Genomic DNA, 144,179 nt, shown 5'->3' with positions numbered 1-144,179 from the left:
CTAAGATGGAAGTACATAGCAATACAGGCCTACCTCAAGAAGCAAGAAAAATCTCATATAAACAATCTAACCTTACACCTAAAGAAGCTTGAAAAAGAACAACAAACAGAACAGAAAACAAGCAGAAGGAAGGAAATAATAATGCGTAGAGCAGGAATAAATGATATAGAAACTAAAAAAAAAAAAAAAAAGTTGAATAGATCAATAAAACCGGGAACTGGTTCTTTAAAAAATGAACTAATGAATTGTTGGACACTACATCAAAAACTAATGATGTACTATATGTTGGCTAATTGAACATAATAAAAATTTTAAAAATAAAATAAGAATTATCAAAAAAATTAAATAAATGAATGAGTAAAATTGATAAACCTCTAGCCAGACTTATAAAGAAAAAAAGAGAAAGGACTCAAATAAATAAAATCAGAAATGAGAGAGAAATAACACCCAACACCAGAGAAACACAATTATAAGAGAATAGTATGAAGAACTAGATGCTAACAAATTGGACAACCTAGAAGAAAAGGACAAATTCCTAGAACCATATAAGCTACCAAAACTGAAACAGGAAGAAATAGAAAACTTGAACAGACTGATAACCTACAAAGAAATTGAATCAGTAATAAAAAGACTGCTAACAAACAAAAGTCCAGGACCAGATGGCTTCACAGGAAAATTCTACCAAATGTTTAAAGAAGAATTAATACCTATTCTTCTCAAACTATTCCAAAAAATAGAAAAGGAAGGAAAATTTCCAAATTCATTCTATGAAACCAGCATTACCCTGATACAAAAAAAAAAAACAGATAAAGATTCTATTAAAAAAGAGAACTACAGGCCAATATCCCTGATGAAAAGAGATGTAAAAATCCTCAATAACATATTAGCAAACTGAATCCAATAATATATTTAAAAAAATCATTCACCATGATCAAGTGGGATTTATTCCTGGGTTGCCAGGGTGGTTCAATATTTGCCAATTAATCAACATGATACATCATATCAATAAGAGAAAGGATAAGAGCCATATGATCAATTCAGTAGATGCAGAAAAAGCATTTGACAAAGTAGAACATCCATTCATGATAAAAACCTTTAATAAAGTAGGTTTAGAGGGAACATACCTCAAAATAATAAAGGCCACATATGAAAAATCCACAGCTAGCATCATCCTTAAAGGGGAAAACTGAGAGATTTCCCCTAAGGTCAGAAACAAGACAGGGATGTCCACTCTCACCACTTTTACTCAACATAGTACTGAAAGTCCTATCCACAGCAATCAGACAGCACAAAGAAATAAAAGGCATCCAAATCAGTAAGGAAGAAGTAAAACTTTCACTATTTGCAGAGGACATGATACAATATATAAAAAATCTGAAAAATTCCTCCAAAAAACTGCTAGAACTGATAAATTCAGTAGTTTCAGGACACAAAATCGATGTACAGAATCAGTTGCATTTCTAGACACCAATAATGAAACAGCAGAAAGAGAAATTAAAGAATAAATCACATTTACAACTGTACCAAAAACAATAAGAGGGGCGCCTAGGTGGCTCAGTCGTTAAGTGTCTGCCTTTGGATCAGGTCATGGTCCCGGGGTCCCGGGATCAAGCCCCACACTGGGCTCCCTGCTTGGCCGGGAGCCTGCTTCTCCCTCTCCCACTCCCCCTGCTTGTGTTCCCTCTCTTGCTGTGTCTCTCTGTCAAATAAATAAAATCTTAAAAAAAAAAAAACAACCAATAAGATACCTAGGAGTAAACCTAACTAACATGGTAAAAGACCTATACTCTCAAAACTATAAAACACCGATGAAAGCCATTGAAGATGACATGAAGAAATGGAAAAACATTCCATGCTCATGGACTGGAAGAACATATATTGTTTCTTTTTTTTTTTTTAAGATTTTATTTATTTTTTGATGGAGAGAGACACAGCGAGAGCAGGAACACAGCAGGGAGGACAGGGAGAAGCAGGCTTCCCACAGAGCAGGGAGCCCGATGCAGGGCTCGATCCCAGGACCCTGGGATCATGACCTGAGCCGAAGGCAGATGCTTAACCAACTGAGCCACCCGGGCGCCCTGAGCATATATTGTTAAAATGTCTGTACTACCCCAAGAAATTTACACATCAAATGCAATCCCTATCAAAATACCAACAGCATTTTTCACAAAACTAGAACAAACAATGCTAAAATTTGTATGGAACCACAAATGAACTCAAATAGCCAAAGTAACCTTGAAAAAGAAAAGCAGAGCTTGGAGGCATCACAATTCTAGACTTCAAGTTATATTACAAAGCTATAGTAATCAAAACAGTGTGGTACTGGCACAAAAAATAGACACAGATCAATAGAACAAAATAGAAAACCCAGATATATCCCCAAAACTATATGGTCCATTAATCTTTGACAAAACAGGAAAGAATATCCAATGGGAAAAAGACAGTCTCTTCAACAAATGGTGTTGGGAAAACTGGACAGAAACATGTAAAAGAATGAGCCTGGACCACTTTCTTACACCATACACAGAAATAAATTCAAAATGGATTAAATACTTAAATGTGAGAAATGAAACCATAAAAATCCTAGAAGAGAACATAGGCAGTAATTTATCTGACCTCTGCCATAGCAACTTTTTTCCAATAGGTCTGAGACAAAGGAAACAAAAGCAACAATAAACTGTTGGAACTTTATCAAAATAAAAAGCTTCTGCACAGCAAAGGAAACAATCAACAAAACTAAAAGGCAACCTATAGAATGGGAGAAGATATTTACAAATGACATATCTGCTAAAGGGTTAGTATCCAAAATCTATAAAGAACTTCTAAAACTCAACACCCCCAAAAACAAATAATCCAGTTAAAAAATGGGCAGAAGACATGAACAGACATTTCTCTAAAGAAGATGTACAAATGGCCAAGAGACACATGAAAGGATGATCATCATCACTACCATCAGGGAAATGCAAATCAAAACTACAATGAGATATCACATCACACCTGTCAGGATGGCTAAAATCAACAACACAAGAAACAACAGATATTGGTGAGGATGTGTAGAAAAAGGAACCCTCATGCACTGTTGGTGGGAATGCAAACTGGTGTAGCCACTGTGGAAAACAATATGGAGGTTCCTCATAAAGTTAAAAATAGAACTACCCTACCGTTCAGCAATCACACTACTGGGTATTTACCCAAAGAATATGAAAACACTTATCTAAAGCGATACATGCACCCTGACATTTATAGCGGCATTATTTACAGTAACCAAATTATGGAAGCATCCAAAGTGTCCATTAATTGATGAGTGGATAAAGAAGATATGGTGTATATATACAATGGAATATTATTCATCCATAAAAACTAAAGAAATCTTTCCATTGGAAATGACATGGATGCAGCTAGAGAGTATTATGCTAAGCAAAATAGGTCAAAGAAAGACAAATACTATATGATTTCACTCATATGTGGAATTTAAGAAACAAAACAAATGAACAAAGAGGAAAACAGAGAGAGAGAGAGAGAAACCAAGAAATGGACTCTTAATTATAGAGAATAAAGTGATCGCTACAGAGGGGGTTTGGGGGGACAGAATGGGTTAAATAGGTGATGGCAATTAAGGAGTGCACTTGTCATGATGAGTACTGGGTGATGTGTGGACTTGTTGAATCACTATATCATACACCTGAAACTAACACTTAATGTTAACTAACGGAATTTAAATAAAAACTTAAAAAATAGAACATAATTGGGGAAGACACAAATACATTAAAGATAATCAATGTTCATGGATTGGAAGAACTAATATTATTAAAATATGCATAACTACCCAAAGTGATCTTCAGTTTCAATTCAGTCACTATCAAAATCTCAATGACATTTTTTCACAGAAATGGTAAAAATAATCATAAAATTTGTTTAGAAGCAAAAAGACCTAAACAGCGAAAGTAAAAAACAGAGGTGGAGGCATTGTACTTCCTGACTTCAAACTATATTACAAAGCCATAGTAATCAAAACAGTATGGTACTTGCATAAAAGTAGATGCATAGATTAATGGAGTAGAATAGAGATTCCAGGATAAACCAATGTATATATGGTCAACTAATCTTTGACAAGGGCTCTAAGACACACAGTTGGAAAATGATAGTCTCCTCAAGAAATTTTGCTCGGAAAACTGGATAATCACATGCAAAAGAATGAAACTGGACCCCTACCTTACACCACTTACTTAATTATATTGAAATGGATTAAAGATTTACATGTGAGACCTGAAATTATAAAACTCCTAGACAAAACATAGATAAAATGCTCTTGATACCAATGCCTTGGTAATGATTTTTTGTATATCACACCAAAAGCACAGGCAACAAAAGCAAAAATAAATAAGTGGGGCTACATCAATCTAAAAAGCTTTTGTAGAGCAAAGGAAATAACAAAATGAAAAGACATCATATGACTTGGAGAAAATGTTTACAAACCATATATCTGATAAGATGTTAATATCCAAAATATATAAGGATCTTATACAACTCCATAGCAAAAATGACAAGTACTCTGATTTACAAAGGGCAATGGAGGGTGCTTGAGTGGCTCAGTTTGTTAAGCAACAGCCTTTGGCTCAGGTCATGATCCTGGAGTTGCAGGATCAAGTCCCACGCCTGGCTCCCTGCTCAGCAGGGAGTCTGCTTCTCCCTCTGACCTTCCTGTCTCTCATTCTCTCTCTCTTAAATAAATAAATAAAATCTTTAAGGAAAAAAATTTTTTAATAAAAAAAATAAAAAGGGCAATGGAAGAGCACCTGGGTGGCTCAGTTAGTTAAGTGTTAGACTCTTGATTTTGGCTCAGGTCATGATCTCTGGGTCATGAGTTCAAGCCCTGTGTGGGGCTCTCCACTCAGCGAGGATTCTGCTTGAGATTCTCTCTCCCTCTCCCTCTGCCCCTCCCCCTGTTCTCTCTCACTCGTGCTCTCTCTCTCTTTCTCAAATAAATAAAATATTGTTTTAAGAAAAGGGAGGCAATGGACCTGAATAGGCATTTTTCTATAGAAGACATACCAATGGTAAACAAGTACATGAAAAGGTGCTCAACATTACTAATCATCAGGGAAATGCAAATCAAAATCATAATGAAATATCACCTCATGCCTGTTAGGATGGCTTTTATCAAAAAAACAACAGATAACAGTTGTTGGTGGGGATATGGGAAATTAGATCACTTGTACACTGTTGGTGGAAATGTAAATTGGTACAGCCATTATGGATTCCTCAGAAAAGTAAAAATAGAACTACCATATGGTCTAGCAATCCCACTTCTGGGTATATATCCAAAGGAAATTAAATTAGTATCTTAAAGAGATATTTGCTCTTCCCTCTTCACTGTAGCATATTCTCAATAGTTAAGATATGGAAACAACTTAAGTGACCATCAGTGAATGAATGGATGAAGATGCAGTGCGCGTGCACGCGCGCACACACACACACACACACACACACACACTATGGAATATTATTTTTCCCTAAAAAGGAATGAAATACTGCCATTTGCTACAACATTGCTGAACCTAGAGGACCCTATGCTAACTGAAATTAGACAGCGCAAAAAAATGCTGTTTGGTCTCACTTACATATGGAATCTAATGGGAAAAAAACTTATAGAAACAGATAGTAGAAATGTAGTTACCAGGGGCTTAGGGGTGGGGTAGATGGAGTCATGCTTATTAAGGGGTAAAACACTTCAGTTGTAAATGAAAATGTCCTGGGAATCTAATGTACATGTTATAATGTACATGATGACTACAGTCTATAAAACTGTATTGTGTACTTGAAATTTGCAAAGAGAGTAGACCTTAAGTGATATTACCGTACATTAAAAAAGGTAACTATGTGATGTGATAGATGTGTTATTTAACCTGTTTTTGAAAATAATTTCACAAATTATATGTATGTCAAATCATCTCATTGTAAATTTTAACTATATACCATTTTATTTGTCAATTATACCTCAAAAAAAGCTGCTTCAAAACTTACGGGATTCTGAAAAAGCCATACTGAGAGAAGTTTATAGTGTTAAATGCTTACATTAAAGAAGTGGAAAGATCCCACATCAACAACTGAACTTTACTTGTCAAGGAACTAGAAAAAGAACAAACTAAGCCCAATGTTAGCAGAAGGAGGGAAATAAAGATCAGAGCAGAAATAAGTGAAATAGAGAATAGAAAAACATCAGTGAAACCAAGAGTTGGTTATTGAAAACATCAACAAAATTGACAAACCATTAACTAGACTAAGAAAAAAAGAGAAGATTCAAATAACTAAAATTAGAAATTTAAGAGGGGACATTAGAACTGATATCACAGCAATAAAAAGGATTATAAGAAACTCTGAACAATTACACACTAACAAATTGGATAACCTAGAAGAAATGGCTATATTCCTAGAAACATATACCAAAACTGAATCATGTAGAAATTTTTTAAAAATATGAATAGACATAACTAGTAAGTGGATTAGAGCAGTAATAAAAAGCCTTCCAGCAAAGAAAAGCTAAGGACCAGATGGCTTCACTGGGAATTCTACCAAACTTTTAAAGAAGAATTAATACCAATCTTCCTCAAATTCTTTCAAAGAATTGAAGAGGAGGGAACACTTTGAAACTCATTTTATGAGGCCAGCATTATTCTGATACTAAAACCAAACACAAGAAAACTATAGACCAGTATCTCTGATAAGTATTAATGTGAAAATGCTCAACAAAATTCTAATGAACCAAATTCAACAGCACATTAAAAAGATTATACAGCATGACCAAATGAGATTTATACCTGGAAGTCAATAGTGGTTCAACATATAAAAATCAATCAGTGTAATATACGCTATCAACAGAATGAAGGACAAAACCATATAATCATCTCAATTGATGCAGAAAAGGCATTTGAAAAAATTCAACACCTTTTCATGATGAAAACACCCAACAAACTAGGAATAGGAGGAAACTACCTCAATATAATAAAAGCCGTGAATGAAAAGCCTACAACTAACGTTATACTCGGTGGTGAAACACTGAAAACTTTTCCTCTAAGATCTAAGCAATGATGTCCCCTCTTACCACTGCTATTAAAAATGGTACTGAGGGGTACCTGGGTGGCTCAGTCAATTAGGCGATCAACTCTTGATTTCAGCTCAGGTCATGATCTCAGGGTTGTGAGGTAGATCCCCGCATCAGGCTCCATGCTGGGCATGGATTCTCTCTGCCCCTCCCCTGCTCTCTCTTGCGCTCTCTCTTCCCACCCCCCCAAAAATAGTACTGAAAGTTCTAGACAGAATTAGGCAAGAAAAGAAATAAAAGACATCCAAATTGGAAAGAAAGAAGCAAAATGATCTCTGTTCACAGCTGACATGATCTTACATGTCAAAACGTTAATGATCCCACACACAAAAATTACCCTGTTAAAACCAATATATGATTTTAGCAAAGTTGCAGGATACAAAGTCAACAAACAAAAATGAGTTGTATTTCTATACCCTAATGATGACCAATTCAAAAAGGAAATTAAGCAATCTTACTTCTGGGTATATATCCAAAAGAATTAAAATCAGTATAATTAAGCAATCCTACTTCTGGGTATATATCCAAAAGAATTAAAATCAGAATCTCAAAGAGATACTGCTCTTCCATGTTCATTGCCACATTATTCACAATAGCTAAGCTATGGAAACAACATAAGTATCTGTCAGTGGATGAATGGATAAAGAATACATGGCATATATATACCATAAATATTATGCAGTCTTTAAAAGAAAGAAATCTTGCCATTTGTGACAACATGGATGAACCTGGAGGACATTATACTAGGGGAAATAAGCCAGACAAAGACAAATATTGCATGATCTCACTTACATGTCAAATCTAAAAAGGTCAAACTCATAAAAACAGAGAGTAGAATGGTGGTTGCTAGGGACAAGGGGGTTGGGAGGAATGGGAAGACATCAGTCAAAGAGTACAAACTTTCAGCTAAGCAGGATACATTAGTTCTGAAGATCAAATGTACAACATGACTATTGGTTATAATACTGTATTGCTTACTTGAAATTTGCTAAGAGAGTAGATCTTGAGTGTTCTCGCAATGAACAAAAAAAGAAAAATGGTAACTATGTGAGGTAATTTATTTGTTAATTAGCTTGATTGTGATAATCATTTCACAATGTATATGTATATCAAAACACCATGTTGTATATGCTAATATATATAATTTCTCTTTGTTAATTATGCATCTATAAAGCTGAAAATAAGGTAGCCATATATCAAAACAGGCTCTAAATTAAGTTCATTTTTTTGTTTTTAACTTGATAATATATTTTATTTAACCCAATATACCCAAAATATTATTGTCAATATATAATTCATGTTTATTTTTAAAACATTAAGTTAAACAATAGTGCTAGATACCAAAGCCTTTGGGACCACTAAATTCTTATTTAAAGAAACAAATAGAAATCATAAAAACTAAAATCTATCTTCAATTTTTCTTCTAAGACAGCAAGATTTCAAAATCCAAAGAAAAATATGCATGAATTGATCAATGTGGAATGTCTATATCAACTAGTAAATGATGCTTAATAAATTACAGGTATAAAATGTATGGAAAATTCAGTTAAAATTTTTCAGATATTTTGAAGCCCAAGTAATAATTTGTTAGCAAATAATGCAAGCCTTGAACTCAAAGGCCATGTTAAAGGGCCTTTTTAAAAATTACATTTTAAAATTACTCACAGTGAAAAATATTTAAAGTTATAAATTGTATCCATGGATTTAGTAACTAAAAACATTTTTAGTGGTATCTTTCTATAGATATGATTGCAGACGTCCAGTTATCTAGAAGGCAGAAAATATCTTATTTCTAATTGTTCATTAAAGAAAACATTGACTTTATTTAATTCTAAATTGTTCCTAGGATTGTGAAAACTGTTTATTAATATATTAATTTTCGATATCCCAGAATATAGTTCTATTTTGCCTAAATATAAAAGTAACCAGAAAGGCAGGTAGTATTAATGAGCAGTCTATATCATCTTCTATTAAAGGGATGAAAGGTTTCTAACTAATATTTATAATATGTTGAAGCTGATAAGGAAACTAAATTGACACTCATTGAAAGAGTGAACACGTTTTTAAATAAATATCTAATATAGTCCTCTATCAAAATATGAGTAATTTTATTGAGTCTGTTAACAAATGCTTCGGTATTTAAAGATAAATGTTCATGAAACAAAAAATTGCAAATTGATTGTTACTACAATGTATCAAATTGTAACAAAAAGACAAGATGTTATATTAAGATATTTCAAGACAAGGGATGCCTGCGTGGCTCAGTCTGTTAAGCATCTGCCTTTGGTTCAGGTCATGATCCCAAGTCCCGCATCAGGCTCCTTGCTCAGCAGGGAGCCTGCTTCTCCCTCTGCCTACTTCTCCCTGCCTGCTGCTCCCCCGGCTTGTGCGGTCATTCTCTCTCTCTCTCTCTCTCTCTCACACACACACACACACACACACACACACACACAAATAAATAAATAAATAAAATATTTTTTAAAAAAGATATTGCAAGTCAATAGAAAACAGGCATACAGATTAGAAAGGAAGTAATAATACTAACTCTATTCACTGACATGGTTGTCTATATAGTTAGTCCTAAGGAATCTACAAAAAAACCAAATCCTCCAGGAAATAATAATTTCATTTAGTGAGGTCACAAGATACAAATTCAACACAAAAAAATCAATCATATTTTCATATTATTACTAACGAACAATTTGAAAACTGAAATTAAAAATAATACCATTTATAATAGCTTCAAATAAATACAAAGTATGTAGGTATAATTCTAACAAACTATATGCAGTATCTGTATGGTGGAAAGCACAAAATACTGATGAAAGAAATAAAGAAAAGCTAAATACATGGAGAGACATGTCATGTTCATGAATTCAAAGAGCCAACATTATAGCTAGGTCAATCTTCCAAAACTGATCTGTAAGTTTTAATGCAGTTACAATAAAGAGGGCACTTGTTATGATGAGTACTGGGTGTTGTATGTTAGTGATGAATCACTGAATTTTACTCCAGAAACCAATATTGCACTGCATGTTAACTAACAAAATTTAAATTAAAAAAATACTCCAGCAGGACTCTTTGTAGCTATAGATAAGCTTATCCTAAAATTTATACAGAAATGCAAAGGAACTAACATAGCCAAGACAGTTTTTAAAAAGAAAAATGAAGCTGGAGGAATTATGTGATTTATTTTATTTATTATAAAAACATGTAACATAAAAGTCACCATCTTAACCACTTTTAAGTGTACACTTCAGTGTGTAAATTTGTAATGTTAGTGCCTGACATTAAGCTTTTGATTGCCAAGGCATCCATTTTAAAGACATCTTTCTCAAGGAAACATATTGCCAGCTATACAACTAGATAAAGAACCAGGCTGCTCCACTCATGAAGTTCCCCTTTTAGAAAGCCCTGATTGACTTAGGTAACTGACCACTTGAGTGACCCTACATTTCCCTTCCCATACTTTAATTCCCAATCTTATGTTTTAAATTCACCAATACAGATTGAACCCATGAAACTCTCGGTACCCCACCCTCAACCTCAATAATTGGAGAGCCTCAGGTCCATGTTCTCTCTTTCTCACCTGCAACCTTGCTGTGTGGCCTCTGGTACGCCATGTACTCTCCAGGACCTAATGAATAATGAACGTTTTTTCCAAGTTCCCTGATGGTTGTTCTGAGGTGCATCTTGCAATCATAATAAGAATCACAAGGGCTGGTCCAGCCACAACACTGACTCTGGTTGGGGAAAATGCCTGTGGAGCTCACCACAAGTAGTATGGGCCCAGGTGAGTGCCCCCAGGGATTCCTAACTGAGAGCATCACTATTGATAGGCTGAGACTGACACAAAACAGTCAGCCTAGTGGCAGGATTGCATGATTTCTCTTGTAATTAACTAAAGGGAATGCCCTTCAGCTGCAACTGACTTAATAACTGGTCAACCCAGGTGGGTAACACCATCTGGGAAGGTAGCGCTGCTTACTGGCGGTCTGTCACACTGCTATGTGCTTTTCAATATTGCCTCAGCTGTGTGTTGCCTGCAGGATCCATCCTAAAATGTCACTGCTGCCATAATAACTCAAGAATTTCCCCAGAGCAGCGTGATCACGGCCATATGGCCCAATGAGACAATTAGCCCACTTAATTGACTACTAACATGTGTGAGGGGCCTCCATGCCTCAAGGCCAAGAAGAGCTAAGGCGCGGGGAGGTGGGGGGCCTGCGGAGAATGGATCACAAAGCTATTGTCACTGCACAAGGAGAATATCAAGGCTAAAGGCATGAGGAAAGGATATTACCCTAGGTAAGGGGTAGGGAGATCTCTGCCTGTGACTGCTGAGTTGGTGGGTTCAGCAAGGACTATGTGTCAATCCAGATGAGTAAAATAGCCATGCAACAGGAGACTAGGGGCACCATGAAAAAGGAAAAGCATCAGAGACCTATCATCTCTGCATTGGTGCTTCAAATTCATGCTGTTGCTCTTCATCCCCTGACCTGCTGTGATATTGCGGGTCCAATCCCTGGGGTGATGTTGCTAAAAATTAATGGACAAATATAAAAGTCCTGAACATGTGGTGCCAGCATCTCCTAAGAACCCCAAGGAGATATACTAGCTCCTAGATAAATGCAAAACCCCTATAAAGATTCCTGGGCATTGCCTAGTGCCTTGGCATACCAACATGCCAAGGCTGTGGTATTATGCTCTGGAGGTGTCCGGACTTTTTCCAAAGACTCTGCATATTGTGGTAGTGAAGGTTAATTCTAGTCCTGAGGAGGTGGATTGGGACACCCTGGAAAGGGAAGTGGCTGCCTATGAAGAAAGCCCACAGGGGCAATATCCACAGATCTTTCTGGTAACACGTAAGTTTAAGGTAACAGGAGAGAATCAGAAAGTAGAAACTGAGATCAGAAACTATACTTAACTGAAATTAAAACCTTTTTAAAAAGATTTCCTGCAGCAGGAAGGAGAGAAGGGAACTGATTAACTATTATGGGTTTTTAGAACAGCCTCTGAAGCTGCCAAAATGCTTGAACTGACTCGTTTCTCTAAAGATCCTAAAATCCATAACCTTCTCAAAGATACATCTAGGCTCTATGTCCACTTCTTCTGGGACCACAGATCCTGAATTCCCTTGTCTTTCCTCTGAATGGAGCAGAACCAAGAAACATGCCTCGTGAGGCTTCCCTGACACCAGGGGAAAAGCTGACAGGGTTATCAAGGCCTGTACTGAGGATGAAGAGGCAGAAGGGAATGCAAAGGCCCCTAAAGCCATGGACACCATGGCCCTTCCTCTCCTCACATGGATAATTATTGCCTGGCACCATGCCCATTTTTCCATCACGGTAATCACTGCTAAAATTCACAATGAATGGAACGCATTAGATGACGTCAGTTTCTTGCTGCACAAAATTGGCATGGTCCAATGGATTATCCATTTCTGATGTGGTTTTGAAATATAGTTGAGGTTCAGTGGGGTGGAGTCCAGAGCCGATGACCAAGAAAGAATTCTTGAGATGTCTTTGGTGCAAAATGGTGGTTTATTAAAGCACAGGGACAGGACCCATGGACAGAAAGAGCTGCTGCTCCAGGGTTGTGAGGGGTGGCTGCTTATATGCTATGGAGTTGGGGGAAGTAAGGAAAAAGGGAGGTTTCCAGAAAGTACTTTCATATGTTAAAGAAGACTCACAGGATACCAGAGTCCTTGCCATTGTCAAGTTAAGGTTGTTTACTCCTCTAGTAAGGCATTAACAGTAAGATAGTTGGGAGCTTCCTGGAGGAATGTTACATATATCCATGGGGATGGGGGTTGTCAGCTTCTGCTTTGTCCTCAGATTGCCTTCTGTTCCCTCATCAATTTCCATGACCAAAGTGACCCAAATTACCCCTCTTTATTTCTAACTCTGAAGAGGCCCATTTTGCACCAAAGGCATCTCAAGAATTCTTTCTTGGTCCTCAGCTCTGGGTCTCACCCCACGGAACCTCACCTATATTCCAAAACCACATCAATTTGACTCTGAGTCCAGAGAATTATTTTTACGGGGTGGTCCCTCTAATTACAGGGTGGCACTATTACATTTTATTGGGCCATCCCAAACCATCTAAAAGGCACTGGAGGAATAAACTATTGGGACTTCTCAAGATAAAAAGTTTCTGCACAGCAAAGGAAACAAACAACAAAACTAAAAGGCAACCTTTGGAATGGGAGAAGATATTTGCAAATGACATATCTGATGAAGGGTTTGTATCCAAAATCTATAAAGAATTTACCAATCTCAACATCCAAAAAACAAATAATCCAGTTAAAAAATGGGCAGAAGATATGAATAGACATTTTTCCAAAGAAGACAAACAGATGGCTAACAGACATGAAAAGATGCTAAACATCACTCATCATCAGGAAAATACAAATTAAAACCATGATGAGATACCACCTCACACCTGTCAGAATGGCTAAAATTAACAACACAGGAAACAACAGATGTCGAGGTTGTGGAGAAAGGGGAACCCTCTTACACCATTGGTGGAAATACAAACTGGTGCAGCCACTCTGGAAAACAGTATGGAAGGTTCCTCAAAAAATTAAAAATGGAACTGCCCCTGATCCAGCAATTGCACTACTAGGTACTTACCCAAAGGATACAAAAATATTGATTCAGGGGCATCTGGGTGGCTCAGTCGTTAAGCATCTGCCTTTGGCTCGGGTCATGATCCCGGGGTCCTGGGATCAAGCCCTGCATCGGCTCCCTGCTCAGCGGGAAGCCTGCTTCTCCCTCTCCCACTGCCTCTGCTTGTGTTCCCTCTCTCACTGTGTCTCTCTCTGTCAAATAAATAAATAAAATCTTTTAAAAAATACTGATTCAAAGAGATAATGTACCCCAATGTTTATAGCAGCATTATCAACAATAGCCAAATAATAGGAAGAGCCCAAATGTGCCCTGACTGATGAATGGATAAAGAAGAGATGGCATATATATATATATATATATATATATATATATATATATATATATATACACACACACACACACAATGGAACAACATTACTCAGCCAAGAAAAAGGATAAAATCTTGCCATTTGCAACAACATGGATGGAGGAAGAGTGTATTATGCTAAGCGAAATAAGTCAGTCAGAGAAAGACATACCATATGATTTCAATTATACATGGAATTTTTTTTAAGATTTAATTATTTGAGAGAGAGACAGCACGGGGGGGGGAGTGGTAGAGAGAGATGAAGAGAGAGAATCTCAAGCAGACTCCTTGCTGAGCATGGAGCCCAAGGTGGGGCTCAATCCCACAACCCTGAGATCATGACCTGAGGTGAAATTGAGTCAGATGCTTAACTGACTGAGACACCAAGGTGCCCTTTATATGTGGAATTTAAGAAACAAAACAGATGAACATAGGGGGAAAAAGAGAGAGAGGCAAACCATAAAACAGACTCCTAACTATAGAGAACAAACTGAGGGTTGCTGGAGGGGAGGTGGGGGGAGATGGGTTAAATAGTGATGGGTATTAAGGGGAGCACTTGTTGTGCTGAGCAATGGGTATTGTATATAAGTGATGAATCATTAAATTCTACTCCTGAAACTAATATTACACTATAAGTTAACTAACTGGAATTTAAATAAAAACTTGAAACTAAAAAGTATAAAAATAAAATTAAAATTAAAGATACTGGAGGGCATTGATATGGTTGCTAGACATGGGGAAGATCCCACCCAGATACCCAGATACTCCAACTCATGCCCCTCCACACATGCTGCCCCAGAAATTTCCCCTGAACAAATTTCCCTCCACAAAAAGGACCCCCCACTCCTCCCCAATAAACTATCACCTAATATTGCCCCTTATGGGAATACACAGGCAACTCTACTGGGAGTTACAAAAACTTGAGGTTCCTGGCCACTTAATCTCAGGACAGCCAGTCTCTAAACCCTGGGCCCTAAAACTAATATTCTCCAAGCTACAGCCCTGTTCTGCCTTCCATCCTCTTGCCACACAGCCATCCTCCAACCCTTGTGGCCTCAACCGAGTGCCACTACTCCCACTTCCCCCTTCCCTGACCTCCAAGACTGGCAGACATCTAACCCTGTACCCTAGGAAATTGATGGCTCCCTGGGGCTTGTCCCACTTTTTGGGGACAATCGCCTCTATAGCACTCTAGTAATCCATTGAGACAATAAAAATGCACAGTCCTGAGGTACCTGAGTGGCTCAGTCAGTTGAGTGTCTGACTCTTGATTTCGGCTCAGGTCATGATCTCAGATTTGTGTGATTGAAACCTGAGTCAGGCTCCACGCTGGGCATGGGGCCTGCTTGGGATTCTCTCTCCCTCTCCCTCTGACCCTCCCCACCTCTCTAAAAAAAAAATGCACAGTCCTTTTTGGCCCTATTAGACACTGGGGCCCAAGTCACTGTCATTCCAGGCAATCCCACCAAATTCCCCAAATTCCCCAAATGCACCTACAGAGCATTGCTAGTGTACAAACCCATTCAGGTATAACTATTAGGACCATTCACCTTAACCGGCTTCCTCTGGTGGTGGCCCCCCTGGTTCTTTTTTTCCTATTATAGGCATGGAGGCATTTGACATAATGCCATGCTACATGGAACAAACCCAAGTTCTTGGCCTTCCTGGTTGGACTTGCCAAATGGATGCCAGCGACTCTCCCTCCTCAGGTCAAGATGGCAAACACTTCCCAATAACTGACTTAAAGATGACATTGAATGTCTATACCCTGTCATTAAAAATTTGCTTGAGACAGGAATCATTAAGCCCACAATCTCCCTTTTTGACAGCCCCATTTGGATGGTATTTAAGCCAGCCACTAATGAATGGCATCTCATAATTGGCTATTGAAACCTCCCCCTGTTAAGGCTCCAATTCCTACTATTATAGAATTGATTGGGGACATACAATGGCCCAAGTAGCATCCATGGGTCATTGGCCTTGCTAATATGTTATTTTCTATTCTCATTGCAGAGGAACTCTAAAACCAATTTCCTTTCACTTTTGAAGGGCCTCAATATATATTTATGTGGCTCCCAATAGGACATTTAAATAGCTCTGCAATTGCACATAACCTCTGATGCCAGGATTTAAATCCCTCACATTTAGAAAGGTACTGTTTTTTGGCATTGTATTATGCTGAGGAGTCCTTCTGAGGAAGTACAGGCAAATTTACACACCCTCACAGACTACCTACACCAACAATTGCCCTCAAAAGGTCCAAGGCCCAGCCTCATCTGTCAAGTTTCTGGGCATCATCTAGTCCTCTGAGGGCTGAGAAATTTCTCCAACAGTCAAACATCAATTATTCACCATTAAACCACCCACTACACTCAAAACAGGCACAACATATACTAGGACTTTTCATGTTCTGAGGCAACACATCCCTCATATCTCACTAATTCTTTGCCCTATATATGCAATCACATGAAAGTCTGCCACCTTCCATTGTGATGAAGCCCAACAGTGTGCTTTGGAAGCTGCCCAGTGGGCAGTTCAGAAAGCCTTACTTTTGGTCCCACCTGGCTCTACATTCCAAATCAGACCACACCTGACTATGCCTCCTGGAGTTTCTGGACCAAACAGGAATCTACCTGGCTTCCTATGGGGTTTTGAACTAACTGCCTACCTCCAGTGGCAGCCTGATACACTCCCCTTGAGTGCCAGCTTTTGTCATCCTGTTGGGCTCTTTTAGAAATTGAGGCCTTAACTGGCCCCCACTGGGTAACACCTCAGATCCAAGTTCCTATATTGTCCTGAGAAATGCCTCCCAGTGGAAGCTCAGCACGACCACTGATGCCTCCTTGATAAAATGGAAATGGTACCTTTAGGAGAGGGCTAAATCTGATGTCAAAGGTCTTGTCAAATAACAAGGAGATGTGGCTTCCCGCATGGTCAGCCACTTGCTTGAAAACCTTGAGGAAGTGATAGTGGTACCCTGCTTCCTCTTCTTCTGGCTGCTTGGGGAACCCCTTGGGACCAACTCTCAGAGACAGACAGGGAGTCAGTATTGTTTACTGATGGTAGAACACACAACTTTGTACAACACCATACACAATGCAGCTTGCTGGAGGGCCACAGCATTCTACCTAGCCTTAGGCACCTCACTAGTTGAGGAGGGCACCCCAGGTTCAGCCCAGTTGGTGCAATTTGTAGCTGTTCACTTAGCCCTCAAGGAAGCAAAAAAGGGCTTTTCACAACTCCACATTTTCATAGACTCCTGGGTTGTCACTAGTGGCCTTGTGGTTTGGTCTGGCCAGTGGCTAAGGGACAATTTTCTCATAAAAAGCAAGTCCTTCTGGGGCACTCAGATATGGAAGTAATTAGCAGAGTCCCCAGTTTCTATTATTGTTACTCACATTTCTGCTCATACTGCACACTAGAAGCTGTTTTCAACAATATTTCAGAGGCCCTAAGACCTCCACAATTGGCCTGGTACAGACTCCTCAGGGTATTAACTTTTCCTACTAGCTCACAAAATGAGTCCACACAACCTCGGGTCATTGGGGAATTCAGCCTTAATAACTTGGGTTCAAGTGAGGGGACTCCCTCAATCCTCAGTGGTAGCCAAGGTTGTTGGTTTGCTCCCATACCAAACAATGTAGACTATCCAGAGGGGGATATACTCCAGGGGGAAACCAACCATACTTCTGTTTTAGCATATTGATTTCATCAGCCCACTGCTCCCTTCTACTGGGGGGTCCAGATATGCCATTAAAATCATATATGGAAATGAGGAACTGTTGAGCACTACATCAAAAACTAATGATATGTTGGCAAATTGAAAATAATAATAAAAAAATCATCAATACTTACATGGGACTCCTCTTGGTGACCCCCACCCAGAATTTCTCTTCCAAACAGATAATATCTTCCTTACTAAATTTCTTCTTGCTCCCTTTGGATCACCAAACATTATTGACTGTGACCACAGTACTCATTTTACCTCTCAAGAGATTCAACAGTGGTCTATCCAACATAATATTCTTTGGAACATCAATCTAGACTATTGCTGCAAGGCAGCAGATCTCATTCAGCACTGTAACAGCCTTCTTTTTTTTTTTTTTTTTAGTATAGTTGACATATAATAGCATATTAGTTTCAGGTGTACAACATAGTGACTCCAAAATTATGTAATTACAAAATGCTCACAATGATAAGTATAGTTACCATCTGTCACCATACATAGTTATTACAATATGATTGACTCTATTCCCTATGCTATAGTTCCTATCCCTGTGACTTATCAATTTTATAACTGGAAGTTTGTACTTCTTAATCCCCTTCACTCATTTTACCTATCCCCCTTTCACCCCCAGCAACCACAAGTCTGCTCTCTGTATTTATGAGTCTATTTCTCTTTTGTTTGCTAATTTGTTTTGTTTTAAATTCCATATATACATGAAATCATATGGTATTTGTCTTTCTTTCTCTACTTATTTCACTTAGCATATTACCCTCTACATCCATCCATGTTGTCACTAATGGTAAGATTTCATTTTTTTTAAATGGCTGACTATTAGTCCATTGTGTATATATACCATATCTTCCTTATCCATTCATTTACCAATGGACACTTAGGTTGCTTCCATATCTTGGCTCTTGCAAATAACACTGCAATAAATATAGGGGTGCCTATATCTTTTAGAAGTAGTGTTTTTGTTTTCTTTGGGTAAATATCCAGAATGAAATTACTTGGTGGTAGGGTATTTCTATTTTTAATTTTTTGAGGAACCTCCATTCTGTTGGCTGCAGCAATTTGCATTCCCACTAATAGTGCATGAGAGTTCCATTTTCTCCACATCCTTGCCAATGCTTATTTCTTCTCTTTTTGATACCAGCCATTCTGACTCGTGTGGGGTAGTATCTCATTGTGGTTTTGATTTGCATTTTCATAATGATTAGTAATGTTGAGCATCTTTTCATGTGTTAGCCATCTGGATGTCTTCTTTGGAAAAATATCTAGTCGGGCCCATTTTTAAATCAGATTACTCGTTTTGGCGTTGAGTTGTATGAGTTCCTTATATATTTTAGATACTAACAACATATCAGATATATCACATGTAAATATCTTCTCCCATTAAGTAGGTTGTCTTTTCAATTTGTTGATGGTTTCCTTCACTCTATAAAAGCTTTTAGTTTGATGTTCTCCCAATTGTTTCTGCTTTTGTTTCCTTTGCCTGAGGAGACATGTCTAGAGAAATGTTACTAAGACTGATGTCCAAGAGATTACTGCCTAGGTTTTCTTTTAGGAGTTCATGGTTTCAGGTCTTACAATTAGGTCTTTAATCCATTTTTAGTTTATTTTTGTGTATGGTGTAAGAAATCAGTCAAGTTTATTTTGCATATAGCTGTCCAGTTATCCCAGCACCATTTATGGGAGAAACTGTCTTTCCCCTGTTGTGTAGTATTTCCTTCTTTGTTGAAAAATTATTGACCATATAAGGGTGGGTTTATTTCTGGGCTCTATCTCCTGTGTATTTTTGGAGCCAAACCATACTGTTTTGATTACTATAGCTTTGCAGTATAGTTTGACATCTGGGATTGTGATGCCTGCAGCTTTGTTTTTCTTTTTAAAGATTCCTTTGGCTACTTGGGGTCTTTTGTGGTTCCATACAAATTTTTGGATTATTTGTTCTCGTTTTATGAAAAACACTATTGGTATTTTGATAGGTATTGTATTGAATCTATAGATTATTTTGGGGAGTATTGACATTTATTAGTTTTTCCAATTCATGAGCATAGTATATCTTTCTATTTATTTGTGTCTCCTTCAATTTCTTTCATTAAGGTCTTATAATTTTTAGAGTACAGATCTTTGACCTCCTTGGTTAATTTTTTCCTAGGTCTTTCAGTTTTTTAATGTAATTGTAATAGGATTTTTTTCTTAATTTCTTTTTCTGCTAGTACATTATTAGTGTATAAAAACACAATAGATTTCTGTATATTAATTTTAAATCCAGCAATTTTACTGAATTCATTGATTACTTCTAATAGTTTTTTGGTGGAATCTTTTTTAAGTTTTTATTTTAATTCCAGTTAGTTAACATTAAGTGTTATATTATTTTCAGGTATACAATATGGTGATTCAACAATTCCATACATTACCCAATACTCATCACAACAAGTGCACTCCTTAATCCCCATCTCCTATTTAACCCATCACCCACCCACCTCCCCTCTGGTAACCATCACTATGTTCTCTATAATTAAGAGTCTGTTTCTTGGTTTCTCTCTTTTCCCCTTTGCTCATTTGTTTTATTTCTTAAATTCCACATATGGATGAAATCATATGATATTTGTCTTTCTCTAACTTGTTTCACTTACCATAATACTCTCTAGCTCCAATAATGTCATTGCAAAAGGCAAGATTTCATTCTTTTTTATGGCTGAATAATATTCCATTGTATATACATACCACATCTTTATCCATTCATCAATCAATGGACACTTGGGCTGTTTCCATAAATTGCCTATTGTAGATAATGCTGCTATAAACATTGGGGTGCATGTATCCTTTTGAATTAGTATTTTTGTATTCTTTGTGTAAATAACTAGTGGTTCAACTGCTTGATCATAGGGTAGTTCTACTTTTAACTTTTTGAGGAACCTCCATACTGTTTTTCAGAGTGGCTGCACCAGTTTGCATTCCCACCAACAGTGTTAGGAGGGTTACCCTTTCTCCACATCCTCATCCAACACCTGTTGTTTCTTGTGTTGCTGATTTTAGTCATTCTGACAGGTGTGAGCTGGTATCTCATTGTAGTTTTTTTTTGAAGAGAGAGAGAGAGAGAGAGAGAGAGCACATGTGAGGGGGAGGGGCAGAGGGAGATAGAGAATCTTAAGTAGGCTCCATGCCCAGTGCAGAACCAGATATGGGGCTTGATCCCACAACCCTGAGATCACGACCTGAGGCAAAATCAAGAGTCATACACTTAACCGACTAAGCCACCCAGGTACCCCTCTCATTGTGGTTTTGATTTGCATTTCTCTGATGATGAGTGATGTTGAGCATCTTTTCCTTTTTCTCTTGGCCATCTGGATGTCATCTTTGGAAAAATGTCTATTCATATCCTCTGTCCATTTTTTAACTGGATTATTTTTTGGGGTGTTGAGTTTTAGAATAGATTTTGGATACTAACCCTTCATCGTATATGTCATTTGCAAATATCTTCTCCCATTCCACAGGTTGCCTTTTAGTTTTGTTGATTGTCTCCCTCGATGTGCAGAAGCTTTTTATTTTGATATAGTTCCAACAGTTTATTGTTGCTTTTGCTTCCGTTGCCTCAGGAAACCAATCGGGAAAGAAGTTGCTATGGCTGAAGTCAAAGAAGTTACCGCCTGTGGTCTCTTCTAGGATTTTATGGTTTCAGTTCTCACATTTAGTTCTTTAATCCATTTTGACTTTATATCTGTGTATGGTGTAAGAAAGTGGTCTAGTCTCATTCTTTTGCATGTTGCTGTCCAGTTTTCCCAACACCACTTGTTGAAGAGACTGTCTTTTTCCCACTGGATATTCATTCCTGCTTTGTCAAAGATTAATGGACCATATAGTTACAGGTTCATTTCTAGGTTTTCTATTCTTTTGTATAGATCTATGTGTCTATTTCTGTGCCAGTATCATTCTGTTTTGATTACTACAGCTTTGTAATATAATTTGTAGTCCCCCAGGTTTGCTTTTCTTTTGCAAAGTTGCTTTGGCTATTCAGGGTCTTTTATGGTCCCACACAAATTTTAGCATTGTTTGTTCTAGTTCTGTGAAAAATGCTGTTGGTATTTTGATAGGGATTGCATTCAATGTGTAGATTTCTTGGGGGTAGTATAGACATTTTAACAACATTTGTTCTTCCAATCCATGAGCATGGAATGTTTTTCCATTTCTTCATGTTGTCTTCAATGCCTTTCATCCGTGTTATTACAGTTTTCAGAGTATAGGCCTTTAACCTCTTTGGTTAGGTTTATTCCTAGGTATCTTGTTTTTGGTGCAGTTGTATATGGGACTGACTCTTTAATTTCTCATTCTGAGGCTTCATTATTGGTGTCTAGAAATGCAACTGATTTCTGTACATTGATTTTGTATCCTGTGACTTTACTGAATTTGTGTATCAGTTCTAGCAATTTTTTGGTGGAGTATTTTGGGTTTCTTATATAGGGTACCATGTCATCTGCAAATAGTTTTACTTCTTCCTTGCTGATTTGGATGCTTTTTATTTCCTTTTGTTGTCTGATTGCTGTGTCTAGGGCTTCTAGTACTATGTTAAATAACACTGGTGAGAGTGGACATCTCTGTCTTGTTTCTGACTGTAGAGGAAAAGCTCTCAATTTTTGCATGGAGGATGATAGTAGGCATGGTTTTTTTGAATATGGCCTTTATTATTTTGAGGTATCCTCCCTCTATCCCTACTTTGTTGATGTATTTTTTTTATCATGAATGGATGTTGTACTTTGTCAATGTTTTTTCTGCATCCATTGAAACAATCATATGGTTCTTATCCTTTCTTTTATTAATGTGGTGTATCATGTTGATTGATATGCAAATTTTGGACCACCCTGGCGACCCAAGAATAAATCCCACTTGAACGTCTTCAATGATTATTTTTTAATGTATTGTTGGTTTCAGTTTGCTAGTATTTTGTTGAGGATTTTTGCATTTGTGTTCCTCAGGGATATTGGCCTGTATTTTTCTTTTTTAGTGGATTCTTTATCTCATTTTGGTATCTGGATAATGCTACCTTCATAGAATGAATTTGAAAGTTTTCCTTCCTTTTCTATTTTTTGGAATAGTTTGAGAAGAATGGGTACTAATTCTTCTTTATTTTTTTAATTAAATTCAATTATCCAACATATAGTACATCATTAGTTTCAGATGTAGTGTTCAATAATTTTATCAGTTGCATATAACACCCAGTGCTCATCACATCATGTGCCCTCCTTAATGCCCATCACCCAGTTACCCCATCACCCCACCCATCTCCCCTCCAGCAACCCTCAGTTTGTTTCCTATAGTTAAGAGTCTCTCATGGTTTTTCTCCCTCTCTGGTGACTTCCCATTCAGTTTTCCTTCCCTTCCCCTATGATCCTCTGTGCTATTTCTTATATTCCACATATGATTGAAATTATATGATAATTGTCTTTCTCTGATTGACTTACTTCACTCAGCATAATACCCTCCAGTTCCATCCACATAGACGTAAATGGTAAGTATTCATCCTTTCTGATGGTTGAGCAATATTCCATTGTATATATATACCACATCTTCTTTATTCATTCATCTGTTGATGGACATCTCTGCTCCTTCCACAGTTTGGCTATTGTGGACATTGCTGCTATGAACATTGGGGTGCAGGTGCCCCTTTGGATCACTACATTTGTATCTTTGGGGTAAATACCTAGTGGTGCAATTCCTGGGTTGTAGGGTAGTTCTATTTTTAACTTCTTGAGGAACGTTCATACTGTTTTTCAGAATGGCTGCACCAGCTTGCATTCCCACCAACACTATAGGAGGGTTCCACTTTCTTCACATTCTCATCAATATTTGTTGTTCCCTGTCTTGTTAATTTTAGCCATTCTGACTGGTGGTATATCATTGTGGTTTTGATTTTTATTTCCCTGATGCCAAATGATACGGAGCATTTCTTCATGTGTCAGCCATTTGGATGTCTTCTTTGGAGAAATATCTGTCCATGTCTTCTGGCCAAAAAATAGAAAGGGAAGGAAAACTTCAACAGCTTCAGAAGAATAGGTATTAGTTCTTAGATGTTTGGTAGAATTCCCCTGGGAAGCCATCTGGCCCTGGAATCTAGTTTGTTGGGAGATTTTTGATTACTGCTTCAATTTCCTTGCTGGTTATGGGTGTTTTCAGGTTTTTCTATTTCTTCCTGATTTAGTTTTGGTATTAATTCTTCTTTAAATGTTTTGTAGACTTTGCCTGTGAAGCCATCTGGTCCTGGACTTTTGCTTGTTGGGGGATTTTTGATTACTGATTCAATTTCTTTGTAGTTTATCAGTCTGTTCAAGTTTTCTATTTCTTCCTGTTTCAGTTGTGGAAGCTTATATGTTTCTAGGAATTTGTCCATTTCTTCTAGGTTGTCCAATTTTTTGCCTCTAGTTTTTCATAATATTCTCCTGTAATTGTGTTTCTCTGGTGTTGGTTGTTATTTCTCCTCTCTCATCTGTGATTTTATTTATTTAGGGCTCTTCTCATTTCTTTTTGATAAGTCTGGCTAGAGGTTTTTCAATTTTATTAATTTTTTCAAGGAACCAGCTTCTGGTTTCATTGATCTGTTCTATTGTTTTCTTTGTTTTTGTATCATTTGTTTCTGCTCTAATCTTTATTATTTCCTTCCTTCTGCTGCCTTTCATTTGTTGTTCTTTTTCAAGCTTCTTTGGGTATAAGGGTAGGTTGTTTATTTGAGATTCTTCTTGTTTCTTGAGTTAAGCCTGTAATGCTATATACTTCCCTCTTAGGACCACTTTTGCTGCATCCCAAAGGTTTTGGACTGTTTTGTGTTGTCATTTTCATTTGTCCATGTACTTCTTTATTCCTTCTTTTATTTCCTGGTTGACCCAGTCATTGTTTAGTAGCATGTTGTTTAACCTCCATATATTTGTGGTCTTTGCAGATTTTTTTCTTGTGTTTGATTTCCAGTTTCATAGTGTTGTGGTCAGAAGAGGTGCATGGTATGACTTCAATCTTTTATTTTGTTGAATCCTCTTTTGTGACATAATATGTGATCTATTTTGGAGAATGTTCCATGTGTACTTGAAAAGAATGTGTATTCTGCTGTTTTAGGATGGAATGTTTTGAATATATCTGTTAGGTCCATCTAGTCCAGTTTGTTATTCAAAGCCATTGTTTCTTTGTTGATTTTTTGTTTGGATGATCTGTCCATTGCTGTAAGAGGGGTGTTAAAGTCTCCTACTATTATTGCATTATTTTCAATGAGTTCCTTTATGTTTGTTACTAATTGTTTTATATATTTATGCTCCCATGTTGGGTGCATAAATATTTACAAGTCTTATACCTTCTTATTCAATTATCCCTTTTATAATTATATGCCACCCTCTTTGTCTCTTGTTACAGTCTTTGTTTTAAAGTCTTGTTTGTCTGATATAAGTATTGCTACTCCAACTTTCTTTTGACAGCCATTTGGGTGACAAATGGTTCTCTACCCCCTCACTTTCAATCTGCAGCTGTCTTTAGATCTAAAATGAGCCTCTTATAGGCAGCATACAAATGGGTCTTGTTTTTCATCAATTCTGACACCCTATGTCCTTTCATTGGAGCATTTAGTCCATTTATATTCAAAGTAATTATTGATAGACATGTATTTATTACCATTTTATTATTTTCTTTGTCCTTGTTTCTAGAGGTTTTCTCTGATCCTTTCTTGTCTTTGTCACTCTTGGTCTCTCCTTTCCATGCAAAGAGTTTCTTTGAATATTTCTTGCAGGGCTGGTTATAGTAGTCACAAACTCATTTAGTTTTTGTTTGTCTGGGAAACTCCTTATGTCTCCTTCTATTCTGAATCATAGCCTTGTTGGATAGAGTACTTTTGGGCTGCAGATTTTTCCATTTAGCACTTTGAATATATCATGCCACTCCCTTCTAGCTTGGAAAGTTTGTGTGGATAAATCCCCTGATAGCCTTATGGATTTTCCTTTTCAGTTAAGGACTTCTTTTGTCTTGATGTTTTTAAAATGTTTTCTTTATGAGTATATTTTGCCAATTTAAGTACAATGTGTCTTGGTGCAGATCTGCTTTTGTTGATTTTGCTAGGGGTTCTCTGTGCCTCCCAGATCTGGATTATCTTTTTCCTTCCCCAGATTAGGAAGTTTTGAGCTATTATTACCTCAAACAAATTTTCTGCCCCCTTTTCTGTCTCTTCTGGGACTCCTATAATATTGTTACTGTGTTTGAAGGAGTTACTGAGTTCCCTAAGTGTGTTCTCATTTTACCTAATTCCTTTTTCTCTCTTTTGTTCAGCTTGATTACTTTCCATTACTCTGTCTTCTAGGTCATTAATTCACCCCTCTGCTTTTGCCAGTTTACTGTTCATTCCATCAAGCGTATTTCTCATTTCATTTATTAAGCCCTTTATCTCTGCTATGTTATTCCTTATCTCTGTGTTAAGGTTCTCACTCATGTCTTCCACTCTTTTCTCAAGTCCAGTGAGTATCCTTATGATCATTGCTTTAAACACTCCATCAGGCCTGTTACTTATATCTGTTTTGCTTAGATCACATAGCTGAGGATTCTTGTCACTCACTCATACTCTTCCTTTCCCCATGGAAGAAACCATGAGCTTATGCCACCTTAATGGAAGGGTGATGTAAGTGCAGGAAAACTTTTCCTCTTATCATTTACGAGGTGTCCAATCTCAGATTATTTTTGCTCCAATGATATGCTAAAACTTCTCCACTGGACTCCTGGGCTTCCATGAGGGCACTCTCATCTGTAGAGGATTGTGAAAATTTATGTTTTGAAGAGGAGGAAGATAGTATAAAACTTTTAGTCTGCCATTTTGCTGATGTCACTCTGAATCCAGTAAGTTTTTTTATTTCATGCTTTTGTTTTCATTTGTCTCAGATAGCTTTCTAAATTCTCTTGTAATTTCTTTGATTATTTGATTAAGAGTGAATAGTTTAACCTCCACACATTTGTAAATTTTTCTGTTTCTTGCTATTGATTTCTGATTTCATTCCATTGTGGTCAAGATTCTTTGTATGAATTCAATCTTCTTAAATTTGTTAAGAATTGTTTTGTGATGTAATGTGAATGGTTATGTGTGCTTGAGAAGAATATGTATTCTGCTGCTGTTAAATGAAATGTTCTATATACATCTGCAAGGTCAATTTGGTCTATGGCGTTGGTCCAGTCCTCTGTTTCCTTATTGATCTTCTGTCTGGTTGTTCTGTCAATAACTGAAATTGAAGTATGTAAGTCTCCTATTATTTTTGTACTGCTCTTTATTTCTCCTTTTGGTTTTGTCAATGTTCCCTTCATATATTTGGGAGCTCTAATATTAGGTGCACCTATTTATAATCATTATATCCTCCTGGAGAATTGACCCTTTTATCTTTAACATAATATCCTTTTTTGTCTCATAACAATTATTATCTTAAAGTTTATTTTGTCTAATATAAGTATGGCCACCCTTGTTCTTTGTCTTCCTGTTTCCATGGAATATCCTTCCCATCCTTTCATTTTTAGTCTAAAATGAATGTCTTGTAGACAGCATCTGGTTGGACCTTTTTTGTCATCCATTCAGCCAATCCATGTCCTTTAATTGAGGTGTTTAATTAATTTACATTTAAAATAATTACTGATAGTGAAAAATTATTGCCATTTTGTTCATTTTCTGTATGTCTTATAGTATTTTGTCCCTTCTTTCATCTCTTGCTGTCTTCTTTTGTGTTCGGTGAATTTTTGTCATAACATGTTTTTTTTTTAAGATTTTATTTATTTATTTGAGAGAAAGAATGAGAGAGAGAGAGAGAGAGAGCACATGAGAGGGGGGAGGGTCAGAGGGAGAAGCAGACTCCCTGACGAGCAGGGAGCCCGATGCGGGACTCGATCTCGGGACTCCAGGATCATGACCTGAGCCGAAGGCAGTCACTTAACCAACTGAGCCACCCAGGGGCCCTGTCATAACATGTTTTGATTCCCTTCTCATTTATCTTGTGGATATTCTATAGATATTTTGTTATTATTAGTACAATTACATAAAACATTTTAAAGTAATAACAATCTATTTTAAACCCAAAACAACTTAAATCCAATCACACAAAGAAACACTAATTTTTAAAATCTCTGTCCCTCCAACTTCATGTTATTGATTACACAAATTACCCTTTTATACCTTGTATCCATTAATATAAATTTATAACTACTTTTTATGCTTTTGTTTTTTAAATTGCATACTAGTTTTTTTATTGGGGGGGTTTCCAAGTTACATTTATTCACTTATTTATGAACAAGAGCTGTGTTTTTACTTTCTAGGAAATAAAATTTGGGGTTTTTTTATTGTTATGTTAATCACCATACATTACATCATTAGTTTTTGATGTAGTGTTCCATGGTTCATTGTTTGCATATAACACCCAGTGCTCCATGCAGTACATGCCCTCTTTAATACCCATCACCAGGCTAACCCATTCCCCCACGCCCCTCCCCTCTAGAACCCTCAGTTTGTTTCTCAGAGTCCATAGTCTCTCATGGTTCATCACCCCCTCCAATTTACCCCCCTTCATTTTCCCCTTCCTGCTATCATCTTCTTTTTTTTTTCTTTCTAATGTATAATGTATTATTTGTTTCAGAGGTACAGATCTGTGATTCAACAGTCTTACACAATTCACAGTGCTCACCATAGCACATACCCTCCACAATGTCTATTACCCAGCCACCCCAACCCTCCCACCCCCCACCACTTCAGCACCCCTTGGTTTGTTTCCTGAGATTAAGAATTCCTCATATCAGTGAGGTCATATGATACGTGCCTTTCTCTGATTGACTTATTTTGCTCAGCATAATACCCTCCAGTTCCATCCACATTGTTGCAAATGGCAAGATTTCATTCCTTTAGATGGCTGCATAATATTCCATTGTATATATATACCACCTTCTTTATCCATTCATCTGTCAATGGACATCTTGGCTCTTTCCACAGATTGGCTATTGTGGACATTGCTGCTATAAACATTGGGGTGCACATACCCCTTCGGATCACTCCATTTGTATCTTTGGGGTAAATACCCAGTAGTGCAATTGCTGGGTCGTATGGTAGCTCTATTTTCAAATTTTGAGGAACCTCCATACTGTTTTCCAGAGTGGCTGCACCAGCTTGCATTCCCACCAACAGGGTAGGAGGGTTGCCCTTTCTCCACATCCCCGCCAACATCTATCGTTTCCTGCCTTGTTAATTTTAGCCATTCTGACTGGTGTGAGGTGATACCTCATTGAGGTTTTGATTTGGATTTCCCTGATGCCGAGAGATATTGAGCAATTTTTCATGTGTCTGTTGGCCATTTGTATGTCTTTTTTGGAAAAATGTCTGTTCATGTGTTCTGCCCATTTCTTGATTGGATCATTTGTTCTTTGGGTGTTGAGTTTGATAAGTTCTTTATAGATTTTGGATACTAGGCCTTTATCTTATATGTCATTTGCAAATATCTTCTCCCATTCAGTTGGTTGTCTTTTGGTTTTGTGGACTGTTTCTTTTGCTGTGCAAAAGCTTTTTATCTTGATGAAGTCCCAATAGTTCATTTTTGCCCTTGCTTCCCTTATCTTTGGCGATGTTTCTAGGAAGAAGTTGTTGTGGCTGAGGTCGAAAAGGTTGCTGCCTGTGTTCTCCTTTAGAATTTTGATGGACTCCTGTCTCACATTTAGGTCTTTCAACCATTTTGAGGCTATTTTTGTGTGTGGTGTAAGGAAATGGTCCAGTTTCATTCTTCTGCACGTAGCTGTCCAATTTTCCCAACACCATTTGTTGAAGAGACTGTCTTTTTTCCATTGGATATTCTTTCCTGCTTTGTCAAAGATGAGTTGACCATAGAGGTGAGGGTCCATTTCTGGGCTCTCGATTCTGTTCCATTGATCTATGTGTCTGTTTTTGTGCCAGTACCATACTGTCTTCATGATTACTGCTTTGTAATAGAGCTTGAAGTTCAGAATTGTGATGCCACCAGCTTCGCTTTTCTTTTTCAACATTCCTCTGGCTATTCGAGGTCTTTTCTGGTTCCATACAAATTTTAGGATTATTTTCTCCATTTCTTTGAAAAAGTTGATGGTATTTTGATAGGGATTGCATTGAATGTGTAGATTGCTCTAGGTAGCATTGACATCGTCACAGTATTTATTCTTCCAATCCATGAGCATGGAACGTTTTTCCATTTCTTTGTGTCTTCCTCAATTTCTTTCATGAGTATTTTATAGTTTTCTGAGTACAGATTCTTTGCCTCTTTGGTTAGATTTATTCCTAGGTATCTTATGGTTTTGGGTGCAATTGTAAATGGGATCGACTCCTTGATTTCTCTTTCTTCTGTCTTGTTGTTGTATAGGAATGCCACTGATTTCTGTGCATTGATTTTACATCCTGCCACTTCACTGAAGTGTATTCCTGTATAAGTTCTAGCAGTTTGGGGGTGGAGTCTTTTGGGCTTTCCACATAAAGTACCAATTATCTGCAAAGAGTGAGAGTTTGACTTCTTCTTTGCTGTTTCAGATGCCTTTTATTTCTTTTTGTTGTCTGATTGCTATGGCTAGGACTTCCGATACTATGTTTAAGAGCAGTGGGACAGTGGGCATCCCTGCCATGTTCCTGACCTTAAGGGGAAAGCTCTCAGTTTTTCCCCATTGAGAATGATATTCGCTGTGGGTTTTTCATAGATAGCTTTCATGATATTGAGGTATGTACCCTCTATCCCTATACTCTGAAGAGTTTTGATCAAGAGAGGATGCTATACTTTGTCAAATGCTTTTTCGGCATCTATTGAGAGGATCATATGGTTCTTGTTCTCTCTTTTATTAATGTATTGTATCACATTGATTGATTTGCGGATGTTGAACCAAACTTGCAGCCCAGGGATAAATTCCACTTGGTCATGGTGAATAATCCTTTTAATGTACTGTTGGATCCTACTGGCTAGTATTTTGGTGAGAATTTTTGCATCCGGGGTGCCTGGGTGGCTCAGTCATTAAGTGTCTGCTTTCAGCTTGGGTTAGGATCCCAGAGTCCTGGGATCGAGCCCCGCATCGGGCTCCCTGCTCAGCGGGAAGCCTGCTTCTCCCTCTCCCACTCCCTCTGCTTGTGTTCCCTCTCTAGCTGCCTCTTGCTCTGTCAAATAAATAAATAAAATCTTAAAAAAAATAAAAAATAATTTTTGCATCCATTTTCATCAAGGATATTGGTCTGTAATTCTCCTTTTTGATGGGGTCTTTGGTTTGGGGATCAAGGTAACGGTGGCCTCATAAAATGAGTTTTGAAGTTTTCCTTCCATTTCTATTTTTTGGAACACTTTCCGAAGAATAGGTATTAATTCTTCTTGAAATGTTTGGTAGAATTCCCCTGGGAAGCCATCTGGCCCTGGGCTTTTGTTTGTTGGGAGATTTTTGATGACTTCATTTTCCTTAGTGGTTATAGGTCTGTTCACGTTTTCTATTTCTTCCTGGTTCAGTTTTGGTAGCTTATACATCTCTAGGAATGCATCAATTTCTTCCAGATTATCTAATTTGCTGCCATAGAGTTGCTCATAATATGTTCTTATAATTGTTTGTATTTCTTTGGTGTTGGTTGTGATCTCTCCTCTTTCATTCATGATTTTATTTATTTGGGTAATTTCTCTTTTCTTTTTGATACGTCTGGCCAGGGGGTTATCAATCTTGTTAATTCTTTCCAAGAACCAGCTCCTTGTTTCACTGATCTGTTCTACTGTTCTTTTGGTTTCTATTTCAGTGATTTCTGCTCTGATCTTTATTGTTTCTCTTCTCCTGCTGGGTTTAGGCTTTATTTGCTATTCTTTCTCCAGCTCCTTTAGGTGTAGGGTTAGGTTGTATATTTGAGACCATTCTTGTTTCTTGAGAAAGGCTTGTATTGCTATATACTTTCCTCTTAGGACTGCCTTTGCTGCATCCCAAAGATTTTGAACAGTTGTGTTTTCATTTTCATTTGTTTCCATGAATTTTTAAATTCTTCTTTAATTTCCTGGTTGACCTATTCATTCTTTAGTAGGATGCTTTTTAGCCTCCATCTATTTGAGTTCTTTCTGACTTTCCTCTTGTGATTGAGTTCTAGTTTCAAAGCATTGTGGTCTGAAAATATGCAGGGAATAATCCCAATCTTTTGGTACCAGTTGAGACCTGATGTGACCTAGGATGTGATCTATTCTGGAGAATGTTCCATGGGCACTAGAGAAGAATGTGTATTCTGTTGCTTTGGGATGGAATGTTCTGAAAATGTCTGTGAAGTCCATTTGGTCCAGTGTGTCATTTAAAGTCTTTATTTCCTTGTTGATCTTTTGCTTAGGTGATCTGTCCATTTCAGTGAGGGGGGTGTTAAAGTCCCCCAGTATTATTGTATTGTTGTTGATGTGTTTCTTTGCTTTTGTTATTAATTGGCTTATATAGTTGCCTGCTCCCATGTTAGGGGCATAGAAATTTACAATTGTTAGATCTTCTTGTTGGATAGACCCTTTAGGTAGGATATAGTGTCCTTCCTCATCTCTTATTACAGTCTTTGGTTTAAAATCTAATTTGTCTGATAGAAGGATTGCCACCCCAGCTTTCTTTTGGTGTCCATTAGCATGGTAAGTGGTTTTCCACCCCCTCATTTTCAATCTGGGGGTGTCTTTGGGTCTAAAATGAGTCTCTTGCAGACAGCATATTGATGGGTCTTGTTTTTTTATCCAATCTGATAGCCTGTGTCTTTTGATTGGGGCATTGAGCCCATTTACATTCAGGGTAACTATTGAAAGATATGAATTTAGTGCCATTGTATTGCCTGTAAGGTGACTGTTACCGTATATTGTCTGTTTTCCTTTCTGGTCTATGTTACTTTTAGGCTCTCTCTTTGCTTAGAGGACCCCTTTCAATATTTCTTGTATTGCTGGTTTTGTGTTGCAAATTCCTTTAGTTTTTGTTTGTCCTGGAAGCTTTTCATCTCTCTTATTTTCAATGACAGCCTAGCTGGATATAGTATTCTTGGCTGCATATTTTTCTCATTTAGTGCTCTGAGTATATCATGCCAGTCCTTTCTGGCCTGCCAGGTCTCTGTGGATAGTTATGCTGCCAACCTAATGTTTCTACTGTCGTAGGTTACAGACCTCTTTTCCTGAGCTGCTTTCAGGATTTTCTCTTTCTCTGAGATTCGTAAGTTTTACTTAGATGTCGGGGTGTTGACCTATTTTTTTGATTTTGAGGGGGGTTCTCTGTGTCTCCTGGATTTTGAGGCCTGTTTCCTTCCCCAAATTAGGGAAGTTCTCTGCTACAATTTGCTCCAATATACCTTCTCTCTCTTTCTTCTCCTCTGGGATCCTAATTATTCTAATATTGTTTCATCTTATGATCACTTATCTCTTAAATTCTGCCCTTGTGATCCAGTAGTTGTTTATCTCTCTTTTTCTCAGCTTCTTTATTTTCCATCATTTGGTCTTCTATATCACTAATTCTCTCTTCTGCCTCATTTATCCTAGCAGTTAGAGCCTCCATTTTTGATTGCACCTCATTAATAGCCTTTTTGATTTCGACTTGGTTAGATTTTAGTTCTTTTATTTCTCCAGAAAGGGTTTCTCCAATATCTTCTATGCTTTTTTCAAGCCGAGCAAGTATCTTTAAAATCATCATTCTGAACTTTAGTTCTGACATCGTACTAATGTCCATATTTATTAGGTCCTTGGCAGTCAGTACTGCCTCTTGTTCTTTTTCTTTTTGAGGTGAGTTTTTCCGTCTTGTCATTTTGTCCAGAGGAGAAGAGATGAATGAGAGAACAAAATGCTAACAGGGTAACTATGACCCCAGAAAAATATACACTAAACAAATCATAAGAGACCTGAAACTGGGGGAAAAGAAAGGGAAATAAAGAAAAAAAAAGAAAAAGATAAAGATAAAAACAAACAACAAAGAAAAAAATAGAATATGATCAAATATGATCAGGCTGGTGCATAGATCAGTGCCACAGATGAGATTTTGGGTGTATTTTGGTCTGTTAGAAGAAAGTGCCTCCCAAAATTTTAAAGAAAAAAAAACTTATATATGTATAAAAATAAGGCTAAATACGATAAAGGGGTGGAATATGACTGTAAAGATGAAAATTATAAAAGATTTTATAAAAGGAATTGATAAGAAGTTGGTTGAAAAAAGAAAGAAGAGGAATAAAAAAAAGGTAGAGAATGTGATCAGGCAGGAGACTAGAACAAAGCCATACACTAGAGATTTAGGGTATATTTTAGTCTGTTAGAAGAAACTGTATCCCAAAATTTTAAAGAAAGAACAACTTATATATATACCAAAAATAAGGTTAACTACTATGAAGGGATAGAATATGACTCTAAAAATGAAAAATTAAAAAGATTTTTTTTAAAAAAGTGATTGATAAGATGTTGGTTGAAAAAGGGAAAAGGAAAAATTCAAAAAAAAAAGAAAAAGAAAGTTAAAAAAAATTAACTTTGAGAGACTAAAGAACCATGGGGAAAAAGCCATGAATTCTATGTGCAGTATTCCCCTAACGCTGGAGTTCTGCCATTCTCATTGAACGGTAAACTTGGTCTTGGCTTGCTGGCTGTTCTTGCTGATCTTCTGGGGGAGGGGCCTGTTGCCATGGTTCCCAGATGTCTTTGCCGGAGGCGGAATTGCCCTGCCCTTGCTGGGTCCGGGCTAAGCAAGCTGCTCCAGTTTGCTCTCGGGAGGTTTTGTTCCCTGCATGCTTTCGGTACAACTTCGGAGGACGAGAGTCAAAATGGCAGCCTCCCAAGCTCCGCCCCAGAGGAGCCAAGAACTCGGGGCCCCGCTCCTCAGTGCACCCCCAGAGAAAAGCAGTCAGTCACTTCCATCTCCCCAGTATCCGGCCGTACTCTGTGCTCACCCGGCCTGTGACCGAGTGTTTCTATCTCTGGCACCCGACCCCGTGTGGAGTCTCCAAACCCAGCAGATCCCTGCGGTGCGCTCCCGCGCCGCTCCTCCCGGGGGAGGAAGGGGAGTCTCCCTGGATCTGCCGCTTTTTGGGTCCCTGCTGGAGGAGCAGTGGCCCAACTGTGTCACTGATCACTGTTTATGGCAACCCCGAGCTGAGAGCCTGCGCCTTGGCTCCGTCTCTGCCGCCGGCTTCCCCGCTCCGATACCTGGGAGCTCTGCCGCACTCAGGCACCCCCGGTCTTTCTGTGACCCTGAGGGTCCTGAGACCCCACTGTCCCGCGAGGATTCCACCCCCCGCTTAGCCACTGGAGCGATGTCCGTCAGCGGAGCCGACTTCTAAAAGTTCTGATTTTGTGCTCCGCGGCTCTATCACTTGCCAGAAACGGCCGACGGAGGCCCCCTCCCCCGCCGTCTATCCTCCCGAATATCGCCTCGGATTCACTTCTCTGCACGTCCTACCTTCTAGAAAGTAGTCGCTTTTCTGTTCAGAGAGTTGCTGCTATTCTTTTCTTCGATCTCCTGTTGAGTTCATAGGTGTTCAGAATGGTTTGATCCCTATCCAGCTGAATTCCTGAGACCAGACGAAATCCAGGTCTCCTACTCCTCCGCCATCTTGCTCCTCCCCCCCTGCATACTAGTTTTTAAAGTGTGTGTACTTAGAATATTACCAGATTCTTTATGTATATATTCACCTTTACAGGGAGTTTTATACTTTCATATGGGTTTGTATTGTTGTTTATCATTCTTTAACCTCAACTTGAAGGAATCCCTTTAGTATTCCTTGTAGGGCAGATGTAGTGGTAATAAATTCCCTCAGCTTTTATCTAATAAAATCTTAATTTCTTCTTTATTTCTGAAGGACAGTTTTGCCGGATATAGTGCTCTAAGATAGCAGGGTTTTTTTTCTTTCAGCACATTGAATATGCCATCCCACTTCCTTCTAGCCTGCAAGGTTTTTGCTGAGAAATACACTAATAATTTTAATAGGAGTTCACTTGGGGTTTTTCTTGTTTATTTTTGCTTTTTGTGGTTTTTTGTTTTTGAAATATTTGTTTTATTTTATTTTATTTTATGTTATGTTAGTCACCATACAGTACATCATTAGTTTTTGATGTAGTGTTCCATGATTCATTATATGTAATAAGTTGCTCTTGCTGCTTTCAAGATTCTTTTTGTCTGTGAATTTTGAGTGTGCTTAAATGTGTCCTCATGTACATCTCTTTATACTTATCCTAGTTGGAGTTTTATGAGGTTCTTGAATTCGTATGTTCATTTCTCCTCAGATTTGGAGAATTTTCAGTCATTAGTTCTTCAAATAGATTCTCTGTCCCTTTTTCTCTTTCTGGAACTTCCATAATGCATATGTTGTTCTTCTTGATGGTGTCTCTTAGACCCTGTTCAGTTTTTTTCATTCTTTTTTTTTTTCTCCTCTCAGTAATTTTGAAGTCTTTCTTTGAATTCACTGATTCTTCTGACTGGTCAAGTCTACTGCTGAACCCCTCTAGTGACTTTTTCAGTTCAGTAATTGTATTTTTCAGTTCCTGAATTTTATGTTTCTTCTTCATAATTTCTAACTTTTTCTCGATATTCTAATTTACTTGTGAATTTTCCCCCCAGATTTTGTTTGCACTCCTTTTAAATTCATTGAGAATCCATATTATGGCAGTTATTTTGAATTTGTTGCCTGGTAATTCATGTATCTGTTATTCTAGGGATAGCTTCAGGATATTTAATTTGTTCCTTTGATTGAGCCATGTTTCCCTGTTTCTTTGTATACCTTGTTATACTCTATTGGGTCTTCGGTATTTGAAAAATCAGCCACCTCTCCCAGTCTTTGTGGTCTGGTTTTGTATAGGGAAGACTTTCTCCAATCATGCAGCTAGAGATTCAGAAAACCTCCAAAGCTTTTTCTGGGAATACATTCCCTCTGGGCTTGTGTGTAAATTCCTAATGTAAGAGATTTGACAATTTCCATTCACAAGCTCCCTCGGGTGTCTGCGATACTGCAGGCCCCGTAATATTATACTAAGCTACAGTACTAGAGCGCCATCTAGTGTCCTGTTGTGGTACTGCAGACGCTGGTGCCGTTTTCAAATGCTTCCAAACTGACGCCATTTTAGAGTCAAGGCAAGGCAAAAAAAGTCTCTCAGGGAATTCCCCCAAAAGTCAGAACACTGCATATGTTTTCTACGCTTCTCTTTCCCTCCCAAGGGAAAAGTAGGGGTTTGGGAGTTTTCTCTCAATCATGCCTACTGTGCTGGGAGGAGGGGCTCTAGTGAGTGAGTACCACGAATTCTTCTACCAGGCTTTGATGCCGTGGGCTTCATGCTCACCTGGAGTCCTGGAACCTCTTAATTGGTATCTTGATTTCTTACAAAGGCAATTGTTCCGTGTATTGTAGTTAAGTTGGTGTTTTTCGGGGGGAAGGAGGTTCTAGGGCTTCCTATTCTGCTATCTTGCTGATGACACTACCCAGGAGTCTATTCATTCTTTTTTAAAACAGATTTAGTGAGTTATAATTCACACGCCACACAATTTACCCTTTTAAAGTGTACAATTCAGTGGTTTTTACTATATTTACAGATATGGACAGCTAGCACCACAGTCAATTTTGGAACATTTTCATCACCTCAAAAAGGAAACCTGTACAATTTGGCTACCCTCATCTTTCCAAACCCTAAGCAACTACTAATCTTCTCTGCCTATAGATTTCCCTGTTCAGGATATTTTATATGAATTGAATCATATGAAATCACAATCTTTTAAGACCGACTTGTTTTGCTTAACATAATGTTTTTAAGTTTCAACCATGTAGCAAATATCAATTAAGCATTACTTTTTATGAAGCTGAATAATATTCCATTGTGTGGTTACACTACATACACAAAAAAAATTACAAATATCTCTCAGGTAGTTTAAAAATACTCAACAAAATAACAAATCAAACCCAAAAATGTATAAAATAATTATATACCAGGACCAGTTTCTTCCAACTATGTAAGGTTTGTTCAATATTTAAATATCAATGTAGGGCGCCTGGGTGGCTCAGTTGGTTAAATATCAATGTAATCCATTATATTAACAGGCTAAGGAAAAAAACAGTATCAATTCTTGAGAAAACACTTAAAAGTGAATTTCAATAAAGCTATTTTTTAAAGTCATAGTAAACTAGGAATAGAAGGGAACTGTTATTTTGATGCATATTTTTATATCTATATTCATAAGGAATATTGTTCTGGACTTTTACATATTTTGTGAAGTGTTTGGCAACTTTTGGCATCAAGGTAATACTGGTCTCATAGAATAAAGCTGAAGCTGTTCCTTTGTTTTTTGAAGAGTTTATATAAAATTGATGTTAATTCTTCTTTAAATGAGTAAAATTCACCAATGAAGTGATATGGTCCTGGGGTTCATGTTACTGGAACATTTTATTGATATAATTTAGATACGATAAAATCCAAACTCATGAAGTGTGCATTTGTGAATTAGTATGTTTACAGAGTTGTGCAACTATTACCACAATTAATTTTAAAACATATTCATCTCCTTTAAAAGAAAGTCTGTACCATCTCTAAAGGCTAGTGAAACAAAAGCAAAAATGAACTTTTGGGACTTCATCAAGATAAAAAGCTTCTGTACAGCAAAGGAAACAGTCAACAAAACAAAGAGGCAACCCACAGAATGGGAGAAGATATTTGCAAATGACACTACAGATAAAGGTATCCAAGGTCTATAAAGAACTCAAACTCAACACCCAAAAAACAAATAATCAAGTCAAAAAATGGGCAGAAGATATGAACAGACACTTCTCTGAAGAAGACATACAAATGGCTAAAGGACACATGGAAAAAATGTTCATCATCATTAGCCATCAGGGAAATTCAAATCAAAACCGCACTGAGATACCACCTTACACCAGTTAGAAGGGCAAAAATTGACAAGGCAAGAAACAACAAATGTTGGAGGGGTTGTGGAGAAAGGGGAACCCTCTTTCACTGTTGGTGGGAATGCAAGTTGGTACACTTTGGAAAACAGTGTGGAGGTGTCTCAAAAAATTAAGAATAGAGCTACCCTATGACCCAGCAATTGCACTCCTGGGTATTGACCCCAAAGACACAGATGTAGTGAAAAGAAGGGCCATAGGCACCCCAATGTTCATAGCAGCAATGTCCGCAAAAGCCAAACTGTGGAAAGAGCTGAGATGCCCTTCAACAGATGAATGGATAAAGAAGATGTGGTCCATATATACAATGGAATATTAGCCCTCAGAAAGGATGAATACCCAACTTTTACATCAACATGGAAGGGACTGGAGGAGATTATGCTAAGTGAAATAAGTAAAGCAGAGAAAGTCAATTTTCATATGGTTTCACTTATTTGTGGAACATAAGGAATAGCATGGAGGCCATTAGGAGAAGGAAGGGAAAAATGAAGGGGGGGAATTGGAGGGAGAGATGAACCATGAGAGACTATGGACTCTGAGAAATAATCTGAGGGTTTTAGAAGGAAGGGGGCTGGGGGGATGGGTTAGCCCGGTGATGGGTATTAAGGAGGGCATGTACTGCATGGAGCACTGGGTGTTATACAAAAACAATGAATCCTGGATCACTGCATCAAAAACTAATGATGTATGGTGACTAACATAATAAAATAAAATTTTTTAAAAAAGTGTATACTGACTGGTATTCTCCTGCTCACCATGCTCCCCACTATATTCCTATGCAACTAATAATCTACTTTCTATGTTTTTGCCTATTATGGGCATTTCATAGAAATGAAATTATAAAATATATGGTCCTTTGTGACTGGCTTCTTTCATGTAGCATAATGTTGTTAATGTTCATGTTATATCATATATCAGTACTTCACTGCTTTGAATGTCTGAATAATATTCCATTGTATGGAAATGTCACATTTGTTTATCCATTGACATTTTTGGCTATTATCAGGAATGTTTCTATGAACACTTATGTATAATTTTTTGTGTGAACATGTTTTCAGTCCTCTTGGGTATACACCTAGGAGTGGAATTCCTTTATGTTAACTCAATGCTTAACCTTTTGATGTTTTGTTTCATGTAGCAACTGCACCATTTTCCATTCCTACTAGCAATGTATGAGGATTCCAATTTATCCATGTCTTCATCATTCGTTATTGTCTGTCTTTTTTTTTTAAGTAGGCTCCACACCCCCATGGAGCCCAATACAGGGCTTGAACTCACAATCCTGAGATCAAGACCTGAGTTGAGATCAAGAGTCGGATGCTTACCCGACTGAGTAACCCAAGAGCCCCTATCTTTTTTATTATAGACATACTGCTGTGTGTGAAGTGGAATCTCATTGTTGTTTTGACTTGTATTCCTCTAACTAATGATGGTGAGCATCTTTTCGAGTGCTTATTGGTCATTTATATGTCTTCTTTGGAGAAATGTCTGCTCAAATCCTTTGTCCATTTTTCAGTTGGACTGTAGGCCCTTTTTTTAAGTGTAGGCTCCACACCCAGCATGGAGCCCAATGCAGAGCTTGAACTCAACGACCCTGAGATCAAGACCTGAGCCAAAATCGAGTGCCGGACACTTAACTGACTAAGCCACCAGGTGCCCTGGGTTGTATGTCTTTTTGGGTTGAAAGAACTCTTAAATGAATGTTAAGAGTTCACACATTCTAGATACTAGACCCTAATCAGACATATGATGCAAATATTTTCTTTTTGTGGATTTTTCATTTTATTGAAAACAAATTTTTAATAAAATTTCATTATATTAGTGTCATTTGAAGCAAAGAAATTCTTTTAATTTTGGTAAAGCATAATTTATATTTTCTTTTGCTGTTTTTCCTTTAGGTATCATATCTAAAAAGCCATGACCTAATCTAAGTACAAGAAGATGTACACTTATGACTTTTTAAAATTTTTATTTTAATTCCAGTATAGTTAATATACAGTGTTATATTAGTTTCAGGTGTACAGTATAGTGATTCAACGATTCCATACATCACCCAGTGCTCATCACAAGTGCACTCCTTAATCCCCACCACCTATTTCACCATCAGGGGAATGTAAATCAAAACTACAATGAAATATCACATCATACCTGTCAGAACGGCTACAATCAAAAACACAAGAAACAAATGTAGGTGAGGATGTGGAGAAAAAGGAAACCTCTTGCACTGTTGGTGGGAATGCAAACTGGTGCAGCCACTGTGGAAAACAGTATGAAGCTTCCTCAAAAAGTTAAAAATAAAACTACCCTACAATCCAGTAAATGCACTACTGGGTATTCACCCAAAAAATACAAAAACACCTATGCCTTCTTGTAATAATTTTACAGTTCCAGTTCTTACATACAGGTTTTTGATACACTGTTAATTTGCATATATAGTGTGAGACAGGGGTATACCTTTCCCAGCAAGATTTGTTAACAAGACTGTTCTTTTTCCATTGACTTGTCTTGGCATCTTTATTGAAAATCAAAAGACATACTGGTTTATTTCTGGACTCTCAATTATACTCCACTGATCTATATAACTATCTTCATGACAGTATCACACTGCTCTGATTACTGTAGCTTTGTAGTAAATTATGAAACAGGGAAATGAGTCCTCCAACTTTGTTGCTCTTTTTCAAGATTCTTTTAGCTCTTATGGGTTCCTTGAATTTCCATATGAATTTTAAGATCAGATTGCCAATATTAGGGAAAAACAGGCATCTGAAATTTTGGTAGAGATTACATTGAATCTGTAGATCATTTTGGGTAAAGTTTTCAATCACCATCTTAACAATATTAAACCCTCCGATCTATAAACATAAATATTTTTCCATTTATTTAATTTCATCCAAAGTTTTGTAATTTTCAATGTACAAGTCATGTATTTCCTTGGTTATTCCTAATACTTCTTTTTGATGCTATTGTAAATAAAATTATTTTAATTCATTTTTGGATTAATTGCTAGTATATAGAAATACAACTGAGTTTTATATTGATCTTGTATCCTGCAATGTTTCTGAACTCATTTATTAGTTCTAATAGTTTTGTGTGTGTAGATTCCTTAGGATTTCTTATATAGAAAATTATGTCTTCTGAAAGTAAATATAGTTTTACTTCTTTCCTTCTGACATGGATGTTTTTATCCTTGTTTGTTTCAGATTTAATAAGGCATAACTGACAAATAAAAATTGTATATATTTAAGGTATACAATGTGATGTTTTGATAAATGTTTACATTGTGAAATGACCACTACAGTCAATTACCATATCCATGTGGTGAGAACACCTCTTGGCAAATCTCAAGTTTATAATACAGTATTTCTAACTAGTCATTATGCTATACATTAGATCTCTAGGACTTATCATACATAACTGAAACTTTGTACCAATAGAACCAATAGGACGGATGGATTGATATAGAGCCACAGATATAGATGAGGGGACTTACTATACAAATTAGCTCATGTGATTGTGGAGGCCAAGAAATCCCCAAATCTGCCATTTGCAAGCTGGAGAACTAGGAAAGCTGGTGGTGTAATGAATCCAAGGGCCTGAGAAATGAGGGGCCAATGGTTTAAGTTCCGGTCTGAGTCTAAAGGCCCAAGAGCCAGAAGTGTCAACCTACAAGGACAGAAGAAGGATGTTCCAACTCAAGCAAAGAGTAAATTTGCCCTTCCTCTGACTGTTCTATTCAGGCCCTCAATGGATTGGATGATGCCCACCCACATTAGTGAGGGTGGTCTTTACTCAGTCTACCAATTCAAATGTTAATTACTCTGGAAACATCCTCATAGACCCAGAAATAATGTTTTACCAACTGAGTATCCTGTAGCCCAGTCAAGATATATAAAAGTAACATAAGTCCACCATCTGTCAACCTGGCACCAATACATATCTCCTTAAACTAAACTTAATCTCCAAATACAGACGGTAACAAGGTCATACGTAATTCTACCTAACATGATACAGCTCTCCTGCATATAACTGAAAATGTATTAATCCCTTCTCCAGAAGATGAGGTAGTCCTTGAGTGGTGTCTACCCTTCTGATAACCTGTAACTTAAATACTATGATGTAAAGGTAGCAATACTTAAAAACTGATGTAAGGTCAATTCATGATAAGGGAATAAGAAACAAAGATATCTGCTTAATTTATGTGTATATATGTACACAAATGTATTTATGATAAAATGAGGAAATATTCAAGAGAATTACAGTCCTCATTTCTGTAACTGGTCATGTGGTTGTAGGTGGTATTTATAACTACCTTCTTCTAATCCCCATTCTGTATTCCTTTTGTCTTCAATGAACACCTACCTCAGCTGGTCATTGTTCTTTATCTGGCACGGTGATAACCCTTTCATTCCTGAAGGGTGTGGGCTGTTAGTAGTCCTGCCCGGATTGGTTTGTTGTAGTTTTCCATTGACTTTTTTTTACCTTTATTTTTTATGAAATATTTATTACCAATGTTTACAACAATATGCATACAGAATATAACGTAATCACAAAATTCAGAAGAAGACAGCAAAAAATCCCACACATCCACCAACTAGCCTTATTAAAATTTGACTTTTCCTTGTTTGCCTCAAATCCATTTTTTAACAAAAAAAAATTGCATATAAAAATGAAGCCCTGTGTGTTCTGATATCATTCCCCCCTCTATCCTTCCTCCCCAGAAGTAACCACTATTCTAGCCTGAATTTTTTTATCAGCTTCATATATATTTTAATACTTGTACTGTAGAATGACTACATCTATGAACAGTATATTAAAAGTTACCAGACTTACTATTGTTTCTCACATGATTTTAAACTTTATCTAAATATTGGGCTTTAAGTAACCTTCTTTAATTTGTGAGGTTTTATTAACATATAATGTATTATTTGTTTCAGGGGTACAGGTCTGTGATTCATCAGTCTTACACAATACACAGCACTCACCACATTATATGCCCTCCTTAATGTCCATCACCCAGCCACTCCATCCTCCCACCCCCCTCCACTCCAGCAACCCTCAGTTCATTTCCTGAGATTAAGAGTCTCTTACGGTTTGTCTCCCTCTCTGGTTTCATTGTGTTTCATTTTTTCCTCTTCCCCTATGATCTTCTGCCTTCCATTGACTTTAATCACAAGGCACGGTAATACTAAGAGACATCCTAAGAGACCGACTGTATTCCAGACATACTTTTCCTAAATTCCATTGTGTAGCAGTAATCCAATTTCCCCTTGATAATCAGGAACAATCACCCCAGGCAATGCCATAACTCCTTTGCCTGTTGATTCAGAGGCATGAGGAGCCCAAAGTGGCTGGGGGGGGGGGGGGCTGTCTTAACTTCCAGCTCAATGGAATCATTGTTGTGTCTCCCAATAGAAGCTTTCCTCCCTCTGGCACTAAGACCTCTAGGCCATTAGAACATAATACCATAACAGGAAGCAAAAATTTTGATAATTGGTCACTATGATAATAGTGAGTGGTGCACTTTCATTTCTACCCCTTGATTCCTGGACCTGTGAATCCTGGCTATTGGAAAAAGAGCACTATATATTGGACACTTATTCAGAACATATACAATTTTCTGGAGAACCTTGCCCTGGGCCTGCAAGGTATTGCCACCTAGCTGGTACTATAACTAAATCTTAAAAAGGTCGTTCCATTGTTAAATTAAGCAGGCTGCTTCAAGATGATAGGGCATATAGTAAGACCAGTGAATTCCTTAAGCATGAGCCTATCGTCATACTTCTTTTGCTGTGAAGTGAGTTCCTTGATCTGCAGGCAATGCTCTGTGTAATACCACAATGGTGGATAAGGCATTCCTTAAGTCCACAGATGATAGTTTTTGGAGGAAGCATGGCATGCAGGGTAGGCAAATCTGTATGTCTGTCCTAGTAAGGACAAATGCTGCCCCCTCCATGAAGGGAACAGTCTAATGTAATCAACCTGCCACCAGGTAGCTGGCTGATTATACCAGGGAATGATACCATATCAAGGGCTCAGTTTTGGTCTCTACTGTTGGCAGATGGCACACTCAGTGTTGGCCATAGCCATGTTGGGCTTGGTAAGTGAAAGTCCACATGGCTGAGCTTATGTATAACTACCATCCTGCCACCATGGCCACTTTGTTCATGAGTCCACTGGGCAATGACAGAAGTGGCTGGAAAACGAGGTGAATGGTACCCACAGAAGGGGCCATCCTACCCACTTGATCATTCAAATATTCCTCTGGTGAGGTAACCGAACCTTTGGTGAGCATTCACACAGGATAGAAATATCTTCACATCTTTTTCCCATTCAGAGAGGTCTATCCACATACCTCTTCCCCAAATTTCTTTGTCACCAATTTTTTAATCATCTACTTTCCAAGTCCCTGACCATTGGCCACAGCCCAAGAACTGGTATATAATCACACATCTGGTCATTTGTCTTTCCAACATAAGTGAACATTCAGAGGTGCTACCTGAACTTCTGCCCCCTAGAAGGATTTCCCTTTATCAGTGTCATTTAGGGATATCCCAGAGAGGGGCCACAGTGCTGCAGCTGTCCATTTTTGAGTGGTACCTGCAAACCATGTAGAACCATCTGTAAGCCAGGCCCAAGTCTTTTCTTCCTGCCACTTGATTGTAAGGAACTCCCGCATGGAGCAATAGATGGCAGGCTGGGAGGGAGAAGGCAGTATAGCAGGAGTGGGGACCATGGGCATTTGGGCCATTTCTTCATGTAACTTGTGTCTTTGGGGCCCATTTGGGCCTGATCACATATATACCACTTCCATTTGATGATGGAGTGTTGTTTTGCATGCCCAGCTTTAAGGCTTGCTGGGTCAGACAACACTCAGTTCATGAAAGGCAGCTCAGGTCACATGGTAACTTGGTGGCCCATGGTCAAGCCCATGGTCAGTCTCAGGCCCAGTAGCAGGCCAAGAGCAGTTTCTCAAAAGGATAGTTATTTCCAGATGATGGCGGGCTCTTGCTCCAAAATCCTAAAGGACTACACTGCGATTCACCCATAGAAGTCTACCAAAGTCTTCAAACACCATCTCTGTCACTAACACTTCAAGCACCATTAGATCTTCTGGATCATATGGCCCAAGTGCAGTACACCTTGCTCAGCAGCCTGGACTGCTGCAGAGCCTTCTCTTGTTCTGGATTTCAGTCAAAACTAGCAACTTTCCAGGTCACTCAGTAAACAGACTGGAGTAACACACCCAAATGAAGAATATGTTCCTTCCAAAATTCAAAGAGGCCCACTAGGCACTGTGCCTCTTTCTTGGTCGTAAAAGGGACCAGATACAATTTATCCTTCACCTTAGAGGTCTCAACGTTGGTGCCCCACACCCCTGGATCCCTAGAAATTTCAGATAGAAGACCCCTCAATTTTAGTTCAATTTATTTCCCACCCTCTGACACACAACTGTATCACCAGTAAGTCTGTATTAGTTACTAATTCTCACTCACTAGGTCCAATCAGCATAATGTCATCAATACAATAAAACAGTGTGACATCTTGTGGAAGGGAAAGGCAATCATATTCCCTGTAAACTAAATCACGACATAGAGCTAGACAGCTGATACACCCCTGAAGTAGGACAGTGAAGGTATATTGCTGGTCTTGCCAGCTAAAAACAGACTGCTTCTGGTGGGCCTTGTGGACAGGTATGGAGAAAAAAAGTGCATCTGCCAAATCAATAGGTGCATACCATTGATCTGTTAATCTGCTCAAGCAATAAAACCACATCTGGTACAGCACCTGCAACTGGAGTCACTACCTAATTAGGCTTAAAATAATCCATTGTCATTCTCCACCTGTCTTCCGCATAGATCGAATAGAAGAGTTGAAGGGGGATGTAGAAATCACCACTCCAGCATCTTTCAAATCCTCAGTGGTGGCACTGATCTCTGCAATCCCTCCAGGAATGTGGGTTTTTCTTAAACTTATTACTGAAGTATTTTTGATTTATTATTTTCCTAGGTAGAGGCTGTTCTAATGGCTTCTACTTGGCCTTTCCCACCATTAGTAGCCCTTACTCCACAGATCAGGAAACCAATATGGGGATACTGCCAGCTGTTATGTGTGTTTATTCCAGTTATACATTCTCAAAATGAGAAAATAATCACAGAATGGGTTTGAGGACCCACTGGACTCCCTGTGAGATAGACCTGAGCTAAAACTCCATCGATCACCTGACATCCATAAGCCCATACTCTTGACTGCAGGGTTGCAGAGATGTTTCAGGTCTCCTAGAATCAGTGTTAGTTCAAATCCACTGTCCAGTAGTCCTTGAAAGGCCTGATTATTTCCTTCATGTACAGTTACCTCGGTAAAAGCCTGTCCTTTTGTACAATACAGTAACAGTACAAATTCTCAAAAGTGTACTGGGGTCCTTCCTCAAGCGAACTGGCCTCCCCTTCATTCAAAGGGTTCTGGGCCTGCAAACTGTCTCAAATGTGGGAATTTATTGAGAAACTGTGACGCTTGGTTTTTAGGATTTGAGTTAGACTTTATTCACGTGACCTAAAACTTTTCTGTTTATACAGAACAAGTAAGAATCTAGTAGGTTCCCTATTTATTTCACTGTTTAGAAGACAGTAACTAGCCAGTGCCATAAGTGTGATCCATGGGGAGGTGCACTCTAATCCAAATTTATACATGCCTAAATCCAGGGAAATTGTGGGAATGTGTACTCAAAGTATGGGGTAATGGTGGAAAGAACAAAGTTGGATCAGGCCAAATTTATTGATATGGACTCATGTTGGTTCGAGCCTTGGGAGTTCCATGGGTGAAATTTGGAACTGGCTCCCATATACCAGGGGCATGGAGACTGAAGCAGCAGACGGCCCTAGTTTGGCAGGAGGCAGTTTTAATAAGCAAGGGAACTTCCATATGAGGCTTGTCTTGGGTGGCTGCAAGAGGAGTAGATCTCTGTACCCATCCACTAGAATCTTAAAAGTTTATGTGGAGTTCTTAATGGGATTCAGTCACGTACACCGTCCAGATGGTCTCATCTCAAGGCTGCATCCTTGAAGTGGCATCTAGTGTGGGAATGGTGGGCAGAACATATATCCGAAGGACAGGGATGGGGGTAAGGAGCCTCTGATTGTCCAGGTACAGCTCATGGTAACATCTTTTTTCTACCAAGAGCACCGTGAGCCAAACCATTGATTTCTTAATGGTTCCATTTCTTAATTGGATCACTCAGACATTCACTTGTGTCCTCATGTGATTTAATAAAGATGATACATGAGCAGAGTTATCAGGTATGAACATACAACGTTGTTTTGATAATGGCATAGATGCCTCCTTGTGAGGCAGTAATAATGTCCCAAGACCATCCTATTTTGGAGGACCGTTTTTCTTATTACAGATATTTCAGTGTTCAATAAAGATAGGTTTGCTGTCTTATCATTTAAGTCTTATTGGGTGAATTTAGTGAGGGCTTCTATGTGTGCTATAATGTCCTCCAGGCCAGTGGAGGGTATACAGACAGTGGCCAAATGATTGTATTGGTAGAAAACAGAATGTGCTCATCCACTGACTGGATCCTATAAGCAGAAATCTAAGGTTAAAAAGACAGATATTTAGTAGGAACTTGTATGGGAAGGTCTTCCCCTTCTATAAGAATTACACTTGGGGCCTGAACTTCAGATGTTAATGTGGGTGCAGCTTTAGGAATTTGACCTGGTTGTGCATACCATACATGTTGGCTGTGGGAGGCAGGATTGGCAGGTGTGATGAGATAGACTGGGGGTGGGATCTGCCAGAGCAGAATGCCCACCTTTACCCCTCTTTTAATGATGCATGTTCTATTGCAGGTATATTGTGTTTCAGTTGGTCTGGCTTGCAGCAGGACAATGAATGGGATTGCAGTGGAGATTGAATGGTTCTCCGTGAACCAGGGGTGCAAAGTAATTTACCCACCTGGTGGGATGTCCCATTGCAAACTCCAGTAGTTAACACCTTTCCCAGGCATGGTGGGGCATGGTATTCTCAGCAGCATAGCACATTGATCCATGGTGAGAATCTGGGCAATGGGTGTCTCCTGTGATTCCATACCTTTATACACTTTCATGGTGTTGGGTATCTCAGAGGTGGGTTGATGGGATATGTTCTCAACCCATCCCTTGGTAGGAAGGGAAGTTCTTACCATGGTAATGTGTTCCTTAATGCTATCTAGTCATATCTGATTCTATGCACATTTTTGAATATGGCATTCTAGTCAAAGCCCAGTAACGTAATCAATGTTTCCAATTGTGTCCTGTTATAAGGAGAACAGGTTCTCATTGAACTTATGGAAATAACTATATCATCATGGATATAAGAATAATCACCAAGAGTTTCTGAATTCTGGAGAGATCAGGTGGGGAGAAAAAGAGAATTGTTTTATCATTATTGACGAAGGTGTTATGTTAGCAAATTGCTAATAGCCTAAGAGAAAAAAGTTTTATCTTAAATGTGTAAAGCACACACACACAAACTGTTTTAAACAAAAAGTCATAAAAATTATAATCATTCTCTAGTCCCATAGAATTCTTGATCTTGATCTTTTGTCAGCAGTTTAGTGAGTTCATTGGTTTTTTTCATTAGAGTTCTGTAATTCTTAGTTAAGTGGTATGATCTTAGTTATCAGAAACCTTTACTTGTCAGAGCCTTTTCCATGAATCTTCTTAAAGATGAAGTAGTTTTGCAGAAACATTTTTGCAAAGCATCAGAGTAAAACAATAACTGCAAATGACAAAAGACTTAAAAATGGCTGTGCATAAAAATCTGATGAGAGTTCATTATAATGCATTTGACAAGGGAACTTGATTATTTCTGTGACATTTAAAAAAAAATTGATTTCTTTAATCTCTACACCCAATGTGGGGCTTGAACTCATGACCCCAAAATCAAGAGTTGCATGCTCTTCTGGCTGAGCCAGCCAGGTACTCCACTGTAACATCATTTCTAAAATAACTAGAATTATTATAGGAGGAGGTCATTGAGAGGGTGTGACTTCCAGTTGACCCACAAGCTGGACCTGGGCAATCAGAGGCTCCTTACCTCCTCCCTATCGTGGGAATGTACATTCTGTCCACCATCCTCACAGTGGAAGCTGTTTTCAAGGATGCAGCCTTGAGAGAGCAATGTGTTGTTGAGCCCATCTGGAAGGAATATATGACTGAATCTAGTTAACTATATAAACTCATAAGGCTCTGGTGGTTGGATGCAGAGATTTATTCATCTTGTGGCTGCCCAGGACAAGTCTTATATGTAAGTTCCCTTGCTTATTAAAACTGCCACATACCAACCTGGAGTGGTCTTTCTTTGTTCTCTCCTAGCCCTCTGTGTATGGGGCCCATTTGTGAATGAACAGCTGGTCAGCCAGCCAGGAGACTGGATAAATGTGTCTTGGGAAAGGGGCATCTGGGGGGGAATCCTGAGTTGGCCATCAACCTCTGTGTGGGGAGGGGCAGCTTGTATGTTAGATGCTTGATCACTGCTTAAGTAGAGACCCCTGAAAATGCTGGTTGTTTTGATGCGCTTGTTTGAGAAACTGCATAGTGCGCTGCAGCAAAGAAAGGAAATGGATGACTTCTATATTGAGCTGGTCTCTACTGTAGGCAGTTCAGCCCAATTAGACTGAAGCTCCAGTTAGAAAGTTGGCAGAAAGCCGAGTTAGAGAAGGATGTTATCTAGAGTTATCCACTACTCAGCTAACTTAGGGGCTAGCAGACAAAGTAGGTGGGAGAGCAGAATAAGAAGCGGAGACCTTTGCACAGCTAGGAGGACACAAACTGCCATGGCTTAAAGTTTGAGTGCTTGTGACAAAGCCTGATTGAGACATTAAGAGGTGGAATCACTGGGAAATTGAGAACAAAGTGGAGAATGTTGTGATTGACAATGAAACAGACGAAGTTTTAAAATACCAACTGCCAATGAAGCTTCCTTACCCAAAATTTAGTGTACAGTTTCCATAAGATTATTCATCAAGGGTAAATACAAATCTTAAAAGTCTTCTCCAATTAGTTAAAATCTTTATGCATCTGATTTCTTGGGTCCATCTCACAGGTCAACCAGTGGTCACATCCTCTCAATGACTTTCTCCAACAGCTCACTAAGCAGGGATTCTGCATGTAATGTAGCTTGGGAAATTAGGGCTTTAAATGGTTGGTTGGCTGAAATATGGACCAAAAGATGGCCCACCTTATGTGAATTGGAAATATCCCATCTCCCTTGGTTTAATGTAGAGTTGAGAGGCTTAGAGAGATTGGACTGTTAGAGTGGATTTGTCATTTAAGATGTACTCATCCATACTGGGAGGGTCCAGAAGACACCTTTCACTAATACTTTGAGAAATAATTTTGTGAGTGGAACCCTAGCATCCCTAAAGAGCTCTGTGATTGCTCTTCTCTGTAGGCCAGACCTTACAGTGGGAACCACAGCCACTCAGTTGGAAAACCTAAAGGCAATGGGAGTAATTGGATCCTGGGATGGCAGGGGCCAAGTGGAGGCACTCAAGCACCAAAGGGAAGGTGGGTGTGGTTATTGTAATGGGCAATGGAGTCAAAGCACCAGATTTTTCTGATTCATGCAGACTTATGGCACTGGCTAGTTACTGTCTTCTAAACAGTGAAATAAATAGGGAACCTACTAGATTCTTACTTGTTCTGTATAAACAGAAAAGTTTTAGGTCACGTGAATAAAGTCTAACTCAAATCCTAAAAACCAAGCGTCACAGTTTCTCAATAAATTCCCACATTTGAGACAGTTTGCAGGCCCAGAACCCTTTGAATGAAGGGGAGGCCAGTTCGCTTGAGGAAGGACCCCAGTACACTTTTGAGAATTTGTACTGTTACTGTATTGTACAAAAGGACAGGCTTTTACCGAGGTAACTGTACATGAAGGAAATAATCAGGCCTTTCAAGGACTACTGGACAGTGGATCCCAGGACACTGGGATCATGACCTGAGCCAAAGGCAGAAGCTTAACCAACCGAGCCACCCAGGCGCCCCGAGGAATAGAAATTTAAGGATGTTTTCTGATTTGGTTCTGTTGTTTCTGGAATTGTCTCTCTAATCTGATTAGATGTAAAGACACTAATGATTATTTCCATTTGAAAGACAACACTGATAGTCCATGGTGGAAACTGTTCATAGAGATATGCTTCTCCCTCTCCCACTCCCCCTCCTTATGTTCCCTCTCTCACTGTGTCTCTGTCAAAAAATAAATAAAAATCTTTAAAAAAAAAATTTCTATTCCTCTAGAACCACTATTGGTACCAAAATCTGTACTGGTCAAGATTCTCCCAGAAACAGAATAAAATGGATACAGATAATGACACAGGGAGAGAGACAGACAGAGAGGGAGGGAGAAAGGAAGAGAAAGAAGAGAAAAGAAGAGAGAAGAGAGATTTATTATAGGAATTGGATCACATAGTCATGGAGGCTGAAAAAACCTACTTTTGGATATACGCACCCCATCTTCATTGCAGCATTCCTTACAATAGCCAAGACATGAAAGCCACCTAAGTGTCCACCAATGGATAAATAAAGAAAATGTGGTAAATACAGAGCAATTCCTCCTGAAGGAGAACCAAGGGCTGAATGAACAGCAAAACAAAGGATAAAGGGACCACACAGAGAATGGCAGGAGAGATGGGGGCACAGACACGTTAACAATGAAAATCCCACCCCCGATGCTGCAGACTGCAGGGGAGAGGGTCGGTACTGTGGAAGCAGGAGCAGATTCAGTTGCCCTGGAACAAGAGACAAAGGATGCAATTTAAAAGGACAGCAGCAATGAAAAGGAACTAAGCCTCCTCCAAATGGTGTGGGGCCGTTGGAACTCTCTTAGGTGGGAGCTAGCCAGTACCACCTTTTACATCCCCCCTCCACCTTTTAAGTGCAGACAGAAGCAGGGTCCAGGTGCCCTAGAGGGCCCACTGCCACAACAATCCCCACACTACTAGAATACACCAGCCCCAGACACCTTGGAATACAAGGAAAAAAAAAAAGCTGTGGTTTCAAAGAACAACTGAGGGACGCCTAAGTGGCTCAGTCGGTTAAGCGTCTGCCTTCGGCTCAGGTCATGATCCTAGGGTCCTGAGATCGAGCCCCGTGTTGGGCTCCCTGTTCAGTGGGGAGTCTGCTTCTCCCTCTCCCTCTGCTGCTCCCCCTGCTTGTGTGTGCTAAGTAAATAAAATCTTTAAAAAATAATAAAAGAGCAACTGAAATATCAAGGAACAAGTCCTAAAACTCAAACAGCAGGGGAGCCACAGGAACTCTCTGAAATCAAAGGGACTGGTGGTACCAGTTTCCATTCCCCTCCACCTTCACAGTGAAGATAGGAACAAGGTCCAGGCACCCGAGCCACTTGCTGCCTCAACAAGCAGTGGCCCCTAGCCAGCACCAGCCCCAGCTTACCCCCAAGGTGGCCCCACTGCCTCAAACCACCCTAAGCACCAGCCATCCTACCAAGACCATCCCAGCAGGACACACACTGGGACGGACATTCCCAGATAGTGACCACCACAGCTACAGCCAACTGACCAAGGCAACAGAAGTATAAAGAATCCTAGAACATCCCGGGCCCATACCTAATTCAGCTCCAGACAACCTGCCAGGTCAATCACTGTGTGAAGCACGATGAAACCTCCAAGCCGACACCCACCTCAGCTCCAGTTACCCACCAGGGCCCCCATTCATCGAACATCACAAAGCCTCCCAGGCTATAGCCACTTCAGCTCCAACCATCCTGCCAGTTGTCCCATGTACACAGTACCACTGTGTTTCACAGTGTGAAACCACTCAGCCTGCACCCACACTTTGGATCTTGTGATCTTGCCAGTGTCCACTGTGCGGCACACCCCAGGACCCCATGGCCCATGCCCACTTCAGCTCCAGATGTCCTGTTAGGGCACCCACTGAGTGGAATGCCCCAGGATCTCCAGGCTGCACCCACTACAGCTCCAGTCACCCAGCCAAAGCAACCAGGTACACATAATCTATACAGGGGATGTCCCTACACAAGACCACTCCTTCAATTCTAGAAGTAGCTAGTCTGCATAATTCACGGAAAACAACACAAAAACTCAGGGGCGCCTGGGTGGCTCAGATGGTTAAGCATCTGCCTTTGGCTCAGGTCATGATCCTGGGGTCCTGGGACTGAGCCCCACATCGGGCTCCCTGCTGAGAAGGGAGCCTGCTTCTCCCTCTACCTCTGCCTCTGCCTGCCACTCCCCCGGCTTGTACTCTCTCTCTAATAGAAAAGTTAAAAGAAAAAAAACACAAAAAGTCAAACAAAATGAGGAGAGAAAGGAATATGTTCTAACTGATAGAACAAAATAAAACCTCAGAAAAAGAACTGAATGAAATGGAGATAAGCAATCTACCTGATAAAAAGTTCACAATAATGGCTATAAAGAAATTCACTGGACGTGAAAGAAGAGTAGATGAACTCGGTGAGAATTTCAACAGAGAGAGAAAATATAAAAAGAACCATTCACACCTGAAAAATATAACTGAGATGAAAAATACACCAGAGGAAATCAATAGCAGATTAAAAGATAAGGGGGAACAAGGGGTGCCTGGGTGGTTCAGTTGGCTAAGTCTCTGCCTTCAGCTCAGGTCTTGATCTCAGGGTCTCAGGGATTGAGCCGCACATCAGGTTCTCCACTCAGTGGTGAGTCTGCTTCTCCCTCTCCCTCTGTGATCTCTCTCACTTTTGCTCTCTCTCAAATAAATAAATAAAATATTAAAAAAAAATAAAAGATAAAGAGGAACAGATTAGTGATCTAGAGGCTGGGTAATGGAAACCACCCAAGCAACACTACAAAAAAAAAAAAAGAATTTTAAAAAACAAGGATAGATTAAGGGACTTCTGGGAAACATCAAGCATACTAACATTCACATCACAGGGGTCCCAGAAGGAGAAGATAGAAAGGAGCAAAAAAACTTAACTTGAAGAAATAATAGCTAAAATTTCCCTAACCTGGGGAAGAATACAGACATCCATAACCCAGAAGCAGAGATGCTCAAATAAGATGAATCCAAGGAGATCCACACCAAGACATGTAATTATGAAAAATATCAAAACTAAAACATGAGGAGAAAATCTTGAAAAACTCAAGTGAAAAGAATACTTATATACAAGGAAATCCCACAAGGCTATCAACTGATTTTTCAGCAGAAAGTTTGCTGGTCATAAGGGAGTAAAATAATATATTCAAAGTGCTGAAAAGAAAGAACCTACAACCCAGAATACTCTACCCAGCAAGGTTATCCTTAAGAATTGAAAGAGAGAGGGTGCCTGGGTGGCTCATTCGGTTACACGTCTGCCTTTGGCTCAGGTCATGATCCCAGGGTCCTAGGATCGAGTCCCACATCAGGCTCCCTGCTCAGCGGGGAGTCTGCTTCTCCCTCTCCTTCTACCCCTCCTCCCTGCTGGTGCTCTCTCACTCTCAAATAAATAAAATCTTAAAAAAAAGAATTGAAAGAGAGATAAAGAGTTACCCAGAAAAACAAGGGTTAAAGGAGTTCATCACCACTAAACTTTCATTATAAAAACTGTTAAAAGGACTTCTTTAAGCAGAAAACAAAAGGCAATAATTAGAAGTAAAATTATGAAAGAAAAAAGATTCACAAGTAAAAGCATACATACAGTAAGGATGGTAGATCAATCAATTATAAAACTAGTATGAAGGGTAAAAGACAAAAGTAATAAAATCAATTATACCTAAAAAAATCAGTTAAGGGACTCACAAAATAAAAAGACGTAAAATATAATATCATATACATAAAACGTGGAGGGGGAGTAAAAAATGAAACAGACTCTTAACTATAGAAAACAAAGCTATGGTTACCAGAGAAGGATGGGGGATGGGTGAAATAGGTGATGGGGATTAAGGAGTGCACTTGTGATGAGCACCGGGTGATGTATGGAATTTATGAATCACTATATTATACACCTGAAACTAATAAAATATGTATGTTAACTATCCTGGAATTAAAATTTTTTAAAATGAAGGTCATTTAAAATGTGTTCAAATTTAAAGAACCATCAACTTATTACAGAATACTATAAACTTAGGATATCATATATAAACCTCACTATAACCACAAACCAAAACCTATGATAGATATGCAAAAAACATAAAGGAATCCAAGTATAGCACTAAAGAAACTCACCAATCACAAGGGAAAAGAGTAAGAGAAGGTACAGAGAACAACAACAAAACATCCAGAAAAGAGTGAATAAAATGGCATAACTACATACCTATCAATAATTACTTTAAATGTAAATGGTCTAAATACTCCACTAAAAAAAATATAGGGTTACTGAATGAAAAAAAAAGCAAGATCCATCTATAAGAAGTCTAGAAAAGACTTCAAACTGAACAATACATATAGACTGAAAGTGAAAGGATGGAAAAACATAATTCTGTACAAATGGTAGTGGGGAAAAATTGTACAGGTAGCAACACTTAGATCAGACAAAACAGACTTTAAAACAAAGACTAAGAGGCTGGGAAGATGGTGGAGTAGGAGTGCCCTAAGCTTGCCTCCTCCCACGGATACTAGATAACACTCATATCAGTGTAAATAACCCAGAAAATGACACAAAGACGAACAGAACAGATTCCACGACTAAAGACAGAGAAGAAGCCTCATAGAAAAAGGGAGGAAGGGAGGAGAAACGGTCTGGGAGTAAAACGGACTGTGGAAGTCCACAGTTGGAAGGGAGCTGGGGGCACAGAGAAGGGCAAGAAACAGAATATAACACTGTGGAGTACACTTGGGGAATCAGAGTCCCCATAATACAGTTTTGAAAGGAAGAGGGGCCAAATTTCATAAGTTGTTACAATGAGCGAGACTAAAGACCTGGAATTTTTTTTTAAGATTTTTTATTTATTTATTTGAGAGAGAGAGACAGACAGAGATAGCAACAGAGATCAAGAGCAAGTGGGGAGGAGAGGGAGAAGCAGGCTCCCCGCTGAGCAGGGAGCCCGATGTGGGACTCGATCCCGGGACTCCAGGATCATGACCTGAGCCGAAGGCAGTCGCTTAACCAACTGAGCCACCCAGGCGCCCAAATAAATAAAATCTTTAAAAAAAAAAAAAAAGAAAGAAAGAAAACAACCCCATTTACAACTGCACCAAAAAGAATAAAGTACCTAGGAATAAATTTAACTAAGGAGGTAAAAGACCAGTACTCTGAGAATTATAAAACACTGATGTAAGAAATTGAAAAGAAGGGGTGCCTGGGTGGCTCAGTCATTAACAGTCTTCCTTCAGCTCAGGTCATGGTCCCAGGGTCCTGGGATCGAGCCCCACATCAGGCTCCCTGCTTGGCAGGAAGCCTGCTTCTCCCTCTCCCACTCCCCCAGCTTGTGTTCCTCCTCTCACTCTATCTCTCTCTGTCAAATAAATAAAATCTTTAAAAAAAAAAAAAGAAACTGAAAAGAACACAAACAAAGGGAAAGATATACATGCTCATGGAGCAGAACAATTAATATTGTTAAAATGTCCATACTACCCAAAGTAATCCTCAGATTCAATACAATCCCTATCAAAACATCAATAGTATTTTTCACAGAACTAGGAAAAATAATGGTGAAATTTATATGGAACCACAAGATGCCAAATAGCCAAAGCAATCTTGAGAAAGAACAAGAAAGTTGGAGGTATACAATGCCAGATTTCAAGATATACTACAAAGCTAAAATGATCAAAACAGTATGGCACTGGTACAAAACAGACATATAGATCAACAGAACAGGAGAGAGAGCCCAGAAATAAACCCACACTTATATGGTTCAATCAATCTATGACAAATGAGGCAAGAATACATAATGCCAGAAAAGACAGTCTAACCAATAAATGGTGCTGGGAAAACTGGACAGCTACATGTAAAAGAATAAAACTAGACCACTTTCTTATGCAAAAATAAAGCCAAAACGAGTTAAAGACCTAAATGTGAAACCTGACACCATAAGACTCCAAAAAGAAAACTCCCAAAAGAAAATGTAGCAACATTTTTCTAACGCAAAAATAAAGCCAAAATGAATTAAAGACCTAAATGTGAAACCTGACACTATAAGACTCCAAAAAGAAAACTCCAAAAAGAAAATGTAGCAACATTTTTCTAGACAGTTCTCCTCAGGCAAGGGAAACAAAAGCAAAAATAAACTATTAGGACTACCCCAAAAAGAAAGCTTTTCCTACTGAAGATATTTGTAAATGACAGATCTGATAAGGGGTTAATATCCAAAATACATAGAGAACTTTATTCAATCAAAAAACCCCCAAACAATCCAATTTAAAAAATGGACAGAGGACCTGAATGGACATCTTCCCGAAGAAGACATACAGATGGCCAACAGACACATAAAAAGATGCTCCATATCACTAATCATCAGGGAAATGCAATCAAAACCACAATGAGATATCACTTACACCTGTTAGAATGGCTAGTATGAAAACAAGAAATAACAAATGTTTGCAAGGATGTGGAGAAAAGAGAACACTTGCACTACTGGTGGGAAGTAAATTGGTGCAACTACTGTGGAAAACAGTATAGAGGTTCCTCAAAATATTAAAAATAGAAATATCATATGATGCAATAATTCCACTACTGGATATTTAACCAAAGAAAATGAGAACACTAATTCCAAAAGACATATATGCCCCTATGTTTACTGTAGCATTATTTACAATATTCAAGGTATGGAAGCAATCTATGTGTCCGTCAATAGATGAATGGATAAAGGAGATGTAATACATACATATACACAACAGAATATTACTCAGCCATAAGAAAGAATGAGATCTTGCCATTTGCAACAACATGGATGGACCTAGAGGGTATTATGCTAAGTGAGAGAGGTCAGAGAAGGCAAAAACCGTATAATTTCACTTATATGTGGAATGTAAAAAACAAATGCATGAAGAAAACAGAGACAGAACTGTAAGTACAAAGAACAAACTCATGTTTGCCAGAGGGGAGGAGTTTGGGGAGATGTGTGAAATAGGTGAAGAGGATTCAGAGTTACAAACTTCCAGTCATAAAACTGGTAAGTCACAGGAATGAAAAGTATAGCATTGGGAATATAGTCAGTAATACTGTAATAACATTGTATGGTGACAGATGGAGAGGGTAACTACACTTTATCACGTACAGAATTGTTTAATCACTGCTGTACACCTGAAACTAATACACTGTACATCAAATATGGTTCAAAAAAAGGGAAAGAAAATATGGTATATATGTACAATGGAATGTAATTCAGCCATAAAAAAAGAGGAAATCTTGTCACTTGGGACACCATGGATGGACCTTGAGGGCATTATGCTAAGTGAAGTAAGTCAGACCGAAGAAGACAAATACCATATGATCTCACTTACGTGTGGAATCTGGGGGAGGTGGAAACAAACTCATAGAGAACAGATTGGTGGTTGTCAGAGGTGGAGGTGGGCAGTGGACAAAATGGGTGAAGGGGGTCAAAAGGTGCAAACTTACAGTTTTAAAATAAGTAAGTCATTGGATATAATGTATAGCAGGGTGACTACAGTTAACAATACTGTACTATATATTTGAGAGTTGCTAAAAGAGTAGATCTTAAAAATTCTCACAAGGAAAAAAATACAATTACATGTGGTGATGATGTTAACTAGACTTAGTGTGATGATCATTTTGCAATTTATACAATTCAAGTGACTATGTTGTACACTTGAAACAATATTATGTCAATTATACCTCAAAAAAGAAATGGGTAAAAGTAGCCAAAGCCCACCAAAAATATTTACAAAAGACACAATTGATAAGCATTTTAACCCTGATTAAACAACAGGTCAAGGACCTAACAGACACCTCACTAAACATACACATACAGCACATGAGCATATGAAAGAAGCTCCACATCATATGTCACCAGGGAATTGCAAATTAAAACAACAAAGATATACCACTACATAGCTATTAGAATGGCCAAACTCTAGAACAGTGAGTGACAACATCAAATGCTGGTGAGAATGGGGAGCAACAAGAACTCTCTCATTCACTGCTAATGAGAATGCACAACAGTATATAGCCTCTTTGAAAGACAGTTGAATGGTTTCTTACAAAACCATGTATGTTTTTACCATATAATCTAGCAATCACATTCCTTGGTATTTACCTAGAGATAAAAACTTATGTTCATGCAAAAACCCACACAGATATTCACAGGAGCTTTATTCATAATTGCCAAAACTCTGGAAGCAACCAAGATGTCCTTCGGTAAGTGAATGGATAAACAAACTGTGGTACATCTAGATAACACAGTATTATTCATTGCTAAAAAGAAATGGGCTATCAAAGCCATGAAAAGACATGGAGGAACCTTAAATGCTTACTACTAAGCAAAAGAAGCCAATCTGAAAAGGTTACATGCTGTGTGACTCCAACTATATGACATTCTGGAAAAGGCAAAACTATGGAAACAATAAAAAAGATCAGTTAGAGGTTGCAGGCAGGGGTACTGAGCAAAAAGGATTTTTAGGGCAGTAGAAATACTCTGTATGATACTATAATGATGGACAGGTATAATTATACATTTTTCCAAACCCATAGAATTTACATCAAGAATGAACTCTAAGGTGAACTATGAGGTTTGGGTGACTATGGTGTGTCAATGTAGATTCATCAATTGCAACCAAAGTACCACTGTGGTGGGGGATGTTGAAAATGTGTTAGGCTATTTAAGTGCAGAGGCAGGGGGTATATAAGAAATCTCTGCACCTTTCTCTCAAATTTGCTGTGAACCTACAACTGCTCTAAAAAAATTAAGTCTTTTAAAAAAACCCACAGGATAGAAGAAAATATTAGCAAATAAGGGTCTAATATCTAGAATATATGAAAAGCTCTCACAATTCAACAACAAAATGACAACACAGGGGCACTTGGGTGGCTTAGTCAGTTAAGCGTCCAACTCTTGATTTCGGCTCAGGTCGTGAACTCGGGGTTGTGAGATCAAGCCCTGCATCAGGCTCCATGCCGAGTGCGGAGCCTGCTTAAGATTCTGTCTCTCCCTCTCCCTCTGCCCCTCCCGCCCTGCTCACACTCTCTCTCTCAAAAAAAAAAAAAAAAAAGACAACCCAATCAACAAATGGGCAAAGGACTTAAATAAACATTTTCCAACAAAGATTTACATATCTCCAATAAGCACATGGAAAGGTGTTCAACAGCATTATTAGAGAAATGCAAAATAAATCCACAAGGAGATACCACTTTACACCCACTAGGCTGGCCACAATTAAAAAAAAAAAAAAAAAAAAACGAGTATTGGCAAAGATACAGAGAAAATGGAACCCTTGTATATATACTGTTTGTGGGACTGTAAAATGGTGCAGCCACTTTGGAAAGTGTGAGACTTTGTTAAAAAATTAAACACAGAACTACTGTAACACCCAGCAATTCTACTCCTAGGTATATGCCTAAAAGAATTAAAAACAGTTCTAAAATGATCTAAAATGACTAATAATTGTATGTGCCTGTGATTACAGTAAATACTATTGAGTTATTTATTATTTCTTTTTAAAGATTTTATTTATTTGTCAGAGAGAGAGCACAAGCAGGGGGAGTGGCAGGCAGAGGGAGAAGCAGACTCCCCGCTGAGCAAGGAATCTGACGTGGGGCTCGATTCCGGGACCCCGGGATCATGACCTGAGCTGAAGGCAGATGCTTAACTGACTGAGCCACCCAGGCATTCCTGTTTTTTTTTTTTTAAAGATTTACTTATTTATTTTAGAGATAGAGCCACCCAGGCACCCCTGAATTGTTTAATTGTGTGAATTATGTAGAAATATCTGAAAATAGCTGCTATACACACATACACACACACACACACACATTCACACACAAATATGGAATGAAGTACTGATACATGCTACAACATAAATGAACCTTGAAATCATTATGTTCATTCAGTTAAAGAAGCCAGTGACAAAAAACCACATGTTATATGATTCAATTTATATAAAATGTCCTTAATAGTCAAATATACAAAGACAAAATATGCTTTATTGGTTACCCAGGGCATGATGGAATGGGGACCTGGCGTGGTTAGACCTAAAAATTACAGGGTTTCTTTGTGATGTGATAAAAATATTTTGGGGTGCCTGGGTGGCTCAGTCAGTTAAACATCTGCCTTTGGCTCAAGTCATGATCCCAGGGTCCTGGGATCGAGCCCTGCATCGGGCTCCCTGCTTGGTGGAGGGCCTGCTTCTCCCTCTCCCTCTGCCTGCCATTCTGCCTACTTGTGCTCTCTGTCAAATAAATGAATAAAAAAATATTTTAAAAATATTTTAAAATTGATGGTGGTGATAGTTCCACAATTCTGTGAATATACTAAAAGCAATTGAATTATATACTTTAAATGTGAATTACATCACAATAAACTCTTTTTTGTAAAAGAAAAAAAAAGAACTGAAGCAGATTACTAGGAGACAAGGGGATTAGAACTTGGGTTGAGATAACAAGTTAAAGGCATCAGCTATGGAAACTCATTCACACATGGAACCCTTGAGCCACAGGATTTACCTCCTCTAATCAACTAAAGGACAGAGGTAGCTACCCTGCTCATACAGTTCAGATCCAGGACTATGTGATCTACATGGACAGCATAGGATTTTACCAGCTGAATATGCAGGATCTGTGTCTTCCATAGTTGAGCATGCACTTGGATGAAGAATGGCAAAGAGTTTTTGTTTTAAAGATTTTATTTATTTGCTGGAGAGAGACAGCAAGAGAGAGAGAGCACAAGCAGGGGGAGTGGCAGGCAGAGGGAGAAGCAGGCTCCCTGCTGAGCAAGGAGCCCAATGCAGGGCTCAATCCCAGGACCCCGGGATCCTGACCTGAGCCAAAGGCAGACGCTTAACCGACTGAGCCACACAGGTACCCCAAAATATTTTTATCACATCACAAAGAAACCCTGTAATTTTTAGGTCTAACCACCCCAATTCCCCAGGTGCCCCACAAAGTGAGTTTCTACATATCGAACCCACATTTGCCACTCTAGCTTGGCTACTGCCAGATTTCCTCACAGAAACCCTGGTAGCCTTACATTTCCACTGGTCATTGATAATTTGCTAAGGATAATGACAGTGCTTCTTCGCCTCTATTTCCCTGTTCCCATGAAGATGGAGATTTTTCCCCAGGAAAGATCCTATAATTTGGTGGACATGCAAAATGCCCCCAGTTCTGATACAACATTTAACAGGAAATGAATCAGCCTTCTTCAGAATTACCCTATCAGTGATGTGAAACAGTTTCAGCTACAAGAGGCATAAAAAAATGAAATGAGGAACAACAGCAGTACTATCAAATGGGACACAACCATAGCAAAGCAAAAGAAAAAATGACTACCTAGATTTTCCCAATTCTTTTCCAGTTGCGTATCCTGAAAAGAAGAAAAAGAAATTCTTCCGCACTTCATTTTGTAGGAAATGAGGATGACTCATCTTTCACGAGTTTTCACTTCTACTTAACATTTCTCACATCATTTTCCTTTTATTTTAATGCAAGCAATACACACCTTTAAAGTTTTAAATTCCCAAAGTCCCATACTTTTATTTCTACCACTTTATTATCTTTCTGTATTGGTTCCAGACCTTGACTTCCTACCTCATCCCCTCCCCACACCCAAATTCATGCAAATAACTTCCTACATTGTTATCACTCAAATTCTGAGTAAAATCATCAATATAAGAGCAGTACTTTGTATAGTGAGATGATGAAGGCAAGCAATAGAGTTGATCTTGTTTTGTTTTTGGAGAGAAGGATATTTTCTGACTTTATTGTAGAAAGTCACTCCGAGTTGTCAAAAGATATACCTCCCCGGCACTCACCTGTTATTCTCAAAGTATATTTGGCACAAATCTGCTACTCCATCTATCTCTGGATTTTTTTCTCAGAGCAGCTATGAGGATTCCAATCACAGCCATGGAAGGTAGCACAGCATGAACTGGGAATGGCAATGTGAAACAGTCAATCTCTACAGAAAGATTAGCCACTGCATGATTATTATGGACCCCAAGTAGCCAACCATAAAAAAGGTTCCAAGTTCTAAGAATCAGAAATAGCAATTTCCTTGAGGGAATACCCAGCTTTGGACTGAGTCGGGAGTTAATTTCCTATAATCACAGCTAAGGGACTAAAGAAGGCCCAGTGAAACCGACTACCTCAGATTTAAGAAGTCCCCTTACTCAAATTTGTAGATGACTACAGTCCAGAGCTATTAAAGAGTGTTTATCTTCCTCCTGTTTATCAATAAGCAGATACTTAGTACTATCTTGACTGGGGTATTTACATACATGTTCTTTAGGAAGATGACAGCATTAATACAAATATTTAGAAGATATGTAGGAACATAATCAAATGTTCAACACTTTGAGTATTTATACCATACACATATCAAGGGCCAGTACATTCTAGGGGATAAACCGTAGTGTTCAAAAGGCAGTAGATAGGGAGGTATTAGCACTCCTTGTATTACTCCGGGTGGAGTTTGAAGTTATTTGAATCATAGTCTAGTGAAGAAAATGATGAGAAAAGAACATGTCATGCATGAAAATCATGGGAGAAGGTTCACAGGTATAAAAAATATGGCAATCTTATAGGGGGTGCTGACACTCAGGAGGAAGATTTTAGACATCGCCCATAGTGAAATAGGAAGACTCTTTAGGAGAAGAATCACATGATCAAAAGGAAGATAATTTCTTCTTAAAGGAATCACTTTAAAGAGCTCCCCTAACAGTTAAGGGGACACTAAATTTGGTAGGAAGATAATAAAAAATTTTAATTCTATTAACAAAAAGAGATTGGGGGGGTGCCCGGGTGGCTCAGTAGGTTAAGCGTCTGCCTTCAGCTCAGGTCACAGTCCCGGCGTCCTGGGATCAAGCCCCATGTCGGGCTCCCTGCTCAGCGAGGAGTCTGCTTCTCTCTCTCCCTCTGCGCCCCCTCCCCCGCTCTTGCTCACATGCACTCTCTCTCTCTCAAATAAATTCTATAAAAAAAGAGATTTGATGTTCAGTTCACTTTAATATTTCATATTTGAACAACACGATTTTTTTTATTTTTGCTTCTTGCAAATTATTTTATTTTTTTTGATGTGGTGATCCACGATCCATTGTTTTCGTATAACACCCAGTGCTCCATGCAGTACATGCCCTCCTTAATACCCAGCACTGATTTTTTTATGGTCTTGAAGAAAAAGATTGATGAGTAGATTGAACCTGAATATGGGTCTGGGGAAGAGATAGCTACTTAAAGCCAAAGGTCCCTAGAACTGTCATCTGCATACAGACGCTCACATGCTTCTCCAGTACGCGGCAGTGATGCCACTTGCAGCATCTTGGCGATGATCTCAAAGGAACACACTGGGTCACATCAAAAAGATTCCTAGGGAAAGAAATACAAGGGAAGCTGAGTAATGGAGGCATCAAACAAAAATGGTGAGGGTTCATAGTTGTTCGTGATATTATAGTAGCTAGTTCAGATGAGTACAGAAACGAGACTAGTGATGATAGCGAACATATGAATACTTACTGCATGCCAGGCACAGCAGAGCATGTGCTATTAGTTAATCCTCATCCCAACAACCTCATGAAGTAATTATACCCATATTACAGATGAGGAAATTGAGGTTCAAAGACACACAACTAAAAAGTGTCAGAGTTGGCATTTAAACCTAAGGTTTCTGACTCTTAGTTTATGCTATTACCTCCAATCGTAAACTATCATTCAGCAGAAAACTAGATTATGACCCTTCTGGCTTTCTCTTCTTCTTTGGTCTTGTTAACCACCTCCTACATATACATACCCTTCCAAATGAGTTTCTATTGGCTACTACAATCTATTAGACCTTTCATATTCTGGAAGACATCTTGATTTACTAAAAGGAACCACAGCTCTTTGGATGACTGATTCTCCAACGGCTAAGGCAGGGAATATACAAAATAGGCATCCTGTAGTGTAAGAAAGTAAGGAAAGTGCACAAAAAACACAAGAGTGGGGGCATGCCAAAGGGTCACGGGCACCAACATGAAAGAGCTTCCAGTGGACAAAGCTGAAATAATCTTTAAGTTTGTCAGTCTTTTTTTTTTAAGATTTTATTTATTTTATTTGACAGAGAGAGACAGAGATAGTAACAGAGACAGAAAGAAAGAGCATGAGTGGGGAGGAGAGGGAGAAGCAGGCTCTCTGACGCGGGGCTCGATCCCAGGACCCTGGGATCATGACCTGAGCCGAAGGCAGACGCTTAACCGACTGAGCCACCCAGGCACCCCAAAGCTGAAACAATCTGAGAAACAAAATAAATAATTCTTCCTACAGAAGAATGGTAAATAATTTATGTAGTTTCTCACCCTCCAGGAAGTAGAACTTAATTTTCCCCAACCCTTCTTAACTGTGGTATATAAAGTGGAAAAAATAAGTTTACAGAGCAGAAACCTGGCAAACACTACCTTGGTCAGCTGATCAAGGCCTTGACATGACATGATAAAAATGGTCTTCCTCCCAAACACCCATAACCCAGTCTAATCATGAGAAAAGCCATCAGACAAATTCCAACTGAGGCAGAGTCTACAAAATACCTGAGCGGTACTCCTCAATACCGTCAAGGTCATCAAAACAAAGAAATTCTGCGAAACTGCCACAGTCAACAGAAGCCAAAGGAGACATGACAACAATGTAATGTGGTATCCTAGACTGGGTCCTAGAATAGAAAAAAAAAATAGGTTAAAAGTAAGAAAATCTGAATAAAGTATAGACTTTAGTTAACAATAATATATCGATATTGGTTCATTAATTGTAACAAATAGAGCACACTAACATGTTGATAAAAGGGACAACTGTGTAGGGCAGAGGGTGGGTGGATATGGGAAGTCTCTGTACTATCTTTGTACCTTTCTGGTAAATCTAAAATTATTCTAAAATACAAAGTTTAGTTTTTAAAAAATCACAAAACCTGGAGAAAGAAATACAGTCAAATCCCAGCCTTTATCCTTATTAACTGTGTAACCTTGTACAAGTCACTATCTGAGCTTTGATATCCCTGTTTATAAAATAGATACTCTGTTTTAGGGGACATCTGCAAGTTAGCAGACTAGGAAGCTCTGTCCAGGCCTTCCATCCCCGACCCACACTGACATTTAAAAAAACAACAACAACAACTAGAGGAGACAGGGAAGATGACAGAGTAGGAGGATCCTGCGCTCACCTCCTCCAAGACACACTAAGGCAATGACTTCATGTAGTGCAACGCACTCTGAAAATTACCTGAACACTGGAAGAAGAACAGATCCTCCCAAAGCCAATGACATTACCAAAAAAAAAAAAAAAAAAAAGGCCATATTGAGAAGAGTAGAAGGGGCAGAGACATAGCCAGGAATCAAATGCCTGGCATGGTGACCCACAAGCAGAAAGTATATCACAGGCATGGAGGTCCTCTCCTTTTAGGAGTGAGGGATCATGACCCAGACTGGGCACCCCCAGCCCTGGGGAACTACACCAAAAGGAAGAGCCTCCATTATGTCTGTCTTTGAAAATCAGCAGGACTCAAAACTGGAAGATTTGAAAATCAGCAGGGCTTGACTCCAGGAGAACCACGGGGCTTTAGGAAACTGAGACTTCGCTCTGCACCCTCTACACTCGGTCTGAGACTCAGCACGGAAGCAGCAGTTTGAAAAACACCTGTGTTATACATGAAGGAGATTTACTAATTTTAGGTATGTGCTGGAGACACAGGGATCTCCTGGAACTTTCCCCAGGGACGGGAGTGCTGCTGGGCAGCACCATTTTTCTTGCCCTCCTTCAGTCTAGCTGGCCCAGCGCTGGTGGACACCAGTTCTGATGCTCTCCATCCACTTTGCCAGCACTGCTTGCCCTGCCTCAGTCTTTGCCTGCCAGCCCACCCTGGCAGGAGCCCCTCCAAAGCAACTACTGCATCACCACGCCTGGCAGGCAGCCCAGCCTGGGACAGGCACCCCTACAAAGTGACTTGTGCCCTGGGGAGGAGGGTAGGATTCCTGCCCCATCCACCAGCATACCCACAGCCACTGTGGCCAGCCCACTCAGCCAGCTGTACCAAGGGACGGTTGCACCCAAGAGCAAGCCACCAGCATCTATAGCCCAGCCTCTCAGCCAGCTACAACGGGAACTAATTCCACCTACCAGCACCACCAGCATGCTCACGGCAGTCACACCAGTCATTGCTGACAACAGGGCTGAGGGCCAGCCACGCCCTCAGAGTGTACCAGACACAACAGGAGGACATATGAACCCACAGAAGGGACACTCCCACAGTGGCTGGTTCTGTTGACCAGGGAGCCTGCACTACTGGGCACCATAAAATGCCTTCTTCATAAGGCCACTAATTTCAGGACCAGAAAACATAGCTGACCTACCTAATTCAAAGAAATAAACACAGAGACTCAGACAAAATGAGGAGACAGAAGAATATGTTCTCAACAAAAGAATAACACAAAACTTCAAAAAAGAACTAAATGAAATGGAGATCAGCAATCTATTTGATAAGGACTTCAGAGTAATGGTCATAAAGATATTCACCAGACTTGAGAGAAGAGTGGATGAACTAAGTGAAAACAGCAACAAAGAGACAGAAAATATGAAAAAGAACCAGTTAGAGCTGAAGGATAAAATAACTGAAGTGAAAAATATGCTAGAGAGGGTCGCCTGGGTGGCTCAGTCATTAAGCATCTGCCTTCAGCTCCGGTCATGACCCCAGGGTCCTGGGATCGAGCCCCGCATCAGGCTCCCTGCTCAGCCGGGGGCCTGCTTCTCCCTCTCCCACTCCCCGTTTGTGTTCCTGCTCTCGCTATCTCTCTCTCTGTCAAATAAATAAATAAAATCTTTAAAGAAAAGAAAAAATATGCTAGAGAGAATCACGAGCAGATTAAAAAATATAGAAAAACAATCAAGCAATCTGGAAGACAGGGTAGCGGAAAGCATGCAAGCTGAAGAGCAAAAAGGAAAAAGATTTTTTATTTTTATTTTTTTAAAAGATTTTGTTTATCAGAGAGAATGAGAGAGAGAGAGAGCACGAGAGTGGGGAAGGTCAGAGGAAGAAGGAGACTCCCCGCTGAGCAGGGAGCCTGATGCGGGACTCGATCCCGAGACTCCAGGATCATGACCTGAGCCGAAGGCAGTCGCCCAACCAACTGAGCCACCCAGGCGCCCCAGGAAAAAGATTTTTTAAAAAATGAGGATAGGTTAAGGGACCTCTGAGACAATATGAAGCATACTAACATTCACATTAGAGAGGTCCCAGAAGGAGAAGACAGAGAGAAGGGGGCAGAAAACTTATCTGAAAAAGTAATAGCTAAAATTTCCCTAACCTGGGGAAGGAAAAAGACATCCAGGTCCAGCAAGCTCAGAGAGCCCCAAACAAGATGAACCCAAGGAGGTCCACATCAAGACACATAATAATTAAAATGTCAAAAAATTAAAAATAAGAGGAGACTCCTTAGGGGCACCTGGGTGACTCAGTCGGTTGGGTATCCACCTCTTGATCTCGGTCAGCTCAGGTCATGATCTCAGGGTTGTGAGATTGAGCCCCGTGTCGGCTCTGTGCTCAGCATAGAGTCTGCTCGGGATTCTCCCTCTCCTTCTCTCTTTCCCTTTCCTCTCTCTCTCTCAAATAAATAAATAAAGGGACTCTTTTAAAAACAAGAGAAAAGCAAATAGTTATGTACAAAGAAAATCCCATAACACTATGAGCTGATTTATTAGTAGAAAATCTGTAGGCCAGAAAGGAGCGGCATGTTATATTTAAAGCATTGAAAGGAAAATAGCTGCCACCAAGAATACTCAACCCACAAGGTTATCATTCAGAATTGAAGGAGAGATAGTTTCCCAGAAACAAAAGATAAAAGTACATCACCACTAAAACTGCCTTATAAGAAGTGTCAAAGGGAAGTTTTGAAGTGGAAGAGAGAAAGCCATAACTGGAAGAAAATTATAAAAGGAAAAAAAATTCACTGGTAAAAGCAAACCAAGTAAAGGTAGTAAATCAAACACTTATAAAGCTCATATGAAGGTTAAAAGACAAAAGCAGTAAAAACAATTGTATCTACAAAAGTTAGCTAAGGGATGCACAAAATAAAAAGATGTAAAATATGACATCAAATACATACAATATGGAGTGGGCGAAGTAAAAATGTAGTGTCTTTAGAATGTGTTTGAACTTGTGGCCATCAACTTAAGATAGATTGCTATATACATAGGATGTTATATATGAACCTCATAATAACCATAAACAAAAAACATATAATAGATACACAAAAAGTAAAGAGAAAGGAATTCAAGCAAAACACTAAAGAAAGTCAACAAATCACAAGTGAACAGAACAAGAGAAGATGAAAGGAAAAAAGAACTATAAACACAACCAGAGAACAATTAACAAAAATGGCGATAAGTACACACCTGTCAATAATTACTTTGAATGTTAATGGTCTTAAATGCTCCAATCAAAGACACAGGGTGAATTAATGGATAAAAAAACCCAAACCCATCTATACGCTGCCTACAAGAGACTCACTTCAAACCTAGATACATACAAACTGAAAGTGAAGGAATAGAAAAAGATATTCCACATAAACGGAGGCAAAAAAAAAAAAAAGGCTAGGGTAGCAATACTGATATAAGACAAAACAGACTTCAAAGACCATAACAAGAGACAAAAAAGAGCATTACATGATAAAGGGATCAATTCAACAACAGGATATAATAATTATAAACATATATGTACCCAACAGAGGGGCACCTAAACATATAAAGCAAGTATTAACAGACCTAAAGGGAAGCATTAACAGTAATTCAATAAGAGAAGGGAACAGCCCACATACATGAATGGATCACCCAGAGAGAAAATCAATAAGGAAACCATGGCTTTGAACAACACTCTAGACCAGCTGGACTTAACAGATACATACATTCCATCCAAAAAGAGCAAAATACACATTCAAGTGCACATGGAACATTCCCCAGCATAAATCACATGTTAGGCAACAAAACAAGTCTCAATAAATTTATGAAGACTGAAATCATATCAAGTATCTTTTCAGACCACAATGGTATGAAACTAGAAAACAATTACCAAAAAAAAAGGGAAAAACACAAACATGTGGAGGCTAAACATGCTACTAAACAACCAATGGGTCAACTACAAAATCAAGGAGGAAATCAAACATACACGGAGACAAATGAAAATGGAAACACAACGGTTCAAAATCTTTGGTACACAGACCGAGCAGTTTTAAGAGGGAAGTTTACAGTAATACAGGACTACCTCAATATGAAAAATCTCCAACAGTCTAACCCTACACCTAACAGAACCAAAAAAAGTCCAAAGTTAGTAGAAAGAAGGAAAAAATAAAGATCAGAGAAAAATAGAGTTGATCCTTCAACAACATGGGTTTGAACTGTGCAGGGCCACCTACATAGAGATTGTGTTTATTCTTTTTCAAGATTATTTATTTATTTATTTGACAGAGAGAGAGAGAGAGAGAGAGAGAGAGAGAGGAGAGAGAGAGAACAAACTGGGGGAGCGGCAGACAGAGCGAGAAGAGGAAGAAGGCTGCTCGCCAAGCAGAAGCTCAATGTGGGGCTCGATCCCAGGACCTGAGATCATGACCTGAGCTGAAGGCAGACGCTTAACTGACTGAGCCACCCAGGAGCCCCCAGATTTTGTTTTATGAATACAGTACTGTAAATGTATTTTCTCTTCCTTATAATTTTCTTAATAACATTTTCTCTTCTTTAGCTTACCTAAATATGAGAATAGAATACATAAATACAAAATATGTGCTGATCAATTGTTTATATTCTCAGTAAGGCTTCCAGTCAACAGCAGGCTATTTGTAGTTAAGTTATGCAGGAGTCAAAAGTTGTATGCAGATTTTCGACTCTACAGGGGTTGGGATACTGTTCAAGGATCAACTGTAAATGAATGCAGATCAATGAAATAGCCCAGAAAGAAACCCTCACAGTTATGTTCAAATGATTTTTTTAAAGATTTTATTTATTTATTTGAGAGAGAGAGCGAGCACAAGACGGGGGAGGGTCAGAGGGAGAAGCAGACTCCCTGCTAAGCAGGGAGCCCAATGTGGGACTCGATCCCAGGACTCCAGGATCATGACCTGAGCTGAAGGCAGTCGCTTAACCAACTGAGCCACCCAGACGCCCTCAAATGATTTTCAATAAGGGTGCCAAGACCATTCACTGGAGGGGGAAAAAGCAGTCTTTCCAACAAATGGTGCTGGGACAACTGGATATCCACATGCAAAAGGATAAAGTTGGAACCTTGCCTAAACCATATACAAAAATTATCTTGCGGTGCCTGGGTGGCTCAGTCAGTTAAGCAACTGACTTTGGCTCAGGTCATGATCCCAGGACCCGGGGATTGAGCCCCATGTCAGGCTCCCTGCTCAGCAGGGTGTCGGCTTCTCCCTCTCCCTCTGCCCCTCCCCCTGCTTGTGCACTCACGCTCTCTCTTAAATTAATAAAATCTTTTCAAAAAAATTATCTCAAATTATCAAAGACCTAAATGTAAGAGCTAAGCCTATGAAACTCTTATTAGAAAACATAGGAGAAAAGTTTCATGACACTGGATTTGACAAAGATTTCTTGGCTATAACACCAAATGTACAGGGAACAAATAAAAATTAGATAAGTTGGAATCCATCAAAATTAAAATCTTTTGTGCATCAAAGGACACTGTCAACAGAGAAAAGACTACCCACAGAATGGGAAAAATATTTGCAAATTATGCATCTGACGAGGGATTAGTATCCAGGATAAAAAAAAGACTCCTACAACAAAAACAATCCCATTAAAAAACTGAAAAGGACTTAAATAGACATTTCTCCAGAAAAGATATACAAGAGGCCAACAGCACATGGAAACATGTTCAACCTCACTCGTCACTAGGTATGAGATAACAGAAAATACATATATGGGTCTCTGCACCTGGTTCCCCATTTAGAACTCCTAAAACCCTTATAACGTCTAAGTGATAAGAGCACAAGGAGCGTCTCTTATTCTAATATTTGGTCTTTAACCCTGTACCTGATACAGGGCTCCTAAATACCTTGTTATTTCCTAAGTGATAACAGCATTAGGAGTATCTTTTGCCCTAATGAGGCAACTCTGGGTGGGTTCCTAGATGGGGGCTGGTCACCAAATAACTAAGCCATAATTAGATGTTGGAATTTTTCAGCCCCACCCTTCATGCTCCAGAGAGGGAAGTGAGGCTGGAAATGGAGTTAATGACTGATCTTGCCTAAGTGATAAAGCCTCCATAAAAATCCCAAAAATAGGTAGGGGATTCACAGAGCTTCCAGGTAGGTTAACACATCCAGGTACCAGTCAGGTGACACATCCCAACTCCAAAAGGACAGAAGCTCCTGCACTCAGGACCTTCCCAGAGCTCACCTTACATATCTCTTCATTTGGCTATTCACCTGTATCTTTTATCATATCCTTTAATAAACTGGTAAATGTTAGTAACTGTTTTCCTGAGGTCTGTGAGCTGCTGTAGCAAATTAACTGAATGAACCCAAGGTTATAGCCAATCAGTGAGAAGCACAGGTGACAACCTAAACTTACAATTGGCATCTGAAGTGGGGTAGGGGCAGTCTTGAGGATTGAACCCTTAACCTGTAGGATCTGACACTATCTCCAGGTGTCAGAATTTAGTTAAATTATAGGACACCCAGCTGGTGTTGCAGAGAACTGTTTGTTGTGGGAAAAAAATCTCCACATATTTGGTGCCCAGAAATGTCAAAAGTAAAGTGTTCTGCGTGAAAGTAAAGGAGGCACCCAGGAGAGGAGAACAGTACGTTTTCCAATATAGTAGTGAAATGCCAATCAAAACCACAATGGAGGGGTGCCTCGGTGGCTCGGTTGGGCATCTGCCTTTGGCTCAGATCATGATATCAGGGTCCTGGGATCAAGCCCAACATCAGGCTCCCTGTTCAGCAGGGAGTCTGCTTCTCCCTCTCCCTCTGTCCCCCTCCCCCGCTGGTGCTCTCTTGCTCTCTCAAATAAATAAATAAAATATTTAAACAAACACAATAGAATACCACTTCACACCCATTAGGGGGCCTATTATTCCAAAAATAAAAAAGGAAATAACAAATGTTGGTAAGGATGAAATGGGAACCCCGTGCACTGCTGATGGGAATGTAAAATGATGCAGCCACTGTGGAAAAGGTATGGCGATTCCTCGAAAAATTATACATAGAATTACCACATGATCTAGCAATTACACTTCTGGAAAAGAATTTTGCGTAAAGAACACTTTATGCAAAAGAATTCAAAGCAGGAACTCAAACAGGTATCTGTACTCCCAGGTTCATAGCAACATTATTCACAATAGCCAAAAGGTGGAAGCAACCCAAGTGTCCATTAACAGACGAGTGGCTAACCAAATTTTCATGTGTACATACAATGGAATTATTATTCAGCCTTACAAAGGAAGGAAATTCTAACACACGCTACAACATAGATGAAACTTGAAGGCACTATGCTAAGCAAAACAAACCAGTCACAAAAGTAAAAATAGAGTGTTAAGATTCCACTTATCTGAGGTACCTAAAGTAGTCAAATTCATAGACACAGAGAGTAACATCGTGGTTGCCAGGAGCTGGTGGGAGGGAATAATGGGGGATTAATGTTTAATGGACACGGAGTTCCTGTTTGGGAAAATAAAGAAGTTCTGGAGATGGATAGTGATGATGGTTGCACAATGTGAATATACTTAAAGCCACTGAACTATACACTTAAAAATGGTTAAAATGGTATATCTTGTTGGGCGCCTGGGTGGCTCAGTTGGTTAAGCGACTGCCTTCGGCTCAGGTCATGATCCTGGAGTCCCGGGATCGAGTCCCGCATCGGGCTCCCCGCTCAGTGGGGAGTCTGCTTCTCCCTCTGACCCTCTTCCCTCTCGTGCTATCTCTCATTCTCTCTCTCTCTCTCTCAAATAAATAAATAAAATCTTTAAAAAAAAAAAATGGTATATCTTGTTATGTATACTTTACTATAATAGAGAGCACACTAAAACAATCTCCCAAATGTTGTGAGACTGAAGATCTATATAGAAAAGCTTTGTAATCTATACAGCCCTTCACAAATACTAGCTCTTTTTAATCATTATCACCCTGTTAACCCCAACCTGATACCATTATCCACATGTTCTGTCCAGCCATGTTCACCCAGCAGCACACTGTTGGAGTGTAAGTGTGGTACAGTGATATCCACCTTCGTTTTGCTAAACCCTGGATTCCACGTGTCACTGCAACAGTCTCCCAGAGTTCTGGTTCTGAAACAGAACAAGCCCCCCAAAACACATAAGTTTTAGACAAGCCTGATTGGAGTCTCGAGAAAAAACTCAGAGACTTCCTCCTCTCACCCAGTTTTCCCCAATGCTTGGTTTGGAAGCAGTCCTCATTCAGTAGCAAGAGGTCACCATGCCATTGCCAAGAACAAGGAAAATCTTCCTCCAATTCAGCTGACCAACTAACTCCCTGGCCTGCTACCAAGCAATGTATCTCATAAGGCAGCCCTTGAGCAGGTGAACAATCGGGAACCTTCTGGATTCTAGGAAACAAATACAGGAAATGTATTCATTGAGCATGAACTGAGAATAAAAGTAGTCAGGTAAGAAATAAAAAATGAGGGGCACCTGGGTGGCTCAGTTGGTTGTCTGCCTTTGGCTCAGGTCATGATCCCAGAGTCCTGGGATCGGGCCCAACATCAGTCTCCCTGATCAGAGGGGAGTCTGCTTGTCCCTCTTCCTCTGCCCCTGTTCCCTCTCAAATAAATAAAATCTTTAAAAAAAAAAAAGAAAGAAATGAAAATGCTAAAATGAGAAGACCAGAATAACCAGTTTTGATGGACTGCACAATTCTCTATATTGTAGCCTCAGAGCTGAACCCTCAAATACTCAAAGTATAAATATTGCTGAACAGGTGTGATAATGCAGTAGTGCAAAACTTAGGAATGATGTTTCTTTCTGGAAAGCAAGCCAATTGGAACCTACATCCAGATACTGACCAGGATCAGTGTCAGCATTCATGTGCTCTCTGAGAGCCCCAAGTTTCCTTAGCTATTACAGGTGCTGCTCATTGAGAATTTCTCCAAACATGGATAATGCTACAGTGCCATCTGGAATCTTCTTCATGCAATGATGTATATACAGGGGTTGCTGCCTTTGCAGATAGTCCCTGGAGACCAATGAGGGCTTTTATTCCATGGCTCTTTGAGGAACTTAAAATGTAGATCAAACATGAAGTAGTACTTACCACAGCCTTGGAAGTTTGACCTTCTACGGCCAAGCCTCTGTGCTCTCACAATCCTGAATGTCTTTGCTTGCTTCATTTATACCTTATCCAAGATTCTTAGTATCATCAACCAGACTAAATAAGAACTCGGGACTTTTCCACAAAACTTTCTGCCAGTGCCCCACAAATCTTGACTGTGGTTTCCCAAATTCTTTGATTCTCCACAACATACCCTTTCTCTTCTGTGCAATTCCCCCAAATAACACTTATTCTAAATATAGTCCCAGTTGTGTAGAAATGCATCTTTCCTAGTTTTCCCCCCACCTCTTCATACTGCACCTATGTTGTTATGTGAACTGAGGTTCAGTCATAACACCTACAACAACAGCATCAGACGCCCTATCTTCTGTCTTCATTTTGTTATAACCTATAGGCTAAAGATACGTATCACTCCAAGAGTGCTGCAGTGAAGGAAAACGACTCTGAGGGACAGGCACTGAGGCAGGAGTCACTAGCACGGGGCCTATAAATGAAACCCAAATATACAAAAGCTTAGGAAACATCCCCTGCACACACCTCCTCTTTTATAACCAGTAGAGTAGGGTTGGTTAATGAAGAGAACCAACAATCCATTCCCTACAAATGACTGATGACAGCACAACAAGCCCCTGGTTATAGATGCCTTGACCTATTCTTGGGTGGTTCGTTGTTATAAGCCCACCGACCTAGGATCACCAAGTCAGATGCTCTAAGTCCTTTTCCAAAAATGTAATAAAATATGTTGAGTCACTCATATTCCCTGTTATACTGGGAGGCAATAGCTACAGCAGTTAAACATTCAGTCTCCGAGCCAAAGCAATCTGAGTTCAAATCATGCTTTAGCCGCTAAGTACCAGCAGTCAATGATCTTTTCTGAGAACCCCGTAGCGACGCCCTCCGCCAGCTCGCTCCCTCACCACCAAACGCATGGAGCCCAGGGGCTACACAAGAGCAGACACGGGTCTGTTCTCCCTTTACCTCCCCATCTCCTCGGCTATGGTGACGACTTGAATTTGAGCGCTCCGCATTCTCTCATTCCCTAGACTGCCGCGACTCTCTCTCATATTGCTTGGTACACTCCAGCTTTTACAAACAGGCACGCTGCTGGGGCGGGACCACGCACTTCCCTTCCCCAACAGGGCGGAACTAAAATGAAAGAGCCAAGGTTGTTAGCGAATGACTTCCCTGTTACCATGGTAAAGCGGCTGCCGCCATCTTTATTGTGATCGACGATTCCTCGTGTTGGTCTAAGAAAAAATGGAATAATAAGGAATCCTACAGACTAAAATCCTGCAAGTTAGTCTGTCGCCGCACTACCCTAGGTCGGAACGGAGTTCTCTTCCGGCCGCAGCCCAGCCCGGAGGGGTTAGCTCTTGGCGACCGAGCGTGTGACGGCTGCTAACGTAATGACGGCAGGGGAGGGGCCATGCGTACGCCCCGCCCAGATGCTTCCGGCTTACGCGCCGTGCAGAAGCGTGTTTAGCGCAGAGCTCACGCGCCGTACGGAAGTGTGCTCTGGCGCACCGGAAGCTGCCGGAAGAGAGCGATGGCGGGTTTGACTGTGAGAGACCCTGCGGTGGATCGTTCTCTGCGTTCGGTGTTCGGTGAGACGAATTCGTGGAGCCAAGCATCGGGGAGGGACAGAAAGAGACAGGGAGCAGCAAGGAATGCCCCCTGCACCTCTTGAATTGTTGCAGGAGCTGGTGATGGGTCGGGCTTGCAGCTCTACCTGCCTATCCTTTGGGGCGGCCAATCTAGTGGACTCGCGGGCAAAGTGATGCTCCCTTCCCCTGAGGTCTCAAAGCCTTTCCATGATGTGGCTGAGGAAGTTAAACTAGCGTTCAGCTTCTATGCGTTTCTCCTTTTATGAGCTTCAATTATTGTCTGGAATCGAGGGCGCATGGCAACTGTCCCGTACTACTTCTCACTCCCTATCCCAGAATACAGATTATATGCTGAGTGTACAGAACCGTATGTCCACTTCCCGCCCTCTCATAAGGACTTTGATTCTCTGCTTTTTACCGTAACATTTTAGTTCGATACTGGTAGCGGCCACCTGGAGTCTTAAAGTGGATTGTAAATGAATGAATGAACGAATGATTAAGATCTCGTCGAAGAAATTTTAAAGAGGATCAGGTCTATTCTGAGTAATCTTTTCAGATGAAATAAGTTTCTTTTAGGTATGTGTGGTGATTTTAAAGCACCTTTTGGAAAGGACATAACAAAACAGATTAGAATAATTTTTAAACATCCTCCACTACATTCATGGTTATTCTTGAGTGTGTGTGTATGTGTGGAAATACGGACATAATGTGCCAATTTTTAAAATACCAAATACATTGATATTTTTAGTAGTTATCGGTAAGACTTGCAGATCTTCAGGTAAATACCAGTGCCAAAGTATTTATTTTCACCAAAGTTAAGGAAAATCATAACACTTGTCATATAAGTCTGAGAACTGATATTTAGAAGTGCCTACACCTTTTATATTTAGTCTTAGTGGTTTATTTGTTTTGTAATTAAAGTCAGCAGACAAGATTGAAATGTCTGAAATACCATGGAACTGGAATTGTAGGAACACTATTTTGAGGTAGTTGTTACATTTTCAATGATATAAGTTCTGATTCTGTTTATTTTCTCACAAGGGAAATAGGTTACAAACTCAAGAGTTTTAATATGTTGTCTATTTTCTTTCATAGTGGGGAACATTCCATATGAGGCTACCGAAGAGCAATTAAAGGACATCTTTTCTGAGGTTGGACCTGTTGTTAGTTTCAGGTGAGATTCTCCTTTGACTACTTGGGGTTTTCTTTAAGATCACAAATTTGGCCCTTAGTAATAATAGCGAGGTTTTTACTGGTGACTTTCACGTGCATCCTTCTGTTTGTAACAGCTTCATTCAGGTATAATTCACATACCGTAAAATTCACATTTATTTTTACTAAAAGATACTTTTTTTCATTTAAAAATGTTTAAAAAATATTTCAGTGAAGCAGTCAGTGATAACGTTATTTGTCTTACAGTGGACCACATTAGAACATGGCCATGTTAGCAGGAACACTATATGTGTGTAACATTTGTGCCTGATACTTGGTTCTGCTCTTCCAGGTTGGTATATGATAGGGAGACAGGAAAGCCAAAGGGTTATGGCTTCTGTGAATACCAAGACCAGGAGACAGCACTTAGTGCCATGCGAAACCTGAATGGGCGTGAGTTCAGCGGAAGAGCACTCCGAGTGGACAATGCTGCCAGTGAAAAGAACAAAGAAGAGCTCAAGAGTGAGTATGAACCTGATTTGTATGCAACGTGAATTAGTAAAGATGTAACAATGAAGATTTTTCCATTTGTGATATGTTTTAGCACCCGCTGAAATGGTCAGCCTCGTAGCTTCTTGACCCACTTTAGGTGCCTGCATTAGGGAAGTGTATATCTTTGAGAAACAAGGTAAAGTTGACTTTAGAAGTCCTTCAGTTGCGAAGGAGTTGGTTGACAGTTGAAGATGAATTCAGGCTCACCAAGCCATTAGTTGCACTACCTATGTCATTAGTTTACCACTGCTGTAACGGTTTGTCAGATCTGTAATTGGTGGGATTACTAAGGCATTCTGGCTTCTTTCACGAGGCAACAGATCAGGAATTCCATTTTGAAATTAGCATCTTTTTCTATTCTTTTGCTTTTAAAAATTAGCATCTTTATCTGTTGTTTCGCTTCTGAAATGACTTGTCAGAGGAAATCGATATGCCTCATCCCTAATTCAGGTTAACATTGTCCACCTATGTGATCCTAGTCCTAGCTTTCTTCTGAGAGCAGAAAATACACTCTTATCACTTTCCTCTGCAGAAATAAGAGACTTGCAAATCACTTACTTCTCAGTTCCAGAGAATTTAAAGTTACAACGGGTCCTGGAAAGGAAGCAGCCCTGGAAAGTAAATACTTGCAATGATTTAGCTCATAATTTTGCCTCCTTAACTTTTTGTACTTTCTTCCCGATCAGGCCTTGGCACTGGTGCCCCTGTCATTGAGTCACCTTATGGAGAGACCATCAGTCCTGAGGATGCCCCTGAGTCCATTAGCAAAGCAGTTGCCAGTCTTCCACCAGAGCAGATGTTTGAGCTGATGAAACAAATGAAGGTGGGAGGAGGCATTAGGTTAAGAACAAATCAAATCACATCAAATTTTCGAGGAGTTAATTGATCAAGTGAATGGAGATAATTCCCTGAGCTCAAATATAAGGTGTGCCTGTTGACTACCACTTCTTGCACCTTCGATATGCCATATGTGCACAGCATATTTTACATTTCGTACAAAGAGCTTTCCATTTTTGGTACACAGACACAACTATGCAATCTGGCTTTTTGTGGCCCATAGATATCAGATGTAGATATTCAAATGTGGCTTTTCTCCTAAATGGTGGTATTATGGTATTTGAAATGCCTCTTCCTTCTCTTGCCTGACATGACCAAAATTTTGTGTGCTATGCCAAAACCGATGATAGCTTAAAAAGCTTCTTGAATATTATATTTCTCAGATGGGAATGGCTCTAAATCGCTGTTAATTTCTAAGTACTAAGTATTGAACCTGATGATGAATCTATTTATCTTCTCAGCTCTGTGTCCAGAATAGTCCCCAGGAAGCACGGAACATGTTGCTTCAGAACCCTCAGCTGGCTTATGCTTTGCTACAAGCACAGGTAGTGATGAGAATTGTGGATCCAGAGATTGCCCTGGTGAGTGCTTATTCTTTTACGGAAACGCCATGGGAAACCTTGAGTGGGGTAGGAACTGTCTGATTGCTTTGTTAAACAGACAGCTCACAGATTTGTCTTTTCGTTTTTTAGAAAATTCTGCATCGCCAGACAAATATTCCAACACTGATTGCAGGCAACCCTCAGCCAGTCCACAGTGCTGGGCCTGGCTCAGGATCCACTGTGTCAATGAACCAGCAGAATCCTCAGGCCCCTCAGGCTCAGTCTTTGGTAGGGCTTTATCTACTAATGTTTCTTTTACGTGTTTTGAATGCCATTTTCACATTAGGAAGATGATACTGAGAGAACAGTCAGGAGCTGAAGACGATAATTTCAATTCCCGGACATAAAAGCAATTTTCAGTTTGCAGAGTACATGGCGTGTGTGCCAAGTTTGTGAAACAGAGAGATCCTTCCTGTGTGTCCTTTTATATAGGCTAATTTGATATTTATGTGCATGTGTGGTACTATGGTTGGCACTTTGTTATTCTATATCCATTATCTCATTTAGTACTTAGACTCTAATTGTATGAGGTTGGCACTCATACTATCTCTTTACCAGTGGTAAAAAGTAAAGCTTGCTTGCCAAGAATGACATAAAACTGAAGCCATAAGAAATCAGTACATTTGAAAACCGAAAAATTTCTGTATAGAGAAAAAGAAATAAACCCCAAAGACAAATGACAAATTGGGAAAAACTATTTGCCACACAAATGACGGACAACAAGCTGATTAAGAGTTCTTAGTCATGTTCAAGAATGTTTATTGCCACATTATAATAGTGAAACATTGAACCATCCTATATGTAAATCAGTGGAAGAATGGGGAAAATGTATATTTATTCAGTGAAATACTCTATAACAGTTAAATAAATTACACAGGTCACCATGAATGACTTTCAAAAACCTAATTCCATGTAGTAGTAAAGATGAACTAGGATACATGGTATTAACACAGATAACTCAAAAGTTAGAAAAGTGAAAATAAGTGACTGTGGAAGCCTTCCCAAAATATGGGATGTGTGTGTTTGCACATATCCCGAAAACATGTTGAATGAGTTGCAGATATGTTTAGTACATAATGATTTACATACAATTTCAAAACGTCTGTAAAAATTCTTAAGTGGTTGTCTTAAGGGGACACGGGATGCAATTGGGGAAGACCATAAGGCAGATTTCAAATATATGTAATATATTTATTTCCTAAACTGTATATTTATTTTATTTTCTGTGCTATTTATATATCTGGAATTTTTCATAAGAAAAGTGTTCGACCTCAAAATAAGGTAAACATAAACAGAAAGAACAGTAATCTACCATTTTTTACCATTCAGATTGGGAGAGGTAAAAAACTTGAAGTCAACCATAGGTGCCACATGTGGCCTCACAACACAGATCAGACTTGTCAGTCTCTGCTTTTAGAATATGGTCCATCTTAATTGTGTTCTATATAACCAGGCTCATCATGTGTATTGTCCAGAGGCATATACATACTCTGTTTTTTCTTTTGGTTAGGGTGGAATGCATGTCAATGGTGCACCTCCTCTGATGCAAGCTTCTATGCAGGCTGGAGTTCCAGCTCCAGGGCAGATACCAGCAGCTGTAACAGGACCTGGTCCTGGTTCCTTAGCTCCTGGAGGTATGTTTCATTTACAGTCTTCACCATTTTGGTATTTTGCTGAAATTTTGTTGTAGCAAATGTTATAATGTCACCAAATTATTATGTGGTAATGAGATCTTTATATAAAATTAATACACAGCTAGGAAGCATATATCCTAGGTGGAGGAAATAGTTGATCTCTTATATACAGAGAGCAGGGAAAAGGACCGCAAAATGGAAAAGTATGGTAAAACTTCCAAATTAATGAGGGGGAAATGGAATGAATGGAAACTAGCCAACAAAGCCAGCAAATAGAGGGAAAAGAAAACAACATTGTGAAGTAATAATAAACATAGAGTAAGGAGGAAGGAATAAAATCTCATACAGTCGTTATTCTAAATGTGAATGGACTGAATTTTCCCACTAAAAGCCAGAGACTTAGATTAGGTTAAAAGGCACATTAAAAAAAAAAAAAAATCAGACACAAAATACAGAGTCACATTTGTTATTATATTTAACAGATATGAAATTGCATTTCACTAAATATAATCAGACCAAACAACAAAAGGAAAAAAGAATTTTTAAAACTGTATATTTTGATTGAAAGTGTGTATATAGAAATTATTACTGAGTATTGCTATTATGCTGTAGCTTTTTATCATTCAGCAATCATAACTAAAAAAGTTATGAGTGAAATAGTGGTTCCCTATTATGAAACTGCTATATGAACACATGATATATATCCATATTTAAAGTTTTTTATGCAACATATTTGCCTCTTGTTAATTTATCTAATCTGGGTTAGATTGACTACAACACTACTCATAGAGCATAATTGAATCTAAATTGTTCTGTTTTGTAGAGAAACTGGTCTACAGAGCAAGTTGACAAGGAATAGAGGAAAGGATTTTATTTTATTTTATTTTATTTTTTTAAGATTTTATTTAGTTGACAGAGAGAGAGATAGTGAGAGCAGGAACACAAGCAGGGGGGGTGGGAGAGGGAGAAGCAGGCTTCCCGCCAAGCAGGGAGCCCGATGCGGGGCTCGATCCTAGGACCCTGGGATCATGATGTGAGCTGACGGCAGACGCTTGACAACTGAGCCATCCAGGCACCCCTAGAGGAAGGGCTTTTAAAAGAAATTTAAGCAAACTCATGATTTTCATTTATCTATAGGGTAAATATCTTTCAATGAAAGAGACGGATTCTGTATTTTATACATTTTTGAGTTATGGATGCCTAACTTACCTTAAAATATCATGAGTTGAAAGGTGGCCCTACTACACATGACAAGTATGCAACCCATGATATGGGCAACTCATAACATGAGTTGAAAAACACCCAAAGTCGTCTGTATCCTGTTCAGTGACAGAAGTGCCCTGATCATGCACTTGAATGTGACAGGAGTGTCAAATTGCTGTAAAAATTTCTAAGTGTCTGCTCTCCATTTCTGTACTTAACTTGTCCTGAATTGTTAACATACAGTGTGTGGATCAGCGTTGTCTGTGGACCACACTTTGAGTACCTTTGTAACTAATAGACAAATAAGTAAAGATATTGAGGAATAAAGTAGTGGAACCAATAAGCACGATTTATTATGGGAGATTTATGTCTTTTGACTGAAGAATACACTTTTGCCCCCAAATGACCATGGAACAGTAAAAAAAAAGAACACGTACTTGACCATAAAATAAAAACAAGTTTAAAAAGTAGAGATTTTACAGGCCACATTCTCTTATTATAAGCCAATAAAATTAGAAGTAATTTTATTGTAATAAAATTTACAGTGATAAGTTACTGAAAATAACCTTTACTTGGAAAAATAAGGAACATACACTAAGTAATCCTTGAATTAAAGAGAAAATAAAAAGATTTATAAATTACCCAAAAGACAACAAAAAGTAGTGTGCCTTATACAAAAAATTATGGGAAATAGTGAAGGCAGTACTTAAAATGAATATCTTCAAATGCCTGTGTTATTAAAGAATAAAGGATCCCTAAGTACTAGTTTTAAAGAATTAGGAAAATAATTTTTTTAAAGAAACAGACCAAAAAGAGGAAATCAATAAATACAGAAGTTGAAAGTAAATGGGAAAGGAACTTAAATTACTGAATTTTCAAGTGGTATTTTTTGTGAGTTTGTAGCATTTTTATTTCTGAAGTTATTAAAATATCACTCAGATTTTTGAAATACCCTGTACAAAGCTCCATTGACAGTTGGTGAGAAGGGGAAACAACCTAGTAGAAAAGGCAGCAAGAAAATGAGTAGGCACTTAATAGAAGAGCAAATCCAAATGGCATCAAAAACAAATGCATTTGTAGTCATGGGATTGCAAATTAAATTACAATATATCACTTTACTTAAACCCATCAGACTAACCAAAGTCTCAAAGAGAGATGACATTATTGGTGGGGAAAGTGGGATCATAAATTGCCAGTGGAAATGTGAAGTGTTTCAGCCTTTTAAGAAAGTAGTCTCACATTTAAAATTCAGGTACACTTTGACCCACCAATTCCACTTCCGGGAAGCTAGCCCCATACAAATAAAAGTGCCATCATGTGATAGTGTATAATATGAGAAATTATGCCCTTAAATCCTTCTGCCACTGCTTTCCTCAGATCCTAAATCTTTGTATTGTTTTAGTGAATGGTCTGAATAAATCAGAGAGTGGTTTGTGGTTAGAAGAGACCTTTCAAATTATGTAGACCTGTGGTTCTCAAACTCTAATGTACAGTAGAATCACCTGATTAGCTTATTAAAGCGCAGATGCTGGTCCCCACCACCAGACTTTCTAATTCAGCAAGTCCGAGGTAGGGCCCTGGAATTTGCAGTTCTAACAATTCTTTGGTGGTACTGACACTTCTGGTCTGAGCAGCACATTTTGAGAACCACTGGTTTAGACCAACTCATTCACTTTACAGATGAGTAAGCATGGGCAAATGTTAACTTTATCAAATCACTTGTTCAAAATCAGTTACTTAGTAGTAGGGGTGGGGCTAGCACGGGTTCTTAATCCATGGCTCTTTGGTGCCTGGCATGTTAAATGAAATAAGAGAATATGATGTGGGGGCGCCTGGGTGGCTCAGTTGGTTTAGCGTGTGCCTTCAGCTCAGGTCATGATTTCAGGGTCCTGGGATTGAGCCCCACGAGCCCTGCATGGGGCTCCCTGCTCAGCAGGGAGTCTGCCTCTCTCTCTCTCCCTCTGCCCCTCCCCACCGTTCGTGCACGCTCACTCTCTCTGAAATAAATAAAATCTTAAAAAAAGAATGTGATGTGTACTTGATCTTTTAGTTAAGTATTAATGAACAGCAAACAGTTCATCTTGTCTTTTCTCCCTACTTACAGCATATATATTTCCTTTGAAGAAAAGAGAATTATTGCTGTGTAGAAAGGACGAGACAAGGACTTGTGGTACATAATTATTCTTTGTATAGCAGTCCTCCAATCCCAACTGGTTAGGGTAGAGCAGTGGTTCTCAACCCTATTAGATCCTGTGGCCTCTTTTTATTTTGTAGTGACTTTTTACATCCTGAAATGAAATGCACAGATATAACCTACTGAACATGAGTTCCCCCAAAAAATATAATGCCCTAACTATAATATAAAGAAGTTAAAAGGAAAGTAACCTATAGTAAAGAATATTTTTGATATGCATGTGTTCAGGCACAACTACACAAGAAACCAAAAGGTAGCAGTCAGATGCTTGCACCTATCTCATTGGTGTAAAAGCTACAGATGCAGACAAATACAGGTATGATGTTTTGGCAACTCAAATACCAGAGGGACTGTTGACATTAGTGTTGTGATTTTCTCAAATGGTGAAAACTTTTCGTAAAATTCTTAAAACAAAATGCAGTACCTGGAATTGACTCAGTAATTGTATTTCTGGAAAATTCAGTATATACATGTGTACAGCTGTAAATAGGGCAAAGAGCTTTTTTGTTTACAAATACGGCAGACTTAGGTTCTAAGTTCAGATGACTGTAAACAGATTTTCCTTTGTGTTAACATTCACCAAGACATTTGAAAATTTTGCAAGACAAGATAATTCTGGATTTTGAAGGACTATCTCAGACATTGCAAGGCATCTGGTATCCCTGTTGGCTTCTCATTAAATGCCAGCCATGCCCCATAAATCTTTTCATAACTAAAACCCACAAATTTACAAAATACCCTGTGAACAGTATTGCCTCCTCTGAGAGGAGTTTTGTGGGCAAGTGCCATCATTCTCCTATATCACAGAAATTCTGCCAAGGTTTTAGTGACCAGTGAGACTAAGTATTCTCATTTAACTCACTTTTCTGTCACTGAAGCGTAGAGTTTACTAACAAACTTTATCTTCTGTATAACTGCATTGTTTAGTGATAGTTATGATCTTTCTTTGTAGTTTTCTGCCTGGGAGGCAGAAGAAGGGAATTTGTTAACTCAGCCACTGTCCTAATTTTTTTCTACACTGTCCTAATTTGTGTTTTTCTTTCCTTCCCTTTATCTTCTAGGAGGAATGCAAGCCCAGGTTGGAATGCCAGGAAGTGGACCAGTGTCCATTGAACGGGGACAAGGTAAATAAATATTAATATCTGATTAATGTGGACTGGACTCGGAAATGTTGTATTTATCTGCACTGTCTTAATACGGCAGCCACTAACCACATGTGGCTATTTGAATATTAAATTAATTGAAATTAGGTAGAACTTAAAATTCAGTTTCTCATCACACTAGCCACATTCCAAGTGCTCGATGGCCACATGTGGTTGTGGCACCACATACTGGATAATGGCAGGTATAGAATATTTCCCTCATTGCAGAATATTCTGTTGGGGACAGCGCTAGTCTAGACTTTCCATCTAGTGACTCAGAGCCCAGCTCTACAAGAATCAAAGCAGATGGATCCTTTGTTTCTGTTTAATTTATATCACCTTTTCATAATAGCCTAATGACACTGCTGACATGTTCTCTCTCACCCTTGTGGATATTTGTTGACTGAGTAAGGAGCTTTAATAATGAGCATGTAACATGTAGAAGCCTAAATCTAAACCACAGAGAAAACTGGGAGGGGATCAGAGGTCTGTGAAGCCTACTTGGTAAGGGTATGTTGTACTGTGGCAGTAACACTGGTTACCACAGCAAGAGCCACTCCAGAATCTCCAAATTATTTCCCTCTGTTGCTGGAGTTTGAAGAAACAGAAAATGGAGTCGTTTGGTTGAAAACAATGTTAGGAGGAGAGAGAGTGAGAAAACAGAAGCAACTAACAGTAAAACTGAGGGCATACTATAGGCCAGGCACTTTAATTTTCATAGACAACTGTGTGAGTTAGGGGGCAGCACCTCAGTATTCAGATAAAGAGATGGAAGCTCAGAGTTTTAAGTTACTTATTCAAGGGCACACGGTAAGTAAATACTGCTGAGTAACGTGGACAGGACTTGGGGCACTCATCTCTTCCAGCTAGTAAGTGGCAGAGCAAGATTCTGAAGTCTCTGACTAAAATCTTCCTCTTTCTGAAAATCCACACCGCCTCTGTTAACTTCCGAAAACACTCCTCAGTGTCTTCCATTCTTATTCATGTTGTCATCGTGATGAGAAAGAACTGCTTTGGGCAGCACAGAGAAACTTAACTTACTTCTTCTTAGCACATGGCCTATAAGTGAAACCCATTTTTTAGAAGCAAAATATTAAGGTAGAGCCTGTGTACTATATTCCTCGTCTATGGTTTGTCCATTAGGGTTGGTTGCTGAAGTGACAGAACGGATCATCTGGTCAGATGGTTGACAGTGGGACAAGCTCTTGACCAAATGCCTCATCTAAGCAGCCTGTGCTTTTGTGCTGTTGTGCCCCCACGCCCTTGACCACTCTCAGTAGATGGTGTGTGCACCCACAGTATTTCTGCATTAGGGAGAAGGCATTGGGGTTCCAGTCATATTTTTCTTCTTCCCAAGCCATCAGTCAATCAAACTTCAGCCGTTTAATATATATTTCCACAAGACCTCTTCTTTCCTGCTGTAGTTCTCTGGGTCAAAAGTTAGCAAAGGGAAATGACTTGAGTTCTGAAGGTGTATGAGGTGTGTCTTCTCGAAGAGATAAAGTGAGATGAGTTTTCTTTTATAGTTTTTGTTCAGTACCCAGCAGAGGAAGCAAGAATCTTTCCACTTGTACCCAGTTTTCTTTCTTTTCCTGGAAGCCATACTTACGCACCTTTATAATGGTAAAAGGAGATAGTGAGATTAGTTTAAGAAGACACTTCTTGCCTTCTGCCACCTCTGTGTAGTGTTGGTGCCCTTGTCATCTCATTAGTCTTTGTCTGCTGTTGTCATGGTGTTTGGTTATCACCAGGGACTCGTAGCAGTGGAGTATTTTTTGAGGAGTGATATTCTCTTTCTTTGTCTAAAGGTCATTCGCTGCATTTCCCGCAGAGATTTTTGTGCTTTAAAATATGGCAAAAAATAGTACGGTCCACTTCTGTTATGGGCCTCTTCAGAATAAATCTTGCATTCCAGATTCAGTACAATCTTTTTCATGTTTTGCTTATGAAACTATGTTTATGTTCTTTGCCTAACTAGAGGTTCAGAACCATACTTTTTATGTTTTGTTTCTTTTCTTGTAATGGTATAAGGAGATTTAGGTGGACTCATAGTAGCAGAGGTGAAAATGGAGAGTGGCTGAATAAAATCAGGGGCCCACCGGTTTCACCTTAGGAGGCAATCTCATTACAGCAGAACAGTTTCAGATCCCAAAGAAGCTGCTTATAGGAAGATTTTGTAGCCTGGGTCAGGCTCCTGAACTCTTGGCTTTTTAATTTACATGTGTAAATCTCCACCATCTGTATGTGTATGATTGTGTGTGTGTGTGTGTGTGTGTGTGTGTGTGCGCGCGCGCGCGCGCGCATGCACGCGCATGCGTGCAAGCTATTTTAAGTGTCTGCTCTTTCTCCTTTTGAACTTACTGCTCACCTAGGAACCCTACAGCACTCGCCTGTGGGACCCGCCGGGCCTGCATCAATTGAGCGAGTTCAAGGTACCCATTGTATCTGCGGGTTTCCTTTTGCTTGTGTTCAGGGTGGGACGTTGAGAGGACAAGGGCTGCTTGGCAGTCATCCTCACGTTCGGAACCCAAAAGGGTAGTGTTTTGGGCTTTTGTTTTTAAATTTTTTCCTGTTGGGGCCACAAGCCTAAGATTGACCTCTTCACACAGGGCAGAGAACATGGATGATATGGGCATCTGTCCGAGGCTGTACTCCCTCCCTACTGGTGTCAGGAGGCTTGGATGGAATAGCAGTCTGTAAGGAGACAGCAGGTTCTTGCAGAGCCATGGCAGTGTTCACATATGCCAAGACCCTACCTCTCTTTTGTGACTCTGGTCCTTGAACTCAGATTGATTATAAGGAAAACCAGGAGCATAAGTTTCTTCAGGTTGCAGTGCTAGTCCTTGGCAGGTTGCTCCCCACTTTGTTTTTTATATAATTCCATCCATACCTCTGACATGGCACAGATGCTGCCTACACCCTGCTTCTGTTCTTGAGCTGCAAGAGGAGTCTGCCGTGGTGAGGTTTCACCCGCTCTCAGGTGTCTGAATTATGTTGTCAGTGGTATATAGAGTCATTTCTTGTTTCCTTCTGTGTCCTTCACAACAGTAACTCCCTGTTTGTTTCCCTGTCAGTGCCGATGCAGGACCCCAGAGCCGCTATGCAGCGTGGGCCCTTGCCTGCCAATGTCCCAACTCCTCGAGGTCTATTGGGAGACGCTCCAAATGACCCGCGTGGAGGCACTTTACTTTCTGTAACTGGAGAGGTAGAGCCTAGGTAAGCGCTAACATAGAAGGAAAAGACTGCAGGGATCCAAACTTTCCCTTGGTCTGAGAACACCGTCTTTCTGTACCTGTTTGCCTACTTCAGCAGATAAATAAGTATTCATGGCCGCTGTCCAAGACTAAGGATGCACTTCTCCTTGGACAGAACCGTATCTGTTGAGTATGTCATTTTGAATGAACCATGGCTACCCGAGTCTTTAGAAATTGGAAATTCTAGCACATATCCAAACGGGAAAAACTTCTGTTGCTTCTTGGTAGTAGCAATATCAATAGTAGCAATAATGATAAGATGATGATGATTGATATGAATGGGGATCATGCCTCTGACTCTGCTGTGAGTACTTTACTTAGATCATCTCATTAAATCCACACAACAGCCCTGTGAGATTGATACTATTATCAGTCCTATTTTACAGATGAAGAAACCGGGGCATAGAGAAGTTAAGTAAATGTGCCCAAGATCACACAGCTAATAAGGGATAAAGCCTAGATTTGAACCCATAGAGTAATCCACGTTCTTAAGCACTGTACTACATACTCGTTCTATACAATGGATATCCATTACCTCCTCCTTAATTATGAATGCCCTGAGCAAATATGAAATTCTAGAATATGTGCGTTTATATCTCCATAGCTTTTTTTTTTCTTTTTGGACCTGTTTGGTGTTTGTTCTCTTAGCATTTATAGGCTGATGTTTGCATCAGTTTTTTGATTTTTTTACTTACTGATCTTCTGGTTGACTCTTTTTTTGTTGTTTTGTTCTGTTTTAAAATGTAACATTTTTCTCCATCTCTAGAGGTTACCTGGGACCACCTCATCAGGGTCCACCCATGCACCATGTCCCAGGCCATGACAGCCGTGGCCCACCCCCACATGAGTTGAGGGGAGGGCCATTAGCTGAGCCCAGACCTCTAATGGCAGAGCCAAGAGGACCCATGCTAGATCAGAGGGGTCCACCCTTGGATGGCAGAGGTAAGGGGAGACCACATCACAAGGCCGACTGGTAGTTGTGGGCTGATAATAAACCCAACTGTCTTAGGTTCTAATCTGGGATAAAGAAGGCTGGGGCAATGGGATTGGCAAACATTTTTAAGATTTATCTGCAGACCTATAAAACTGGGAAGGGGAAAGCGGTCTCGTGTACAGTTGACCATTGAATAACACGTTTGAACTGCGCAGGTCCACTTATACATGGTTTTTTTTATATATATAAATATAGTGCAGTACTGTAAGTGTATTTTCTCTTTCTTAACGATTTTCTTAATAACATTCTCTTTTCTTTAGCTTACTTTATTGTAAGAATGCAGAACATAATACACATAGCATACAAAACAGGTGTCCATCAGCTGTTTATGTTTTTGGTAAGGCTTCCAGTCAGCAGTAGGCTACTAGTAGTTAAGTTTTGGGGGAGTGCTCCAATCCTCGCCTTGTTCAAGGGTCCCCTGTAGTTGGGGGGAGACGTGACTGGAGGAATAGATTTCTTTCTTTGATTATTGTTTCTTTTTGCGGTAAAGATGAGTAGCTACACAATGGTTTTCTTACAACTTTACAGGCGGAAGAGATCCCCGAGGCATAGATGCACGAGGGATGGAGGCACGAGCCATGGAGGCTAGAGGATTAGATGCCAGAGGATTGGAGGCCCGTGCAATGGAAGCCCGCGCGATGGAGGCCCGCGCGATGGAGGCCCGTGCGATGGAGGCCCGCGCGATGGAGGCCCGTGCGATGGAAGTCAGAGGGATAGAGGCCAGAAGTATGGATACAAGGGGCCCGGTCCCTGGCCCTAGAGGCCCTATGCCTAGTGGAATCCAGGGTCCCAGTCCAATTAACATGGGGGCAGTTGGCCCCCAGGGATCCAGACAGGTATGTGCGATACTCACTTCTTGCTTCTACATGAAATGGTGATCTGTTCCGGAATTGACCGTTGAGCCTGACTATGACTGCTTTCTGATTTGGGCTATTTCTCAGCTTGTTAGAACAGGAAGATTAGAAAACTCCCTTCTTCTAGTTTCTCTGTCCCTTAAGGTGGTTATTTTCTGGCCACCAGGATTGTAGCAACCTTGTCCCACAGTTTAAGGAGTTCTTCCATTCAGAGCAAAGCCCCTGCAGATTTAGGAGACAGAGTGTGTATCGCTAGAATCTAGGCATGGATAATTTGAAAAACCTCCCCCAAACGATTCTAGCGTACAGCCGTAAGAACTGCATTAGAGCATAGGAAGAGCTATTAGCAGTCATTTCGATAATCTTAAGTTTGCAGAAACCTATTTTAGTTTACTTTCATTGTGTAACCTAAGTGAACAGTGGAATATGAAAGGCAGTTTTTACTAATGTTCACCTTAAAACCTATGGAACTGAATTCTTATCTCCTCTTTCTCCTTATTTGGCTCTCTCTAGCTAAGTGTTACGTGGCGATCTCTGATCATCTGTGTGTTGTCATCTCCTTCGCACACAGTTGGTTGTGGGGGATGGTATGTGTGTCTCTTCCCTGAATTTGTATGCGCTAGCCCCTTCGTCTCCCTCTCGCCCCTCCGTCCTCTATGTACTTCTTCTGTCTCTCTTCCCTCTTGCATATGTCTAAGTGTCTTGCTCCCCTGTGTGTGTGAGAGAGAGAGAGAGAGAGAGAGGGAGGGAGGGAGAGTGTCACTGGAATGGAACATGTCCGTCATCCAATTCTCTCATTTTATAGGTTTGGAAACTGAGATCCAAGAATTCAGGTGGCTTACCCAAATTCACACAACTAAAAAGTGACAGAGCAAGGAGTAGAACCCCCTGTTTTTTTCAGTGTACCACTCAATCCTGTTATCTGCACATCATGCATATGTATGTTTGTGTCTACCTCCCCCTCTTTAATAGGAAATATGAATATGTTGTTTTCTGGTACGTGTAAAAGAAAACTGTTCTCCTTTTTTCAAATTGTGCTTTTTAAAAATGTGTCTGTGGGCCTTGATGTTTATTCTGCCCTCTGGGATCAGTAGCCTTATAATAGAAATGGTTTTTATTCATTTATTCAGTCATTCAACAGATATTTATTGAGCACCTACTGTGTACCAGAGAGAGCTCTAGGTACTGAGGATATAGCAGTGTGAACAAAACAAAGTCCCTGCTCCCATGGAGCTTGCATTCCAGCTGGGGAGACTGACAACAAATAACTACATGATGTCGTTATATAATTCTGTCAGTAGTTTTGTGGAGAAAGACATTGAAAATAATGTTTGGAAGACCATTTCTGGATAATGTGTTGCTGTTTTGTCTCTGCTAATGCTTGAACTCATTACTCTGTAATATTAGGTTTATATAGTTTTCATTAGTAGATTGTATAAAGCCTATTGGATCTGAGTGGAAAAAAATAAAGATTTTATCTTCAAACCTTTTTTATATTGTTTAAATTAATATGTTTACTGATATATAAGAGAGATAGTGAGACCCTTGCTTCCTCCCCTGTATCCGTCTCCCCTGTAACCCCCATCCCCTATAGATCATTGCTTTTATTCAATTTTGGGTGTATCTTTCTAACAAAGAGGAAGATATTAGAAAAAAATGTATCTGTCTTTCCTTTCTTTCACTGTTCTGTGCCTTGTTTTTTTTTTAACTTTACAGTATATCCCTAATTCATAATTTTAAGTCAGATTTTAAAATTAACTCCAGTTCACCTAGTTGGAAATTTGTTAGTTAAAAGGCTTATGATTACTAGGGTGATTATATGACTTATCCAAACAGGGACATGTTTGGAGTGAGAGTGCTGTTAAATAGTTACTCTGGGGCAAAAGCATAAACTGGGACTATCTTAGGCAAACCTTGGATGTGTGGTCACCTATATTGTGACTTGTCTGCCTAGAACGTGTTGGCACTCCCAGAAACTTTAAATGGCCATTATTGAATGGTTAGCTCATGATAATACGTCAAATTAGTATTAACCGTGCAGCTTCAAAAATGTTGTTCTCCTAGATGTTTCAGATCTGTAACATAACATTAAGGTTCAGACCGGTCTCTGGATTCAGTATTGATAAAGAACAGAAAGTGATAATGAAGTGTATTATGCTTCCTTCCCTTCTTAAACAAGATAATGAAAAATGATTTTAGCCATTTTTGATTACTCAAGGTCATCATTGAATGTGCCTATTATTGTATATGCTATAATAGAAAGTACAGTTATCTCCTGTTTGGTTTCTGGTCTCCTTCACCATCAGGCTGTCGCCTGGTTCTTCACATTGCTGTCATGGTATCTGCTCCTAACAGTGTATCCACATTTCTTTTTGTGCTTTGCTGCTTCTGATCTACTGGGGAAGCAGGTAACTAAGTTTATTCACAGTTTGTTTCATAAGAGTACCTAAACTCTGGGTGAATGCCTGAGTGTGAACATAACAACATAGGGACCTTTAACAGTTATTCTTGGTGGTCTGAGGCCTTTTCTTTGGGTTCTGGTGGTCTTCCCAAAGATCGAACTCACTGAGGATCTTAAATAAGTATGATATAACTGCATTTTGTTCTTTTAACTTGAGTCAGTCCTATTTCTTGGTCTGTATCTAGCAGAAAGCATCTGCTGCATATTCTCTCTGGAAAGTTATAAAAAGCAAATGTTGGGCTAATAGCAGTCTTTTTCCCAGAGGCCTTCCCATCTTCTTTCTGCCTCTGCCATAATGATCGTCTCTACCTTACTTGTGAGATAGGGCCTTTTGGGGCGAACTGCCTATGTCTGATTGAACTAGAGGTAGGCGGTATCTCTGTGAATGAAGCTTCCCCAGTGGACCAGCATACATTATCTCTAGAATATGCTGGCTTTCATTTCTGTTTCCACTGAGCAGTAGTTTCTAGGATGCTCTCAGTTTTCTCTGTGCTTATGCGGCTGGATTTTGCTTGATTTGATGGTACTGTGATATTTGTTGATGATGCTAGAGCTGCCGTAAGCAAATGTGTCTAACTCGCTAGTTGATCTCTTGCTAAACCCTGCCTCCTGCCATTGCTAACAGTAGGAAATGATCTTCAGAGTCATTAATTTGCTTTTTTTTTTACTCCATCCATAATCAGATCATATCTTCCACATTGGTGTTATTGGATTCTGAATACTATATGAGAAGTTCTGGAAACTCTCCTCTTCCTCTCTCTTTGTGCACATAGGTCCCAGTCATGCAGGGAGCAGGCATGCAAGGGGCGAGCATTCAGGGTGGAGGTCAGCCTGGGGGCTTTAGTCCTGGCCAGAACCAAGTTACCCCACAGGATCATGAGAAGGTAAGCAATACTGTCTCCAGAGGCATACATCTTTTGGATTCCTCTTTTCGGTTACGATATGGAGGTCCTGGGTCTTTAGCATTCGTTTGGAAGTGATGTTTACTCTTACAAGTTTTTATGATCTTGTTATCTGAATATCTGTGGGCCTGGTCTTAAAATTCTTAAATGGATGTATGTAAATGGCAGCTTATCTTACATTTCAGACTCATCAGCCAATAACAGTTTTTTGTGCAGGCCAGATTGACCTGAAGCTCTAAGTCCCTTTTCTTCCCCTCCCCTTTCTGCTTTATCCCTAAAAACAATAGCAGATTTCCCATGAGTATATATATTTCTATATTTGACCATCATGGGGAGCTCATATCTGATGGAAAGACTAAAACTTGTGAAAAAGAGAGACTTTTAAAAGGGGTTAAAGGGGCACGTGGGTGGCTCAGTCGGTTAAGTGGTCAAGCGTCTGCGTTCGGCTCAGGTCATGATCTCAGGGTCCTGCTGGGATTGAGCCCCACATCAGCTTTGGGCTCCCTGCTCAGCGAAGAGTCTGTTTCTCCCTCTGCCTCTGCCCCCCTCCCCCCACTCATGCTCTTGTGCATGCTCACACACTCTCTCTCTCTCTCTCTCTCAAATAAAGAAATAAAATAAAAAGTCTTTAAAACAGAATTACAAACTAAAGACTTCCCAAGGTCCACAGATAGCATGTTAGTCTGCAAGAACTTTGGGTTCATGCAGGTGTCTGTTTGATTTGAGTCTCCTAATCTTAGGTACGATTGTACCTGAGCTTTTCATTGTACCTTTTCTCACCAGCCGGTTTTGGTTTGATTTGGTTTGGGATGGGTTTTTTTTTGCCTGCAGTATTCTGTGTGTGAGGTATCCTTCCTTTTTGGACAGAAGCTGGTGGTGGTTTTTTAGCTGCCATCATTAAAACTCATTCCCTTTCTTTTCTCTTCACAGGCTGCTTTGATCATGCAGGTTCTTCAGCTGACTGCAGACCAGATCGCCATGCTGCCTCCTGAGCAGAGGCAGAGTATCCTGATCTTAAAGGAACAAATACAGAAATCCACTGGAGCACCTTGAAAGGTGAGCAGACTTAACCTGCCTAAGTCGAACAAACTCCTTGTGCATTTGGGGTATTAGATACTTTCAGCCTTAACCAACAACATTCTCCTGATCTAAAGACTATCCGAGGCCCACGCTCCTCTTGGCTAGACTCTTCACCCTTTATTAGGTCATCCTCTGTCAGGATAGGGAAAGGCAGCAGGGTATCTGTTCAGTTGTTGAGTTGGTTGTAATCTTTTTTAACCTTTCTTTCCTAATGGCAAAAGTAACATGATCACTTTTACAAAATGAATCAAATACAGAAATGGAGAAAAGTCGGGGTAAGAAGCTCTGCTTCCTTAATCTCCTTCCCTGGACAACCTCTAAATGTAGTTTGTTGTGCATCCTTCCAGGATCAGTTGTGTTATTTTACTCCAACTGTCCCATCAAAATGGAGAAAATACAAAGCATTTCAATAAAACGTATAAATATTTTGGTTTCCGGTATTTATTTAATATTAACTATTTTGATGTTAAACTGTTAGAGCACATATTTCAGGGTAGTGACCGTCCACCATCACCATCAGTCCCTTTACATTTCAGAGGTTATTATATACTGCTGCCCTTTCTTTTCCTTCCTTATCTGTCAGATAAAACGGATCATAATCATGGAACCATCTGACTCCATGTATTGGCATTTCTTTTAAAAACCATTTTCTCCAACATCTTGTATTTCATAAATAATTGTTTTCTTGGGGCGCCTGGGTGGCTCAGTCAGTTAAGTGTCTGCCTTCAGCTGAGATCATGATCTCAGGGTCCTGGGATTGAGCCCCGTGTTGGGCTACTTGCTCAGTGGGGAGCCTGCTTCTCCCCCTGCTTGTGCGCACACTCTCATTCTCGCTGTCAAATAAATAAATAAATAATCCTTTAGAAAAATAAATGTTTTCTTTTTTCTTTAAAGATTCTTTTAGTTTTAAATAATCTCTGTACCCAACTTGGGGCTCAGCTTACAATGCTGAGATCAAGAGTCATATGCTCTACCAACTGAGCCAGCCAAGCACCCCAATAATTCTGTTTTCTAAAAACAGCTTAAAATTCACATTGTCCCAATGTCAGCTGGAATATCACATTTTGAATTTCTACTTGTTACCGCATCTGTATTATAATTTCATCCATATATTATCATATAATAGTGAACTCATTTACACTATTTAGCAGTCTTTACCAAATATATTGTGTTTTAATCCATATTTGCAAAGTTATTAAAACATCTAAACTGGAAATATGCTTCATATCTGTATTTAGACTTGTTTTCTTAATTTATTTTATTTTACTTATTTATTTGACAGGGGGTGGGGGAGAGCACAAGCAGGTGGAGCTGCAGGCTCCCCGCTGAGCAGGGAGCCCGATGAGGGGCTCGATCCCAGGACCCTGGGAGCATGACCTAAGCCAAAGGCAGACACTTAACTGACTGAGCCACCCAGGCATCCCTGTATTTAGACTTTAAATGACTGAACTATAATGAGAAGCTATCATAGATGGATAGCTAGCCAGACTTTTGGTATGACCACTACTTTTACCTTTTTAGTCCAGATGCCCAAGGCCATTTTTTTTTAGTAAAAGTATAGACTGTTATATTCAGAGGAATAGATTAAAAACTGTTCCCCTCTTTAACTTTTTCTGATTTATTTATGTCAGAGAAGGTATTCCCTACAATATGGGGAAATTACTGTTTTTAGATAGTGGAGACAGAAATGTTTCTGAAAGTTCTTTCATTACATATTCTAGCCTATAAGATATTTCAAAGCCTTGCACATACACCACAGGGCAAAGGTTTTTGTTTGTTTTACATTTTATTTTGAAATAAATTCACAGAAGGTTGGAAAAATAGTACAAAGAGCCTCGTGTACCCTCCCCCCGACTTCCCCCAATGATAACATCTTGAGAAGCTGTTATGCAATACCTTTTTGGTTTGTAGTACAAAACCAAGAAACTGACATTGGTACATTACTGTTAACTAGACTACAGACCTTATTCCATTTTCACCATTTTTTAAACCTACATTCATGTGAGTGAGATGTGCTGTGTGCAGGTAGTTCTATGCAGTTTTACGTGGGCAAGGTTTTAATGTGTATCTGCTGTTACCCGTGCATACTATAGCCAAAATGTTGGCTCTCTGTTCATCCTGTACCTTGCTAGTTGTGATCCATTTCTGCTATCACTTGTGATAGGCCTCTATACTATTACCGTTAGATCAGTGGTTCTCAACCAGAGGCAGTTTTGCTCCCTGTAGGACATTTGGAAATGTCTGGAGACATTTTTCATTGTCACAGCTTTCGGGATATGGTATACTACTGGCATTCAGTGGGTAGAGACCAGAGATGCTTCTTAAACATCCTATAATCGTAGGATATCTCCCCTCCTCTGCATAACAAAGAGTTATCTGTCTCCAAATGTCAGTAATGCTGAGGTTGAGAAACCTTGCTATAAGAGGTGATTACTTTGGGGATCCTGGAGGCAGACACCTTAGGAATCTCTCCCTGGTGATTTGCTCTTTTGCATAGCCTCCCTCCCCTGCTTTGAAATTTTTTTCTCCTGATGTTTGGGAAAGAGAATTTTGTCTCCATTTCTAATGGCTTTCTCCCAACTTTTCCTTACAGGTTTTCAAAAATACCTGGCAACAAATCGGGAAATTAATTCCATAACTTTGTTGAAATGTTACAAAAAGATGACTTCTGCATCCTAACCCTTGAATGACTCAAATTGGTGCCAGGTGGAGGATTCCCATCACCTTCTCTCAGAACAAAATCAGTTCATTCTGTTGTCTTAGTTTGTATATTTTCTGTGACTTGAAATAAACTTTGAACACAATTTTAGTATACTGCAAATTGATATACACCTTTTTGCTTTTAAAAGGCTGAACACCAAGGGTGAAACCTTAGATGTGTTTTCAACCCTTACCGCAGTATTGTACTTTAATGTTATATTGCCATAGTTCTGTTTTTCCTTTAAGTTAACCACTTATTCTTCTTGGTGATATTTGAGAATTTCTCAGAAGCAATGTTTTCTGGAACTTAGTTTTTGCTTTGTTCGCTTCCAGCAGGAATAATAAGATTTGCCCTTTGAGAACTTGCTAGAACTTCTGAGTTTACTGGGAGAAAATAGCCCCTGCTTAGAGCTATTAAATGGTCAGAAGGCCAACAAAGCAAAGAGCCTAGCAGAGCAGTGTATTTGGTTTAGGAAAAGCTAATGATCAAAATGCACTTTTTTTTTATCAATAGCAGGTTTATTCACATGCATATTTCAGAGCTAAGACAAAAATGTTGTATTGGCACTGGTTCAAGTGTGTCAGCAACACAGGAGACTGTTAACATTTACCTGTCTGTTCTAAAACTCTGCAGTCTTGGTAGTCAACCTCAAAAGTTAAAGAAGCCACTAACTTTTCACATGTTCAAGAAGTAAAAACTAAATAGAAATCAAAGGAACAAAATACATTTCATTCTGCCTTCTAGGTAATCACTAACTTATAGCCTTCCCCCATAACCAAATTTATTCTGGGAAATTAAAACATAGAAAACCCTAAAACTTCTACATTCTTCTCATTTATTTTAAGAGGACCAAATGTAGATCACAAGCAGTCAGATTGCCCATTAGGCCTGCCCCTGTCTGCTTCCTTACAGATAGATGTGACAGTAATTAGTGCCACTCGCTCTGACCTATGGCTCCTCCTGCCTAGTATTCTCTCTCTCATAGTGGCATTAAGGAGGAACATGATTTCTCTCCCATCAGGCCAACCTCAAGAGGTTAAGAGATGCCTTAATAATTAGTAAAGTTCCACTGGAACTATTCTTTGAACCTATTTATATTCTCAGAATCCTACCCTCTGGGTGAGGATTATGGTCAAGTGAATTAAAAGCCTGCCATAGGCTTAGAGAATGTAATAGCATATTGCTTACATGTCAAGCAAAATAATGCAATGATAATCAACTTTATGAGAGACATTGAAATTGAGGGATTTTCTATTCTGATATGTAAACATTTACTACGAAAAAAATTCGCTGAATAAGCTACTTCATATTACAACCTAGGAAGAAAAACGCCCAAAACAGCTGAGGAGCTTTCTGGGTATCCTGCTCATTCCCAATTCAGGCTTGGATGTTGATTATACATAGGATTTATTATCATTACCTTTTCTGCCTACTTCCATGAATATTCTAGGCCTTAACATGTTGATTTTAGCAGTAGTCCTATCTCAAAGTATTGATATAGTTAGACATTGAAAACTGAAAGTGAAGCCTTTCTCATTAGGAACTCATTATGTAAGTTTCAAGGAACACTAAGATTCCAAATCAAAATCAACGAAGATCAAATTATGTGGTCAGCAGTTGTCTAAGAGGAGCCAAATCATCCAGGTTCCATTGTGCATTTTCCTAAAGCCTTATTAAATTTCATTTAGATTGTTGAAATCCAGGAAATCAGCAACAGCAGGGATATTCCAATCTGTTCTACAGAAATAGCCATTACTATTTTTTCTGATGTCCAATTAAATGAAACACAATTAGCTGCCGTGAGTTCATGACACCTTTGTTTTGTTCAGACTAGTTACTGAAAATGGATCTTACCAATCCTTCAAGTCATTCAGGTTTTTGGATAATTAGAAACAACCATCTATTCATTTTTGGTCACTTAATGGTAGAGAAATAGGTGCTATAATGCTAATTTAGTAGAAACATTCTTACAAATTTAATCAGTTGACTTGTTTTGGGGCACAATGAAGTATGGGTTTTTTTCCCCTCTTTTTTAAGGGCCCCCCCCCCCCCGTCTTCTTCGCTTCTACTGATCACTGTGATTACTAACATCCCAGAGCCAGGTGGATGGGAGAAATAAAAAGCATTTTGATAGGAGATAAGACATTTTGCTTATGTCATTAGGTGAATGATTCCTTAATAAATAGGGAAGAGCCGGAAAAATGGTATAAAAGTTTTAAATTATCTTTTTTAAAAATGAAACATTCGTAAACCACCTTAGTAAAAATGATTAAAGAGCCCCTGTTGACTGTCATCTTAAGATGGAGTTCGAGTTTTTGCAGTTATTTCCAACAGAACCATGTAAGCTAATGATAATATATCTGACTTTCAATTATAATTTCAATTATAATTAGCATCGTTTCAAGATTTTCTTTCCCAAATGGGGAACCTAGATTAAGTAATAAGATTCATTCATTAAGCAAAGAGGAAAATCCTTCATTTCTTGACAAGCAAAAATAAGTAAAGCAGAAATTGCTATTCACACTGGATAAGACCATGTTTTAAATAACAGTAAGAATGTACATAGTGTTATATAGGGATGGGGTTCTTGGTGATTTTATGTTCATTGTTTTATTATTTATGCTTATGATTATGTTTTGTCATTAATTCTTCAATAAATTTTTTATTTAAAAAAAATCACCCTATTTACAAATCTTCTTTGAAGGTGAGAGGGAGGGGAAAATATGACCGAAGGCTGGGAGATTCCAAGTAACACTTGGAATCAACAATATCACCTGGGGTCAAGTCGTTTAGCTGTCAACCACCTCGGCTCTCAGGCCTTGTTGCGGTCATGGCATTTCAGAAGGATTTACAGTTCTTTTCCCAAGAAAGGATCCATGGCCTTTGCAATTATCGTGGCCTCGTGAAGATCAGTGATATCCAAGTTGAATCCAATCAAAAAAGAGAGGCCAGGGAGTCAGAAACAGAGGCATGTTACTGTCCTTTAAGGGCTGCCCAAACTTGATTAGACCAAGTAAGTTGTTGGGAGATTCAGAGGAGAGACTAAAATGCAGAGTAGCATCCTCGTTCTTGTAGTTCAGAAGTTTTCTTTGTTGAAGTAGAATTGAACCTTCCTGGGATCCAGACTGGAGTATTGGTGACAGCATTTGCTCAGGCTCTTTGCCAGGGTCTGAGGACCACATAGGAAGACTCCCACCACAGACCTGCAGGAATCGAACAATTGAAAGGGCTAGAATCCAGTGAAAGGGGCTATGTCAGTGAGGCTGGAGAAACTGCCTCCGCTAGACCTCTACTACTCCCAACAGCCTTGCCTATTCAGCTGTTGACTCCCTCACATTCTTCATGGTAGTTTTCTCACCTTTTCTGCCCGCAAGCCCCCAACGCACTCTCAGCCCTTGTCACACTCTCCGCGGGCAGCCTTGCCTGTTCTGTCAAGAACAGAAGCTCGGGAGACAACGGTGCAGGGTAGAAGTGAAGTGCTAGACCCTGGAGCCCAGCTATCTGGGTTGAAATACCAGCTCTGACACTTAACTCCAGCTAGGTGACTTCAGGCAAGTTTCTTTAACCTCTCTGTTTCAGGTTTCCCCCCTGTAAGACGGGGATCAAAATAGGCCCCACCTCACTGGGTTGTTTTGGGGTTTTAAACGAAAATGTATGTAAAGCAATTCGAAAAATGCCTGGCACATAGCAAGTTAGAGCCATCCACTGTGCATCTATCCCCACTCCAAAATTTCTCACACTGAAGAGGTGGTGAGCCTTCTTGCCAAGAATAATCTTTCTAACTGTGCTATGGGTCTTTTCCTTGAGGCGCCCCTCAAATCTACTTTTTAATCTCTAGATTTGCCTGTTCTGAACATTTCATATAAATGGAATCATACAGGGGCGCCTGGGGGGCTCAGTCGTTAAGCATCTGCCTTCGGCTCAGGTCATGATCCCAGGGTCCTGGGATCGAGCCCCGCATTGGGCTCCCTGCTCAGCGTGGAGCCTGCTTCTCTCTCTCCCATTTCCCCTGCTTGTGCTCTCTGGTGCTCTCTCTCTCTCTCTCAATTATTTGAGAGAGAGAGAGAGAGAATGAGAGATACAGAGCACGAGAGGGAAGAGGGTCAGAGGGAGAAGCAGACTCCCTGCCGAGCAGGAGCCTGATGTGGGACTTGATCCCAGGACCCTGGGATCATGACCTGAGCCAAAGGCAGTCACTTAACCAACTGAGCCACCCAGGCGCCCATAAATAAAATCTTTTAAAAAATGAAATAAAATAAATGGAGCCATACACTAGATGGCCTTTGGGGTCTGGTTCTTGAACTTAACATCCTATTTTTAAGGTTCATCTGTGTCATAGCATGTGTCAGTATTCCATTCCTTTTTTTACAGCTGAATAAGATCCCACCATGTGGATATACCATATGTTGTTTATCCCTTCATCTGCTGATGGATACTTGAGTTATTTCCACTTTTTGGCTATTCTGCATGCATTCATGTACAAGTTTTTGTGTGGAGAGCAAAGGCTGTTTTCAATTCTCCTGGGTATATACTTAGGAGCGAAATTGCTGGGTCAGGTGGTAACTCTATGTTTATCATTCTGAGGAAATGCCAGAGTTTTCCCAAAGTGCCACGCTGTTTCACATTCCCACAAGCAATGTGGGAGGAACTCTCCTACAATTTCTCCACTTGTTCGCCAACTCTTATTGCCCATCTTTTTTTTTTTAAGATTTATTTATTGGGGCGCCTGGGTGGCTCAGTCGTTAAGCGTCTGCCTTTGGCTCAGGGCATGATCCCAGGCTCCTGGCATGGAGCCCCGCATCGGGCTCCCTGCTCTGCGGGAAGCCTGCTTCTCCCTCTCCCACTCCCCCTGCTTGTGTTCCCTCTCTTGTTGTGTCTCTCTCTGTCAAATAAATAAATAAAATCTGTTGTTAAAAAAGATTTATTTATTTTTTATTTATTTGAGAGAGAGAGCTCAGGCAGGGTGAGGGGCAGAGGAAGAAGCAGAGTCCCCGCTGAGCAGGGAGCCCGATGTGGGGCTCGATCCCAGGACCCCGAAATCAAGACCTGAGCTGAAGACAGAAGCTTAACCAACTGACTGAGCCACCCAGGCACCCTTTATTGCCCATCTTTTATCATGGCCACCCTAGCCCTCTCCCCATTTTTGCATATTTACTTTATTCCTATCCACTGGCTCCTGTTCTGTCTATAAGTATGCTTAGATCATTGTTAAGTTAAATAAGCATTTTCTGGACCCTGCCACTCCTCCAGCATTGTTGACCACACTTCTCTAATATTTCCTCCCCTGGCTTCTGTGACACCATCTCTCCACATTCTCCTACTTCCTCCTTGGCTCATTTTTCTCCCTTCCCACACAATGTAAGCATTCCTCACTCTGTCCTCTGCCACCCTCTCTCCTGGCAATCTCATCCATTCTCACAACTTCAGCTATGGTCAGCTCAACACAATAATTAACATAATCTCTTTCGTTTAAATGCTGCTTCACTGTTTACACAGCATTTTTCATGTATGTATTGCTTAATGTTTACAACAATTCTGCAAGTGAGTAGAGAGGGCATTTACTAATATAACCCCCATTTCATAGATAAGAAATCAGAAGATCAGAGGACTTTCTAGCTCAAGGTCCCAGAAATGGAAAGTGTCAGAACTAGCATTAGGACCCAGGATCATCTGAATCCAAGTGACTAAGTGTTCTCACCACTGCCTTCATGAAGCCTGCCCTGATCACCCCACATGGGCATAGACTTTCCTTCCCTCCATGTCTATGTACTTGTTTCATAGAGAGCATCATTCTGTTTTGAGTTGACTGTATGCACCTCTTATTAAAATGTGTGCTCCTTGAGGGCAAGAACCATATTCTATTTCTCTTTCAACCTCCAAAACTTCTAGAATAGTGAGTGCTGAGCTTATAGAAGGTAAACCAATAATGTCTGTGGAATTGAACTGATCTTCAGCTGCCAACTTGTTCCAGGAACTTATCTAATGATCAGCTCAATCTCCTTCCCCTTGAAATGGCTGATTCCATGGCACCAGGTTTTCCTATATGCTCTAGCATATCTCAAAACTCTTCAGGAAGACAGAGGTCAGGTTATCAGTTAACTAGATAATACACTCCAAACCTTTCTTACTTTAAGTAGGGATTATTAAAGGCCAAAAACAATGCATTTGAATTTTTCCAGTTTTCCATTTTTATTTGGTAATACTGATCGGAACTGAGTCCCCTTGCCTCACTGTTTGAATGGGGAATGTAGGGGCAGAAAACATCTTCTCATCCATTACAAGGTCATAACCCTTATTTGGCTAAAACCCCGGATGAAATTTTGTTCAGCTTGAAGCGAGAAGCTAAGAATGGTGCAAATAGTTTCTGCCCCCAGAGTGTTCAACATGCTGTAATAGCTTTCCTAAACCCTAACTCTGCAAACTCAACTAACTAGAGGAGAATACACTTACCTGGGGTGGGCATTAGCTATTGTAGAAAACTCATTGTCCCACATGGGTCTCCCAAAGGAGGTTTTCTGTTTCAGACCTGTCAAGATGTCAGTGGCCTTGTCAAAGTTTAATGCGGCGTGACCGGCCTGGATTCAAAGAAATAAAAGTTAGAAAAAGCAGATCCTGACAGCTGTCTCTTCCTTCAGCCACTTTTAAACTTGGGGGTGGGGCGAGGGCAGGTAAGAAATCATTATTTCCAATCAGCACACACGACATTGTCTGACATTGATCTTGCATCTAACATGGGAATTAGTGTTTCAATCAATTGAACTCACTATGTTGCTGTCCCATCCGGTGAGGAAGAGACGGTAGTTTAGAAAATCCACTTTGCCTAATTCCTCCATCTCACGTTCCAGAGAAGCCAACAGGTCATTGAACCAGGCAAAGGCACCTGTCTCCCTACAGATCCAGTAGAAATAGATCTGGAACCAGCAAGAGAGAACAAAGCCTTATTCAAGTGCCTTTGTGGTGACATGACTATTATATATACTCTATATTTGTTGGTCAAGTCTACGGGTGACCTGAAAAATCAGTTGTTCAGAGCAGCATGAACGTCCAGAGTTCTCACGACTTCCCTTAAGAGAAAAGACTTCCAACATCATCTATGGTTCAAGGTGATTTTATTTTTTATTTTTTTAAAGATTTTATTTATTTATTTGACAGAGAGAGAGAGAGAGAGACAGTGAGAGAGGGTACACAAGCATGGGGAGGGGGAGAGGGAGAAGCAGGCTTCCCGCAGAGCAGGGAGCCCGATGCGGGGCTCGATCCCAGCACCCTGGGATCATGACCTGAGCCGAAGGCAGACGCTTAACGACTGAGCCACACAGGCGCTCCGGTTCAAGGTGATTTTAAACTCCAAATTGAGGGCACCTGGGTGGCTCAGTTGGTTAAGCGACTGCCTTCGGCTCAGGTCATGATCCTGGAGTCCTGGGATCGAGTCCCACATCGGGCTCCCTGCTCAGCAGGGAGTCTGCTTCTCCCTCTGACCCTCTTCCCTCTCGTGCTCTCTATCTCTCATTCTCTCTCTCTCAAATAAAAAAATAAAAAAAATCTTTAAAAAAAATAAACTCCAAATTGAAAATGAAGACCCTGTTCCTATGATGAATCTTACAGAAATGAATGCCTTGGCAGAGAGAGGAGATCACTCACTCGTAGCTCCAGGGATCAGTTGTGAAGAGCTTAAGCCATGAAAGCAATGGACTTGTCAGTCCCAGACCAGATGGAAAGAAGTATGAGGGAGTTACCGTTTGTGCTTTAAGGTTGTGATCTGCATGCTGAAATTTGTACCAGATGGATTTTAAGATGGAAGCAAAGGGGGTGACCCCAATTCCTGCTCCGACCAACACAGCCACTTCATACTGGAAGACATCTTCACTGACAGTGCCAAAGGGACCATCCACCTCAATCCTGGCAGCAGACAGAAGACAGTGGGCAAGGGAAGTCTCACCTCCAGCCCCTCAAACATCCCTCCCAGGACATAGCTGTCTCCATGGTTCGTGTAGTGCCTGTTTATCTTAATCATATTCGATTGCACCAGATTTAAGGTGCAACAAGGAATTGCTTTCTCCTTTCTGCCTGTCTGCCTCTGCTCTGGGTCTCGGCTGCTCTCAAGGACCCACCTGGGAATTTGTGACTGCTGCCGCTCAAAAGCCCTGATGAGATTTTCTGTCCAGTCCCCTGCTGCTCTGATATGAATAGAGAAGAAGTCTTCCTCTGGAGCAGAGGTCAGAGTAAAGGGATGCCACTCCAAATAAGAGATGGAGGGACAATTAACAAAAATATACTGTCCCACTTTCATGCTGAAGCCACGCTTGTTCATCTGCAATTCCAGAACTTTGGATGGGTGCATGACAACCTGCGAATGAAGCACAGAGGCCAAAGGAGGCAAACTCAAATGGTGACAAGGGACAGGCAGATGAACTAAATCAGTAAAGTGGGAGGGCTGGCGATGGTGGTGAACTGAGAGCAGAAGTCCTTTCGAAAGGGGGCACTAGTGACTTTGCCCAGATGGTGGGTGCACTATGGAACCGCAACTCAGCGTTATCAGGTTGCCTGACTCTTCAGTAGAAGATAGAAGGGCCATTTTTCTTTTACTGTGAAAGCCTCCCTCCGGATGTTTAAATGTCAGCAACCAATTCAACTTTCCAAGCAGTCAGCATGTGGGCCAACCGAAGGATGTCTGTGGACTGGCCCAGGCCACCTGTTTGCAGCCTCTGACGAAGACCCATGCTGGTGATTTCTGCCAAAACTTTTCCCCGTAGTTCCGTCCAGCACTGGGGGAACTAAAGTATGTTGCCTCCAGCTCTTTTTCATTCCCTTCAGAGTGACAACATTACAATCTATTCCTATAATCAGGAAGAAAAGAACTCTTATGATAGCTAGAAGAAAGTACATATTCTTTTTAAAAAAAAAACATTTTTTAAGATTTATTTATTTATTTTAATGGGGGAGGGCAGAGGGAGAGAGAGTCCTCAAGCAGACTTGGCCCTGAGTGTGGAGCCCGACGCAGGGCTCCATCCCACAACCCTGAGATCAGGACCTGAGCCGAAACCAGAAGTCAAACGCTTAACCAACTTCATCACCCACGTGCCCCAAGCGCATATTCTTTTTTTTTTAAGATTGTATTTATTTATTTATTTATTTATTTATTTATTTATTTATTTGAGAGACAGACAGATAGTGACAGAGATAGTGAGAGAGAGCACAAGCCGGGAGGAGAGGGAGAAGCAGGCTCCCTGCTGAGCAGAAGCCCAACATGGATCTGGATCCCAGGACCCTGGGATCAGGACCTGAGCCGAAGGCAGACGCTTAACCGACTGAGACACCCAGGTGCCCCAAAGTGCATATTCTTTTTTAAAGTTTTTTTTTAAAGTAATCTCTACACCCCATGTGGAACTTGAACTCATGACCCCAACATCAAGAGTCACACGTTCCTCCCACTGAGTCAGCCAGGATCCCCAGAAAGTGCATATTCTTTACCTTGGTAATCACAACCTTCTGCTGCGAGCGGTAAAATCGGAGAATCCTTTCAAAGATATAAAGAACCCCTGGTGCAAGGATCCACTTCCAAGACTGCACAGAGAAACAATAAAGACTGAGGTTACATATTAATCTCCTGCTGAGGATTTATATGTGTAGCAGTTCATTTCTTCATTCAATAATATTTATCAAGTTCTCTGATGTGTATCATTATTAAGCCACTAATTTCACCAAATCTCACAGATGGAAATGGGAAGGAATAAATTATAATGGTTTTGTTTGCTAATCTGTTACTCATAAAGCAGATCATTTCCTGAAGTTTTACAAGTCTCACTAGGAAGCAAAGAAAAGCACAAAAATAAAATATGTGGTAATTATACATATAATGTATATTATATATAGTCTTAAATTATATATAAATTTTAATTTTAAGACTCCAAGACAGTCTTCCAGTACAATTTGTCCAAACTGAAAAACCAAGAGAGAAGCAGATGCTTAAAAGCAAAACAAACTAACAAAGAAGGGAAAGCGCATGGCTGACACTATTGGTTAACACTATATAAAACTTGGTATTTATCCATCACATCTATTCTCAAGTGCTCAAAACACCTAACATAGTACTATACTTTTTATCTTCTCTACATTCTTTTTTAAAGCAGCCTTCCTATCCCTGAGATCCTCTCAAAGGTAGCAGGTTGCTTCAACATGCACAGGAGCTACTAAAAATGTATTTCCTAGCAATGCTAAGTCATGTCCTTTCTTGCCAAATTGCTTCAGCGTGAAACATCAGAACTGTGTGGAATGAGGTTTCTTATGCTGTTTCAGGCAAACAACTTCCTTGGGTATCTCCAGGGAGGAAAGGGGCAGAGATGCGGCAGGTGAACTTGAGAGCGGGTATTATACAATTTGATGCTTCTCCTGATTTGGAAAAAAATTCTCCATGTCTTCAGAGAAAACACACAAAAAATACATTTAAGAAATGGCTAATAACAATGTGGCAAAAAAATTTTTGACCTCAGAAGTAATCAGAGAAATGAATATTAAACCAAAATAGCACTTTAGCCTCTCAGATTGGAAAACAACATTAAACAATAATGCCCACCATTAACTGGGATGCAGGGAGATGGGCACATTCACATGTGCAGTCAGTGGAGGGACAAATTATTAGCATCTTCCCAGAGAGCAATTTGGTAATACATCCCAACAGCCTTAAAAGCATTCCTTCTATTTGACCCAGAAATTTCACTTCTAGGAAATGGAGCATAAAGATATAATTAAGGTGTGCACAAAGTATACGAGTATAGGAATGGCCCTATTATTTACTGAGAAAAAAATGACAAAAATGGCATACCACACAGATTTTTTTGCCAATACCCAACTGTCTTTTTTTAATTTTTATTTTTATTTCATTTTTTGTATTGAGATATAATTGACATATAGCATTACATTAGTTTCAGGTGTACGCCATAATGATTCAATATTTGTATATATTGCAAAATGATCACAATAAGTATAGTTAATATCCGTCACCATACATCATTGCAAAAATTTTTCTTCTGCTGAGAACTTTTAATATCTACTATCTTAGCACATTTCAAATGTGCAATACAGTATTATTAACTACAGTTGCCATGCTGTACATGACATACCCATGACTTATTTATTTTATAACTGGAAGTTTGTACCTTTTGACCACCTTCACTCATTTTGCCCACTCCCCACCCCCTGCCTCTGGAAACCACCAATATGTTCTCTGTATCTATGAGTTAGGTTCATTAAAGTAAGATTCTACATACAGTGAGATCATACAGTATTTGTCTTTTTCCATCCGACTTATTTCACTTTGCATAATGCCCTCAAGGTCATTAAAAATGATCATATTAAAAAATTGACAAAAATGGTATACCATAGAGCTTTTTAAAAACAAATGTTTCCCTTTCGGCCGGAACCGCCATCTTCCAGTAATTTGCCAAAATGACCAACACAAAGGGAAAGAGGAGAGGTACCTGCTATATGTTCTCTAGACCTTTTAGAAAACATGGAGTTGTTCCTTTGGCCACATACATGCGAATCTATAAGAAAGGTGATATTGTGGACATCAAGGGAATGGGCACTGTTCAAAAAGGAATGCCCCACAAATGTTACCATGGCAAAACTGGAAGAGTCTACAATGTTACTCAGCATGCTGTTGGCATTGATGTAAACAAACAAGTTAAGGGCAAGATTCTTGCCAAGAGAATTAATGTACGCATTAAGCATATTAAACACTCAAAGAGCCGAGACAGCTTCCTGAAGCGTGTGAAGGAAAATGATCAGAAAAAGAAGGAAGCCAAAGAGAAAGGTACTTGGGTTCACCTGAAGCGCCAGCCTGCCCCACCCAGAGAAGCACACTTTGTGAGAACTAATGGAAAGGAGCCTGAACTGCTGGAACCCATTCCCTATGAATTCATGGCATGATAAATGTAAAGAAAATAAAAGACCTCAAGACTGTAAAAAAAAAAAAAAAATGTTTCAGTGAAGCCACAGAAAGAGAAATTAAGAAAGCAACACCATTTACTATTACACCAAAAATAATAAAATAACTAAGAATAAAATTAACCAAAGAGGTGAAAGACTGTACTCTGAAAACCATAAAGCATTGATGAAAGAAATTGAAGACGACACAAAGAAATGGAAAGATATTCCATGCTCATGGATTGGAAGACAAATACTGTTAAAATGTGTGTATGACCCATAGGAAATCTGCAGATTTAATGCAATCCTTATCAAAATACCAACAGCATTTTTCACAGAACTAGAACAATCCTAAAATTTAGGTGGAACCACAGAAGACCCCAAACAGTCAAAGCAATCTTGAAAAAGAAAAACAAAACTGGAGGTATCACAATTCCAGTCTTCAATTCCAGATATATGTTAGAAAGCTGTAGTAATCAAAACAGTATTAAAAAATAAATAAATAAATAAATAAATAAATAAATAAATAAATAAATAAAACAGTATGGTACTGGCACAAAAATAGACACATAGATTAATGGAACAGAATTTTAAAACCCAGAAATGAACCCACAACTGTATCATCAATTAATCTTCAACAAGGTAGGAAAGAATATCCAATGGGAAAAAGACCGTCTCTCTGACAAATGGTGTTGGGAAAACTGGACAACAACATGCGAAAGAATGAAACTGGACCACTTTCTTATACCATCCATGAAATAAACTCAAAAATGGATAAAAGACCTAAATGAAACCATACAAATCCTAGAATAGACCATAGGCAGTAATTTCTCTGACTTCGGCTATAGCAACATTTCTCTAGATATGTCTTCTGAGGTAAGGGAAATAAAAGTAAAAATAAACTATCAGGACTACATCAAAATAAAAAGCTTCTGCACAGCAAAGGAAACAATCATCAAAACTAAAAGGCAGCCTCCAGAATGGGAGAAAGTATTTGCTAATGACATGTCTGATGAAGGGTTAGTATCCAAAGTATACTAAGAACTCATCAAACTCAACACCCAAAAACCAAATAGTGCAGTTAAAAAATGGGCAGAAGACAGAATAGACATTTTTCCAAAGAAGACACATAGATGGCCAACAGACACATGAAAAGTTGCTCAACATCACTCATCATCAGAGAAATGCAAATCAAAACTACAATGAGACATCACCTTAGACCAGTTAGAATGGCCAAAATTAACAACGCAGGAAACAATAGATGTTGGCAAGGATGCAGAGTAAAGGGATGGATCCCTCTTGCACTGTTGGTGGGAATGCAAATTGGTGCAGCCACTCTGGAAAACAGTATGGAGGTTCCTCAGAAAGTTAAAAATAAAACTACCTTATGATCCAGCAATTGCACTACTAGGTATTTACCCAAAGGATACAGAAATACTAATTCAAAGGGATATGTGCACCCTGATGTTTATAACAGTATCATCCACAATAGCCAAATTATGGAAAGAGCCCAGATGTCCATCAACTGATGAATGGATAAAGAAGAAGTGGTATATATGTGTGTGTGTGTATATATATATATATATATATATATATATATAGTCATATATGAATATTAGTCAGCCATAAAAAAGAATGAAATCTTGCCATTTGCAATGACGTGGATGGAGCTAGAGAGCATTATGCTAAGCGAAATAAGTCAGTCACAGAAAGACAAATACCATATGATTTCACTTACATGTACAATTTAAGAAACAAAGCAAATGAGCATAGCGAAAAGAAGAGAGAGAGAGGTAAACCAAGAAACAGACTCTTAACTATAAGAACAAACTGATGGTTACCAGAGGGGAGGTGGATGGGGGGATGGGTGAAATGGACAATGGGGATCAAGGAGTGCACTTGTGATGAGCACCAGGTGTTGTATGGAAGTGTTGAATCACTAAATTCTACACTTGAAACTAATATTACACTGTACATTAAATAACTAGAATTTAAATAAAAACTTAAAAATTTACATAGAATACATTTTAATATATATTTTTTCAATTTTATTTTATTTTATTTTCTGACTTCAAGGTCTTTTTAAATCTTATTGAGGGAATTTTTTGCTAATCCTCCGGTATTAGAAAAAAATTCCCAGATGGTCTTAGGATGCTTTTATGATTTCTTTCCTTTCTTTAACATTTAAATCCTTGATCCATGCATTCCTGATTCATATTTTAGTGCAAAGTGTGGAATCAAGATTCAGCTTTTCTTCCTGGATGGACAAACCTATTGTCCTAAAAAATTGTTGAATGATATATATATTTTCTCAACTGATTTGAAATGCCAACTTTAGGGGATTTTTAAAAGATATTATTCCCATTTTTGATGAGGATCAAGACACTGCTCTTAATTCTGCAACTGATTTAAAGACTTTAACCACCCCCAGAGCACTCTGAGACACCACAAGTCGACCTTTCCCTTCCATTTATTCCTCCATCTAACATATTTTATGAGCATGTAAAAGTAAACCATGATATCCACAATAATTACCCCAAGGCACACTTTGAGTTCCCTGGAACCCAGTTTCTTGGTTGTCCACTATTTAATAATAATTTCCAAGCATGTTCTTATAACACAAAAGAAAACTGACTTCGAGAATGCTTGAAAAAAAAAAAGTTGAACTCATAGAAACAGAGACTAGGAAGGTGAGTAACCAGGGTCTGGGATGGGAGGTGGGGAAGTGATGGAAAAATGCTGGTCAAAGGATATGTGACTTCATTCATAGGATGAATAAGCTCTCCGGATCTAACGTAAAGCATGGTGACTACAGTTGATAATACTGTATAGCATACTTGAAATTTGCTCGAAGAGTAGATCTTAAGCATTCTCACCCCACACACACAAAATGGTAACTGTGAGGTGATGGATGTGTTAATTAATCTCATTATGGTGATCATTTCACAAAGTATGCATGTGTCACTCACCACATTGTATGCTTCAAATATATACAATTTTATTTGTCAAGTGTACTTCAATAAAGCTGGGGGGAAAAGAATGCATTTCTTCCCCCCAATAAAATTGACTGGATTTCAGTGGTTAAGAGCACAGTCTTTAGAATCTGAAAAGCCTGGGCTTGAATTCCAGTTCCACTAGTTACTTACTGTGAGAGCCTGACAGTTGAATTTCTTTGAATCCTAGTCCTATTGTCTCACAATGGAGACCAAAAAATACCTACCTCATCGATTATTGCTATGTATAAAAGAGATAATCCATATTACACAGGAAACCTGTCCCATGGTAAATACTATTAATAATGTGAGAGGTATCATTATTACTTTTAGATAGGGTCTCACAACATACAATAACCATTAGTCCTTCCTCTTCAGGATCCCCTGCTAATGGTAATTCCCTGGCCTATTGCCAGGGATAATGGAGTTCCTTGCTGGAAGGAGCCTTGTGAATATATCCTCCATTGTATTCAGCACAGCACTGAACTAGTAACAGGAACAATAATAAGAGTAATAATAACAACAATAGCAATAACAGCTCCTAACTTGAGTCTATCCTTGTCTCTGGGGTTCTTACCTCAGTGGGGAGCCCTTCAAATTGGGGATGCTTGCAGTGGGAGTCATGATCATCCCAGTGCTTGAAAGATTCTGCACACCTGTGAGGATGACTCTCATTCAGGCTCTCTTCTGTTTGACCCCGGACAATTCCACTGAGACAGACAAAGAAGGACAATTGGAGGCAAAGAATTATGCAGGGTCAGGGGCTGGGGCATGAGAATGAGGGTTTGAGGACCTTACCCAGTGCCATGAATCCCTAAACCAATGAAGTAGATGATAAAAATATGGTGTGTGTACCAGAAGACCTCAAAATAACTCCTCTGGATGAACTCCATAGCTGAAGTCACCATGAGAACCAGAGCTATTGTGATGATCACTCCAGTGAGACCAGCAATGCTGGTAAATGTCACATACTCCACTGTCTACAAAAGGAGAAATTTCAGCCTGACACAATGGGTGCCAAACATACCATGCCCTTCCATACTCGTGACCAGATGGCCGATGCTTTGCCATTGAGTCAACTCACCATGTTTGGGGACTGGATAGGATTTAGCCAAGAACCTTCCCCTTTCTCTTGATGAGATAGGGTGGAGAGAATGGAGGCAAGGGATCCATCTGTGGCCTGTTGGCTTCTGCTGTAGTGTTCAAAGTTGAACAGATGTGCAATGATGTGAATAGCTAAATGGAAAGATGATGGGGCACATATTGAATGGAGCACTGGGTGTTATAAGCAAACAATGAATCATGGATCACTACATCAAAAACTAATGATGTACTGTAGGTGACTAACATAACATAATAAAATTAAATTAAATTAAAAAAATAAAAATAAATAAAATACAGTTATATCAACAACAACAAAAAAAAGAAAGACAACAGGGAATTGAAAGGTGTCTCAGAAACCTCACTGCAGGCATGCCCCACTAGCAAAGGAGAATCCGATGGATAGTGTCTAGCAGAATGCTCAGTCCACGGAAGGTGCCTGATAAATCTTGATTGCAGAGAGAACCAAGATTTTTTGTATTCTCATTCTGTTCCCAAATGAATCGAATATAAGTTCCATGAAAATAGGCCTACAGGGGTGGCCGGGTGGCTCAGTCAGTTAAGGGTCTGCCTTCGGCTCATGTCCTGGGATCAAGCCCCGCATCAGCCTCCTTGCTCAGCCTGCTCCCCCTGTTTGTGCTCTCTCACTCTGTGTCAAATAAATAAATAAAATCTTTTAAAAAAAAGAGAGAAAGAAAGAAAGAAAATAGGCCTACAATAGTGCCTGGCAAACAGTGCCAGGTGTTCGATAAATACTTTTTGAATGTCTAAATGCAGAGATGAATGAAACTATATTCTGAATGCTCATGAGCTTGCAGTTTTGTGGTTTGTCTCGGTTACCTGTGTGTAGGCAGATCATATATGCTACCAGCTTGTGGAAGGTGAGGTTGTGATCCAGTTGCTTTCTCAGGGTGCACCTGCAGAACTACAGATGGAAAGTGATCAAGGTCCAGTGTCTCCGGGTAGTTTATAAAATTCAGCAACCCATAACCAACATGTCTTAAACAAAGCATACCAATACCCACCCCCCCATACCAATACTTGCCTACCCCCTTGGCTACCAAAGGAGATCCCTGGCTTCCATTCCTAGGGGTTTGAAGGTATTGGGCTGTCCCACTGAGGAGTTCAGGGTCTCTTATCTTTAATGTGAAAGTTGACCTAGGAGTGGTTGGGACTCACTGAGCAGGTGCCCCTCAGGAAGGACAGCAGATTTCGACACACAGGAAGCAAGATCAGCATGCTGTTAAAATTCAGGCAGCGAGCAGAGGCTCGGGCCCAGGCCAATGCCAACTAGAGCAGAAGAGAGAAGAGACCATCAGCTGCTTCATCGCATCATCTAGGAGGTGAGCACAGCCCAGTCCACTTGTCTGAAACCTGGAAAAGGGCAGGGTGGCATCTTCCTCACCCCTTCCTCAGTAGCCAGCACACTAGGTCCAGGTTCTCCGCAAAATGACAGAACATTTGCTGAACTTACCAGTGAGTTGAGAAATTCTCATGACAAGTGGCTTGGAAATATTTGACTACACATCTAACAATATGAAAGAGAACAGGATTCAATAATTTCACATTAACAGATACATTCTATCGATGTAATACTTTGCAACGAGTATTTTCGCCTAATACACTCAATTATTGGGGCACCTGGGTGGCTCAGTTGGTTAAGCGTCTGCCTTCGGCTCAGGTCATGATCTCAGGGTCCTGGGATGGAGCCCCTGTGTCGGGCTCCCTGCTCAGCGGGGAGCCTGCTTTTCCCTCTGCCTCTGCCCCTGTGCCTGCTCATGCTCCCTCTCACTCTCTCTCTCACAAACAAATAAAATCTTTAAAAAATACACTCAATTATTATTTCATTGTTTGTCATTTGTAAAACAATCTTGAAGATTATATGTTTTTATTTGCATTTTAAATAAAGCTTATATATTTAAAGTGTAATTACAGATGGTGACTCTCTCTTTCCTGTATTTTCTAATGTTGCAATTATAAGCATGTAATAACCACGCAAACAAACAATAAAAAAATTAATCATTTATATTTAAGATGCCTTTAATGATTGAATACAGCTTAGGCAAAACTAGTGAACCCCTCAGAGCAAACATTTTAAACTCGGGCAAAGATTTGAGAAAGGAGAGCTTCTGAGAACAGAATTTCAAACTGATTTCCTTGGGTGGCCAGGCAGCATACACCAAGATCAGTCTGATCCAGCAGCAGAAGTTGCCAGAAAAGGAGACAAGGAATCAGCGCTTCAAGGAAGTATTTAGCCCCCAAATGGGCTTGATGAGGTATAGGCTGGACAGACCACACTCAACTCCATGGTAGTCAAGTCCAACTTCTCTCCTCGACTCTGTGCAACTGGCCTCTGAGTCAGCTCCCTGTACTTGGGACTGCAAGCTATGGAGTGTGCCAATGTCACAACAGCTGTGGAGGTGGTGACAGCAACCAGGCAATTCGTGTCGCACATTAGCTGACTGGCCAGTCTCACATGTGTGCCCATCAGCGACTTGCCGAAAGGAAGAGTATGGGTTAGAGTTAATGATTTCTCCTTTTTTTTTTTTCTAACTCTCTCTTTTTTCCTTTTTTTTCCCCCTAAATTTTCCTAATAATCTTTTCAGCACAAAAACTCTTTTTCATGCGACACCTAAACCCAGGGCAATGTGACATCAAGCCAAGTCAAGATCCACCTAACATCCGTAATGGCTTCCTGTGTTCAGCAGCACAGGGAACAGGAGCTGCCCTACTGTTTCCCATTGCTGGCTCTTCCATATGACCTGTGTTTTCTCCCTCTGCTGAGTCACACTCCGACTGTTTTTCAGAGAGATATCCTGTTCCATTTCTGAGTAAATTTTCTCTGCTCATCTCAAAGATCCTGCCTTTCCACACTGGAGAGCAAATAAACAATTGGAATGCTTATTTGAGACACAGAGGTTTCTTAAAGCTAAAATTGGCAAGTGAGTGGAAAATATAGGACTACACTTTCATAGTTCCATATTCTGGAGGGGCTATCTGTATGGGATCAATTCTTTTTAGAGGGAATCTTTTCTCCCCCCATTGCAGCACACCAAAATATCCCAATTTACATGCACTTTTCGATATCAACACCACCTGATGTTCAAATTCAACTGCTTTTATCATTAATGTCTCACAAACTGCTTATTCCGTTACTTATTCGCTCTGCTTCATAGTGAATCAAATAACTCTCTGTATTTTCTTAGAGGAAGCACAAATTCAAGAAATAACTACAGAATGATTAAATAAATTATGCCACATCAATGCCATGGACGGTTAGTTTCTTAAAAGGATGAGAGCTACACGCAGGGGAGTAGGAGTGGTAAACGTTTAAGAACCAGCTTTCAGGGGAAGAGGGGAGATTGGTTTCCAGCCTTTGCCAACTTATCTGACGTCAATACCCCCACCGTGGCAGATTTCAAGATACCAATTTGATGTCATTGAACACCCCTGAATATAGGGCTGGGAAGAGATGCGCATAAGTGGCTATTGCAAGCTGATATGAGCTAGTTCCAGCACATCACTAGTTACATACTCACATGGAAAGCTATCTGAAATACATTAAGTGTAAGAAGCAATTTCCAGCCAATATCTACGATGTGATCCTTTTTTGGTGAAAACAAAATAAAACAAAACTCAAAAAAAAACCCAAACAAAACAAAACAACAGCAAAAAAAAAAAAAAAAACCTCTTTGCTACTTTATGTGTTTATCCAAATTCATAGAATGGTGCATACACCAGAAAAAAAGAGCGAATTTTACTGTATACAGGAAATTAAAAAGTAAGAATAGCACCTACCTCAAAAACAAAACCTGTATGTCTGATGCATTCGTGAGCTTAAGTCAGTGCATCTACACAAACACACACACAAATTATTAACAGTGGTTATCTCTGGGGAATGGATGGGAGGGCAATTTTCACATTTTTACTTATACACTTCTGTATCATTTGCTATCACGGAAAGTAGCATTATTTATCATTAAGTGTTTTTAAAAAACAAAGTGAATGACATGTCCACAAGATATCAGCATGATTCATTTTTCTGCTGCTGACTTTTTGGTCATAAAGCAATTAAAGCTCTTAATAACTAGTCACATTTATTGCATCATTCTCTTACCAAAAAGCTGTTTTTAAAATAAATTAACACTTCCTTTGGAGTTTAGAGTTTCCAAAGAAGGATCAAGGACCAACATTTAAAATGGAAAACAGCAGGGTGAAATAAGCCATGAAAAGAACATTCAAATTGGTTGTGATCTCAACATGGATCTTTTGATTATAGAGAGAAAAGAAGGATTTTTTTAAAAGGACAAGGTGTCTTTAAACATGTACATCGGATGGGTCTTTGTGGAAAGCCAATGATCTAATCAAGATGAAAGTGATTTAACCAAATCCTTTCCCTGCTACTGGAAAACTCACTAGAGTTAGCAGTTAGATTTGCTTTTCTAATCAGATAGTGGCCATACTGATGAGCCTGTGAGAGAATCATTCTCACCTCCATGCTTCTAACTCTGGTCACCTCCACATTGACGTACCCTATCTGGCCCCCACCCTCCCTCTTCTGTTCTTTACCTACCGCTTCCACAGCCTTCTCCATCCTATTATTCTCACCCAACCACTGCCTTTCTTCAGGCCTTGAGTTCTGCTGCGCCACTCACCCCACAGACCCTCTAAATATTCCTCTTGTTTGATGGAGAGGTGTTCTGTGAGATCAGTCCACAGCGGTGGCTTTCAAGTTGTTTGTTTACTTGTTATAAACCAAACTCTTTCTGGAAATCATAAGCAGGAGTCCATAAGACCGATAAAGGCTGAGGGGCACCTGGATGGCTCAGTAGGTTAAGTGTCTGCCTTCGGCTCAGGTCATGATCTCTGGGTCCTGGGATCGAGTCCCATGTCAGGCTCCCTGCTCAGCTTCTCCCTCTGCCCCTCCGTCCCACTCGTGCATACGCACTCTCTCTCTCTCTCACACAAAAATAAATAAATAAAATCTTAAAAAAAGACAGGTAAAGTCTGCTTTGGTTGAAGTAGGGGCAGGGGCAGGAGTGCTACCCAGTTAGCTTTCCCCTCACACCCTACAGGAGTACTTGAGCCATTTGAAAATGACTGCTTAATAGTTTTCTTTATTGCGTGTTTTTATCATTGGGTCTGGGGAGTGTGCCCTAGATAGGGCTGTCAGATTTAGTGAACAAAATTACCAGATGCCCACCTAAATTTGAACTTCAGATTTTAAAAAGTGAGTAATTTTTTTAGCATACCTATGTCCCATGCAATATTCAAAATATACCAAAAAAATGATTTTTCTGGAATTCATATTTAAGCGGGACTAGGGGGGCTCCTGGGTGGCTCAGTCATTTAAGCGTCTGCCTTCAGCTCAGGTCATGATCCTGGGGTCCCGGGATCAAGCCCCCCCACCCCCCCTCGTGCTCCCTCCTCCATGGGCTTCTCCCTCTCCCTCTGCTCCTCACCCAGCTCATGCTCTCTCTCTCACTCACTCTCTCAAATAAATAAACAAAATCTCTAAAAAAAATTCCTGTATTTTTTTCTGGGAACCCTAACCCTAGAGGAAATCAGGGCACTGGGTCTCAAAGGAACCAAGGTCACAAACAACAACAACAACAACAACAAACAGAGATTCTCCGTATCACAACTGTGATACTCACCCCCAGGATTTCTCTTGTGTAGTAGTATTTATCAGCTTTCTCATATGACAGGAAGGCATGCACAAAGAGGAAAACGTTCAGCCCCAACCAAGTAGCCTGGAGGAAATAAAAAACAAGTACCTCTGAAACAAATAATACAATATATGTTAAAAAAAAAAAAAAGAAGAAGAAGATAGCAGGAGGGGAAGAATGAAGGGGGGGAATTGGAGGGGGAGATGAACCATGAGAGAGGATGGACTCTGAAAAACAAACTGAGGGTTCTAGAGGGGAGGGGGTGGGAGGATGGGTTAGCCTGGTGATGGGTATTAAAGAGGGCACGTTCTGCGTGGAGCACTGGGTGTTATACGCAAACAATGAATCATGGAACCCTACATCAAAAACTAATGATGTAATGTACGGTGATTAACATAACAATAAAAAATTTAAAAAAAACAAGCAAAGACTCAAGTAAAATTTGGATATGGGAAGGAATAGGTAAGGGATAGGAAATAGTGTCACCATTTTGGCTATTTTGTGTTTATCTGTTTTCATTTTAAATGAGTACAATCCCTCTAGTATCTAACTTACTTTCAGAGAGAGTTAGCACTTCAAGACATGTATTCATTAGACCAGGGTCAACAAATCAAGGCCCATGGGCCAAATCTAGCTCATCGTTTATTTTGTACAGACTACAAATTAAGAATGGTTTTTAGTTTTTTGTTTTTCATGTTATTTTTTTAAGATTTTATTTATTTATTAGACAGGGAGAGAGCACAAGCAGGGGCAGCAGGGGGCAGAGGGAGAGAGGAAGCAGGCTCCCCAACAAGCAGGGAGACCAATGTGGGGCTCGATCCCAGGACCCTGGGATCATGACCCAAGCTGAAGGCAGATGTCTAACCAACTGAGCCACCCAGGCACCCCTGTTTTCACACGTTTAAATGGTTGGAAAAATCAAAAGAAGAATAATATTTCATGATGTGACAATTACATGAAATTCTAATTTCAGCGTCCATAAATAAAGTGGTATTGGAACTTAACCACATCTACTTATTCTTATCTTGTTTATGGCTGCTTTCATAATTCGACGGAAGCAGTGAATAGCTGTGACAGAGACCATAGGGTCTGCAAAGCCTAAAATATGTACTACCTAGCCCTTTACAGAAAACATTTGCCAACTTCTGGACTAGGAGCAATCGAACTATTGCAACCAAAAGATGGCAACAAGTGAATAAATGGATTTCTAAAGAAACAAAGAATAAATTTAGCATCTATAACAATACCCATCCGAAAAGGACTAAACCATTCCAGATTGGCCTGCCTCTTTAATTACTCCCTGACACACATTTTCCTGCTTTTAGATTGCGAGTCTCTTTTCAAATTAACCTATCATTGTTCTGGACTCATTTGAGCTCTTAAGACTGCTTTTGTCTATCCCAGGGTCTGTTTCTGTGGGCAAAGGGGGAATTTAGAACCCACTGCCCCTTTGCCTTGTAGACCAACCAACGCAGCTCTAGCCCAAGCTTTGAGGTGCTCGTTTGTAACGGAGCAGGACTCTAGGGCACTGGGATGCCCTTAATATATATTGTTGGCCCCAGGATGGATCAGAACCATCTCAGCCCCACAAGTAGAGAGCCTTTAGCTTAGGACATGGCACATTCAGATTCCCTAGATATGGACCACTCACACACCTCCAGCAGCATAGCATAGTTATTTCAAGTGATATTGGAGTCAAACTCCTTGGGTTCAACTTCTAGCCTCACCACTTTCTAACTCTGTAATCTTAGACAGACATGTGATTTAACTTCTCTAAGCCTTGGAGTCTTCTATAAAGTGAAGAGAATAATGCTATCTACCCTCACAGCAATACTGCAAGGCTTACATGAAATAACACATGTGGAGTGATTAATACAATGGTCGGTACATTGTAGGTACATAGTAGGAGCAATTTGGGTTATTACCAGGCTTCCCTAGTCCATTTCTTCCTGCATCCTTTGCTCAGACACCATTTCTGGACTTGAGTGTCTTTCAGAGATTCTTTGATCCTAACAGAAAAAGAGAGGTGACAGCCACAGATATCTCAAGAGTTCAGAAGACAGAGAAGTTTCTTTAGAGAGAGCAGAACTATTTTAGGATCCAAGAGTTCTTTGTCTCTGCGTCAGACCATCACCAACTGTGGGCCAGGTGAATAGAGTGACATCTGGGAGTAAGGAATTCCATTTCCCACCCTCACTATCATTTCCTACATATGGGTGGAAAGTGAAGTAGAAGACCTGGCAAGAGGAGGAGTAAGAATGTTTTCTGAATAATTTATTTTTATTTAAAAAAATAGTGCCTGGTGATACAGTCGGTTAAGTGCCCGATTCTTGGTTTTGGCTCAGGTCATGATCTCGGAGTCATGAGATCGAGCCCTGAGACCAGCTTCCTGCTCAGCTTGGAGTCTGCTGGAGTTTCTCTCTCTCTCTCTCCCTCTCCCTCTGCCCTGCCTCCCTGTATGCTCTCGCGCAAATAAATAAATAATTCCTTTAAAAAAAAAAAACAGTGCGGAGTGCCTGGGTGGCTCAGTCGGTTAAGCCTCTGCCTTCGGCTCAGGTCATGATCCCAGGGTCCTGGGATCAAGGCCCGGGTCGGGCTCTTTGCTCTGCTGAGAAGTCCACTTCTCCCTCTCCCTCTGTCCCTCCACTTCCCCCTGCTCATGCTGTCTCTCAAATAAATAAAATCTTTAAAAAAAACAGTGCATAGGAGTATATGTCAGAGATAGCAAGAAGTCTGAGCCTGCCAGCAAGATTGGTAGGGGATGGAAATTCAAAGCTACATAGTTAAATGTGAGTCACCATAATGGGTGATGAACTGTCTGAGCAAACCTAAGAGAGGGATACAAAACGCAGAGGATTTTAGAACTAGAAGCAGGCTTATATTTGTATCTAATCTAGTTATTTAATTTATCTCACACACACACGTGACCTGAAGTCTAGAGAAAATAAATAATCTGATCAAGATCCCTCAATTAACAGCAGAAGTGAAACTCATTCCCAGGTTCCCTGTCTCCTAAACTAGTGCAAAAGAAATTAAATATACAGCATCGAGCATTGAAAATATAAAGCATAGGGTAACCTGCCAAAATAAGCACTTGGCCTTTTGTTAAATGCAAAACAAACAACCCTCCAGGGAAATATGATTGCTCCTCACCCCTTTTTCCCTCAAGCATCCGGGTCGTCCTAGGGGACCCAAAGTTAAAAATGGAAGAAAAGAGATGACCCCAGAAGGGGTGATGACATGAAGATCTAGGAATGTGAGAAAGGACGAAGGGAGTTCCAAGCTCTGGGGTGGCCCAGAAATGGAAGAAAGAGTGGGGATGGGGTGTGTGTGTGTGTGTGTGTGTGTGTGTGTGTGTGTGTGTGTGTGTGCACGCGCACACACGTAAGGAGAAGGGGGTTGTGCATACGTGGCGTGCACAGTAAAGAATTTCTGGCCTGAACACTGGGAAGTTGGGTTTGAGTGATGGCTCTGCAATCCATTCACTGTGTGACAAATGGGTCTTATTTTCTCTTGTAAAAAATAAAGGAGCTGGTTTATAGCTGCCCTAGGCAATGCCATAGTCACTGTGATCTGCAATGCCACTGCCCACATGTGATCACTGGGAATGTGGCTAGTCCTAAATTAGATATGCTGTAAGTGCAAAATACATATCGGGTTTCAAAACCTTAGTAAAAATAAAAGACATTAAATGATCTCATTATTATTTTCTTTTGTCTTTTTTTAAATATTTTTTTGACTGGAAAATTTATTGGAAACTCTATGTCAAGCATAATTTATATGTTGGCTAACTGAACATAAAAAAAAGACTAAAATTACTTAAAACAAATTAATAACATCTATAAAAGGTCAGGACATTCAGTATTTTAAGATAAAACTAATTAGGAAAATTGGGGCACCGGGGTGGCTCAGTCGGTTAAGCATCTGCCTTTGGCTCAGGTCATGATCTCAGGGTCCTGGGATCAAACCCCAAGTCGGGCTTCCTGGTCACTGGGGACCCTGCTTCTCCCTCTCCCTTTGCTGCTCCCCCTGCTTGTGCTCTCTCTCTCTCTGTCAAATAAATAAAAAAAATCTTAAAAAAAACTAATTAGGAAAACTGTAGTATCATGGTTAAGAAAATAATAATTATGGGAAGCCATATATTTTTAAATTATAGAAAACATTAAAAATTAAATATCTAAAAAAATATGTCTTGCCGTTGCTCTGGGGGAAAAGATGGGGACAAATATTTTGTATTTTATTTACATATATTTATTAAAAGATTTCCCATATGATATTGCAAATTAGTCCCATTTCCCTTGTATTTTGCTATAATACATGAATTCACACAAAGGAGTTGGAATACATAAAATTACAAATATGGTAGAAAAGTAAACCACATCACACCCAAATACACAGTGAATTACAGCAAAGTGCATAAGCCAAACATATAAGGCATATTAGTTTTAGAAAAAGAGCACTGCCCACCCTCATCTTGTTAACATTTTCAATATTGATTACATGTTGAAAGGATAACATTTTTTAAAGATTTTTTATTTATTCGTTTGTCAGAGAGAGATACAGAGTGCACAAGCAGGGGGGAGAGGCAGGCAGAGGGAGAGGGAGAAGCAGGCTCCCCACTGAGCAGGGAGCCCGTGTGGGCCTTGATCCCAGGACCCAGAGATTATGACCTGAGCTGTAGGCAGACGTTTAACTGACTGAGCCACCCAGGCGCCCCAAAAGGATGACATTATTGATATATTGGGTTAGACTAAATTACTAGACATTAATATCACCTATTTCTTCTTACCTTTTTCAATGTAAGTACTAGAAAAATTTTTAATTATATATGTAGCTCACATTACATTTCTAAAATGGACAGCACTGGGCCATGATCTCCAGGAGTATTTCTATCTCAGATATTCAATGATTTTATGAAATCTTGCCGTTGGTGGTACAGAAAGGATGAAGAGAAATGAAGGCTGCATAGCAGTAGTTAAAAGTGAGATGGAAGAGAAAAAAGATGGAAAATGAAACATTGAAATTCCAAATACTTGTGGTTTATATCATTTGTCCCCTTACCAACCAATTTCTGGAGTTGGATTTTTTTCCCCTTTTCTAAAATGGTGAAATACATCATACACAGAAGATTTTATAAAACACGTGTAATCTTAGAGTTGGGCTTTTTAACTGATAACTGGCCTCAATGGGCCCAATCTTGGCATGGAATAGTTCCATTTCAAATAACTTTAGAAATATTAACAAACAGGGTGTCTGGGTGGCTCAGTCGGTTAAGCATCTGCCTTCAGCACAGGATTGAGCCCCGCATCTGGCTCCCCGCTCAGCAGGGAGTTTCCTTCTCCCTCTACCCTTCACCCCATTGGTGCTCTCTCTCTCTCTCAAATAAATAAAATCTTTTTAAAAAGAAATATTAACAAACATAATCTCTCCTTACTCTGTTAGGAGTAATTAATAGATAAGTGAAACATTACTTACCAGAAACAAAACTGAGAACCAGTGGTTAACCACCCAGTTGCCCATTGCCAAAGTGTGGTTTGGAGTCTCTAGGCAGCAGGGAAGATTCAGCAACCTGGATTCTGGAGAGGTTCTTCAGGGTTGGGACCTCTGTCTAGCTCAGAGTATGTGAGTCTTTAAGATTTGAAAGATGCACAATTACCCAGAAAGCTTCAAGAAATGAAGTAAGTGCGTTCAGCCTTCCTCCTCTGGACGGAACTATGTTATCAGCTTGAGGAGACCAGCCCTACCTATGGCAACCACAGGGGTTTTCCCTGGTGGGGTTTTATCCCTTCAGGAAATAGCAATCTTCCTGAGTGAGAATATTCTCATCATCTTATCAACATGGCCTGATGTGAGGCATTGCTTGCCTTGATAAGACATTTGCTAAGGTTGCTCACTAAAGGCTAGGGCTATAAACAGATGACCTCAGGAGAAGCAGGGCAGGAAGCAAGTGCATTAAACTTGCAGGTGGGCTTTTGGAAGAGCTGCCACAGCTGCCCACTGCAACTTGGACCTCAGCCTGGCTAGCTCAGAAATGTCGCTCTATATGTTCTCCTGGAGGATGATCTGGCTCTGGGGAGAGCTTGACTGGCTGGGAGGACAAGGGGAAAAAATGGCTAAATAAATAAGAGAAAATTTAGGAGATACAAAGTTATACCTCAGTTCAAAAAAGAGACAGGGCGGCACCTGGGTAGCTCAGCCAGTTAAACGTCCAACTCTTGATTTCAGCTCAGGTCGAGATATCGGGGTCCTGGGATCAAGCCTGCCTCAGGCTCCACACTCAGCGGGGAGTCTGCTTGAGGATTCTCTCTCCCTCTGCCCCTCCCCCTGTGCATGTGCACCCATGAGCGTTCTCCCTCTCAAAATAGATAAATAAATCTTTAAAAAAAAAACAGAGACAGAATACTCAAAATGAGAGGGGTGATGGTTTTCTAGTATGGATTAACTGGAGTTGTGTGTTCAGTTCTGGGCACTGATTTTTTTTTCCTTTTCTAAAATGGCGAAATATATCAAACACAAAAGCATGCATAAAACATATATATGTATGTAAAAGAATAATTTTAAGGAATGATTATTTATGTACTCACTACCCAGGTTAAAAAAAATAGAATATTTATTTCCAGCATCTTAAAACCCTCTGTATGTCCCTCCCTGACTACAACACTCCTTTATTCCTCTCTCCTTTCCCCATCAGATATAACCACTACCTTAAAATTTGGAGTAATTATTGCCTTGTTTTTCTTCATTGGTTTACTAACTGTATGCATCCCTAAACAATATACTGTATTGTTTCATTTTTCCTGTTTTTGAACTTTTTAATAAATGGAACCTAGTTGTTTGTATGTATATATGCTCCTGGGATTTGCTTCTTTCACTCAATATTGTATTGGATGATGACAGAATAATGTTGATAAAATGATGTATATATGCTACAGTTACTCTAAAGTATATACCCTGGAGTAAAACTCCTGGGTCCTGGGATTTGCACATGTGCAACTTTACTACATAATGCCAAACCTTTTTCTGAAGTGCTCACATAAATGTATAATCCAATGAGCCATGGATAAACATTCCACTTCCTCCACATGCTTACCAACACTTGGTATTTTTTATTAGACTTTTTTATTTTTATGACTCCAGTGAGTATAAAATATTTTGTTGTGATTTTAATTTTCATTTCCCTGATTACTAATCAGATTGAGCATCTTTTTTCTTAATATTTTATTTATTTATTTATTTTACAGAAAACGCGAGAGAGGGCACAAGCAGGGGGAGCTGCAGGTAGAGGGAGAAGCAGGCTCCCCGCTGAGCAAGGAACCCGATGCGGGGCTCAATTCCAGGACCCTGGGATCATGACCTCAGCCAAAGGCAGATGCTTAACCCACTGAGCCACCAGGCACCAGAGGTTGAGCGTCTTTTAACTCAACCATTGACCATTTGAATTTTCTCTTTTGAGAAGTGACTTTTAGTTTTTGACCTATATTTCTATTGTTTTATTTTTCTATGTTTATAGAGTTGAGTTCTCTTTAGAATCTGATATTAATCCTTGATTGGTTACATTTATGGCTTGTTATCATCCTCTCAACAGTGTTTCCTGATAAAGTTCTTAATTTTCATGTATTCTGATTTATGAGTTTTTTCTTTTGTAATTTATACATTTTTTGTGCCTTCTTTTAGAAATCCTTTAATACCCAGAGGTTAAGATATTCTTTTACATTTTCTTTTAAGTTTTATATTTTTGCCTCTCACATTTGACTCTCACATTGACTCTCATCTGGAGTTAATGTTTTTAAGTATGGTGTGAAGTAGGGGCCCAATTTACTATTTTTCCATATGGAAAACTAATTGTGCCAGCACCATTTTTGAAAAGTACACTTTCTTCACTGATCTAAAGTGTCAGTTCTATATACAGGTGGGTTTATTCTTGAACTCTATTCAGCTCACCCCATGCCACAGCCTTAATTCCTATGTGTTTTTTTTTTAAATCTTTTAGATTTTATTTATTTGACAGAGAGAGACAGCAAGAGAGGGAACACAAGCAGGGGGAGTGGGAGAGGGAGAAGTAGGTTCCCCCCCGAGCAGGGAGCCTGATGCGGGGCTCCATCCCAGGACCCTGGGATCATGACCTGAGCCGAAGGCAGATGCTTAACGACTGAGCCACCCAGGTGCCCTAATTCCTATGGTTTTATAATAAATCTTGACATATGATAGGGCAAGTTTCCCCACCTTGTTCTTTAAGAATGTTTTGGCTATTCTTGACCTTTTGAACTTTTATGTAAGTTTTGGATTCAACTTCCCCTTGCACCTCCTTTGTTACATTTGTTGCTCAGTACTTTATATTTTTTATAGGATTATAAATTATATCTTTTTAATTTTTAATTGTGGCTATTACATAAAAGGGCAACTTATCTTTACATATTGATTTTTATATCCAGCAAGGTTGTGAAACTTATTTATTAATTCTAATAATAATTTTGTATTTAATGTTTTGGATTTTTATAAACTAAGTCATACTTTTGGGATTATTACAATTATTACAGTTTTATGTCTACCTTCCTGATTCTTATATCTTTTAGTTCTTTTTTCTTTCTTTTTTTTTTTTTTTGGCTTGCTGCACCCACTAGAACTTCCAATACAATGTTGAGCAAAGATAATAATAGCGATCTCCTTATCTAATTCCCAGTCTCAAAGGGGATTCTTTCAACATTTCACCCTATTTTTAAGATTTTATTTATTTGAGAGAGAGAGTAAGCAAGAACACAACCAGTGGGGAGAGGCAGAGGGAGAAGCAGACTCCCTGCCGAGCAGGGAGCCTGATGTGGGACTCAGTCCCAGGACCCTGGGATCATGACCTGTGCCAAAGGTAGACGCTTAACCAACTGAGCTACCCAGGTGCCCCAACATTACAAAAGTGAATATTTAAAATAAGAAAAGAAATCATAGCACGTTTTTAACAGCTTTATTGAGGTATACTTTACATACCATAAAATTTCCTCGTTGTAAGGGTATAATTCAATGCATAACACATTTTGTATTTTAAAAAGCTGATAAATCTCTTCAATATCACAAAGTTCATAAATATAACACTTTCATTAGCTTTCTAACACACTTGCAACTTAGTGTCACAATGCTCCCTGAAATTAGCACAGTGGGTGGTAAGGGTATTCCTGGAAGCCATTCCTACAGTATGACAGCTAGCAATCAGTTAACTATATATGAAAGTATCAGTGAACCACATGATATATATTCTCCTAAACTCAAACTATATATACCACCAACACAACTTCCCCTTAGCTCTATCCAGAAATGCTCATGGCCACTCCAGTGTGGCTTGACATGAGGGGAAGTATGACAGAGGGGAAGGAGGAGAAGAAAGAGGCCATCATCTCAACCATGTGTGATAAAAATATCTTACTTTCGCAAATTTTACAAAAACACTCGACCATGCCCATGGCCACACCTTAAAAGAGAAATGAAAGCCTGTCCTTGGGAGGGTAACCAGGATGATGTAATGATTTGAAACCACCTTATAGTAGGAGGTATTAAAGGATTTAGGGAATTTGGCCATGAAAAAGAGGTTTGTCCAGAACATGAGCTTATCTACGTTTGGGTGTTGGGTTGTTTTTTATTTTTTGTTTTTGAGGTTTAGTTTGTTTTGTATATGGTCCCAAGAGGTCAACCTTAGACTGAGGGCTCTAAAGTAGTAATGCATTTTTGTTCAATATAAAGCAGAATTTTCTAACACAGGTGTTCAGAGAACTGAAGAGGTAACAAGTTTTCTGTCATTTGGGATGCTTAAGGAAAAATGAATGACTCCTCCCCAGCTATATTATAGGAGGGAAATTTCAGCACCAGATGGATGGTTAATTAAATGTCTTTGAAGTATCCTCCAATGTTGAGATCCTGTGATTCATAAGAGAATGATTTATAATCTAGATGACAATTTATGTATTATCTAAACTATTATACATGCCACATTGAATGGAGCCTTGTGTCTGTGTGAGGGGCCCCTATTCCCAATATCAGAGTACTAAGAAGTCACTTAATAAATTGGTGGGCATAGAATCTGGGCAAAGAGAGTCTGATGGTCTTAATGGAATATTATTATTAAACTACAGCAGCAGGATCAGCTGGGCCCTTTCAAAATAGGGCACAATTAATCCAAATAAATTATCCATGCCCCAAAGCTGAGGCTCCTCTTTCTTGGGCAATCCTGGACACAATAAAAAATTCTTACTGTCAACGTCCCTTTTTTTATAAATTCTCCAAGAATTGCTTTCCTTCTTTTGGCTGCAGACCTTATAATACCTCCCCTCCCTTCTGTTTTATCAGACTGTCTTAATGTTTGCATTTCCCAGGTTTATAGATTGATAAGTTTGAGGTTGGCTGCTTCCTGGAGACCTCTATGGAGTACTTAAATGTCATCAGTAACTTATCCACAGTTAAACTATAAGCTGCAGTCTTTTGGAAAAATTTCCTGTAGACAGTAGATCCCACCCATCATAGGTAGATTTTTGTAAATTGCAAACACAGAGCCTCTCCCTGACTTGCGTGCTCTGTCTTCTTCCTGATCACTTGCCTCTGTCATTGCTTGTCCCAAACTTACTTTTACAATTATAACTTTTATACACCTTTTCCAGGAATTAATATGTAACAGTAATGGTCGGTACTGAATTACTTAACAGTTGAAACATGTGCTTAGGACACCCAGAAAAATGCTTTTAAGAATTCTTTTGTGACTTTGATTGTTGAGAGGGTGCCTGGCTGGCTCAGTTGGTAGAGCACATGCTCTTGATCTTGGGGCAGTGAGTTCAAGCCCCATGTTGAGTGTAGAGAGGACTTAAAAAAATAAAAATCTTAAAAAAAAAGAATTTGTTGGTTTTTAAAAAGAAAAATTTAAGCAGTCATGATGAAAAAAATGGTATTTGTATTTATTTTACCATTTATAACTATAATTATTATTGATTGTTTTTAATTTGAATCCATAGAGGATGGTTTGGGAAAGACAGCCTTCTCTTTTTTAGAACTTAGAGTTTCTAAAGGTATTAATCTGGCCTCGATCACAGTATCTAAAAATAAAACATTCCATAATGATAATGTGGTATTATTTGAAATAAATATTTTATTATTTATTATTCTTTTAAATTCTTTTTCCTATGTTGGATCACAACCAGACCTCACAAAGTGGCTGCTATTAAAGACAACATGGAGTGATGAAGCTGGATTTAACTCCCAGTTCCTACTCACTACCAGTGTTGCCTTGAAAAGTGTCACTTTTTGGCCTCAGTTTCTTTATCTGTAACTTAGTGTGTTGGTTCCTCATGGTGAAAATGTCCAAGTACTAGTCTATATTAACAGGCAGAAGGTGAGGTGGTGTTAGAGAAGAGGCAGTGATGATCCAGTGTGGTATAGTGATTGGAAACAGATTTCAGAGCCAGTCTACTGGGATTTGAAGTCTGTTTCATTTTACTTATCCATAAAATGGGTTGTTGTAAGAATTAAAATGAGTTAAAATATGTAAAGCAATTATAACAATGCACTCTACAGTTGCTTGCTGCTATGATGATGGGGATCCCTAAGAAAATATAAGCAGAGGGCCTGAACCCAACGGTACTTTGTGTTCAGGCAAAGCAAAAATTATTAATTAGAGGCCAACATTATATAAACTTTGTAAGATTATGGAACATTTGCCACTGCTTTGTACCTGTTAGCTTTATCCCCTGTTTCTCCAGAGTGGTTAGCAGATAAAACTTAAAATTCAATGAGCCTGTATGCTTGGCTTCAATGGCAGCAAGGAAGTGGGGGTGGTAGAGAGACTGTCTCATTCTGCATTTAGGCTTAGAGAGACAGCTGCCAAAAGGAGAGAAAACAGGGGTGTCCCGGTGGCTACAAGGAAGGAGGAACATGGGGAGCAGACCTAGACCTGGAAAGGGGCCTGGGGACTTAATGACGGCAAGGTTCATGTGGTTCCCTGTCCCCACTCTGTCCCTCACTGGGGCTGTGGTGAGCATCAAATGAGTTTATGACAGTGCTTTTAAGCAGATAAGTGTTACAGAGACATCATGTTAAATAGTGAGTACTTTCATTTTACAACTATTACATTGGAAAGCTGCACTCAAAACTGTGTTAAAAGAGAAACTGAGGTATATTAAAAATATTGACAGGGGCGCCTGGGTGGTTCAGTCGTTAAGCGTCTGCCTTCAGCTCAGGTCATGGTCCCAGGGTCCTGGGATCGAGCCCTGCATCAGGCTCCCTGCTAGGCAGGAAACCTGCTTCTCCCTCTCCCACTCCCCCTGCTTGTGTTCCTTCTCTTGCTCTGTCTCTCTCTGTCAAATAAATAAATAAAATCTTTTTAAAAAAATATTGACAGTTTCTATGAACAAAGATCAATTCTCATCAGGCAGCACTGAACCGGAAGTGGTTAGGAGTTGTCCGCCGGCAGGAGCTAGGGCGATAACTCCCGTAGAGAAGGTAGAGAGGCAAAGAAAGGAAATTATTTGATTGACTGTAGCTCAGAGCCTAGTTGGCTGTTTGTGATTGGTTGTCTTTAGGTTTCTATTTCTTAACCTTGAGCCACTAACAGGCAGAGGTTTTAGTTTGTTTATATAGGCCACCAAAGCATTACAGCCACCTCAGTCTCATGGCCTCCTTGTTTAATTAAACAGTATGTAAGACCTGTTCAACTCCTTGAATTCAGTTCAGTGTTTCAATATTGTTGGAACAATAGTCAGACTTCCTTTAAGACCAACTGAGCAAGTTCTGCCTCTTCCAGGAAGCCTTCTCTGAACACATCAACAATCACACCACACCCTCTTCTAATTTTCACAGGGGTTCCTCTTATCTTCTTACCACTCCTGCAGCCTGTGAAACCTTCTATTATTATTTACCTTTCTCTGAATAAGTCCTGTCTCATCTACATGGCCCCCTAAGGCAGAGCAAAAGTCTTTCTATTCATAGGTGCTCAAAAAATACTTGTCAAGTGATGGCATGGTAGGCAGTATAATGGCTCCCCCCAAAATGCCCACATCCTGATCCCTGGAACCTGTGAATGTCACCTTATATAGCAAAGGAGAATTAAGGTTGCGGGTGGAATTAGGGATGCTAATCAGCTGACCTCAAAACAGGGAGGTTATTCTGGATTATGCAATGAGCCTGATGTAATCACAAGGACCTTTCAAGGTGGAAGGAGGCAGAATACGTCAGAGTGATATAATGTGAGAACATGATCCTCCGTTGTTGGCTTTGACAATGGAGGAAAGGGGCCAAGAGCCAAGGAATGTAAGCAGCCTCTAGAAGCTGGAAAAGGCAAGGACATGGGTTCTCCCCTAGAACCTACAGAAAGGAATGCAGCCCTGACAATACCTTGATTTTAGCTTAGTGAGACCCACTGCAGATTTCTAACATCCAAAATGGTAAGCCACCAGTTTGTAGGGAAGTAATACAGATGGCAAGAAATGACTTTTCTGTGACTGTATTCAGTGGCTCTGAACTTCCTACTCAGCCTAAGAAGATAAAGCCTCAAGTTTTCAGAGCTCAAGATTGAGAGTCTACAGTTCCTACTATTAACATGTGCTATGGGGGAAATGAGTTAGAACTATTTTGGTTGCAAGCAAAGCAGGATATAAATGATTGGTCTTTTTAATAAAGAAAGGTAACTGCTTTAAAAAAAAAAGTTTTCCTTTGTTGTATTAAAAACATTTAGCTCTGAGGCGCCTGGGTGGCTCAGCCAGTTAAGCGTCTGCCTTCAGCTCAGGTCATGATCCTAAGATCCTGGGATCAAGTCCCACATCGGGCTCCTTGCTCATCAGGGAGCCTGCTTCTCCCACCGCCTGCCACTCCCCCTGCTTGGGCTCTCTCTCTCTCTCTCCCTCTGATTAAAAAGAAAGAAAGAAAGAAAGAAAGATTTAGCTCATTCTAGGGGTAAGGGAACTCTCCCAAAACAGGATGCAAATATTTGCCCACCCTTCCAGAAAGCACGAGATGAGATTACCTAAATTTTGAAAACTGAGCTTTTCCTGCTGTCAGGAAAAGGATTTTTAATTGTTAAAAGTTGGGATTCTGGTTTCAGGCTCTTCACCATGGATTATATCAGAAAGGAAACCTTGATTTTCTTGGTAAAGAAAACAGAACTGGGAAGGCACCTGGGTGGCTCAGATGGTTAAGCATCTGCCTTCGGTTCAGGTCATGATCCCTGGGTCCTGGGATCGAGCCCCACATGCTTCTCCCTCTCCTTCTGCCTGCTGCTCCCCCTGCTTATACTCTCTCTCTAATAAAAAAATAAACAAATCTTAAAAAAAAAGAAAGAAAATAGAACTGGGGGTGCCTGGTGGCTCAGTCGGTTGGGTATCTGCCTTCAGCTCAGGTCAGGATCCCAGGCCCTGGGATCAAGCCCCGCATTGGGCTCCCTGCTCAGCAGGGAGCCTGCTTCTCCCTCTCCTGTCTGCTCTTGCTATCTCTGTCACTATCTCTGTCATTATCTCTCAAATAAATAAATAAAATCTTAAAAAGAAAATAGAACTGGGTTTGGGATAGAGAGGAGGCATCTTGAAACCCAGGGTGGATTTGCAGGGGGTTGGGGAGACAAGGGAAAGAATTGCTGGATATGTTAGGGAAAAGTGGCCCAGATGCTCTGGGGCTCAATCCTAGAAAGCTGTCCCCCCACCTATAGCTAATCAAGTGCGCTAAGAGCCACACCAAAAGGCAAAACCTGCACCCAGAACCGGTACCCATTGGTCTTCCGGTCTGCACAGGGGCAGGAACATGATTCCATTCTGCCCAGTGCTTTACCAGCCAACCATCCTGTGGGAGAGAGCAATGCCTGGACCTCAGGAAGATTTTTTTTAATTGTGGTAAAATACACACAACCTAAAATTTGCCATTTTAACCACTTTAAAATGTACAGCTTAGTGGCACGTGGTACATTCCCAATATTGTACAACCATTACCAGTCTCTACCATCATTTCACAATGTATACAAGCATCAAATCATCATGTGTACACCAGAAAGGAATATGTTATATGTCAATTATACCTCCGTTGAAAAAAAAAGAAAAACAATATTTCTCCCTGTCACCAACCACCTATTCCAGGCAGATATCTCCCCACAATACCCACAAACACCACTTGTTGGAGCTCCTCCTCCAAGAATCTGTTATGCTCCTCCAAATCTTGCTGGATATGCCAAGGAGGCAAGGTCCCAACCTGCTCTTTGCCCAAGTCATTTCTCCGAGTTAGATTTACAGCAAGCAGCCTTGAGGGATGACGTAATACCTCCCCACAGACAAAAAGCAGGCTTTCTTCTGCTTGCTGTAAATCAGCAGATCCCCCAAGCTGTGTTCCTTGGCCACAAAGCAAACCCATTCCATGCATAGCATCTGCCTGGCCCTACCCTACCCTGTTTACACCTCCCCTGTGCAACCAAAGGCAGATGCTTAACCAACTGAGCCACCCAGGCGCCCCATGGACCATTCTGTTCTCAATACCTATAAGCCTTAGATATTTATTAGGGTAGTGAGGATGATCTTACACATCTGTTCTGGGAGGGAATGTGAACTGAGCAAACTTAAACCCTAGGGCTGGGACACAGCATTTGGTATTTTAAAATGTAATGTCTCTCTATGAAGTATTATTTAACCATAGAAGTCTTGTATATTTTTCTGTGTATTCTTAAAAATTTGTATGTATTGGGGCACCTGGGTGGCTCAGTCGGTTAAGCGTCTGCCTTCAGCTCAGGTCATGATCCCGGGGTCCTGGGATCGAGACCCACATCGGGGTCCCTGCTCAGTGGGGAGCCTGCTTCTCCCTCTCCCTCTGCCTGCCACTCCCCCTGCTTGTGCTCTCTCTATCAAATAAATAAATAAAATCTTTTAAAAAATTTATATTTATTATTGCCTGACAATTTGAATGATGTTTTAGATTTCACTTTTCTCTGTTTGTCACCTATATAGGAGTCAACTGATATATTTATTTTGTATCCAAGAACCTAGCTCAATTTTTTAAAATTCTAATATCTAATCTCGACATTCTTTGGATGTTACAATGTGAAAGTTAATGAAGTTTGTGGCCCACCTTATAAAAAATTATTATTGGGACGCCTGGGTAGCTCAGTTGCTCAAGCCTCCGACTCTTGATTTCAGCTCAGGTCATGATCTCAGGGTCGTGAGATCAAGCCCTGTGTTGAGCTCCACGCTCAGTAGGGAGTCTGCTTGAGATTCTCTCTCTCTTGCTCTCGCTCTCCCTCTGCCCTTCCCCCCATCTGCATGCACTCATGTGCTCTCTTGTGCTCTCTGTCTCCAAAATAAATAAAAACTTTAATTTTTTTCTAAGATTTTATTTATTTATTAGAGAGAGAGAGAGAGAAAGCATGAGTAGGGACAGGGGGAGAAGCAGGGTGCCCACTGAGCAGGGAGCCCGATGCAGGGCTTGATCCCAGGACCCTGGGATCATGACCTGAGCCAAAGGCAGACACTTAACCGACTGAGCCATCCAGGCACCTCTAAATAAAAATCTTTTAAAAATCATTATTACTTAATGCAGGTTAGACAATATTTTTCAAACTATAAGGTCTATAGAGAGAAATATAAGGAAAGAAGTCCTAAATGATGAAAAGATTGTGATCAACCAAACTATGCTGTCCAATTTTGGTGACTTTCATTCATCAGAGAAAAATTGAATTTTATATTTGATATTTATTGAATACTTGTCATAAACAAGGTATAAGGAAGTCAGAGATGAATGAGACATAGTCTTTTCCTTCAAGGAGGTCACAGTGTAGCAGGAGGGATGGAAGGAGTGGCTTTAATGTTCATTTATGTGGAAGCCACTGACTTCATAATCTACTATTCATTTATCCCTCTAGGCTCCAGTGTTTTCTCCTTCATTATTGCTTATTTTCTCACCCTTGTGATTCAAAGAACAGAAACCAACTAAATGTACTGCAAGAATAAAGAGGGCTAGTTTCAGGTGCATTTTCTCTGTTATTTCTATGGATTACTTTCCCTCTCATCTCTATACTGTCTCTGTTCTCTCACCAATGTTCCTGAGAATAGAATCTGATTGGCTGAGCCTTTCTTATGCTACAGGCCAGATGTGTGTGGTTGCTGGCCATTCTATTGGATGGGATTGCCTATCCTTGGGTTATGTTATCATCCAATCAGTTAATGTGACTATTAGTGCAGGACATGGCCACTCAAGCAGGAGGAGGATATGAAAAGACTAGAGTATAAGTAGGGCAGACAATCATTTACATCTCTAGTATGCAAATTTATCTCTTGTGGAGTCCCTTTTTGTTCCTATAAATGGGCATGACAATAAACCATATAGAGGCGCCTGGGTGGCTCAGTCGTTAAGCATCTGCCTTTGGCCCAGGTCATGATCCCAGGCTCCTGGGATCGAGCCCTGCATTGGACTTTCTACTCAGCGAGAAGTCTGCTTCTCCCTCTGTGGGCTCTCTTGCTCTCTCTCGCGCGCGTGCTCTCTCTCTCTCAAATAAATAAATAAATAAATAAATAAAATTTTTTTAAAAAATTTAAAAAAGAGAGAATAAGCCATATAAAATACTTTGTGCTGTGGTTTGAAGGCTTAAATCAATAGTTTCAATTCTATCAAAAATGAAGAAATTAAAGAAAAGTTATTGGGTGAAATACTGAAATACTGGTCAAGCGGTATCAGGATTCTTTTTTTACCTCTTGCTGTTAACCAAAATACTTTACTTTACAACTTTCATGTACGATATGAAGTCTGCAATTGCTTGAAATTCTCACCTGGCTCTTGTAAAGAGTTCAGGCTACACTTTCAGTCTTCATCATCAGAAAGGATACCTGGTTCTTCATCAGTCCACAGGGAAGGATCTGGATATGGAAAGTGATCCAGTACAGCATCCGAGTCATGCCAGAAATGCCAGTGAATCCAAAATCACATGGTCATACTGAATAACTCTGCTGCGGTCACCTGGGACCTGGTCAGCTGGGGAAACTATACCATGGCTCAATATGCACACCACCACCAGCAAGATGGACTCCACTGCCTCTAGCTGCCAGGGAGCCACCTCTCAAGGAATGGCCTCCAACGTAGTGGAAAGATGCCAGCAGCATCAGAGCTGACATGGCAGCCCGAGCCCCACCACAGTCCCCAGTCCACCAATATCAAGATTCTTTAAGCTTCAGTAAATACCAAGCAATGTACTATCATGTCTAGATCTCTTGATTCACTTGCTTTGGAACTGCAACTCCTTTGTACATAAACATGAAATAACTGGTCATTTGACAGTTTCATGGTTCCACTTCTAAAATTAGACAATGTTGTTTTTAATGACACCAGCGCAAATGGGAGGTAGAACAGAAAGTATAAGTAGGTCAGGTAGGTAGTCTCCTATGGTGTATAATATTTTGAGAAATTCAAAATTATATTGCTCCTCCCCAACGCACTAAAAAAATAGCATTTTAATTAGTCTGTTATAGGGCAGGAAATTCTTACCATTGGTTAGGCTCCATTGCTACCTTGTGCTGGTGGAAGAGTGGGTGGTCTTCTGCTCAAGAGAGAGAGGAAAAAAGTAATCAATCCACTATCACCTGCTATTCATTATATTTTCACAGATGGCAGGGTCCAGAGAGAAAGGGACCTAAAATAGGTAAATTTGAAGGCAAGGTAAAAACAGAAACATCTGTAACTGGGGCTTCTGGCAAAAAAAAAAGTGGTAGTTAAAATGGGGTACTGTAGCAGAGAGCTTTAGAAAATGGATGCCTTGGGTCTTTGGAGGTGGGCTGAGGCATAAGTGAGTACCTAACAGGGGAAGCTTGAAGACCCACTTGATCTACTTTATAATGCCCTCTCCAGACCTACGGAATCAGAATTTTCATTTTAATGGGATCACCAGGTGGTTTGTGTGCACATTAAATTTGAGAAGTATTGCTTTAATGGGTCTGCAACCCACAAGGGCTCAAATAACCACTGACTCAAGCAGTTTTGGAAAAAGACTAAATGGAAAAAAAGCTGGGAATTGATCTCACAAAATGGTTTAATTAAATTCCTTCTCCTTTATTTGACAAAATTTGTCTTTTAAGAAATAGTTTAGAAACTAAACATCCTTCCCCTCTTGCTTGAATCTTCCCAGATCACAAACCACAAACAATCCCCTTTTTTATTACAAGAAAAATATGATTAGGTGATTAAACATCAAAGATTCAGATTAGAGTCCTCTTATGACTGTTAAGGAAATATGAAAACAAACAATAGTCAAAAACCCCCAAGAGACTTTGTTTAAATATCACTTTATCTTAGCACCTGTCATAGCTCATACAGCCCAGAGCAGGGAGGCAGGTGGGAGGTCATTAGTTTCAAACTTCACAGGTCAGAACTCAAAATGTACAATTCTTTTTAAAAAGCTTTGAAGAACAAACTATAGCCATTGCTCTGACTTAAGACTCTTACATTTAGGTATCTCAATTAGAAGTCAGCTTAGTTCCTCGGTCTTTTCTGAGCAAGTTGATCCAATGAAAGGAATCCCCTTTTTTCCTAATAAGCCCCCCAGCCACACACATAAATGTGTGCCTACTGGTCCTGCAAAAACTAGCCAGGCTGTAGAGAGAGCAGAAAGTGGGCAATTTTTGAGGAAAGATTGAAAATGTGCCTCTGCCTTGGAAATGACCTTTCTTCACTCTGAATTTTTCCTGCCCTCGGGTTGTTTCCTGGTAGTCCAAGCAGAGAGAAAACAGCTAAGTAACTCTGGGAGAGAGGAGTAATATTATTTTATTGTTTTATAGCTGATCTCTTACAGAAGATTAGTTCATTTCCAAGTGGGGGTAGTGTGTGAATATCTGAGCATTATCCCGGGATAATTTCCATTTTCTTAGGGAAAACTTGATTCTCCTGGGCTTTCCAGAGACTATATCAATCTCAAAGTGAGCATTTACTCATCCAATGTTCATTCAACGAACATTTATTAAATATTTGCTAACAGATACTGTGTTAGGTGAATAATAAGCTGAACAAGCTCCTTGTCCTCATGGAACTTATATCCTGGTGGGAGGGACAGATTTTTAAAAAGGTAAAAATAAATCTATTTCATGTAGTGAAGGGTGCTATTGTTACGGAACCTGGACTGGATCACCCGACGGAAGAACCAAGGGCACTCGAAGATCTTGAAGGATAGGAGGTTTATTTAATGCCAACGGGTTCAGCGGAAAGTGGTCTCCAAAGGTCCGAGCCCCGAGCACAAAGGGAGCAATTTATGTACTTCTACTTCCGCATATTGGCACTTTTGGAGCGTGCGCGAAGCGGGGCAGGGAGAAGAACCCAGAAGAGCCCCGGGGCAAGGACTGGGACTCTCTCGCTGGCTCTGTGGGCAATTTTAGGACACAGATCTTCCTTATCACTATGACAAAAATTGAAACAGGTAAGGGAATAGAGAATAATGTGTGTGTGTGGTGGAGGGGCTATTCTAGGTAGAGTGATCAGGGAAGGCTTTTTTGTGGGGATGACACTTGCATGCCGAGAAGGAAACAGTCATGCTTCTTTGGGGTTCTAGACAGAAGGACTAATATGTATAAAGTACCCGAGGTGAAAATGAGCTTGGTACGCTAGAAGAACGGAAAGAAGGCCAATGTTATGAGTTGAATTGTGTCTCAAAAAATTCATATGTTGAAGTACCAGTACCCCAGCATGTGACCTTATTTAATGTAGTGAAGACGAAGTGGTACTGGAGTGGAGTGGGCTTTTAATCCCATGTGACTACTGTCCTTACAAAAAGGGGGAAATCCGAACACAGACATGCACACACGGAGAACACCAGATAAGATGAAGGCAGAGATCAGGGCAATGCTTCAATAACCCAAGATTGCCCCCCCACCGTGCCCCTAAAAGCTAGGGGGACAGACCAGGCATGGAACAAATTCTTTTTCACAGCCCTCAGAAGGAGCACACCCTGCCAACATCTTGATCTCAAACTTGTAGCCTCCTGAAGTGTGAGCCAACACGTTTCTGCTGGTTAAGCCACTAATCACACTTCCTTGTGGCAGTCCTAGCAAACCGATACAGCGAATGCTGCTGAGAAACATCGGGAATAGATGGTAAGAGTTGAGATCAGGGGGCGCCTGGGTGACTCAGTTGGTTAATCAACTGCCTTCGGCTCAGGTCATAATCCCAGGGTCCTGGGATTGAGCCCCGCATCGGACTCCCTGCTCAGTAGGGAGTCTGCTTCTCCCTCTCCTCCCCACTCATGCCCTCTCTCTCTCAAATAAATAAATAAAATCTTTAAAAAAATAAAGAGGTCAGAGAGGGAAATAAAAGTCAGAATCTCTAGGGCCTTGCAGGCCTTTGCAAATGTGTTGTGAATGGACCTAAACCTAGTGTTCCGGGTATATTTAGGTAGCCCCTGAAGATCTGAGGTAGGTGAGGGCTGTAGATCACCTCCCCTACAACCTCCTTACTACAGTATATTGCAATGAAGGTAGCTGTCAGATTGAATTCTATGACACATACAGTTATTAGCAATTAGGGACCGAAACAGGCAGGACTTGCTCTCTGACCTTTAGGAACTCTAGCAAGTTCCTTCCATGAAAGATTTACCTGAAACAGATAGCCTCATCAAATGGTAGATAACAGGATCTATCTTCTGGGTGAAGCAGGAAAATATTCTACCAAGTGGTATATATTAGTTAACTATTGCTGTGCTACAAATTACCCCCCAAAATTTAGTGCCTTGAATCAATAAACATTTATTATCCCACATAGTTTCTATGTATCATGAATCTGGAAGCATCTTAGTTGGGTGATTCTGGCTGAGAGCCTCTCATGAGGTTTGCAGTCAAGATGATGGCTACGGTGGTAGTCATCTGAAGGCTTGAGTGGGCTGGGGTATCTGCTTCCAAGGTGGTTCACCCATATGCCTAACAAGTTAGTGTTAGGTGTTGGCAGGAGATCTCAGTTCCTTACCATGTGCTATAAGAACATTGCAAGTTCAGGGCAATGATCCAAGATAGAGCAAGACAGAGCTGCAATATCTTTTTTGACCTAGCCTTGGAAGTCACACTCTGGCATTTCCATAATATCCTAGTGGTTACACAGTTGTCCCTATTCAATGTGTGAAGGAACTACACAAGGAAGGAATCACTGCGGACCATCTGGCAGGCCGGCTACCACATAGCGGGATAGAGGGACTCACAGAGTCTGGGGTGGAGAATGCCACTCTGAAGAGTGAGGAGCTGTTGGGCTGACTTGCCAGATGTTTACACTCTCTTCATGCAAGGGTGGTAGGACCTAGGCAATATTTCTAGCCACTCCACGTATTTTGAACACAATTCATTTCACCAGTGAAGTATTATTTTTTACATCTCTTATGCCTATTAATGGAGTCTGTGGTGCAAGGTTTCCTCAAGTCCTGTGGATAGAATTCAGGAGGACTGTGGACTTTGATGGGAAAAAAATATGCCTTTATTTTTATCAATTTCTAACTGAATATAGTCAGCAAACCACAGTCTTGTTAGCAGTATCTGAGACTTTGTCATCAATACCTTTCAAAAATTTTTTCACATCACGTTACAGCTGTTGCCCATATCTCAAAAGTTCATTTCTGTTCATCACTATTTCAAAACTATGGTTAGTTTTAGAGCTACTGCTAGGCTCTTGTTATTTGCTGGGTTAGCAAACAAGTGTACATATTAATATGTCAAAATTGTATCTTTAATATTTTGATGATTGCTTTACAACACAATTGTTTTTAATTATAATCTTATGTGTTTTATCTTGTGCATTAAAAACACGTCTCTCATTTCTCCAAAGAAGACCTACAAATGGCCAACGTCACTTGGCATCAGGGAAATACAAATCAAAACCACAATGAGATACCACCTCACACCAGTCAGAATGGCTAAAATTAACAAGTCAGGAAATAACAGATGTTGGTGAGGATGCGGAGAAAGGGGAACCCTCTTGCACTGTTGGTGGGAATGCAAGCTGGGGCAGCCACTCTGGAAAACAGTATGGAGGTTCCTCAGAAAGTTGAAAATAGAGCCACCCTACCACCCAGCAATTGCACTACTGGGTATTTACCCCAAAGATACAAATGTAGTGATCCAAAGGGGCACATGCACCCCATTGTTTATAGCAGCAATATCCACAATAGTCAAACTATGGAAAGAGCCCAGGTGTTCATCAACAGATGAATAGATAAAGAAGACGTGGTACACACACACACACACACACACACACACACACACACACACACACACACACACACACAGGAATATTATGTAGCC

The 144,179-nt window shown here is 39.8% G+C and overlaps 3 protein-coding genes across 22 annotated transcripts; 1 reads left to right on the top strand and 2 right to left on the bottom strand.

The window, feature by feature from the left end:
* Positions 1-64,814: 64,814 nt before the first annotated feature.
* On the bottom strand, positions 64,815-77,461 carry LOC113931550 (tRNA wybutosine-synthesizing protein 2 homolog). Of its 14 annotated transcripts, none has more exons than XR_003522741.1 (6): positions 77,058-77,261; positions 76,062-76,143; positions 75,170-75,357; positions 74,940-75,079; positions 66,333-66,454; positions 64,815-65,139 (listed from the first exon to the last, which is right to left on the bottom strand). XR_003522741.1 is itself a non-coding variant. In XM_027609653.1 (6 exons), exons 2-6 carry the CDS (start codon positions 76,135-76,137, stop codon positions 65,128-65,130), a joined length of 402 nt encoding a protein of 133 aa, XP_027465454.1. In that variant the 5' UTR covers positions 76,138-76,143; positions 77,058-77,261; the 3' UTR covers positions 64,815-65,127. The 14 variants fall into 14 exon arrangements, 7 of the variants coding, with proteins under 7 accessions (XP_027465454.1, XP_027465450.1, XP_027465451.1 ...); XR_004819859.1 differs by lacking the exon at positions 75,170-75,357 and adding an exon at positions 74,353-74,404 and having other exon boundaries at positions 75,019-75,079; XM_027609653.1 differs by lacking the exon at positions 75,170-75,357 and adding an exon at positions 74,353-74,404.
* Positions 77,462-77,549: 88 nt separating this feature from the next.
* Positions 77,550-101,863, top strand: CSTF2 (cleavage stimulation factor subunit 2). 6 transcript variants are annotated; one of them, XM_027608592.2, is made up of 16 exons: positions 77,550-77,683; positions 78,779-78,857; positions 79,188-79,357; positions 80,074-80,210; positions 80,686-80,805; positions 80,917-81,054; positions 82,337-82,460; positions 85,768-85,833; positions 86,919-86,981; positions 89,372-89,431; positions 90,074-90,215; positions 91,020-91,195; positions 91,776-92,083; positions 95,336-95,446; positions 96,395-96,520; positions 99,138-101,858. In XM_027608592.2, exons 1-15 carry the CDS (start codon positions 77,626-77,628, stop codon positions 96,515-96,517), a joined length of 1,875 nt encoding a protein of 624 aa, XP_027464393.1. In that variant the 5' UTR covers positions 77,550-77,625; the 3' UTR covers positions 96,518-96,520; positions 99,138-101,858. The 6 variants fall into 6 exon arrangements, with proteins under 6 accessions (XP_027464393.1, XP_027464396.1, XP_027464395.1 ...); XM_027608595.2 differs by lacking the exon at positions 85,768-85,833 and having other exon boundaries at positions 99,138-101,856; XM_027608594.2 differs by lacking the exon at positions 89,372-89,431 and having other exon boundaries at positions 99,138-101,856.
* Positions 101,237-126,501, bottom strand: NOX1 (NADPH oxidase 1). Of its 2 annotated transcripts, XM_027608599.2 has the most exons (13): positions 126,406-126,501; positions 120,919-121,014; positions 116,441-116,551; positions 116,102-116,186; positions 115,245-115,396; positions 114,959-115,140; positions 114,738-114,870; positions 108,714-108,806; positions 107,354-107,589; positions 106,979-107,141; positions 106,010-106,156; positions 105,696-105,820; positions 101,237-102,448 (listed from the first exon to the last, which is right to left on the bottom strand). In XM_027608599.2, the coding sequence occupies exons 1-13, from the start codon at positions 126,448-126,450 to the stop codon at positions 102,322-102,324; spliced, it is 1,695 nt and encodes a 564-aa protein (XP_027464400.1). In that variant the 5' UTR covers positions 126,451-126,501; the 3' UTR covers positions 101,237-102,321. The 2 variants fall into 2 exon arrangements, with proteins under 2 accessions (XP_027464400.1, XP_027464401.1); XM_027608600.2 differs by lacking the exon at positions 106,010-106,156.
* Between the last annotated feature and the right edge of the window lie 17,678 nt (positions 126,502-144,179).

This window comes from Zalophus californianus, chromosome X, assembly GCF_009762305.2.
Source record: "Zalophus californianus isolate mZalCal1 chromosome X, mZalCal1.pri.v2, whole genome shotgun sequence".
In the NCBI taxonomy this organism is placed as follows: Eukaryota; Metazoa; Chordata; class Mammalia; order Carnivora; family Otariidae; genus Zalophus; species Zalophus californianus.
Note: the sequence above shows the minus strand (reverse complement) of the source record. Positions and strands in the feature narration are given on the sequence as shown.

Excerpts from the sequence above, each read along its gene's own strand:
- LOC113931550 (XM_027609649.1), bottom strand. The coding sequence starts at position 77,143 with ATGAGAGAGAGTCGCGGCAGTCTAGGGAATGAGAGAATGCGGAGCGCT. Across the intron at positions 75,358-77,057 it reads ATAGCCGAGGAGATGGGGAG|AATCCAGAAGGTTCCCGATT; the intron begins GTAAAGGGAGAA and ends TTTGTTTCCTAG. Across the intron at positions 74,405-74,939 it reads GACAGAACATGTGGATAATG|CTCCTGGCAACCACGATGTT; the intron begins GTATCAGGTTGG and ends CCCTCCCACCAG.
- CSTF2 (XM_027608592.2), top strand. The coding sequence starts at position 77,626 with ATGGCGGGTTTGACTGTGAGAGACCCTGCGGTGGATCGTTCTCTGCGT. Across the intron at positions 90,216-91,019 it reads ACTGGAGAGGTAGAGCCTAG|AGGTTACCTGGGACCACCTC; the intron begins GTAAGCGCTAAC and ends CTCCATCTCTAG. Across the intron at positions 91,196-91,775 it reads TCCACCCTTGGATGGCAGAG|GCGGAAGAGATCCCCGAGGC; the intron begins GTAAGGGGAGAC and ends ACAACTTTACAG.
- NOX1 (XM_027608599.2), bottom strand. The coding sequence starts at position 126,450 with ATGGGCAACTGGGTGGTTAACCACTGGTTCTCAGTTTTGTTTCTG. Across the intron at positions 116,187-116,440 it reads TCCTGAGGGGCACCTGCTCA|TTCTGCAGGTGCACCCTGAG; the intron begins GTGAGTCCCAAC and ends TTCCATCTGTAG. Across the intron at positions 106,157-106,978 it reads ACAACCTTAAAGCACAAACG|ATCTATTTCTACTGGATCTG; the intron begins GTAACTCCCTCA and ends TGCTGGTTCCAG.